The sequence below is a fragment of the Serinus canaria genome, chromosome 13, assembly GCF_022539315.1.
Source record: "Serinus canaria isolate serCan28SL12 chromosome 13, serCan2020, whole genome shotgun sequence".
Lineage (NCBI taxonomy): Eukaryota > Metazoa > Chordata > Aves > Passeriformes > Fringillidae > Serinus > Serinus canaria.
In genome coordinates this window covers 11,265,947-11,380,213 of record NC_066327.1, presented here as the reverse complement: position 1 = coordinate 11,380,213, position 114,267 = coordinate 11,265,947, and the positions used below count along the sequence as shown (strand labels likewise).

At 45.1% G+C, this 114,267-nt stretch overlaps 4 protein-coding genes across 8 annotated transcripts; 1 reads left to right on the top strand and 3 right to left on the bottom strand.

The window, feature by feature from the left end:
• The first annotated feature begins 1,569 nt into the window (after positions 1–1,569).
• On the top strand, positions 1,570–52,297 carry MGAT4B (alpha-1,3-mannosyl-glycoprotein 4-beta-N-acetylglucosaminyltransferase B). Of its 2 annotated transcripts, XM_009091435.4 has the most exons (15): positions 1,575–1,728; positions 36,674–36,853; positions 37,536–37,676; positions 38,509–38,642; positions 41,047–41,093; positions 43,202–43,315; positions 43,754–43,829; positions 44,201–44,315; positions 45,065–45,195; positions 48,031–48,138; positions 49,066–49,259; positions 49,623–49,701; positions 50,155–50,242; positions 51,104–51,216; positions 51,291–52,297. In XM_009091435.4, exons 1-15 carry the CDS (start codon positions 1,632–1,634, stop codon positions 51,312–51,314), a joined length of 1,641 nt encoding a protein of 546 aa, XP_009089683.3. In that variant the 5' UTR covers positions 1,575–1,631; the 3' UTR covers positions 51,315–52,297. The 2 variants fall into 2 exon arrangements, with proteins under 2 accessions (XP_050835659.1, XP_009089683.3); XM_050979702.1 differs by lacking the exon at positions 37,536–37,676 and having other exon boundaries at positions 1,570–1,728.
• On the bottom strand, positions 52,070–60,330 carry LOC103817479 (leukotriene C4 synthase). Its single transcript, XM_009091649.4, has 5 exons — positions 60,085–60,330; positions 55,955–56,054; positions 54,135–54,205; positions 53,399–53,480; positions 52,070–53,143 (listed from the first exon to the last, which is right to left on the bottom strand). Exons 1-5 carry the CDS (start codon positions 60,140–60,142, stop codon positions 52,996–52,998), a joined length of 459 nt encoding a protein of 152 aa, XP_009089897.1. The 5' UTR covers positions 60,143–60,330; the 3' UTR covers positions 52,070–52,995.
• Positions 60,331–62,623: 2,293 nt separating this feature from the next.
• MAML1 (mastermind like transcriptional coactivator 1) lies at positions 62,624–85,002 on the bottom strand. Of its 2 annotated transcripts, none has more exons than XM_050979621.1 (5): positions 84,274–85,002; positions 74,245–75,645; positions 72,015–72,275; positions 68,986–69,100; positions 62,624–67,001 (listed from the first exon to the last, which is right to left on the bottom strand). In XM_050979621.1, exons 1-5 carry the CDS (start codon positions 84,640–84,642, stop codon positions 66,010–66,012), a joined length of 3,138 nt encoding a protein of 1,045 aa, XP_050835578.1. In that variant the 5' UTR covers positions 84,643–85,002; the 3' UTR covers positions 62,624–66,009. The 2 variants fall into 2 exon arrangements, with proteins under 2 accessions (XP_050835578.1, XP_050835579.1); XM_050979622.1 differs by having other exon boundaries at positions 74,245–75,642.
• Positions 85,003–85,438: 436 nt separating this feature from the next.
• CANX (calnexin) lies at positions 85,439–105,187 on the bottom strand. 3 transcript variants are annotated; one of them, XM_018915465.3, is made up of 15 exons: positions 105,098–105,187; positions 97,254–97,442; positions 96,723–96,796; positions 96,146–96,204; positions 95,775–95,916; positions 94,394–94,475; positions 93,062–93,254; positions 91,966–92,155; positions 91,571–91,684; positions 90,940–91,096; positions 90,412–90,627; positions 89,870–89,989; positions 89,628–89,766; positions 89,380–89,468; positions 85,439–88,787 (listed from the first exon to the last, which is right to left on the bottom strand). In XM_018915465.3, the coding sequence occupies exons 2-15, from the start codon at positions 97,437–97,439 to the stop codon at positions 88,734–88,736; spliced, it is 1,815 nt and encodes a 604-aa protein (XP_018771010.1). In that variant the 5' UTR covers positions 97,440–97,442; positions 105,098–105,187; the 3' UTR covers positions 85,439–88,733. The 3 variants fall into 3 exon arrangements, with proteins under 3 accessions (XP_018771010.1, XP_018771011.1, XP_018771013.1); XM_018915466.3 differs by having other exon boundaries at positions 104,993–105,116; XM_018915468.3 differs by lacking the exons at positions 96,723–96,796; positions 97,254–97,442 and having other exon boundaries at positions 105,098–105,148.
• Positions 105,188–114,267: the final 9,080 nt, after the last annotated feature.

Here is a 114,267-nt window from a genome sequence, read left to right as displayed (position 1 = left end):
ACCTTCCTGCGTGCTGGGCTCTCTTAACTGCTCACCTCTCCAGAAGGAAACAGAGCGGATGCCTAAGGACCCATCTGGCAGATTTTCCTTTTCAGGAGAATTCCCATGTCTGCTGGAGTGTTGCTGGGAGCAGCTGGCTCCCAGCTCCTCCCCGCCTGCCACCTGGGATGGCTCCGGGGCAGCGTCCGAGCATTGCCGAGCGCCTGCACTGCCCCTCCTGCCTCTGGCACGGGCACAGCCTCCCTGTACACTGCTCCCTAACTGATCCAAACATTTCAAGCAGCAGACTTTGATCACTGGAAGCCAGTCCTACAATATTTACATGCCTGAGAAATATTTACTTGCTAAAAGAGTCCTGGGAAATGGGAGATGACAGCTTTCTCTGGTTCAGGAATTATGCACCCATGTACAGGGCACCTGAGCTGCCTGCCCCATGTGATAAGTGCAGTATATAGCGCCTCCATGTGATAAATGCAGTATACAGCGCCCCATGTAATAAATCGCCACATGTAATAAATGCCATATATTGCCCCATGTAATAAATTTATTATATCACCCCATGTAATAAGTGTGATATATCGCCCATGTAATAAGTGCCATATATATATATATATATATATATATATATATATATATATATATATATATATATATATATATATATATATATATATATATATTATATATATATATATATATATATATATATATATATACACCTATACACCCATGGAATGAATTGAATATATTACGCCCATGTAATAAGTGCGATAAATCACCCCATGTAGTAAATGCTGTATATCACCCTCACATAATAAATTGAATATGTTGCCCCATGTCATAAATGCGATATATCGCCCCATGTAAGAAGTATGATATATTGCCGCCATGTAATAAGTGTGATATAACGCCCCATTTAATAAATGTGATATCTCGCCCTCATGTAATAAGAGTGATATATCACCCCACACCCCCCATGTAATAAATTCATTATATGTGATAAATGCAGTACATAGTAATCCCATCTGATAAAATCCATACAGAGCGCCCTCATGTGCTAAATGCAGTATCTATAGCACCCCATGTGATTAATGCAGTATCTATAGCGCTCTTGCACACTCACGCTCACTCTTGCACATTCGCACCCCCCTTTCACACTCATACCCCCTTGCACACTCGCGCCTGCTCTTGCACACTTGTGCTCCCTTTGCACAGTGGTGCACACTCTTGCGCACTCATGCCTACTCTCACACAGTACTCACACTCTCGCACACTCTTGCACACACTCTCGCACACTACTCACACTCGTGCACACTCTCGCACACGCTCGCTCGCTCACCCCTCCCCTCTGCAGTCCCGCATTCCACCGCACGAGAGCGCCCTTCACTCGCTGTTGCCCCGCCCTCGGCCCCGCCCTTCGGCCCCGCCCTCGGCCCCGCCCGGCCCCGCCCCGCCCGCCCGGCGGGCCCGGCGCGGGCGCTGCGTGCGGGCGGTGCGGGCGGTGCGCCCCGCTCCGCTCCCGCTCTCGGCTCCGCGCTCCCCGCTCCCAGCTCCGCTCCGCCGGGGCCCCCGGGGCCGCCGAGGCCGCGCCGCGCCCGGGACATGCGGCCGCCCCCGCCAGCGAGGAGGCGATGAGGCTCCGCAGCGGCACGGCGCTCACGCTGCTGCTCGGCTGCCTGTGCGCGCTCCTCTCGCTCTCCTGGTACGGCGCCTTCGGCGGGCACAAAGGTAAGGGGGACCCGGCCGCCGCCCCGCCGCCGGGGAGGGTGCGCGGGGACTCCGCGAGTCGGCCCCGGCTGGACCCCGGGGGTGCTTTGGGATCCAGACCCGGTGAGCATCCTGCGGGACCTGGGGGATCCCTAAGGGCAGGATCCTGCTGGAGCCCCGCGGGTGCGGACTCGGCGGGATTCTGTGCGCCCCTGGCCCCGCGATACCCCCTGGTCCCCACGGAACCGTGACCTGTGGAACCCCTGGAGCGACTGCCCGTGCCTAGCTGGGCGGGAGGTACCCCACCCGGGGGTCTCTGCTCGTCCAGGGGTGCCCACGGAGGGGCGGGAGGGGGCTCTGGGGTGATGGGCGGACTGTTGTCCAAGCCAAGCGCTTGGCTTGGGTGATGTGCTTCTTTGCCACCCCCGTGTTTATGGCCAAAACCTTCATGGGCGATGGGAGCCAGGTGAGTTAAATCTGCGTGGTAGTGCCAGCAACTGAGGGGAAGCTCTCAGATGCTGGGGGTTCTTTGGGCAAGCTGGTGAGGGGAGATCTGAGCATTCTGCCTTCTCTGCATGCATCTCTTGTGGCTCGATGCTGAGTCCAGTAACTTCAGTGGATGTGGGACAGGTGTGGCAGCTGTGGCTTCAGCACACGAGTATTGGTGTGGCTTTCCACTGAGTATGCAGCTGCAGAGCAGAGGTGCAGGGCCCTGTCCCGCCGAGGCTGCGGAGGAATCCTGTGCAGGTGTTACAGAGATGCTTGCTGCTGTTTTTTCCTGACAACACAATAGTTGCTTTTCTCCACCCAGTCTCTCACTCAAACAGTGCACGGGACTTATTCTAGCCTGGAGGACATTTCTGACGGTCGCTTCTGAATTGTGTCTCTGTACTGTGTATGAGTGTGTAACCTCCTACACATGTGGTAATCGTTCAGCTCTTCCAGTTCCTGCACTTTTAGAGGTCATTAAAGGTGTGTGGTCTGACCAGCCAGGCCTTGACTCTCTCCTCCCATTGCTATAGAAGCATCTCTCTCTGCTACAGGTGAGAAGCAGCTTCTGCTGAGCATAAGCTGTGACTTGGTGGATTTGCAATCCTGTGGCACACCATGCACCATCACAAGGTGCAGCTGGCATGTAGTGCAAGACCAGCATCAGGACTGGGGCAGCTCTTGGGGAAGGATTTTTGGCTCTGATGGGCAGGATGACTTGAACCCACCCAGCCCCTTCCCTGGCAGCAGGCTCAGAGCGCCTGGGATTTTGTCCTGGCAGCTGCAGGTGTCTGACAGGTGGCTGCTTGCCTTCCTCTGCCTCATTCATCACTGAAGGCTTTCCTGTTGTGCTGCTAAGGTGATTTAAATCCCACCAGAGCTGCCTCCTCTAAAGGTTTGTGTGGTGGGCGTTTGCAGTGCTGGGGTGCTGCTTCCGTACCAGTGGATTGCTTTGTTTCTGCTGGTGATATTTTTATCACCACTGGCCAAAATGTTTATTTATCACTATCCAAAATGTTTGCATACCCAGGTGTTGCTGTTGTGTGTCCTTTCAGACAGGAGTATTAGACCACAGTAGATGTGCAGAGGCAGAGGAATGCTCTGAGAACTGCCCTGTGGTTACCACTGAGCAGAGGCTTTGCTTGCAGCTTCCTCTCATAAATAAAGCAAAAGCAGCGTGCAGTGCTGTGCTCTGAGCAGCCCCTCCTGCTTCCAGAAGCAGGGTGGCCAACCCCCTCGGCAGTCTATGCTGTCTGGGCTGTGTTGTCCTTTGACACACTTTGATTTCTTAACAAGCAGCTTTTCCCTGTGGCTCATGCAGGTGCCAAAACAGCACCCCTGGGTACCCCTGTCCCTGTCCCTCCCGACAGGACCCTCTCCAGGATGCGCGTGTTCCTCTGGCAGCAACAGATTCTCAGCTGCAGTGGCCACAGCAGGTCAGGCCAGCACGGGCAGCTGTGTCAGCACAGCAGGTTTCCAGTTATTGTGGACATTTACCTATCAGACCCTTGTTCAGTACAGAGCTGGAGAAGACCTTGAGAGGTCATTGAGTCCATCTCCTGCCCTTCGCAGGATCGCTGATAACCAACCCCTTCCTGACAGATGTTTCTCTTGTTTGTTCTTAAAAACCTTCGATGACAGGGACTTCTAAGCTCCCCAGACAATCTGTTTGACATTTAGCAGCCCTCATATTAGGCATTTCTTATGATTTGTACAGAAATGTCTTTTCCTTCAGTTTAGTTTCAGGATTGCTCTTCTTTTTTTCCATCTGTTGGGAACAGGAAGAAAAGTTCTTTCTGTCCTTCTTTGCAGCAGGCCAGTAGATATTTGGAAGTTGCTACCATTTCCCTTACTAATACACTTAAACCACACTGGTTCCTTTGATCACTCTTTTTCAGGTCATGTATTCTTGGTCTGCAGTTGCTCTTGTTATTCTCTTCTGGACCATCATCCTTGGTGAGGGGTGATGCTTAATCTGGGATTAAGGGCTGAAGTCGCTGCTGTATTTTTGCTCAGAAGACTACGTGTTACTTCATACCTTTTACAAACAATGATCCTGTTTATACATCCCACTGTGTGTGCTTTTCACTTTTGCCATAGGTGACTCATGTTTATTTTTTTATCCCATCAACTCTTCAACTGTTCCTCTCCAGATGTTGTCCTGCTTTTCATTCCTTATCTTGTGTTTGCCTGGTTAATTATTCTTACCAAGCTGCATTACCTCACGCTTGTCCTTCTTGAACTGTGTCTTTTTTTTTTCCCCAGTCTGCATCTTCTAAATTTTCAGGATTGTTTTGAATTCTGATCTTGTCCTTCTGCATGCTTGCAGTCCCTCTCAGCTTGGTGCAGCCTTCCAGGGCAGTTAGCCTGTTTTCTCTGCCATCAGCCAAGTTGTAGATGGAAACACCAATTGGTGTTGGAACTGGGGTGGGCTCCACTGGAAAATGATTCAGTAGAGCCCCCCCAGTCTGTGCTCAAAGAGCAGTGCCCCATTCACAGGTGGTCTTCCCAACAGTGGTGGTCCTACCTTGGGGCAGCTCAGGCCAGTCCCTGCATCCCTGGCTTCATTGTGGGGATGTCAGACACCATCTGAGGTCTCTGAAATCTTTGCTTCTTCTCCCCTTCCTGCAAGTCCTGACACTCTGTCACAGAAAGAAATATGACAGATTTGATGTGATTTGTTCTTGATGAGCAGAGGTTATCTCTTGCTGAAGTTCTCCTTGTCTTCTAAGCATTTCAATTGAAGATAAGCTGATTGTTCTATAAATTCCTGCCTCCTTATTCCCATACCTGTATTTTTCAAAGATAGGCTTTGTGTTTGCCAGTCCTGGCACATCAGTCATGCCCTGTGAGTGACTGGAGACAATTCCCAGTGCTCCTGAGTTGCTGATGTCGTTGAGTTCTGGGGAAGTCTGGCAAGGTGTCCACATTGCCTCTAGTGGGGAATAATATGATATTAAAATGTAAGGCATTGCAGAGTCTGCTTGTCTTCCCACTCTGTGTTGGGAGGACAAAACAATTAATTGAAAGAAAAAAAACCAGAACAAACCATCCCTAGAGCTGCTTTTCCAAGACCAGCTCAGGGCTTGTTTACCTGCTAATGGTGTTCTGCTGTGCTGTGGTTATTAGTGAAGTTTTGACCTCATGGTCTGCAAAAACAGATGCTGCCTCTTTCCAATTATAAATGGGGTTTGAAATAGTCTGCTGGAGTGGGAAGAGAAGGGCAGCCTCAAATAGCACAGCCACTCACCCAGGCAGCAGGTGTCCAGCATCACGTCCTGTTCAGAGGTGGGCCACGTGCTGTGTGTCATGGTGGTGGGTGTCTTGGCCAAAGTCTGATATTCTCTCTTTGCTGATTTTCGATTTCAGCATGGTTTCACTTCCCAAAACCTGCCGTGCAGAAAGCTCTTTTGTAACCTGATGTCAGGTGTTGGACGTGTAGGGCTTAACTGTGGAGGATCAGGCTTCGGGAAGGTGCAGGCAGGTGCGGGTGCCCCATGTGGGGACTCCAGGGGACTCAGGACTTACTGAGGGATTGGTAAAACCAAGAAGGTTTCATGACTTTAGGTGAGTCACAAGTAAAGATGGGATGAAGGCAAACAATTTAACCTACCAATTAAATTATTTTGTTTTTCATTTCCAGTGGTGAAAACTGTTCAGTTCTCATCCATAATGTTTGTTCTTATCTTGACTGACTGACCAGCCATGTGCTGTTTATGCAGCCCTTCTTTTTGCTCCTTGCAGCCTATGCCATAAATGCTGCAGGATATTTGGGGTTTAAGTGTTGGGATTTGATTTTCAGTTGGACTGCAAATTTTAAATCCTGTGTTGAACCTCTTAGGAGACTCCCGTTGGAAATGCTATGTGTAGAGGTTGGCATGATACCTCCTCAGTATGGCTGTGTAGCTCAGGGCAGGCTCTGTACCCATGCTGCCTGTGCAGGCTTCCCCTTGCAAGTTTTTTCTCTGTCAACTTTTAACGATTTCTAGTTACTCACAGCCAGCCAGCTCCTGGCATCCATTGTAAAACCCCAACTGCAGCCAACTCTGTACCTGTAGGTTTGCCTGCAAAGTGGGGTTGCTGTTTGTGTGGTGGCTTCACACCTCTAAGATCAGTTGTGTATTTTCCTGTGGATGTTGTGGAAGCGCCTCAGAACACGTGCAGAGCTCCTTGAAGGACTCACCACACGCCTCCTGGCTGGGTGTCTTGGTGCAGGTCTGAGCACAGGGTTTCTCCCTTGGTCTGTGAGTGTGGGGAGGAGCAGGATGCTGGGTTTGGTGGCTGTGGGGCGCTGGCTCTGGAGCAGCAGGGAGGGCTCAGGCAGTGGCTCTGTAAGGAAATATCCCTCGTGCAGTGCCGTGCATGGCAGGATGCTCTGCTCACTGGGGATGTCCTTTGTGGGAAGCAAACTTTGTCCCGGAGGGATGATCCTCTGAGTGTGTTTACAAAGTCTTCTTCTATAGTGCATAAAAGCCATGAACACTAATCTGCTCTGGAAGCAGCAGAGTCAAAGCTTGATATTGTTAAATACGAGCCATGTCCTGCGGCATGTGGGGTTCCCGCTGCTTTTTCATTTCTGTTGCCTGCACCAGCTTGACTTCAGGTTTTTGTAGTTTCTTTGAGGTCTTGGGCACTGCCTGCAGCGAAATGGATATGAGTGAAAGCCCTGGTTTGAGCTGGGATCACTTCACAGCAACCCTTGCAAACGTTTCCCAGTAGGAGAGACGCCAGCAGGAGACCCAGCAATGCTTTTAAGGGCTGAGGAGGGGCAGGCAAGGACCTGGCTAGGGAACCATGGAGTTTGGAAATCTGTCATTAAATCTGTGAATAAAAAGGGGTGCAGGAGCATTTCTGAGAGACTTTACATGGCAGACATTATGTGAAATTGGTGGCTGGAATGCAGTGGCATTTGTAAAATTACCTCGCCTGTGCCTTGAACAAATTCATCCCAAGAGCGAGGGGCACTGTGCAATCTGTTGAAATGCATTTATTAAAATAAGTTGTTCACTGTCTGGGGTCACCTGTATATGTTTTGATTTTTTTTTTTGCAGTTTTTCAAAGGCCTATTAACAGGGCTCTTGGCCTGTATTGCTGTGTGCCATTGCTGCTCCCACACTAAGAGCTGTGGTTGTGTGATGGAGTTGAAGTTACAAGGGCTCTCTCCTAACCTGTGTTCTCCAGCATAGACTTGGATTCATGTCCTTGCTGTGCTGTGTCCCTCCCAGTCTTGGAACAATGGACTGCCTGGTTTCATGCCTCAGTTCCCATCTGCTCTCTGGGGACAGTGGCATCTCTTGTCACAGGGGTTTGGAGGACACTGCCACGCTTCTGTGACAGCAGGGTCTGTGTCAGTGCACAGGAGAGGAGGAGTCAGAGGAGGTTAACACACACACACACCCAATTACATCAAGTACTTCTCCTGGTTTACTTCTGTTGCAGAACAAAACTCATTTGTGATTCCCTTTGATTCATCTAAAACAAATCATTGATTTGTACTTATATCCTGAATGTTCATTGATTATTCACTTAGTGTTTAATGTAAAACACATCTGTAGCTGGCTAGTTTAAGTGAAGCTGCCACTCATCTCCAGAAAGCCTTGAAGACACTAAGTGCTGGAGAAATTGCTTTAACAAGGCTGCTGCAGGTAGGCTTGGATTATCCACGGTTCTCCCTGTTCACAAAACCCAAAGCTGTCACCAAAGGACCAATTTTTCTGTTTGTGGTATGAAGAAACACAAATATCCCTACTGGTGTGCCTGGCTCAGCACAGGCATCCACAGCCACCAGGACTCTGAAGGAAGCCCTTGAGGCTGAACCACCTACCTAAAAATACTTGGAGATGATGTTTAATGTTCTAGGTGAAGATTTTCCAAATCATTATTGTGCCAATTCTAATGTTCAAGATTTCTTTTTCACGAGACAGAGATCAAGAGGTTGGGAGATTGGGTGGCTGAAGAGGGCTGCTGTGGTGGCAGAACTCACTGGGCAAATTAAAGGATTGTGGAAAGTATTAAAATAATCAAAGAGCTTCAGTGGAGGCGGGCAGGTTAGCATTGTTAGGAGGAGAGGCTTTTCAGGGAGGGCTGATCAAGTATCTGCTTAGCAGCTCCCTGATACAGGCAGAGGATTGTTGTCTTTGATGGAGGGAAAAAAAAATTCTGCCTTTTCCATTTGAATTGCAGCATAGGGGGCTTTTTATTCAGCAGTGCCCTTCTTGGGTTTATTTTCGAGCTTATATCAGGCTTCCCTTTCAAAGCAGGAAAGTCTGGGAGTGGCAGATTCCTGTATTAAATAATCTCTTTCTGCATTAATTGTGTCACTGGCCAGTTCTCCTTCTGTTTTTGTCCCGGTGTCAAGTCACATTTGAGTCTCCAGGATCAGTGCATTAGCATGGATGCATCTCTGGTGCACAGAGACAGCTCTGTAACTCTGTCTTCTCTCCTGCCTGCCCCTGCCTTGCCAGTGTTTAAACATTCTATCCCTCCTGTGTTACATACAGGATAAATGCTTACCTAAAGGTTAATCTGTATTTTGAAGTGACTAGACATGCACACAAAATTGTCTTTGATGCAAGATATTTTAATTTCTGCTTATATTAAAGTGGACAGCAGTAGTGTTAAAATGTAAATCATTAGACTTTAAAGAAGCTCCTGGGCATAAATTAATCTCCACCTGTCTTTTATGTTCATGATGAGTTTTGTTGCTTTGCAGTGTCCATTTACTTGTGGCTATAATTGTCACGCTGGTGGTTTAGGAGTTGTTGGTAGTGGGATGGATGCTGAACTATGGGAAGAGCAAGGTGTTGTTTTATGTCAGTGCTGCTGTCTGGTTCATGGATGAGTTTTTAGACCATCCTGATCACATTTTCAAATCTGCCTTAAAGCACTTAGGTTTTTCTTCTCTCCCTGCAATGGCAAGAGCTTTCTGGAAGGTTCAACCTGGAGACCCTTTTTTGTCACTCACTGCTTGCACTTACGTGGCAGCATATCCTCTGTGTATTGTCAGTGTTCTGAGGAATATCATGGCTTAGGGAGGAGGCCTGTGGTACCAAAAGGCTGTGGAGCCTTTAGAAGCTCTTGTAAATAATCAAGGAAACACTTCCAGTCCTGAGAAATTAGCTCCTTGAAGATCTCTGTATATATATTTTGCATAGTGAAAACATGTCATGGTTTAGTCAAGGGTACTAGTGAGGCCAGCCCTGCCAGTACCAAGAACTTCATACAGAAGCTGGAGAAGATTTCTGAGGGAAAGCTAAATTTCTTTATTCCTCCTCAAAAGACAGACAGTCAGGAGAGCAGAGCTGCTGCACAGTGTCCCCAGAATGTGTCCCCACGTGACGAACAACAGCAGTGTTTGTCTGTGTCCTTTGCTGGGTGAATGGATGGATCTGGTGGTGGTTGAGCTCTCTCAGACTCAACCACAGACAAGTACCTGTCAGATGAATTATTCAGTCAACACTGGCAGAAGTGTTGGGGTGGTCTCCCCTCCCTCTGCTCTGTGCCCAGACTGTGATCTTTTACTTCTATTTGATCTCGCCTTTCATGTTTTAACTATTCCTTTTTCGTGTCATCTCTCATTGTGCTCTCTGGAGCTGGCTTTGATATAATTTCTCTTTGCCTTCTATTTCCTTCAGTTTCCTCCCTTTCTTCTTCCTTTGATATTGTAGAAAATGACCAGGATGGAGATCTTCCCATGTCTTCCCTCTCTTAATCTTGACCAGTTCAAGTCACCCACTTTTTGAAGAGCTTTGCCAGGTACTTCCCTGACAACATGGCTTCGTTAACGCCGAACAATGATTTTGGGAAGGAGCTGGTTTAGGCTGCCTGGGAAGAAGATGGTGCTGGTCCTTGTACCGAGTTTCAGGAGCTATTCTGGGTCCATCTGGGTCCCTGGAGTGGTGGTGAGGCCAGGCACAGCCCCCAGGACAAACCATCCTGACCCCAGAGTGAGGATATGCCATGGGGATGTTTCCACAGGTGTCACAGGTGGGGTGGCTGGTGCTGATGGGCAGCAGGAGCTCATCCTGCACTTCACATAGAGAGCTTCACCTAAATTGAAGGAAAAGCAAAAATTGTATTTAAAAGGAGATTAGTTTGCTGACTTTGAGGAGTGAGAAGTATTTAGGAAAAAAACTGGAAATGCAAATTCTGGCTGAGTGCAAGATTTGTCATTTGATGGCTGAAATTCTCCACTTTGTTGTGCCAGTGAATCCATATTAAACATGTATTTTCCCCGAGCTAAGGAGCTGACCTGGGTGGGGGAGGTAAGTACTCAGAGTGGTGGATGAGCATAATTAGGACATGGATTGTGGGTTGGCTCTGTATAGATCAGTTTGTGTTTCGTTAATGTCTGGTTCCACCCTGTCTGTCTGTTTTATTGGATTAATTTATTAGTTTCTGAAAGTGTCTCTCCAGTGAGCTAAAATATCTATTTACTGTAAGTATTTGGTTACCATGAAAAAGTGTATTTGGCATGTGTTTGGCAAATATTAAGTACTTTCTTCTGTTTCTTTTGCAATTTAATCTTCTATTTATCTTGGGTATTGATTGCTGAAGGCCTTGGTAATTATTTGCTGATCTTGAAAACAATTATTTTAGAGGCTTGAATTACTTTTGTAATATGAATCATTACCTTGGTGTGTTTGCTTTAAAGGATGGGGTCCCTCTGACAGCTCCAGGGTGGACATTTACTGTCTGAAACAATGCTGCCATCTTAAAATAACAAAATCATTACTGGTGTTTTGTTCCCAAAACTAAGCAGATACTTGCAGAGATGCAAACCTGGCAGTTGCAGTCAGCTCATGAATTCGCTGTTCCTCTTGATGGGAGGAGTGGCCAGATTCTGAAGTCAAATAAAAATATGGCTCTCTTCAGTTTCCAAATTAATTTTGTTGTCTGTTGGTCCCAGCTCTGGTGCGGGGCTGGTGGGGCGAGGGATGGCCCCACTCTGGTGGCAGTGGAACTCTGCTGGGGGCGAGAGAAACCACACTCCAAAGGGTCTCACACTTGCAAGTGAATGTGGTGCCATACAGAGGCACATCTTGCTTTGGGGGAAGGTGAGAAATTGAGAAGTCTCTGCTGGGAGCTGAGTAATTGGCACCTGCTATTATTGTGTCCCTCCTCCCCCTTTTAATAACTTGTTTATAGAGATACCTCTCCTACAGATCTCATTACGCAGCCATAAAGCACGATTCTTTAAAAAATACGTGCATTCCTATTCATGTCAGGTCTGAATACCTATCCCATTCACACTCCTTAAGGAGAAGGGATGGTGTTTGTGGTATCCAGGCATCTTTCCTCCCTGATGGGCAGAGTCACGGCCGCCCATGAGGTGACAAGCTGTGTCCTTGCCACACCTGGACGGAGATGTAATTCTTCTATTAATACAGAACCTGGCAGGCAGTTAGAGTGGCTGGGAGGGGAATTTTGTCTTCTTGTTATTTTAGGCCTTGAAGCAAGGGGTTGTGTTGGCTGTTTGAGTGACGTTGGCCTGATCTCCAGCAGAGCTTGCACAGTGACACAGATTGCTGGAGAGCACGAGAGGCGACGTTTGGCATGTGCCCCTGGGATCTCTAGTACCCTGAATCCCACTTCCTGCTCATGCATCAAGTGATAGGTTTAATTGGTTTTAACAGTTTCATCCTTGTTCTTTTATTGGATCATGGTGCAAAAAGAAGCTGGGAGCGTTTTTGGATCCTGTCCTGGGTAATTTGATGAGTAAGTCTTGCTGAGCTTCATCTCTCTGCAGGTGCAGTGATGCATCTCCTGCAGGGGATGCAACGGGAAGAATGTCTCCTACTCCTCCTCCCAAACACATATGTGGGGAAGGAAGAGGAGAGAGCAAAATCATGTCCATGACAATTATTTTCTGATTCTTTTCATCACCTTATAGAACAAGAATGATAAGGGCAGCCTCAGAAAAGAGGACATTCCAGCAAGCCCTGGCAGGGATGTAATCTCTTTTCTTCATACTGAGGTATAAAGATAATTCCAATCGGGTTTGAAACAGCGGATGGCAAATAATTCTTGAGCAATCCGCTTATGGTGTTCCAGGATGCGAATGAAAACCACTAATGGGATAGAGAAGGATCTAGATAATTATCTCGACTGCATTAAATCCCATCCTTTCAGGAGAATACTCTCGTGTGGACACCGATTTCATGTGTATCAAATGCTAAAGCTGACTAGACATTTTCAGAACCTGGTTGATTCCAATGCAGCTGTCCTCTCTTGGTGATCATCTATCTTTTATCTACCTGGTTGGTCATAATAAATCTGATTTCTGGTCTCTGCTGCCTTGTTTCCTTTTTTCTCCCTCCCTGCAGCTGGTTAAAGCTGTGACACACATTCTCTCCAGGGCAGATTTGAAACCCCCTTCATCTTTTTCTCCTTTCATTTGGTCTGCTGTTTTGAGTCTCTTCCTGGGGTTATTTCCCTGTTTTACAGATGGTAATGCTGTTGTTTTAAGTCCGACAGAAGAGCCGCATATAAAATTTAGGTGTGCAAGATATTTTTTAAATTGATCCATTTTTCCCCCACCCAAGAACTCTGCCTTGCAGTGTGGGGGACAGCGCTGTGCTGCAAATCAAATCCAGTTGTGCAGTCAGCTAATGAGGCTCTTGTGGTAGGCTCTTTGTGTTTGAATCTAATGGACACCTCATGAGTGGAATGGAGGATGGCAGAAAGAGAAAGAAACAGTTTTGTAGTGACTGAGACCATGGCATTTAGATGGGGTTGGCTCAGTTAACAGCATTCAAAGCTTTGTGTTACGGACACTGTTCTCTGAGACCCCGTGGTCAGAGGGAAGGGTGACACAAAGGCACCCCTAATAATATGGTGACAGAAAAAAAGCACCTCTAGGAAGTGGCTGATTCCTCATTATCCCCCAGCAGCTTATGAAACTGCATTTTCCAGCTGTCAGAGAGCCATTTCTCTCCAGCCTCACATCAAGTGTTCCCCAATGAACTGAGGCATGTCTGAGCTGGCTGCAGCTCTTGGTGAGCCAGGCTGTGTGTCCCACAATGGGAGCAATCTGGAGACTCTCAGCTGAAGACGGCTGCCCATGAGCTGTCCTCCAGCTGGAAGAGGAGGATTGGCAGTTGGCACCATTCCTTTGCACTCCAGAGGACAGATGCTGTTCATGGCTCTTTTGTCAGGGAAAGAGTCCCATCATTCATTTGGAGAGAGCCCAAATGCAGCTTCTCAGTAGCAGACCCTCTGAAACCACAAGGTTCCCATATTTACCTGCTGGCATGGCAGCCTTGTTAAGGCTCAGTTGTTTTTAGAAGTACAGAAGGGCTTCCTTGTTCTTAGTGAGAAGTCAAAGAAGAAATTCTGTCCTGTCCAAGGTGGTCTTGGGTTTCCAATCTCCCTCATGTGGCAGAGAGAGGTTACAAGGGCCAGTTTTGTGCTGGAATCCAAGGGGTTTCTGTGGCTCTTTTTGCTGTGAACTGTAAATTGCTCTTGACACCAGAATTGCTGTTCACACCACTGTGAGCTGTCACTTGCCTGTCCCATCTGAAGGATATCCTTACAGGCACATGAAGCTCAGCCCTTCCATACCAGGCTTGGATTTGGGACAGGTAGGCTGCACAAGGGTGTGATGTGCAGCTGGGCACACCCTGATAAGGCACTTGCCAAGCAGGACTGTGTGTAGAGAAAAGGATATGTGGGATCCTTGCAGCCTCTGGAAGGCTCTTCAGGAAACGAGTCAGGTTTAAAAATTGGGATCATTTTTTGTTTTGGTGACATGCTTCTTGAACAGCAGCTCTTAAATTTAAATGCTCACACAGAAGAGTCAGTATCAAGGTTTCTTTACCTTCTGATCACAGTTGTGTGCCTTCTGACTCTAGAAACAGGGCTGAACTTAACTGTGATGCCTGGTGGAGGCTTTTGTCTAAAATACTGACATTCTGCAAGAGGAGTCTGGCAAGGTCCAACAGCTGATTCCTTAAAATCAATTGATTTCTGTTTAAAATAAGATATCCATCCTACACACCCGTGACTTGCACAGGGATCTTGATGAGCATTTTCACCTGGGTCTTGCCATCACTGCACACCCTTCAGATGAACCACTCATTAAGAAATCTCATTACTTGCTCTGTTAAAGGTGTCTGGTTAGCTGAGTTGCTAATTGAAGTGTCCTTTCTTCAACCCAGTGTTGTGATGGAGCTGTTCCTGGGGCTGTTATGCCAAGTGTTACCTCCACAGAGCATTATAAATGATCTCCTGCCATCTCCTGCTTGGGTGAGCACTACCCAGAGAGAAACTGTGGGTTTTTCCAGATTTCTGCACAGCTCTCAAGTGACTTGCACGATGCACACACAGAGAAAGGCAGATATTTCATGTCTCTTTGGAAATCTGTCAAGACAGTGGCAGATTGCTTAGCCTGGGTTGTGCTGTCTGTTCATAACTTCTAAAATGCAGGTCAAGGAATACTGCTGGAGTACTTAAAGTTCAGGCAAAATGACAGCCTTTAGCCCTTTGTAGCAGCTGTGGTCATCAAAGGAGGTGTTTTCCTCCTGGGGTTGAAACTTTCAGCACTTTTCTGTTGTTCCAGAGTGCTGGTTAGTTGTTCCTGCAAGCCTGCAAACCAAAGGTGGCCATTTCTGCAGGTACCCCTGATGGTGACCTGACGGTGCTCAGAGGCCCCACCTGAGACCAGGATCCTCTCCAGTGTGCCCTGAATGTCCTGGGTGCTCTGGGAACCCTCTCAGCGCTTCACCATGACAGGCTGGTCCAGGGGGAATGGGTCCCTGTGGGTGAGGTGTTTGTCAGTGGCAGAATTTGAAATCCACATTGACTCATCAGCATTGTTTGGTTACCAAGGTCCCTGCAGTGCTGGGATGTACATAGGGATCATTTGCATCAGACTTCAGGATTTCATGGAGAAGAGGAAAGGAAAGATGTTGACAGGAGAGCTTGTAGGTGGGTAGAATTCAGATCACTGCCAGCCAGTGCAGAAAAGGTCAAGAAATTCTTTATTCTGCTGGTGTGTGGCGTAGAGCACCAGCAAGGAGTGTGGATTTTGGACATGCACTCGTGTTGAGTTTGGCTTCCAGGAGAAGTCCTTATCTCTTCTCCTGCTGCCAGCTCCTTTGGAGCTGCCCTCCTTCCCTCTGCTCTGCCTACATTTCTTGCTGTGATTTCAATTATTTATACCATTTCTCTTCCCCTTAAACTGCTCCACTGGCTGTGCACTATGGAAGCAGCTGTCGCTCCCCAAGCCTGTTCCACTGATGTGTGAAGAGCCCATCCCTGTGCACACAACTCCTTAAGAGCATTTCAGGGCTCTTCAGTGTGGGCAACTATGTGGATGTAAAATTGCAATTGGATCTTACCTTACAGAAGATTTTAAGTGCTGCTGGTGAAGTAATGATCTACTTACTGATGTCGAATAGCAGGAATGAGCTGTTAGGGTAACAAGGGGAGAGGAGGAAGAGTTTACAGAGGAGTATGTCCCCTTCTGATGAAAATGAAGCAGCTTAAAACTAGAAGTTATTCTTCTCTCGGTTCCACCAGTGTGCATTCAGCAGAACCTCATTAAAATAATTTAATTTCTTTTTGGCTGATGACAGGCTGATGTCACAGAGGTGACAGGGAGGCGCAGCCTCACCTGGCTGGTCTGGATCCAGAGCTGAGGCTGAGAGAGCAAATTCAGCCATTCAATTTAGTCCTCCCTCATTTTTACCTCTATGGCATTAAGCTTGGAGAATGAGCAGAAAATGTTTAAATCCCTTTCTTCATTGCTGCCATGTTGAAACTGAATTAAATCTCATCCAAAGGCAGCCTGTGCTGTAGGAAACATCTGCCGTGGTCCAAATTATGTTTTGAGGTCAGAATTAAAATGTATGTAACTGTTGAGCAGTGAGTAATGAATACTCAAATCCTGCTCTTTGCCAGCAGTTGTTTTGCAAGATGTGATTTGTACACATCCTTTGTACCTATGCAGGTACGTGGATGTGTCATTAGAATAGGAATCAGCACAACATGTCGCAGGAAAGAATGGTTATAAGGTGAAGTGGCTTGCTAGAAATTTAAATATTTTTTTATTTCAAACTTGCATTTATTTATTTGACTTCTACAAATGTAGCTTCTGGAATGTAATTGATGAGAGGATACAATTGTATTCACAGCACATGTGTGTCAGGGGCAATATTTATGTGCAATGGCTGCTCCATGAAATATCTGTTCTGTCCTCTTGGCTCCTCCATCCAATAAGCAGATGTGAGCTCTCAGGGAAAATACAATTTTTAGAGCTGTTCTAGATATAGTCCTTAAGGAATTTTTTTATTGTATTACTGAAAGGAGCTTTTGAAAATCTAGAACAAGTCTCAACTAGAGAATGGCCAGGGAGTGGCTGGTACCCTACTGTATTTGATGGGCTTTCAGTCTGAAGAAAAACTAAAGCTCCCACTTCACAGCATGTCTGAGGACTGAGACTCTCGGGGTGTGTTTGAGTGCATGGCTTCCTTTGGGTAGAGACCATTCAAGTTTGAAAAAATAGCTCAAGTTCCTTAAATTGTGTCCTGTCATTCAGTGGGAATTTCAGAGGTAATTGCAAATAAACTGAGGAGAGACTGACAAAAATGAATGAGGCAGAAATTTGGGCGGGTGTGCCAGTCACACTTGTGGTGCACAGTGCCCAAGGCTGGCACCACCTGTTTCAGAGGTTGCTTACATGGTCCTGCCAGATTCCCAGTGGATGAATGGATGTCTCTGTTCTGAGTCAGGGCTCCTGAGGCCCCAAGCAGTAGGATGAGGGTGGAGTAGGTGGGAGTAGGAATCACCTGACTCCTGGACAGGGAAGTGGATTGATGAAAAGCAAAGCCCTCCACAAGGCTGGCTGGGGTGTCATTCAGCCCATTTCACAGGTGGGCAGTCAGGGCACAGGAGAGGTTCCCAACCTGCCTGGTGCATAAATCCCTTTGGAACCTCCCTCTGAGCAGCCTTCCTGCAGCCCCTCGAACACAAAAGCCATGTCTACAGAAGGATGGGTTTGTATTTCTCTTGCTACTGGAGGAATGGCATTTACTGGGTTTTTCCAGATTTACCCTTGTTCTGGGCTGTGAACTCTGGGACTCAGGGCAGGAACCTCGGGGTGTGCCAGGAGGGCAGAGCATCCTCTCTGCAGCATCTCACCCTGCTCAGCCCTGTGTTCTCCAGCAAGGCTCCAGTGCCAGACAAAATACACATGTGGGGAGGCAGCTGGTGCCAATGTGCTCGAGGAAAGCAGCATTAGTGTGCTCAGAGCTTGGGTGGATTGATTGTGCTGCCTTGGAAACCCAGGGCCAGGGGACAGGGGTGGAAGGTCGCACCACAGGCTGCTGTCGGTGCAGAAGAATGAAGGAGATTTTTATGTTTTGTGGCGCCTCTTTTCCTACTTTGGAAAAAGCTTTTATTTTCTGTGTCTGTGTAAATGCTTTATAACCCGAGTGCTGTGAGTACTTTGAGTAATTGCTCAAAAATTGATGGTGAATTTTGACCGTGTACAGACAGTGCCTTCAAGTTCTGAGGATTCTTCTCTCAGATTGTGACGCATTTTTTTACTGCATTTAAATGAGTTATTTTATATAAATTCTGAGTGCTGGCATGCTTACAATAACTGGGGGGGGTTTAAGCTTGTTTTTTCTAAGGGACTGAAACAATGTCCTTCTTCCCAACAGCTTTCAAAATCTGAGTCTCACTTTAGCCCAGTTAGGCCTTGGTATGGAAACCCCAGAGGTGATCTAAAGTCCTCTGGGTATTTTGAAGGTAGCCAGGAGGGCAGAGAAGAGATCTCTTCATGGCTCTGTCAGGCATGGGTGAATCTGTACAGAAAGTGTTACCTTCATAGCCCAAGCCACAAGAAGTTCTTTTGATTAAAGCTTTTGGTTGAGTACAGGATGCCCAGATGTTGGGTTCCCCCCAGGGATGGGGTGTGTTGGGGTGGCTGTAGCCAGCAACATTCTCAGTGCCTGGTCAGCAGCTCAGCCCATCCCTCTTAAAGTCCTGCCAATGCAGAAAATAAACAAGACTGAGTTTTTTGTGCTTTCTCACACTTCTAGCGAGAGTTAGAAGTAATCACAGAAAGAAAATATTCTGGGGGAGGGGGAAGGGAGGCAGCATTAATGGGCCTATCCATTTCAGTATTCCTACCTATGGCCAGAGCCTCATTCTCTAATTTTTGTTGCTCTGTCTGCTTTGTTTTTCCTTCATTGCAATCAAGATAATGCAGTACAATAGTGCACCAAGAATTCCAGCTATTCAATTACCTTTCAGAAGTTGACTTAATTGGCTCTTTAAGTGATAGCTCTCTATTGTGTGCAATCAGCACCACTCAAGGAGGGAGCAGGAAGAGGAGAAGGACTTTTTTTCTAATCAATAAACAGAGGTCTTTGAAATAATGCTGCTTGCAATTTGTATCACTGGTTAAATTACAATGAAGATGATCATCTGCACCTTCCTGGAAGAGTATGGCTCTAGCAGAGTAATAAAGCTTTGCTATCCACAAACATGGACTATTTTACTCTGTGTTTTAAAGTTAATCCAGTATTCTTCCATTGAACTTTTATTTCCCCCCTAAGTATTAAAGAAAACCAAAACCAAGCTGCTTCAGAGCCTGGCACAGATGGTTTAGGAAAGTCTAATATGGAATGACTAATCATTTGGTTTGCACCTCATAAAGTATGCAAATGAATGTGATACCTGATGATAAATAATTCAAAGTTGAGATGCAAGGCAAGGGGAGATTATAGAAGGAATAAGTATATGTAAACCGACCTTAAGAAAAATAAGCAATCTCAAAAGCTTAAGCTCATCTTCCAAGCTGGTCCATAGAAACAGCTTCCTCTTGGTGCAGGTTTGCTTCCAGTGCTTGAATCCAGGGGATTTTAGGCCAGCAGAATTTCCAGTTTGTAGTCAGAGTTTGGCCAAAACTACAAATCTAAGGAGCTGCCCCCCTTGCACAGCTTTGTTGCACTTCAGGTCATCACTGATCCTGGTTTATGTAGCAGGAAAGCTTTGCCAAGCAGACCAGATTTCTTTTAAATATATGGTTTTTTTGTTTATTTTTGCTAGTTATTGGATTAAAAGTGATTGTCTGCTTCATAGTTTCATTAAAGTTAAAATTGCTAGTCATAATTAACTATTTAGTCATAATTTAAAATATTTTGAATCCAGAAAGGTCTTCATGAGATTGCAAGGGGCACAAGACTGGAAGTCATGCTCAGACCCTTGGTTCTACCACTGCCTGGGGTAATTCCAGCTCCCATTCCTCTAATCCATCCCCTCCCATGGGGTAGGTGAGAACTGCAGATGCAGACCTGTGTATAACCACAGGTTTTAATGATTAAGCACCCAGCACACTCCTGGGTAGGGTGCATGCCTCTCTGCCCTCCCTTTTCAACTCCTCCTATAGGGAATTTCATTTGCTTTGAAAATGAAATGAGCAGCCATGGGATGTTCTTTGCAGGGATTGGCTCGCTCAGACCAAACTGGGATTTAATTGATTAATGATGCTTCTTCCTTAGCTCCCTGCCCCATCCTGGTAAGAGATGGATAATCACCCTTCAGTGCAATGTTCCTGCAGCAGGGGGGAAGGTGGTGTTGATCCAGAGTTAGAATCCTGCACCAAAGAGCAGCTTTAAGATCATTTCTCACACCAGTTTTGTAGGAGTTTTCACTAAACTGTGGGGGTAGCTTGATTTTGCCCTTTTATCAGCCAGAAATAGCGATGCTACAGTGTCCTGCTCCAGCTCAGCATTTGGCAGTGTTCCTGAGCTTGCCAGCAGCCTTGTCCTGGCAGCCGCTGGCCGGTGCCAGGCGCCTTCGTGCCCAGCCACCCCGACAAGGCAGCGTTTGTTCCCCAGGCTTGGTACGGTCTTGCCTCGCTGGAGGAGTGGGGCTGAGTGGTCATTTTGTGATGACAGTAATTACAGCAGCCCTGCAGTTCCACCCTCCAGGTGTTTCACTGATGATCCCAAGGGTTGGTTCCATACTGACTTTGCAGAGCACCGTGGTGCGGGAGAGTGTCTGGCCTCTGTTACCAGATGCAGTAACTTGATTTGCTCGTAATTTTGTCTGAGTTGAGTTAAGCAATATAGGCCAAGGAGGGAAAGGAAGCAAATTTTTTGTTGCAAATTTACTCTGTGGCTTCTTCAGCTCCTGGGAGGGGCTGTTATGATAAAGTCTGATAGATTTTCACATCTGCCTACGAAAAATGTAGGATTTATCTTTCAAATGAAATTTGCTCTGCTGTGCTGCCAGCAGGTTTTTTTTGAGTAGCTATTTTTGTGAAATATAACCCGAGAATTTGTATTGGCTTAACACTAAAAATGTAGCCAGGGGAAGATGGAATATTCATCTTTATTGTATTTGTTTCTCCTGTAATGAGACGTTACTGTCTGTCGTAAAGGAAGTGGTTCTCCAGCCCAGGGAGCATGCCCAGTGATTTTCTGTTTGCTCCATTAGCTCGTGTGCAGACCTCCTGATTTTTTATGTGCATGTGCTTTTCTACTTGTTTAATCCTGCCAACTGCTCTTCTGGTTGGAAATCCATTTCTATAATGCTGGGTATTACACAAATTTGTTGAAGCTCTTAATGCAGATAACAGGGAAGGGGGGTGAGCCTGCTTTGCCCGGTCAGCCTGAGTCAACTTTCTCCTTCCCATCAGTCACGCAGAGCTTTAGCTGCAGCTCACTGAGGGCACAAAATGTGCACAGCAAAGAAAAATAAAGTTTAAGGAACAGCTAGAGTGCTGTAAACGTCGCTTGGATTTTTATTTACAAAGTCCAAGCACAGCACAAATTGGATGGCTCGCTGTGCCCTGTGGAAATCTCTTTGTCTGCCTTTTTTTGAAATATTTCCATAACTAGTAATCATGGTATTGTAGCAGAGATCCCTTCTATAAAGAGCTTTTCGGCCACTGCTGCTGTTTACTGTGACTCTGTGCTGCGTGTTAATTGCAGCTCCTCATTCACAGGAATACTCAGCAGGAATTGCAGAGTGGATGCCAGCAGCGATGCTCTGGATTTTGGGGTTCTTGTGTGCATGATGCTTTGGGGACCAGAGCTGGAGCAGTGAGAGGCATCCTCCCTCTGTGTGTGATTTGCAGTGTTTATGGAGCTCTTTCCAGCAGGACTGAGCACATCCCTGCCTGTTGTGCTGTTCTGGTTGTTTTAATCTGTTGAATTCATCCATGGCACTTTGCCTGGTGGAGAGCAGTGGGAATGTTGTCAGCAGTGGCAGAGAAGGATGCCAGGGTGCTTTTTTTATTATTTGTAGTAAAGCCATACAATGTCCAACCACGGTCTCATGACAATGGTTTGAGTGGCTGTCAAGCATGCATGTACTTTTTGTTAAAGCAATGGAGCAGGAAACCTGCTCAAAGTTTAGTGTGAGTTTATATCCTGGTGTTAACTTCTGACTTAACTATCCAGTTCTATTAAAAATAAAAGGAGTAAAATCATTCTGGCACACTTTGGTAGCTACAGCACTTGGAAACTCTTCAGCTTCTCTGTCTTCTTTCCTGATTTCTTCCCAAGAATAGTCACAGCACTTTCTTTTTTAGGACTTTGCCCTAATAATTACATCTGCAAAGATCCACTGGGATGGGTTATCCCACGAGCAGGATTATGCCCTTAAATGGAAAATAAGCCACCACAACAGCCAAAGTTTGGGGAAGAAATATTATTGTGGGAAAACAAGGTTGCTAAATGTGTTATTCCATGTTGTGTAGCGACACAGTCAGGAAATGCTTGTTTGTGCAGAGAGGAAATGCTCATGTCTTCTAAATGCTTCTTGCATTCCTTTTTAATTGTTGTTATAGTAGGAAAACATGGCTGTAATAAAACACCAACTACTACCCCTCTGTAAAAGGGACAAGGAGGTGTGAGAAATTGGAGGGAGACAGGGAGGCCAGTCTTGCTTTATGAACTCTGGGTTCTGCTCCTCCCTTTCCCCCCCAAGCCCAGGGGGGTGCAGCTCCTCTCCAGGCTGCCTGTCCAGCTCTCCAGCCCGGCTGCCTCTTGGCCAAAGATTTGGGCTAAATAATCCAATTAAGCTTTGCAGCTTATATAACTCTCTTGGCTTGAGGCAGCAGCTGGACTGACGGGGAGAGAGGCACATCTGGAAATAGAGTTCTAAACACGCTGCCGCGGCCCGAGCCAGAACACTTTGGACAAATTTGCTCATACGCACAAGATGTCCTTTGAGCAGCAAGATGAGTGTGCACCGTCTCCTTGCTGAAGAAGCTGAAGCAAATGCTCCTATCCATAAATTGTTTCCCTGGCTGGGAAACTTAAGTGGCTTTTTTCCTTCCTCTCCCTTCTCCTTTGGAAGATCATCCAGCTTTTCCTTTTCAGCTCCAGAGGATCAGCCAGGCCCTGTAGTACACTGATCATAAATAACACATATGGGTTTTTTTTATTTCAAAGGTGGGAAGGACCTCCAGCATTATTTAGTCTGACTTCTTATCTGCAACCCATCACAGGAGTTCTTTTTTATTTTTAATCTAAAATACAGCTTGGTGTATAACTGGAACACAGCTCTGAAGACACAAGTATTTTTTCTGAGAATTCATTACAACCGTGGTAATTTATCCTAATGCTTAATGACAGTATTAAAACATGGGCATTTTATGTTGGCTTGAGGGTTAGGGAGAAAATAGAATTCAGCCATTCTGTAGTTCAAGTAGCATGCCCAACACAAGCTTAAGGAAAAAAAAAAACAGTGCATGTTTTGGCACTCTTGGATGTCTCTTATTTTGCTGGCATCCATTACTGTCAGTAGGGAAGTTATGGGCATTAACAGCAGAGTGCATTTTCCTTCATGTGCAGTGATATGTGCTTATAGCTTCGTTTTAGCGTCTGCTGTCTAACCTTAAAGAATTTATTTGTCAGGTGTGCAGGGCTGGCTTAGCACTCACGTCCTGCCTGTTTCTGGGTGCTTGGATGGCTGCTTGTCCAGCACCTTCCAAATCTGTGCTGGGGAAGGGTTTTAGAAACATCACCTCCCTGAAATCTGATATCAAACAAACACATACACACACACACATGGAGTTCCTGGGCTTGTCTCCTCAGTAAAACATGCCCAGGGAATTGGCTGCAGTGTGTGCACTGGCCAGGTTGCCAATGAGCAGTGCCAGAGCTGCAGAGGTACTGGAGGTGGTTTGGCAGAGGATGTGTTTTGGTCCCAAGAGGGGACATTGCTAGGGCACAGCAGTGCTGAGGCAGCTCTCTGTGGCTTCCTGACCCTACTGTGGCTTTTTAAGTGGTTTAGCCACTTCTGGGTGGTGCACAAGGATATGTACCTTGGCAAAACCCTCCAAGCCAGGGAGGTAGTGCAGAGCATTGGGTGGCTCTGCTGGGGCTGCTCCAGTCTGCAGCAATGTAGGGCTAATGTGATATTTCTTCCAGTGTATGGATTTATAAGGCTGTCAGAATGCCCCTGCTCTCACCAGGCTTTGGATATGGCCATGGGAACCTTGTAGGATTGTCTTTGTAGTCATGAATACCTACATGTAAAATCGTGATGTTATAGTTTACACATTTTGGGGTTTTCCATGGTCATAAAACGAAATAATGGGTTCCCCGAAAGAGGTTGTGTGTCTTGAACCACTCCTCCCAGCCCATACCAGCGCTGGAGCTCCCCCATCTCCACTGCTCCCTCAGCCATAGGTTTGCTGGCAATGATAACACAGCTGTGCTGCCACACTTCCACATTGCTGCTGTATCTGACTGACTGCCCGTGCTTGATGTTTTATTCCTAAAGAAGAAATTGGATTAGATTTTTCTCAGCCATGCACAGCGGTGATCCTGGGTAACAAAGCTGATCCGTGTGCAGGAAGCTTTGGGAAGCTGGATGTGAGGATGCGTTATTAACTGGGGACTCACCCAGGGTGATTTGCTTGATGGATATTCCAGCAAGGCGTTCCAGGAGGTGCTGAGCAGCCTCCATGGCCCTTGAGAGACCCTTTTGAGTACATCAGGGGTACCTAGAGCACCTCAGTACAGAAATTACCTCCCTGGACACTGAAGTCCAATAAACCTCTTTGTCGAGAGGGAACAATGGCTCGGGTGTTGCTCTCCATAGTGGTGCTGCAGGTACCACCAGGGCAGGTTTCATGTGGGTGAATCACGCTGCTGTTTTCCCTGTGCCTGCTGAGCATCACTCCCCCGTGGTGGGAATTTCCCTGAGTTTTGACCTCCTGCCACCCCTGAGACAGGCAGATTGCAGCGAGTCAGCCCCTGCAGTCCCTCCTGGTGTAGTTTGCTGTGATTTCTGCTCTTTAACTCCTTCAGTGCCAACTGTGGCTTTGTTCAGCTGTGCAAAAGCCCTCTCCCTCCTGTGCCTTTGCTGGGCAGCCGTGGCCTCTCCAGCCCTCTGTGGCCTCTCTTGCCTTCCCCTCACACCTCCCTGAGCCGGCAGCCTGCTCCGATGTCATCCTTGCCATGCTGCTGGGAGGATGTGCGGCTGCACCGCTGCTTTCTGGGCTGCGTGAGATGCAACTGCTTAATCATGGAAAACTCTCCCTGTGGGCTCTTAGCGCTGTTTGCTGGGCACATCTTCTGGCAGCCCATCTTGCATTCTCTTGCAGCACCTAAACACGTCAAATTTCTGTAACAAAGTTTCCCTCGGGGTGGAAGGTCTGGAAAACTGATCCACGGCAGCCCATAGCAATTAGGTTACCTTATAGGTGGCACCAGTGAAAGGTAACGGTGTGTGAAATACTGAAAAGCCAAATCCATTTAAATAGACATGTTCAAAGGGAATGTGAGGTGTGAACAGAGTGCCTTTGCTCACAGAGAGTGTGAAGTATCTTCTGCCAGGACTCAGCAGCACTTTAAGAGCAGTTGTGAAATTAAGCATAAATGCCATGGTCCTGTGGTCCAGGCTCCCGGAATCACACCTATTTTTGGAGCAGCAGGCTGTAAGGCTCAGTGCACTGCCTTGAAGCCTTTAGGTAAACCTGACATTGCAAGAAAGCAAAATCTCCAGGGATGTGGTTTCACAGACATTTAAACTGTTCTCCTTTCGGGCTGTTGTCCAGAAGGGCATCCTGGTTCCCGTGTGCTTCCTTTGTGTCACTGGCTCCGTCAGCAGGATATCTGACCCAAAATTAAGCCTGCAGCAAGGATGCTAAATTTTCCATCTGGATCAGGCCATGGGACTGTGGGGCTGAGTGGGTTTTGGTGCCCTCTGAGGAGGTTCAGGGAGCACCCTGTGCATTTTGGCACTCCTGGCTCGCCGACAGCCACTTGTGACACCTTGCCTGGAGCTCGGCACAGGGGAGAGGGAGATGCCAGTAACATTTCAGAGCAGCAGCTTGTTGAGAAGCTTTCAGGCATCATTTAATAAGCAACCAAAGGTCTTAGCAGTAGGACACCCGTGTAGTCAGCATCCTCCTCCCCTCCAGCTGTTTATTTTCTACCCTTGAAACGTCCTGCAACCCCCCACCTTGTGCTGTGCCATCACCAGCATCTGTGTTGCCTCTCAGCAGAGCTGATCTGCTGGAATAATGCTGCTGCTGCTGGCAGGGCTGGCAGGCAGCTCTGCAGCTGGGCTGTTGTGGGCTGTGGAACCAAGGCTGCCTGGTTCTGGGTTAGTCCCTGCACTCTGAAATAGTGAAAAGTTAATTTACTTCAGGCTACTGTTGGGGGGATTCTGTCTTTGTCCTCCCAGTGATGTGTTTTCTGCAAGGAGAAGAAATAAGGGCGGGTTTTTATGCATTCTAAAGCAGCTGGTCTGGCTTTGTGGGAGAGGGTGTTGACATTATTTGATAACCCTCTCTCATGTTTTCTTGGCTGGTGAATGACAAAAGGGAGAAGTGGGTCTTCCCACTCTTTTAGAGAAACGTTTTTCTTCCCAGGAACTATCCTAGCATATAAAATGAAACAAGAGCCTTCAGACAGCTATAGCTGGCCTAAGTGTGCTGTTTTATGGCAATGTCTTGTTTTTTCTCTGGAGAAAAGAAAATGTACCCCATTAAGTGCTCATGTTGCAAGTCTGCACCCCAGGGGATAAATATTTCAAATATTAATGCTGAGTAATTTTTAAAAGGTTCTGCATGCATTTTATTTTGAGCATTCTGCAAATTATTTAAGACAACTAAAACAAAATACAATTCAGATCAGCTCATCCTGTGATCAGTATGTGGTGATTTTAAAATCTGCTCTACCCAACAGCATGGTCATGCAGCTGATCAGGCATTGGTACAGTCGGGAAATTGGAATCTGGTGGTGGCTGTGGATCTGCAGGTAGACAAGATGTACAATTTACATAAACAGTGGAGTGAGGGGAGTGCTCTCAATATCTTTTCACTCCAATACAGTCACATGCATTGCAAATGAGTTACTCTTTTGGAAAAAGAACTCAAACCTGACTTGCATTGAAGTTCTCAGCTATTAACATCAGTGGAGCCAGGGACTTCAGCCAGAACTTCTGTGATTTCCTTGATATCCCTCTTAGTACATCACTCTAACTTTTCCATATGTGTTCTCTGATTTATAACACAGCAATACTTTATTTCACTCTTGTAAAATTTTTTCATACACTCAGCCCTGCCAAAAGCTTCATATGTTATTGATTAAACAAATTCCCACTGTTCCAGGATCTCGGCTGCTCTGAGTCTGGTGGTAACTTTAGTGGAATGATGAGTGCACTGGTCGATTGTACAGGAGGTGGGGAAATACAAGGCACCCGCACTTAGTGCTGCTGATCAATAAACTCACCTTCAATTCGCAAAGTGGAGCTGCTTTTTCCACCGGTCAGTGCCACGGCTCTCCTGAGATGGGCTGAGCTTGTCCATCAGCTGCAAAGTGCTGGTGGCTCAGGGTCGTTTGTGGGGGAGATAATGATGATGTTTGATTTTAGTAATGTTGGGAGAAGGATTAACAAGAGTTTCATTTCGACTCCTTCACAGGCAATTACCAACAGCTGCTGCTAGAGAAGGGGTGTGATGATTAACACAGTGACCTTTGCAAGGATTGACTTCCCTTCTTGGAGGGATTCCTTTTGGATGGACTTGCGAGCCATTAGCACTAAGCACAGAGCAGGATGCGTGGGGGCTATGGGTTTTTGTGGAACAAGGTCTCTGTTTCACTATTAACTTAATTAGGTTATAATAGAAAGGGTTTTCCTGTTGGACTGCGTGGCATTTGCTCTGCTTCAGGGTTTTCTGCTTCTGTTAAGCTCCAGAGCTGGGGACATGGTCCTGCAGCTCCAGCCATCAGCTGTTCCTTTGAGGTTGTTTTGGTTCATGAGATTTTACTCACTGGCTTTGCTGCTTCTTGTGAGAATGAGGTGAAAGGGAGAGAAATGCAGTTCGGAGGGTTTGGTGAGAGCCAAGCAAATCCAATTTGGGCTTTTCCTGCATTGTGATGGTTCACAGTTCAGCATGACAAGGGACAAGTGGCATGGCCCATGGCATGGTAAAAGCCCAGAGCTGTGCCTGGACCCCAGGGATGCACAGACAAGGCTGCTGCAGGTTCCTGCATGTTCATGTTCAGAGCAGGAGAACAACACCCTCTGCCAGGCTGTTCCTGCTGCCCTTTGGTGCATCCAGGAGCATTTTCCATGTCCATGCCATGTAGGGAAAGTGTATCAGGCACATGCATCTCCTTTTAAACCAAACAGTGGTTTGCTTGGTAGGATTGACCACATGTACAAGCATCCAGCTTTTCCCATTCCCCTTTTCCCCCCTTCCTTTCCACCCCTTGCCCAGGTTTGGCTGTGTAATGTCCTCACTTAAAAATCCTGTCAAGCTGCAATTATTTCGAGGTTTAATGACTCATGATTTCTATAATGCTTTATTTTGTTCACTTTCAGCATGTTTTTATTCCCCAGTCAAATAAAGGCTATTAAAAACCCACCAAGTACAAAGCCTTCACTTTCCATTTGAGAGAAAAATGCATCGAAAGCTGTATTGGTGCTACACAGGTAAATAATTAGATTGCTAATGAATTAGCTTTGCTTTGAAGACAAAAGCTTCAGTGTTCCTAATTAGGCTGTGAGGAGAGACATAGAAATACATGATCTTTCTCCCAAGGAAAAGGGGAGAAAAGGGGGCTTCCAACCCAGCTGAGACCAGGGACCACTGGTGGGACAGTGTTTTACCTGACCTTGGGCTCAGCACCTTCCAGCTCTTTGATATTGTTTAAATTCCTCAGTGAATTCAGAGAAATAATACACTTTGTCTGTGCAACACATTTCCTTTTCAGCTTCAAATTAATATTTGAATGAAATGGTTACTTAGTGCTATGTTTTGAAACACGGAGAGTGGAAGCCTGTGGTATATTTTCATTATATCACTCTATTATTTATACTTTTCATCACAAGCCCCATTACCATGCCCATCCTAAGATGAATTATGTCATATATTTTTTCTTTCCTCACAGAGCAGGATTTTTTCCCAGGCCTTTGATCATTCTTATCACCCTCTCAAAAGCCCCTTTTAAGTCTGTATTAATACTCTTTTTCAGATGAGGTGAAAACTATTGTGGGATTAGGCAGCATCATTTTAATAATGCTATAATCTTCATACTATTATTCCCCATTCTGTTCACTAACCACACTAACATCTTGTTTGCCTCCCTCCCTATCCCCCCTTTTTTCCCTGGATTGCTGCAGATTGGGCTGCTGTGGTTTCCTCCCTAGTTAATATTGCTAATTAAGAACCATGTGAAAAATACCTTGATCCCCCCCAGTTAAATTGCACGTATCAGTTTTGGTGTCACTTTGCCATTTAGTTGACTTCTCCTGAGGATTTGCTCCTTTCCTGGCTTTGATGAGCTTATCTCCATGTCCACTCTGTATTTGGCTACTTCACAAATTCATCTCCTTCCCCAGATCCTCACTAAATCTATTAGCTGGTGAGTTTAATACCAATCCTTAAGGCTTCCTCCGGATAGTTAACCTTTTGTTGTGATGAAAATTCACTGTTTAATCCCATCTTTTTTCTCTTTAGATCAATGGCAGCATTTGCCCTCTTCCCCTTTCCTCCTTAGCTTTTTTTGCAGCAAAATGAATTGCCATTTGATTTCTTCATCTCATAAATCCCTTGAATGGGTTGATAAAACCCCTGGACAAATCAGAAGGACTGGTTCCTTTGTCAGAAGCTGATGGTGGTTTCTACCTGCGGGAAATTTCCTCTCCTGCCAGTGCTTTTGTTTGGCAGGTGAAGCCCAGGGGATTCAGGAGCCCTTTGTATCCTTCACTGTGATTCACCCACAGAGCTGCGTTGCAGAAAGAGATCCCAAACCTGCTCTGCAGGTACCCAAGAGCAGTCTGACAGCTTCTGCTGCATCCTCTGCCCTGATCCAAGGCATTTTAGGCAGAGGTGATGGGCATTGCTGTTCACATTCCTAATTTCTGAGTTTCTACATCCATGCTTTGGCGCCTGCATCCCCCCTGGGGAGCCTTTGGATTTGGGCACAGGCGCCCCTGTGACTTGCTCTCCTCCTTGGAATGGGGAATTGGAATGTTCACCATCTGTGTTGTGTTTCAGCATCCCCATAATGGGAAATCTACTCATCCCCATCTCTGAAAACTTACAGCTTAGGACTTCAGAAGCAAAACAAAAAGCTTATTTTTTGAAATATCTGTGTGCATGTTGTCTGAACTGACTCTCCAATGCAAACCCAAGCTCATACTCTGGAATAACAAGGCACAGGGGATGTGAATTTTCCTCTCTCCTTCTGATGATGTATGTGCTGAGACAACGTTAAACTCCAGCGAGGAGATATGCAACAGAAATATGATCAACACCTACTGCTGCAAAAAGAAATAGTGACTTAAAGGTGCCCGTGTTCCCTGGGGAGGGACCTCGGTGGAGAGATGCATTGCATTTCTATCTCATTACACAGAGCTGCTGAAGGTTGAAATGCTGTTAAATATACCACAGGCTCTTATTAAATGGCCATATTAAAGAAAACAACACCAGACTGGAGCTGGGGAAAGCTCTTGCTTTATTTGAGGATCATTTTTTCAGACAGGCTGACTTTTAATAAGCCTCTTGCCCTGGCTGATGAGTTCTCTCAGCGTGACGCTGATGCCGTGGGGTGCTCAAACCCAGCAGCCAACCCAGGGGCAGCACAGGAGCCTCCACTGACTGGGGGGGATCTTTCCTGCTGCCATCACCCACCTGGGCAACCAGTGCCTTTTGCTGGGTGAGAAAGGGTGGGTACTGTTTTTTCTGAGATGCTGTGGACTCTGGTGCTCCAGAACAGCTCTGCATCCACTCAGCACACTTCTTGAGCATAGGCTCCAAGCTGGAGCATAGTGGTGGCACTGAGGGGTGCACTGGGGTGGTAGGGGCATCAAAATACATTATTCAGCCCCAGTTCAGGATAGCACATGCTGTAGGTACTGACTGAACTGAAATAAAGAGTAAATAAAGGGCAGAGGATGAACAAAAGGAGCTAAACCATAGCTGGTTTCTGACAGCTCTTTTGAACACCAGTGCCCATTGTGCCCCATCCCTGGCAGTGTCTGAGGCCAGGCTGGATGGGCCTTGGAGCAGCCTGGTCTAGTGGAAAGTGTCCCTGCCCATGGCAGGGGAGTGGAATGAGGTGAGCTTTAAAGTTCCTTCCAACCCAAACCATTCCATGACTCTGCTGACTGGGCCTCCCTAAAAGGGCCAGTGCCAGCACCACCTAACCCAGCCCGATTGCTTTGAGCTGGGAAACCCACATGCCACCCCTCTCCTTCCCTAGTACCTGTCCTGCCTGAAGCTCTTCACAAAAATCATCAGCTTTCTAGTGGTAGTCAAGATCCTACTTTCCATGTTACTTTTTGCCTTGGTGGTAACCACAAATTACAACATAATATAATTTTATAAACTTGAAAAAGTTTCTTTAAAAACTTTTTTTGCTTTAAAATTTTTTTCTTTGAAAAATTATGTTAAAGCCTTATAATTAAGATTCTTGGAGTGTACTTATAAGGAGCAACTAGAAAATGTCTTCTTTGGCTGAGTATCCAGGTGGTTTGGGACACAGTGGAGAATTAAATGTCTCATAATGTTTACTGAATAGAGCATCCGTGTTTGCTGTGTGGTGATGGCGCTGCTGAAACACTTTCTGTGCAGATGAATCAGCCCCCAACAGGGTAATTGCAACTGCTGGAGCCTTTTGGGAGGCCCACCCTGCCAGATACCACCCACTCCCCAAACTCTACCCTTGACAGCGTTTGAATTGTTGCTCAGTGTGTCTCGGTGCTCAGTTCCTTAATGCAAATCAGGTTCTCAGTGGCTGCATACATCCCACTCTGCCAAAATATTTATGATTTTAAAAGATGAGTCTGAAACTGGGAGCAATGACCTGCTGGCTCACAGAAGGGAAGGTGATGTGTCTCTCAGCTTTCTCATCTCACAGGAGCACTGTTTGTGTTTCTTTAGATCTGAAGGAAAAGACCTCCATCATCATCCTGCCTTTGGCAGGGGGTGAGGAGGGGCTGATATTTGGGTATTTTAGATGCTAAACTGTCCTTTCTTACTGCTACTTAAGAGTCCCTTTGCAGTGGTTTTTTGAGGGATGATTTGGGGAATTTGTTTATGGTGAGTCTCTAGAGCTCGTTTCTACTTTTTAAAGCCAGATAAGCAAAGGGCAACATTTTGCTTTTAATGGCATAAATAGGTTATTGTGGAATTGCTGCAATCTCTGTGTACCTGTGTGCAAAGTGCCTCACACCTGTGTGCTGCACACCAGATTTCCATGTGAAGCAGGACTGCTCCTTTTGTGCATCTCACGAGCAGAATTTAATTCACCGACACGGCACAGTAACTCCTTCTATCCATTTTAATGGTCCAGTGAAATTCTGTTAGCAAAAGACCTAATGAATGTTGCGATTCAATCAGGGCAATCTAGAGTGTAATGCGTGGAGCCGTGCCAGCATTATATAAATCATTAAACATCAAAATGGAAAAAAACATAAAATAAAATTCCCTAATCACCATCTAACTCCAGGAGCTGCTGGGAATGGCTGGGGCTGGAGGCAGCTGGGGCCAGCATGGGTGGGTGCCTTGCTGGGCTGGGGACAGTGGCTCACCAGCCTGGTTCTGTTCTTGCCTGTTTGCATTTTTGGATAACACAGATGCTCCAGCATGGAGAGGGTTGTTTGTGTGCTCTGCAGTCCCCCCAGGCCCTTGCAAGTCCTAAAGGGGAAAGCATTTATTTCTTAAAGGGGTGCTTTAAATAAAATGAGGGAGAACAGTCAATATAGAGACGTTTTCTGCAGGCAGATGAATTTTCTGCTCCAACTTAATTTACATTGTAAGGGAACTGCACTTCTTTAGACTTTGGGAATTCGTGCAACAGCGGTCAAAAGGTGCAGTTATGCTCTAGAAGCCAAGATTTTGTAGAGATAAACAGTTTAGAGGTTTGAGGGTTGTTTTTAGTTTTTAAACCAAGTCTCTTGAAAGTCTTCCTAATGAGAAGCAAGTCCAGCTAGCAAAGACTGTGTGTTTGCTTTTGAAAAGATTGAATTGGAGGGAAATCTCCGGCGTTAGCCATGGGTCTGCTCTGCTGGGAGAGGTTATCAGCAAAGAACAAAACCAAAAGTAATTGGAACTGAAATATAGCCATGTTTAAAATGCACTGCAGACTCTCTGGGAGGTTGGTGTGGTTGGAAAGACGAATGCAAAATACAGAATTATAACATTCCTGACTCTGTGTGTGATAGTGTGTGTGTGTGTGTGTGTATGTGTGTGTGTGTGTGTGTATACATACATATACATATGTGTGTGTGCGTATGACTGTGTGAGATTTCAGGGAGGGAGTTTTATTGGCACTGGTATGATTTTGTCTCTGTCTTCTGGATTAGGATCAGATTATTTTGTTTTCATTCAGAAACTGAAAATGGATGTGCATCCAGTTGTGCCAGCCCTCACCTCTGCTAGCAAACATAGTTTGCACTTAAGAGTCACTTGAATAAGAATGAAGACACAGAATTCTCCATAATGAAGAAATACTTATTATTGAGGGGTTGCTGTCTTAGATGGGTAAATCCTTTGGGGAGTCTGCAGGAGCTCAGCTCTGTGGGACACCCACAGGCTCCTGGGCAGCAGCCCATAAGCCCCTCCAGCCTGTGCCCATCCCTTGCACGCTGCTGCATGCCAGCTGCTGAGAAGTCACAGAATGTTCTGGCTTGGAAGGCACCCGCTAAGATCAGCAAAGTCCAACTCCTGAAAGGGCCTGTTCCAGCCATCTATGCCTTTTGCTTCCCCAGTGGTTTGTGTTGTTGCTCAGCAAACCCAGCCCAGGTTTCTCAGCTAAAACAATGTCTGGCAGCTGTGTCTGGGCACAGCCATGCTGTGCCCAGAGAGGCACAGAGGGGTGGGGGGGTCATTGGTCAATGAGTGATGCTCAGCCAGACACTCCTGTGGCCACTGTCCCTCAGCCTGGGGCTGCTTCCCCTCCAGTGATCCCCTCTCAGAGCTGCTGCAGTGGGCATGGCATGGACAGATGGTGACTGGCACTCAGCTGTGCTCAGCGCTGCTTCCCTGCCCTGCTGAGCCCTGACTTGTATGAGGATGCCTGATTCCCACTTGGAGCCTCACAGCCAGCCTGCTTCTAAAAACAGATTGTGAAAAACCATTGAGTGCAGATATCGGCCCTGGCAAGGTGAGAAATGAATTCTTTCCACATGTGTGCTGCAAGTTTGAGAGGGTTTTGGTCTCACAGGTCAGTCCTGCAGCCTGTCACCTAAGGCTGACTTTCTTTCTTTTATAAACCAGTATATTTTAAGCCCAAAATAATGTGTTATCTCTCAAGAAAAAATAAACTAAATATTTTTTTTTTTTTAGATATAGCTAGGAGTTTTTGTCCTGCAGTGCTTGAGTCTAGGGATATTTTAAGGGCTCTGTTATCTTGTGCTGGGAGGGAATACAGTAAATATGCAGATAGGGAGTGCTGCTGGTTTGAAAGGTATGTAAAGGGTCTGTGCTGAACTGACACTAGCTGAAAAATTTGTTCAGCCTAATTAGCAGCAAATCACTTCTGTGTCCAACCTTGCTTGTAGAGATGGGAGCCAATCCCCCCTCCCTATCCTCTGCTGCCCTTTGTGGGTTTTCAGAGCCCTCCCTGGCTGAGAGGTGAGGGTTTTTGTGAGGACACAGATCTGCAGCCACGTGTCATTGCAGGCCAACAAGTGCAAAATTACTGGAAATTCATGGGAAACTGTACACCCATCTCAGGCTTTGTCTAGGACTGTTCAGGCTGTCATCAGAACCAGTCACGATCGATCAGCTTTTAAATTTAATGAAATTTTAATTAAAGAATGGAAAGCCTACGAAGACATCATATGACAAGAGAGCTGGAAGCAAATACAATTTCACTTCCAACCATTAACCAGAAAAGCAGCAAATGGTTGACTGCACATCTCCATTGCTGTCTAAGGAAAGTACAGCTCTTGGCTTCGGCGGGCAGGTCATTAGTGACTGAATAATCAGTGACATTTCCCTTCTAAATCTGACACAAATGAAGTGCAGTGCTCTGGAAAAAGCCATTAAGTGCAAAGCCTCGCCTTTACTCTGCTCCAGGTATTGCAGAACAAGATCTAATGGCAGCCTTTAGCTGTGATTTGGCTTTGATAGCATCCACAGGATTGTAACCCCCCAGGATGCCACGAGCCAAATGCTTCCAGCCTTGCACAAGCCATCATGTTGTGCAAAAACAGCAAGTGAGACTTGTTCCTTGCTGGTGTTCCCAGATGCAGCCAGTCAAAGATACAAGTAGGAAAACCTATAATGTGGAGTATTGGGAAGCTGGATGTAGCTGTATTCTTATGTCTGAGAGGCAGCAGCAGGTAAAGGTCTCACTCATCATGGGACGAGTTTTTAGAGCCTGACATCCTCCTGAGAATTCCTGTGGCAGCTCTCAAAGCTGGGTGTTAACTTGTTTTTCTGCATATTTGAAAATGTTTTTTCGATGGGAGTGGAAAGCAAGCAGCGCTGCACAGGAAAAAGGAAGGACTGGTCTTGTTTATGTCTCTCCCTTGAATTTCTCTGAATAACGTGTTGTCAGATGGACGGAGTCATCAAATGGGTGTAACTTCCTCTGCTCCCTCCCCGTGTGCCATGGCTTTGAAAATAATGTCAGAAGGTTAATAGGAGCCAGGCTGCCTTGGGGGGTCCAGTGTGCTGAAGCAGTGAGTCTTTAAGGAGGTTTTTCTTGGGGGAAAGACTGAATAGGGGAAACTTTTTCTAGGCAAATGCATTACCAGTACCTGGACTGGGAAGCACTGTTGTCTTGGAAACTCTGTGCACTGAAGCTGGATAAGTCTGATTTTCAAAATTCCTTTTGCTTTTTCTTCATGGACCCCGAAATAGAAGTTTTTTTCATGCAATTTTTTTCAATTGCTTTGATTTATATTTAGCCCTCTGTTGTGAAGTTCCAGTGCAGTATTTTTGATCATTAACTCTCCTAGTCGTGTTTGGGTTAAGAGTCTACTATTCAGTGGACAAATCTGCTTTGTGTATAGTCTTGTGAGTTATAATCTTACTGAAAACAAATGAATAACCACAGATAAAAGTGTATTTTTAATGAGCAGTTTCATGAATAATGGGAAAAAATGTCCTGGGAAGGTTCATTAGTGGCTCACTGATTCCACTCCCAGCTGTTGGATAGTTAGTTCTGACTGAAAGCTCTTAATAGTTTTATTGCTCTGTTTACAGAGCATGGGATAAGATGTTGTTTCAAAACAAAAAGCTTTGTTACCCTATCAGAAGGTTTTTTTTATACATTTATGATGTATCCTAAAGGTGTATGTCCAAACACTTGAATTCATATAAGCATCCAGGCAGTTGTTGCCATGTGATTTTCTTTATCCTGACGTGTTTTGGAGAGGTTAGAGTCCCAAAATCTCTTTTGACTGTTAAAATTTGGGGTTCTCTTCCAAAGCTGGAGGAGGTGCTGTCTGCACCCTTGTCTCACTGCAGGGCAGCATAACCCCTTGCCAACATCTCTCTTTCCATCACTCAGGATCCTCCAGGAGGTGGTTGTATTTGTGTGTCCAAAGAAGGGCAAACAAGCTGGGAAGATTCAACCTGTAGAAAAGGATAGATTGGATATTAGGAAAAAATCCTTCAGGAGAAACCAGCCAATCATTCACACAAGCTGCCCAGGGAAGTGGTGGAATCACCATCCCCGAAGAGATGTAAATGATGTGTAGATGTGGCACTTGGGAACGTGGTTTAGTAATGGTCATGGCATTGCTGGGTTAATGGTTGGACTCAATGATCTCAGAGGTTTTTTCCAGCCCAAACTATTCTATGATTCTATTTCTACATGACCCAGAAACCCAAGCTGAAAGAGGAAAAATGAAAGTAGATTTATTATTGTAGTTCTGAACTTAAACTGCCCTCCCCGTGACCCTTTTGCCAATGGGTGCATGCTGGACCACGGCTCCCTAAATCCATAACTGAAGGGCTGGGGAGGCAAGGGAGATATGAGTGAAACCCTCCTGAGCACAGAGGACCAAGCTTCTCTCTCTTCTCCACCCTCAGGTGACGTTGTGGACATCTACCAGCGGGAGTTCCTGGCGCTCAGGGACCGGCTGCACACGGCCGAGCAGGAGAGCCTGAAGCGCTCCAAGGAGCTCAACCTGGTGCTGGAGGAGATCAAGAGAGCCCTGTCGGAGAAGCAGGCCCTGCGGGACATAAACCGGACCTGGAGCAGCTTATCTGGTGAATAAACAGGCCTTGAGGATCTGGGGCTGTGTTCAAGCTGTTTCTGATGAGGAGGTAGAGAGGTGTGTGTGCGCAGGGCTGCGGACAGGACCTGCTCTTCTCTCCCCCAGCACGAGCAAATTGTGGAGTTCAGAGAGACTTGGGAGCTCTTAAACTCCTGTTTAATTAGAGGTGCATAAGCATCATTAAACACGGATTTGCCTCTGCCGAGGATATTTGCCAATTTGCTTGCTTACAAGCTTTTTTTTCTCCCTTGCAAGTCATACACTGTTTCCTATGGCTGTATTCAACCCATATGGAAAATAGGTATCCAAAGAGAGGGGGGAGGAAGGAGTTAGGCTGGCTGAGCACCCCTCACCAATTTGTTTGTTCTTTTTTTATTTTTTTTTTTTTTAAGTTGCTCGGTTGAAGAAAATTGGATCTCAACAGAAAGATCTGATTTGACCTTCATTTTATCTTCATTCTCCCCTCTCCTTCCCAAATATTTTGGGACTTCTTTAAGGCCCTCCTGGCTCCTGCTGAACTTTAATTGGGTTTGTGGTAGCATGTTAAAGGTTGGCCTGATTTTTTATAACCCAGCAGTAGTCTCGGGTGGCCAGGCTGCTGTAAAAAGGCTTTTTGCCTTGCAGTCTCTTCCTACCTGCCGTGCCTTGCAATTGATTCCCTTTTCCTTTTTAAGACGAAACCAAGTTAAAACTGTGGAATATCACCAACAAGAATGTGCTGCACCTTCCCACCATCTTCCATCATTTGCCACATTTGCTGTCAAAGGAGAACAGTCTGCAGCCAGCCGTGCATGTGGGACAGGGGCGCACTGGAGGTAAATGGGAATTAGTGCTGCTTCTGGTGCTCTTCCTCACCTTGGTGCCTGTCCTTCCTCTTTCCTCCGGGCCTGCCTGTGGCACAGATACGAGCAGGACTGGAGGAAGGGCTGCATGCATCATGCAAGCTTCCTTGGTTATGGTGACATGTGGGGTGGGTGAGCCATGTCACGCCTGCAAGTCTACAGGGGAGTGCTGTCTGTGCTCTTGACTGGCCTTAAAATGTTCTTGATGCTTCTGCCAGATGTTGTTTGCTGCTTTCCATATCCAGAGTGCTTTAGACTTTGCCTGGAAGGGCTTCAGATGAAAGCATAGTTTGTAGGGTGCTTCATGGAGACTGTAATCAAACTAAGGAGACAAATCCCATTGGTAACAGGACTTTGGTTACTTGATGATTCCCCCTGCTCCCAAATCCGAACCCAACACCAAAGACCTGACTTGCACCTACTAAATTGGAGTGGTTTTGGCCATAGGAGGAGTTCAGAGAACAAGAGGTGATCTTCAAGTTGCTGCTCACAAGTTGAAAAGGCCCCAGGGAGGGGGAGGGATCTGTGGTGTTTCCTTAGAGATCATTCTTTCAGGGACAAACAGCAGAGCATATCTGACTGCCCGTGGGTGCCCTGCCAGCCCAGCACACTGGGGTTCTGCTGGCTGGCACTGGGCTGAGGACAGGAGTGTGGGAACCCTGCATAGCCCAGGAACCCACCAACCTGCTGCTCACTGCTGGTTTTTAATGGCAGAGCCTGGCACTGACCAGGTGAACTGTCATGGGAGCAGAGCAAAGTGTCCAACACAGCCCCTTCTCTAAAATCTCTCCGTGGCCCTGGACAGTGTCCGTCGTGATGGGAATCCCCAGCGTGAAGCGGGAGGTGCATTCCTACCTCACTGACACCCTCAACTCCCTCATCTCAGAGCTCACTCAGCAGGAGAAGGAGGACTCTGTCATCGTTGTCCTCATTGCTGAGGTAAGACAGAGCTTTGCCAGTTTGCCCCCTTTCCCTGGCCCCCATCCCACAGTCTGCCAGACTCTGTGCCAAACAGGATGCTGCCCACCCGGACACCAGCTCTGCCACTTGCTGGGTAGATAAGCCTGGCCTTGGGCTGCCATCCAGGGGGATTGGCAGGTGTGTCTTGCCCAAAATGAAATGCTGGTTGGGCTGGAGAGGATCAGGATGTGAGCAAGCAAACATGTCCTGTTAGCAGCTACAGGTGTGGCACAGCTCACCTAAACCATGATGCTTCCTGCAGGGTGCCTGAATGCATATCCACAAAGTGAGCTGGAGCAGCCCCATGACCAGGAGAGCTCTCAAACCTGCTCCTGCAGCAGCTCTGTTTCTCCACATACCTGTAACCCAGCACTAAACCCCTCTTGAAACCCAAGAGTTGGTAATTTGGGGTTGAGACTGATATGCCTCTTGGTATTGGTGCTTGGAGTCATTTGCTGAATCCAAGGGCTAAAAAGCCTTGATACATTAATCTGCAAGAGCTGCTTTTATCTATGGGTTTAGATGGTTATTTTTCTCCATGGCTTTCCTCTCAGGATTATTTTCTTGAGCCTGAAGTGCATTTGTCTTAATTTCCAGAAATCCCATGAGAAAGATAAACCTCAGTAGCCTGTTACTGGGAGCGGAACAAAGATGAATGTCCGGGTTTGCTGCCTGTTCACCCATAATTTGACATTTTGAGTAGCATTTGGCCTTCAGGGCTCTGGCTGGTGTTTTGTACAGAGAGAAGGTGTGCACAGATGGGTGCAGCCCAAGGGGCCCAGGACAGAGTTTGGTCCTGGCTGTCATTTGTCTCCCTTGGAGTCAGGACAAGTTTGGTGACTGTTTTTGCAGTGGGTAAGTTGAAGCGTGAGAGGTTTTAAGCAACTTTACCCAGACCAGCTCCTGTTTTGGACTGCAGCAATACTACTTTAGTTGACTTAAAAATAAGGCCATGCTGTGATGGCAGCTTCTCATTTGCCTATGATGAGGAAAGTGAACAACAGATATAGTTGTTGCAGACTCCTTTGGCCAAGTTTGGTCTTGGAGCTGCACAACATCCTTCTGTGCAAGTGTCTGCCACTGCTGTGCCTGCTCTGCCTCTTCCCAAAGTGTTTCTCCATGTACCTGCACTTGTTAGAGCTCCTTGGGCATGAGATAAAGAGTAAGTAGTGGAGAGGGTGGAACCTGAAGCAAATGCTGAGTAATTTGGAGACTCAGCACAAGTGCAGAAATTGAGTGTCCTTTCTAGGATAGGGACTTCTCATTCCCAAGTGTCACTGCTGGCCACTGCAAGTGTCACCCACAGTGTCTGGGCTGCCTGGGGGGAACCCTGGGGTGAGATGGCTGGCTCGGCTGTCACCAACCCACTGCTTCAGACACTTGGAGTGGAGCTGCATGGTTCTTGCCAAGACCAGGAGCATCTTTCCTGCTTTTGTTTTTCCCATTGCTGTTTTCTTGGCACACTGAGATAAGAATTCAGTCCAGCACTGGGACTCCAAGCCCTGTTTAGGAAAGGGACCTTTTCCTCTGGAGAAAACCCTCGCTTGTCTCCATGCCAGCACAGAAGTGCTGTGCTCAGCCTGTGACACACATCCCGGTGTCTCATTCTCACCTCGCCTGGCGCCAGTGCAGCAGCAGCTGGTCCCGACTTCTGGGTGCTGCCTCGGCAAATCCGCCCAGGGCGTGCAGCCTCATGGCTGCCCAAAGCAGTGCCACCACCAGGAAACAGGAACAGATTTTGCTTGTGGGTCCCTACCCTTGGCTCTGGGGCTTTGTTTCCCTGTCACTGTGCAGATGGTTTCTGTCCAGTGCCTGTCCCTGTACCTCGTCTGCAGACAGCAGCGAGAGGCGCTGGCCACCTTTGTCTCCCAAATGTTATGGGATGCCACACTGATTGTGGGAACAAACTGGGGCTGTAGGATGAAAAGTGTCAAAATTAACCTGAAAAGAAAAACTTATAAATAGACCCCTGTTTTTCACCGAAGGGTACAGAGTATTCTCTGCCAAGAAAATTCTCTTGGATGCAAGCCAGCGTGTGTAGGGAAAAAATAAATAGCCCAGAGGTTAAAACTTGTGTAAACACTTGGTGCTGGCTGGGGCAGAAGTGCAAAGAGAGCACATGGGAAAGATGTTCAGGATCTTGTGTCCTTTGGGATGGATTTTGGTGTATGATGCCTTTGGTTAACACTGACCACAGAGAGGGGCTTCTGGGAGCCTGTCAGCATGTGAGAGCAGTAAAGCTGGATAAAAGGAGACACGAAGGTGAATAAAGATGATACAGATGTGCTGACAGTACCCTGGGGTGTGTTGAAGAAGATTTCTGAGCCATGGGGGACACAGGCTGAAGCTGAAGGGTCTAACACTGCTTTTCTTTTGTTTTCAGACAGATCCACAGTACACAGCCGGAGTGGCAGAAAATATCAAAAACTTGTAAGCACTTCCAAGTGGCTTCAGTGTACAGCCTGTGCCTGCAGCAAGGCCAGGGAACGGCTTCATTAAGGAGAAACACACTTTTCTGCTTCCCTTTTGTATTTTGTTGTTGTTGCTTGGGGTTGTTTCCTCTTTTTAGACTTTGTGCTGTCTTTGCTAATGCTGCTTCCACTTTCTGTTTGTTCTAAAATGCATCCCGTATGTAGCTTCCAGGAGGCTGCTTTGTGCTTGAAGTATTTAACACACACGGTCATTTCGTTCTGTTTTGCTCCTTCTGCCCTGGGTCATTGTGAGGAGATGGATTGTTTAGATTTACAGCTATCCTGGCAGTTGTTTCAGTGTCTGCTGCAGCCCTGTACTTGCTCTGTGCAGTTTGGGCAGTGTAGTAAGCACACATGAATGCTCCTGCCTTATTTTGCTTTAAAATCCATGATCCATCTTTCTTCCCTCTCCAGCTTGTTTGTTTTCCCCTTGTTCCAGGCTCTAGTTACATTTGTCTCTGGTGCTGGCTGCTATTTATGTCCTGCAGCCTCAGTGGCTTTTGCAGCTTCGGCTGTGGCTGTTTGAGCAGGAGCTGGTGATGGATTATTAACAATTATTAACCACGAGCCGCTCCAGGCGCTAAGGGCACCAGAGCTGCGAGGCAGAGGGAGAGAAAAGGTGGCGAAGGAGGGGCGGTGACTCCCGTCCAGCTCCTGCGGTTGCTCCTTGCCAAAGGATCGCAGTCGCCGCACGGAGAAGAGAAAGGGCAGCAAGCACATCCTGCCAGCGCCCCTTGTCCCCGAGCCAATGGTGGCAGAGGGGCTGGGACCAGCGTGGGGAGGGCTGTGCTCTCGGGCACTTGCAGAAGAGCTGAAACTGAGCCCTCCATCTTGCCGGAGCTGGCAGGGCTCCCCTCCTTGTGCCCGCAGGCAGGAGGACGCGCTCACCGCGGATAATGGACTGATTGTCCGATGGCTCCTGATGAAATTACCGGGCGCTGCTGCAGAGAGTGCCTCTGCGTAGAAGTCCCGAAACTTTAATTGGCTTAATGATTTGATTTCTCATCACCCCCCTCTCCAGTGCCTCCTGCCCCTCCCTGAGTCACTGAAATGATTTTTCTTCCTAATAGAATTGAGGTGGTGTGGGGCCAGGGCAGGCTGGGCTTCTCTCGCAGGAGGGAGGAAGCTGTTGCTGCTTTACTGCAATGTTTTGTCAGCTCGGTGAGAAGCTGCTGTTTCACTGCTGCCTGGAGAAGGGATTTGAAAATGTTAGCTGAAAGACCTGCCGGTCCCAAGGAAGGACTAAGGAAGGGAAAAAGAAGTGAGAAGTTTCTGGCAGTGTCACTGCTTTGTCTGCCTTTGCCCCATCTCCCGTCCTCCAGGCTCTGCACAAACAAAGGAAATCAGCCTTGCACCAAATGTTCTCGAAAAGGCTGTGTAAAAATAACTGGTTTTCCTGCTTATCTCTCACAGTTAGAGCAGTCCCAGGGTATTGCTTGCAAGGCTGATGTAGGTGCCTGCTTCTCAGATGGGTGATGTTATTTTCTGTTGGAGTTCGACTCTTTAAAGGTTTCTTAGCCACATTATAAGAAAAGTAGATGCTGATTTTATCAGCATAAGAGAGCTAGGTAGACTTCCTGCTGGCTCTCTGAACTACAGCACAGCAGTGTTTTAAGGAACTTAGCAGAAATGTATAGCACAACCTCGACAAAATTAATTTTAATTATCAATGCATTTGGAAAATCTCTAAATGCCTGTAGTGCCAAGGCCTTTCTTTGCTGAACCAGTTTGGAGGTCATTTAATCCTGTAAAGAGTACGTGGTGCTCAGGGCTGGTCTTTAAAGCTGACCTGTGTATGTGTGCAGGAAGGAGGAGGATGCTGGTGGGGAGCATATGCACATGGGGCTATTAGAGACTGTGGGAGGGAGAAGATAACTTAAAAAGTCCATGTCAAGCCCTGCTGATGTCTTTTTATGAGGCCTGAAAGTGCACTAGACACCAGGGAAGTTATACCTTAGAGGCTGTTTTTTGTTTGGTTCTGTGGCTCAGTGTTTACCCAGTGATTTGGTCTACAAAATGTTGTGTCACACATGGAGGTATTTGTTTACTGCTGCTTTTTTCCCTCAGATTCCCTAAGGAAATACACTCAGGTCTCCTGGAGGTAATTTCCCCATCTCCACATTTCTATCCTGATTTCTCCCACCTGCGGGAATCCTTTGGAGACCCCAAGGAAAGAGTCAGGTAAGAATGAGTGAGCTTATAAACAATCAAGCCCTGAATTAAGGAACTGTAGCAAGTTCCTCTCTGACTCCAGCAGGGAAAGCTCTTCTGCAGGGCCAGGTGAGGACTTTAAGTTTGAATTATCCAAGATCTGGAAGGACACAATTTGGTGACAGGGGATGAACTGGCACCAGTTTTTCCAGGCTTGGCAAAAGCCTTGTGGTGTTTCCATCACAAAGTGAGGAGCTCATTTTAACCCAAATTATCTTCATTTCACAAGTCCTTGAGATTTCCAGTAACTGTTAGCTGACCAGGGACCAAAGGGAGAGGCCATATGCCATCGCCTCTGCCTCCCAGGGCTGTGCCACCTTCCTATCTCCAGCCCAGCCTGGGCAGGCTCCCTGGAGCAGCCACTATTCCAGCAGAGACTGATGCTCCCATTGTCTTTGTCTCTTGCAGGTGGAGGACAAAGCAGAACCTGGACTACTGCTTTTTAATGATGTATGCTCAGTCCAAAGGCATTTATTATGTGCAGGTGGGTTTGGTACTGGTGCTGGAGGGAAGATGGATGTACCTGTGAGTTCACTGTATTGGCTTGTACCAGTTTAGAGAGAGCAAAGAATATATCCAATTCTGTGATGCAGCAGAGTGGGAGAAGGTTTTAAGCACATAGGTTCAAAAGCTGGGTTTTTAAAATACTTTTAGACTTGGAAACCTCCCACTTAGGAAAGGCAGAAGTTCTTGTTTCTCTCACCTGTTAGATTGAGTCAAAAAAAGTGCTTGGAGCACCTTCCAGAATAAGCTGGGTCTATGCCAAAGCTCTGGTCTATGGTGTGATTGCTCTGCATAGAGAGAGGTTGCTGGGACCTGGGTGGGACATTGGCACTGTGCCCTTTTGTCTTGCAGCTGGAGGATGACATTGTGGCCAAACCAAACTATCTCAGCACGATGAAGAACTTTGCCTTGCAGCAGCCCTCTGAAGAGTGGATGATCCTGGAGTTCTCTCAGCTGGGTTTCATTGGTAATGTTCTCCCCCACTCAGCCCAGTCCTATCAGGCACAAGGCACAAGAGCCTGCTTGCTCTTGCCAGCACTACATTCTTGGCCCCAGAAATCGTCCCCACAAGATGGTAAAATACCTGGACTTGATCCCCTCCTATTTTTGCAGTGACCCTTGTGTTAGCACAGGGGAGAAAGATCCTCACAGCTGGTACTGCTGATGCTCACTTTAAGTAAAAATAAACCTGGTGAGTGGCCCAGCCGACAGCCAAACAGCTTAGATATGGCCAGTAGCTTTTAGGCTGGATGGGATCTGGATTTGCCTAAGAGTGTGCAAAAGGAAGTTTGCATCAGCCCAGAACTATTTTGGGAACAGCAGTACATGGTTGCAGTAGCAGCTTGATCTGTTATTTTGGATACTCATTTGATTGGCTTAAAACTTGTAGTTCTTGGGGCAGGAAATGGTCTGTCCTGCAGCTGGCTGCATTTTTCATCCTTGTTTCTCTTTACTGAATGGGAGAGTTTTAGACCTTTTGATACTGTTATGACCTGTGAGACTCTAATGCTTTCTAATTCTGCAGCAAATATTAAATCCGGAACTGTATTAGCAATGTCAGCAGTGCTGGTACATAAACAGGAGCCACGTGTTGTTTCCTTTACACAGACAGACACAGCTAACCTCCACAACCCAGTCTCCCAATTTTTTCTTTCCCAGCTCTGATTCTAAACCATTTCATACCATAGCTCCTTTCTCTCTCTCTTTGTGCTCTAGGAAAAATGTTCAAGTCTCTGGATCTGAGTTTGATTGTGGAGTTCATCCTGATGTTTTATAAGGACAAACCCATTGACTGGCTGCTGGATCACATCCTCTGGGTGAAAGTCTGCAACCCCGAGAAAGATGCAGTACGTAAACAGCCTCTGTTGGAGGGAAATGTTCTGTTGTGTGTGGGCAGATGTACACTTGGCTGTGCCTCCAGAGGTTCTTTTCTGTGAGCTCTGGTGCTAACTGACTTTGCACCGAGCCGTGCCATCCCTGTGGAGCTTGCTGCAGGGTGTCCTTGTGGATTGTGTAAGTGGAGACCTGGGAGTTCAGGCTTTTGTAGTCTGCAGCTGCCAGGAAAGGCATTATTTCTGCATCTAAGCACTAATAGGGTATTCCTCCTGCAGCCTTCGAGGACAGGAGTCGTTCCCCGTTCTTCTGTGTTGTTTTGCATTCTGGTGTGCTCCTCTCCCTGAAGCCGTTTCCCACTCGCTGACTGCAACCCCAGAGTAACCCTTTGACACTGGATCCATGGGCTGTACCTGCCTGGAGCACACATGGACACTGCCCAGAGAGCTCACCCCTGACAGCCCAGAGCAAACCCTCCTTGCACAGTCTGCCAGAATGCAGCCAGATCAGACAAAGCTCTTGTCAGGGTTTCTAGGAGGGTGCAGAGAGGTGAAATGGGCTCTGCTTTTGTGCTGCCATTCCTTTTGCAGAGCCATAAGCCCCTGTGCCCTGTGGAGGTTGTGTTTGAACTCCAGCAGCAAGGGGCTAAAGCGAGTGGGAAGGGCAGAGGAGGAGTGTCTGTGGCAGCAGATGTAAGATGAGCTTAGCACCAGATACTCTCCTGTCTTCTCTCTGAACATACTGTATTTACAAATGCCTGCTTGCCCTCCTCCCCGGTGGAGAACAAGCAGCAGAGTCACTGTGCAGAGCTCAGAGCCGGTGGCTTAGAACAGACTTCGTGGTGACAGCCATGTTGTGGTGATAAATGCCAGAGCAAGTGGTCATTCTGGGAATTAGTATTGTATTTATGTGCTGGGGGGATGGACCATCCTCAGAGCTCTGCAGAATTGGGGCAAGGATGTGGTTGAATTTGGCCTGATCCCTGGCACAGGACATGGCATCTGCTCCAGTACCCCTTGTGCAGCAGGACCAGTCTGAGATGATGTCCACTGAATCCTCCTGGCAGTTCAGACCATGTGCTCAGCTGTGACAGAGCAGTCCCCAGGACTGTCTGGCAACCCCACAGTCTGCACAGCTGTGGGTAAAGCTGGATGGGTGGGATGCTGGGATGGAGCTGGGAATGATGCTGCTGTCTGTGCCCCCACCTTCAAAATCCTCAGCTTGAGCACTGATTAAATGCAGGTCCTGCTGCGCTGGATCCTCTTCTCCTTAACTCATCTGTGCTCATCTTTTCCTACCTGATGGAACCAAGGTTTTCTCAGGGGAAATCGCAAACCTCTTAAACATGTTGCCTTTTTAAAAATTAACCTACTTTCCATGTGGATTTCTGGCTCCTTTCCCCCACTGTTTGCATGATTAACTCTGCACAGCACCCTTTCAAACATGACTTTCTCTTGTAAATCCCACTGTGCAAAATCAAATTGGTAGCCGGGAGGATTTGTCTTTTTGATTGAAAGTTTGTTTGACCTGAGCTTTTGGTAAGTGCTTTGCCTGCTCTGGGTATATTCTGCTCTTTCTTTTTTAACTAATTTTAGATTTACCTGGGGTAGATCTGTGTGAAAGGATGACCTTCTTACCACCAACTGAGCTGTTCCCCCTCCTGGCTTGTCTGTGACAAGGCTGCTTTCAGGAAACATTTCTTTAGCAGTGCAGGAAAAGGGGAGAAAGATAAATCAGGAAATGCTGTAGCTGCCTCCATTCCCCTTTCTCCTCCTCTCCCCATCCAGAGTGAGGTAGCCATGATGGAGTTGCATCCACAGTTGCTGGCAGTGAGTAGGTCTGTCCCATTAGCATGGCTAGTTTTAATTTTCTAATGTAACGTGAGCTGGATTAGGGGATTATCTCTTTTGCAGCTCGCAGGGGTCATGCCTGGAATTTCCCAGCTCCTGGCCCGTGGTGGGGGCCTGGTGTGGCACCCTGTCTGTTCCAGGCACCCTGGATTTCTGTCCAGGGTGGGAGGCTGCAAGAGCAGATGGCATTAGGGATGTGCATACATTTCTTTTCTTGGAAAAAGCCAAAGTTGGATAACAAATACCCTCTTTCATACAGCTTTTAACCTGTATTTTTGTCCTGCTCCCCCAAACTGAGAGAAATGAGCTATTTTAAAATGTGAGTTCTCATCTCCCCACGCTCTCAGTGATTTTCCCTTTTGTCCTCTATTCCCTCTCCATCGTCTCTCTCCCTCCACTCCATGGTAAATCACTGCCAGGATCACAGTTGCATCTCCAAGTTTATTTATGTGGTGGATAGGCGTGAAACAGCCCAGCAGCTCTGATGATGGCACGTGCTGTGCATCTGCTCACAACTCCTGCCAGCAAACTGGCAACTGCCCATCCAGAGAGAGCCCACACTTGGTACCTGTTCACCTGGCTCTGAGTCATCCCAGGATTGTTGTACCTTCAGACATCAGGGATTCCAAGCTCTGAGTTGTAGGAAAAAAGCTTTCCCAATAAGCCAAGGTGCAAAGGAAACTCAGTTCTCTGGCTGTTCCTCCCTGACAGCACAGAGGGGATTTGCTCAGCATTCTTAGCTGTGCTGGGCAAGGAGAAATTTGGCATTTAAACCTGGACCCTGCCCAGCAGAGCCTGGGGGTTGAGGGGCTGAGAGTCACAGGTTTCTCCAAAGTGTGGTGAAAAGCCCTCTTGCCAGCTTAGAGCCTAAATACCACAGAAGGGCATAGAGATGGAGGACTTGTCTGTCACTCCTTGTGCCCTTGTCCATCGCTCTTGTGGGCCACAGTGGCCTGCAGAGGTTGGAGCCTGGGGCACTGTGGGGCTGTCTCATTTCAGAAACACTGCGACAGGCAGAAGGCAAACCTGAGGATCCGCTTCAAGCCCTCGCTCTTCCAGCACGTGGGAACCCACTCCTCCTTGGCTGGGAAGATACAGAAGCTGAAGGTGGGTACCAGCTCTCTGTCCGAGCTACAGGTGGCCTGGCCTGCAGACACCCAGGAACTGGCTGCTTTTGGGTGGGGAAATCAGTGACAGCAGCTGGTGGCAGCTGGATTTCTGTGAAGTGGTTGTGTTTTATTCTGAATTACAGTGAGCTCAGGTAGCTCCTGTTTCTCTGAATGGCAGTGACATGCACCAAGAGTCACTGCAAGATTATAAGCCTTGGTACCAGTCCTGGCCACCCATCCTGAGTGCCAGGCATGGTCCAGGCAAGTGACTTTGAAGAATCTACTGAAAAACCTTGGAGCAATGACTCCTGGGTTGGTCTGGTTTCCTTCCCACTCCACTTCATGTTCCTGGGATTTGGTCATAGGCAAATTAAAACTCAGTGTTAAAGAGCTGGAATTGTTGAGGTGTGTTCTAACATGAACAAAATGCAGCTTCCTACAACTACAAGTGCAGAATCCATGGACAGACATCCCTGGGCTGTGCTGTCTGTGTGATCCCCGGGGAAATGGATGGTATAATCCAGTTTGTATCACAGTGCAGTGCTGTCAGGCCATGTAATCCAGTCATTTTATGCTATTGTCAGCCTCCCAGCTGCTTTCTCCTCCAGTGTAAAGACTGTTTCCAGAGCTCCTGGGGCATGGACAGGCGTTCAGGGACATTTGGACATTGAAAGGCTCCTTGGTGGGGATCAGAGCACAGAGCAGGGGTGTTTTTCTGAGCTGCCACTCCTGAAGCAGTGTCTTGGAATCCAGTCACACATTCCCCTGCCTGGTGCCTTGCCAAAATTACTTCCATCTCTCATCTTTCTGTGCCCTGCAAATCACAAAATTTTAATTTGCAGTGCCTTGTAGCTGGGGCCCTGGTTCCTCACGAGCCAGAGCAGCTCATGACCCTTCTCTGCCCTTTTACTTTGTGCCCTCCAAGGACAAGGACTTTGGAAAACACGCACTGCGGAAAGAGCACGTCAACCCTCCTGCTGAGGTGAGCACCAGCCTGAAAACCTACCAGCACTTCACCCTGGAGAAGGCTTACCTGCGGGAGGACTTCTTCTGGGCCTTCACTCCCACTGCCGGGGACTTCATCCGATTCAGATTCTTCAAACCACTCCGTATTGAAAGGCCAGTGCTCGAGGGGTCAGCGGGGGCGTGGGGGCAGCCCAGACCATGTGGAGACACTTGACTTTCGCTCTTCTGGCAATTTAAATCAAATTTCTTGCCTGTCTCCTGCTTGGCTGCCCAGGAGGAGGGAACAGTGCTCTTCCAGGGGAAGGATAATTTGACCCTTTCTCAGTGGGGTCACCTTTGCCAGAGCCCTTTGTGAGCAGTCCGTGGTTTAGCTGATCTGGCACAGAAAGTCTTGTGCTGTGGGCTCTTTGGGAAGGTGCCTGTTAGGTTGAGCTGTTTGATGATTCAGGTGGGGTGAAAGCCATCGTGTGCCCCCTCGCTCAGTGTGCCTTTCTGTGGGTTTGGTCTCTGTCACAGGTTCTTCTTCCGCAGCGGGAACATCGAGCACCCAGAAGACAAACTCTTCAACACGACCGTGGAGGTTCTGCCGTTTGACGTAAGTGTTTGATTGAGATTTGAGGTGAGGGTGGAGTGGGAAGCAAAAAGAGGTTTGAGAGGAGGGAACTGCTTAAAGTCATCAAGAAAATCTTTACAAGATTTGAGTGCCTCTTACAGGTGCTGGCAGGCAGCCAGAGGGTCATGCCTGGTGTGATGGCACCTCGGGAACAGGGTGCTTTCCTGAGCACAGCTGTGTGAGCCATCCCTGCCTGGGGATGCTCCAGTGGGTGGGATGGCTGCAGAGGAGGGGATGAAGCCAGAATGGCGCAGTGGAAAACAGCAGCGTGAGGACTGCAACTGCTCTTTTTTTGGGCATGTGTCTCTGAGTGCCAGGTATGGGATGAGATGCCAGGGTTTGCTGGCAAGGACAGCTCTGGGGTTGCTGCTTTTCCTTGGGGCTTTTGGGTGACTCTTGCCTCTGGTCCTGCAAAAAATTCCTCTCCTTCTGCAGAGTCTACAGTCAGATAAGGAAGCCTTGCAGGAGGGAAGAGGCACAGTCGTCAAATACCGCAGGACAGCGGATGGCTACGTCCAGATAGGTACAGGGGGTGTGGGGTGGGAAAGTGCCTGCTGGCTTTGATAACACAGCCATGTCCTCACCTGCATGTCAGTCAAGAGCCTTAGAGCAGTTTGCTTGGCAGAGAGTAATTTCTGCTTGCCAGGAGCCAGGTTGGAACAGGATTTATCATTGTCTCCTCTCCTCCACTGCCCTCTCTCTCAGACCAGGTTGTCCTCAGATAATTTTCAGTCCTGCATTTCTGCCAGTCCTGCTCAGAGCTGGGACCAAATGATGCTGATAATTTGTTTGCTTACCCTGGGGTTAAAAACCTCTACCATGGACAGTTTTGCCATCTCTGTACTCACACCACTTGCAGGTCAGACTTTGTCTCTTGCCACCTGAGCTTGTTTTAGTGCTTGCCCTGCCCTTGGACAAGAACAAGCAACTGCAGCCTCCAGAGACCTGCAAGTGTGTGGTACAGTCCTGGTGTCCCTAATAAGATTTCTTTTTTTTTTTAAGTAGACAAATAAAAGAAAGATTTCCTGACACATGCAGTGTTTTGCCATTTTCTCATTCTTCTGCATACTGGCTGGTTTCTCCCAGCTGCATTTTCAAAAAAAGAATAATCAAATACAAAAAGCATGTCAGGCCACTCTGTCCCCTTTTGCACAGCAGTGATATGTCACCAGATACTCCCAATACATTTTGTTTTGTTTACCTGATTTGTGTTCTCCCAAGTGTGTCATTTTGCACTGTATTGCCATCCACACTGCTGGTTTTTAGCCTGTTTGGTGCTGGGGAGCTGCAGACAGGGACTGTTCTGGAGCCCTGGGGGAGAGGGGAAGTGGAGGGGCAATGCCAGAGTATCATCCCTGTGTCAGCCACGTGCTCTCTCCACCAGGCTCATTCTCCAAGGGCGTTGCAGAGGGTGAGGTGGACCCGTCCTTCGGGCCGCTGGAGGCCATCAGGCTGTCCATCCAGACCGACTCCCCGGTGTGGATCATCCTGAGCGAGGTAAACCAAGCTCCCTCAGCACCTCCCATCCCTGCCCTGCTCACCGCTCTGATCCCATCCCGCTCTTCTTTCAGATTTTTATCAAAAAAGCAGAGTGAAACAGGCACGAGGCAGAAGGGACACCCTCATGGATCCCTGGTCCTGCTCCCTCCCTCCCGCTCCCTGCTCCCCGCGGCGCCTTGCCCGGACCAGGACAGCGTAGGGCCGGCTGCCGGGGCCGGCACTCGCCCGCAGACCGCGGCCAAGCTGCTGCTGCTGCTGCGCCATCCCCAGCGGGGCTGCGGGGCCAGGTCGGACATCGACTTCTCCTGAAGAGGAGCAGAAAGCAGAACCCAACCCCCTGTGCAGAGGGGCGGCTTTGCTCCACTCCCTCGGCCCCTCGGGGTGCTGCTGCTGCTCGGGACACACGGACACGGGACAGTTTGGGGTCGGGATGAGCTTTAGCCGGCGTGGGGACAATAAGCACCTTCAGCCCCAGACAGGCTCAGATCTTTGGCTGTGTTTGGGGACAGAGCAGGTCACACCCAGTCCTGCCAGCTGACCCCACCGGCGCGCTGGGATGGAGGCAGCAGGGCCCGAGGTCTGCCTTGCCCTCTCCCAGGCAGCAGTCCTGGCCACAGCTGAGGATTAAGCGAGGGCAAAGACTGACCCTCCTTCAGCAGAGGAGGAAGGAATCCAAAGGGGTTGGAGCTATGATTATGGCAGGGAAAACAAAAAAATAAAATACGCCACACTGTGCCTGCCAGCATTGAACACAGCCCCTTAACTCACGGTGAAGTCTCCAGTGTCTTCATGCCTTGAGATTGAGTGCAGAAACTGTCTTTTAAATAACTAATTCAGTTATTGATTGATGTGGGTTTTTTGGGGACGGAAAAAAAAAAAAAAGCAGAGGTAGCCCAGTTCAAAAATAGTAGGGATTAGTGTAAATCCCAATGTCCTTTCAGCTATACACTGGAATGCATTATACTACTTTATTGTTCTGTATTTTTTATTATTGGATACATTTGATTTTTCAAGTACATCTCTCTATATAAATATATAAAACAATGTGCACTGTAATAAAAGCTAAATTTAAACCTTTGGTGCAGTAGTGAGAGTCACTTGCAGCAGGGCTGCTTTAGGCACCTGTGAACCCCAAGTTCACAGTGGAGGGTGGAATCTAGGGAAGGCAAAGTCTTTTTGCAGAGTTGGTAGTAAGTGAAGCTGGGGTAAAGTAAAGGTCATTTAATCAATACCAAACGGACTTTAGTACTTGGGCTAGGGGTCAGGCTTTTCTCCCAATGTTTGGATGTGGTTTTAGGCAAGCTTACCCATCATTTTCAGTTAATCACAGCAGCTTTTCCTATGAAACCCAGTCCCCAACTCAGATGTTCTCACACCAGTCTCTGAGCACCTTTGACAATCACAGGTAATTTCTAGTGAGAAAAAGAATTTATTTTTTTGTATCCATGGTGTGATTCTTCAACACAGATCATTACAGCAGTAAGGAGGAGAGACGACAGCATGTGGGTCAATCTGTGCTCCATGAGGCAGAGCCAGAGGCATTTTAGAGCAGACAGTGCTACAAAGCCCAGCAGTGAAGCTCCTCAGCAGGGGCAGGGGCTGGAAAGCATTTGCTTTCTAGAAGGGAAATTATCTCTGAAGAGCAGAGGAGTGCCAGCATACATCTCCCTTCAGCAGGGAATGCAGCCAGGGAAATATTCTCTCTTGATGGTGCCACATGACTGGCTCCCCTGTGCCAGGGGCAAACAGTGGGTTTTGGGGGAGCTGTGGCCCCCCTCACCAGGTACCGTGGAGCTGGAGAGGCCACAGCAGTGCTGCCATCCCTGTGGAGGAGCTGGGCCTCAGGAAGTGTGCCAGGAGCCCAGCCAGTGCCAGCCCCAGCAGCACCCAGAGCAGCCAGGCACTGGCATACAGTGGTCCCAACCTGGGTGGGAGAAAACACCATCAGGCACTGCCAGCCCAGCCAGGGCACTCTGGCTGTGAGTCCCCATCCCCCTTTGGGACAGGCAGGGAAGAGGTGACACAGCCACGAGCACATGGGGGCAGGAGGAGGAGGTGGTGCCAATCTGCCTGCAGTCCCACCCATAGGGAGGAAGCCTGTTCCAGGGGCAGGTCCTGCTGCCAGGCTCCCTGGGCTGGCTTGGGCCCATGGTCCTGTCAGGTCCTGTCAGGTCCTTACCGTGCCTGTGCAGCCCCGGTGTAGCCCTGGAAGTACCTGAGGCGGGTGTAGAGGTACAGCAGCCCACACACTGCAGTCACACCTGGGGGGACAGGGGAGCTGAGTTCTGCTGGGCTCAGCATCCCTGACACTGCATTCCAGCACAGTGCCCCCAGCAGATGGGGTATGACCAGAAACCAGAGTGATTTGACTTTAAATGAGAGTTTAAATGAGTTTTCTGCCTTCCCTTTTTGTGAGGGATGAACTTCTCTGCCCCACAGAGTTGCCCTGGGACTTGGGTTGGCAATGCTCCCTTACGTGGTTTCTCCTCACAGATAAATGGTTGCAGCAACCAAATCCCCTGAGCTCACTTGTTAGGGATAGACAGTGGAGGAGTAAATGTTTGGGTTACGGTTTCTTGTTCTGACATAGCTCTGCCTCAGCTGCTGCCATCCTGGCACCCTGGGACAGCCTGACCTTGTCCAGGAGAAGCAGCATGAGGGGACAGCCAGGCTCCAGCAAAGGAGCAAGAGCTGCCAGCGCTTCCTCCTCCAGGCAGGAGTGGGCTCAGCTGCTCCCAGCTGGAGCTGAGGCACTTCTCGGTCAATCCAGCTAAAGGGAAAATTTGCTTTCCATGAACAAGAGCCTCACAAGCACAGGGAGAATGCCCGAGTCACAATGGGAATTAAATTGGGGCTGGGGTTTTTTGGTTTGTTCACATGGTTTGGTTTGGAGTTCCCCCCCACATCCCTCTTACCTTGATGGAAGAAGATTCCAGCAACCCAGAGGAGGGAAATGAAGATTGGGAAGTACTCTGAGCAGTTTGCCCTGGTGAGAACCAGAGATGAGAGTTAAAGCTGCCTCCTTGTACATCAGAGCCTGGCTAACCAAGGCTGGAGAAGGGAATTGGAAACTCACACTGGAGCAAACTAAAAGAGCTGATGAGAACCATCACTGTGCTCTGGGAAGGGAGCCTTGTCTGTGATCAAGAACACCCAATATCTGTATTGTAGAGGGGAAAAAAGCCAAACAACACACAGCATTCACCTCTCCTGCATTCACATGGTTGAGATGGAGATTTGTCTCTGCTGGACCCTCCACAGACTCCATCCCACACAGAGAACCATCCCAGAGAGCTGCTGCACCCCCAGCTGCTGGGGGAGAGCCTTGTCAGTATTGAAGGAGCTTTCTCTTCCCCTCGGGGGAACACAGCCCAAATCTGGGAGTCACACAAGCCACACACCATGAAGGAGCCTTCTCTCAGATAAAATTCAGCAGGAGGTGATCAGATTTACAGCCAGGTTTTCCTCCTTTTTCCTTTAGTGACAAAAATACAGATTTTCTGCAAGAGTAGGAGCTGTGCTATTAAAGACATTGGTTTTGCTTCTCCCACATTTTACCATTCCCTAGGCAATTTAATCTTAATGTTGGCCAAAAATATACAAACGTTTGGAGAATGGAGCCAGACTGGGAGCGGGAAAAAGTCTGAAGAACCTTATTCTGTAAATGCAGTTTGAGCCCCAGTGAGGGGAGGCTGCCAGGTTTCAAGTGAGTAATGCATCAATACCACTTTTTCCCATATATTTTGTTTTCAATATATCAAATTATTCATTTGTATACTCTTCCAAAGGGAAAAGAGAAGAAAACCCACAGAGAAACAACATCTCAAGGCCAAGCTCCCCAAGGTCACCTTCCCAGCCACAGCCCATGGCATGACTTGCTTAACACACATTTCATAGTTAAGTATTTAATTAAAAGCCACATCAGCAGCTCCCCAGCTTGCAGAAGCTGATGTCTCCAGGCAGGCTGGCCTTCCATGGTCCCACAGAAGGACTGGAGCTGGTGTTTTTGTCACTCCACAAACGTTTCCTGTGTGCTGGCAAGGGAACTCAGCTGCTTTGTTCGGGATTTAGTGCCGGGCTGGAATTACCCTTCACACCAGCTCCAGCCAATTCCTTTCAAACGCTCACAAAACAGAATGACTGAGATGAAAGATGGAATCTGGTGCTAGCTGGAAGCTGGAGGGATCTGTGAACATTTCCAGTTTAGCTCCAGCATTGCTCTCTCCATAGGAACAGAGCAAAAAGAAACAGCCCTCAGCAGGGGCCCACGAGTGCTGATTCTCACAGTACAATGGCTTCTGAAAGGGAAAAAATTAAAATGCCCTTGTAGCTGGTTCTGCCAGCAAGGCCCTTTGCTTCAATTCAACAGCAAAACATTACAAGAAAATATCAGGTTATTAATAAAGCTTTGGCTGCTCTCACCATTTGGAGCCAATGGTAATATTAAATTTAATGATTCTAATTGTGAATGCTCTGCACCTCCTCCATACGGCCACTAATTTGTAATTTGGCTGCCTCACAATGCCAGAAGGAGAATTATCATGGATGGACAGAAACACCCCAGCCAAAGTGCTCCAAATCAAAATGCAGACCTTTGCACACAAAGCATTAAAAAAAAAATAATAACAGTAGCAGTAAGTGGAAAGGTGATTGAGGGAGACCAATCTCTCCCAACAGTGACAGTTGACTCAAGTCTTATCTAGACAAAGTCACCACAAAAAAATCAAAATCTTACTGAGCTCTGAAGGTCCGCTCAAACTCAGGGTGACCTGTTGTTTCTGGAGGGGAAACCTTGAACTTCCGACGGGCACAGATCACCTGCATTGCAAAATAGGCTGAAAACAGAACACAGGAATGGTAACAGACCAGCAGTGTTTGTTTAGCCAAGTGTTATCTGGCTTGGAATCTAGCAAGTGGTTAGAATGAAAGAGCTGATATGATCTAGGTCCACAGTCCTGGGCTGCCACACGTGACCTGTAATAAATGTGCCATTTATTTCACTCTCATGCTTTAAATTCAGGTTTGGTTATCCCAGCTGAGTGCCAGTGCTGGGTGACACTTTGTAACATCTCACACCCAGCAGAGCCCTCAGTGCTGCTCCCTGTCAGATAAAACCTTAAAACACAATAAAACCTTACCAAGTCCACACTGAGTCACAGAATTACCTCTTAATCTTGCACTTTGTGTTTAGAGTACTTGTGCACCCTCAGCCAGTTTGGTGGGAATGATGTGCAACACTTTCTGCTATTCCCAGTGGGTGCAAAGTATGGCCCATGTCACAGAGCAGCATCCAAACTGTCAAGCACTGGGACAGTCAATTAGAGATGCTCTTAATCATGGCAATAAAAGGAAATGGGGAAGAGGGTGACTATTTCTTGCCCTTCACTCCTGCAGGACAGCCCCAAGGCTGTCAAGGAGCTCAGGTGCTGCCCGTGCCTGCTATCAGCCTGTGCCACATTTGAGCCAAGGCACTGATTCAGTGTCTGCTACATCAGTCCTTTGTACATTTGTAAAGGACACGGAAATTCACTTCAAAACAATGAAAACTTGCTAACACGAAGATTTGGAATGTTTCACTATTTATTGAAAGCTCTTACTCCCACAGGCAATTGCTGATGCTTTGTTTTATTTGGGTGCACTACTACACTGCTGCCTTTATTGAAAACTCCTATTTTCATACAGGAGAAAACTAAATTATAAAAACAATTACTTTGGTGGCTGTGGTGGTGTCACTGAGACACTTGAGTGAGCAAAGTCCTCACATAGCAACACATCCAGAGCATTCCAGAGAGACAAGGAGCCAGGGTTCAAGGCCTGCTTTGGGGACTGTCCTATTGTTAGAAAGATGAAAGCAGAACAGCAGGATAGAGAAGGGGAAGTAGGGACAGATGTTGCAAGATTAAAGACAAGACATGTGTCTGCAGAAAAGCATTAGAACACATGTAGAAGGGAATTAGAAATGTCAATAATCAGATGCAATGTGACTTGTGTATCACAAGGTTTTACTAACAGAAACAGAGTCATTCCTTTCAGAACACATGCAAGAACAATTAAGCATGTTCTAGTACCTTCCACAGAGACCCCGCCCTAAACAAGAGGAGCTGGCAGAGCAAAGCAGGGGGGGAACGTTCTTGTTTTTCCCTCTTTGACTCATTTGTAGCAGGTTGATCGTGGGTGAGGGATTCACCCTTCTGCAGAGGTCCAGCAGGACAGGATACAATGTTCCCTCTGTGAATCCAGAAAGGTGTAACACACAACTGGAATTCAGCAGCTGCTGGAGAGCTCTGGGAATAAGATGAAACCATGACCCATCCTGTTATCTCTCCTCCTCCCTGATGCTCTCAGGATTTCATCCCAGACTCCTCTCCAGAAATGGGCTGAGCTGAAGTTCCAGCATCATGAACAGATCTGGCTTGTGGCATTAGCCCAACTGCACTGAGCAATGCTCTTCATCCTGCTTTGTGCCATCTGCATCTTTCCTAAGGTAGGATTCTTGTGACTGATGGGTGAGGTAAGAGTCATTTCACATCAAACCTCTCCATCAGCTCTACACTTAGCATCTTGCTTCTACACAGGGCCTAATATTCAGACAAATCCTACACAGATCCTTGACACTTAGGGGTGGGTGACATACAAAACAGCCACCCAAGAGGAGCAGGAGCCTTTTGGAGAACAGCTGGCTGTTCCCCAAACCTGGTGTAAGGGTGAAGAACTGAGGATAAAGAACCAGTCCACAAAAGCACTTCCCAGAATGAGGTGTGGGAATCCACACTGCACGAGCCTCCTCAGCACAGTTAGAGAAAAAGAGTTCCATCTACTCGGCAGAACCTTTCAAAGCATTGTTTTTTGTGATTCATGTCTCGAGGTTAATCACCTGTGTGGATTCCCATGTGGCTTAGGGGCTCAGTTCTCACTGAACTTTGCTCCTCAGTGGAAATATTCTTCATTCTCTATTTGATTATGTCCACAAACTTGTCAAATCATATCACAGTTGCTATCTGCCACATTTGAGTGAACCTGGCAAACAAGCCCTCTGGGGCCTGGCCATGACATTGCATAAGTTTTCTTTCCTTTGAAGCTGTAAAATAAGGGAGTGGGGGAAAAAACTGGAGTAGAATAATTTTGCTCTGTGGTACAATGTTCACCGCAAGGCTGGGGCACACATCTACAGAGTGCTAAACTCAGGGTTTCACTAAACTGAGAATGACTAAATTAAAAAGGGGAAAGTTACTTGAAAGAACACAGAAACTGCAGGCTCCCAGAAAATTCAAAAGGAAACATAAAAATCAACCAACCCTGTACCAAGGTCAGCCATTAAATTACATCTCCTGCACCAGGATGTGATGGAGGAGTGTCTGTAGGGATAGCCCATGTCTGTATTTCAGTGCTCCCCTGCTCAGAGTGAATCCCAGACCTCTAACTCACCTACAGAATGTCCTTTCAAAACATGCAGAGAAAGCCACTGCACAGCTCTGAACCTCAGTGACATGGGCATGCAGATTTCACAGGACTAGATGGAAAGGATACACACAGTATTTTGCAATTGCTCCTTGGCTTCCCATACAGAGATCATAAAACCAGGATACTTCATGTGATTGAACAGATAGGAGGGTGCCAATGCCAGCTATTTATCTGCTGGCTTCACACGTGGCTTGTATGCCATCAAAGTAAAATGCTTAATGCTGCAACCTTTAAAAAGTACTTGAAATTCCCATTAAACAAAAATATTTGACACAAAACTGCTATCTAGGGATTTGCTACTGAGGGTTTCCTAAAGGAAAAGGGCTCAGCAGCATCTCTGTAACTCAATTTCAAGTTTTCTTCATGTCTTGTCTTTGCACACTAAACACTCGCTCCACCCCCACTTAGTTTAATAACAAAAAAATTAATAGCACAAAAGTTTCTTCTGTTTGTAGTTGTCTCTGTAAATTGAGTGGAAATTACTAAAAATTCAGAAGTCTTGAGCTCTATTTTTAAAGTGGCATATTTTGTTTTTAATAATGCTTACATTAAGAGATTTATCATCTGACAGCTAAAAGCACATGATGCTGCTCAGGGATTCACATCCATTTGTAAGCAGAGGTGTGATAGCTGTATGGTGAATTAATACAGTAATAATAAACCCCACAAACCTTTCCTTATAGAATGGTGAAGATTTTAATAAGATGGAGGCACTGTCCCCATCCCAGGCAGGGGAGTGACTGTCCTGAAGCTCAAGGGGGAGAAACTTTGCCAAAATGACCCACAAATAAACAGAGCTTGTCAACAATGCTGCTCCTTCTAAATGGTCTAAACACAACGCATCTATTTAAATTAGAAGTCAGAGTTCCTTTGAAGAGCTCTGTGTCTATTTCTGACCAGAATTTGCATTAGTTTCCAAATTACTGTGCTCTCAGTCCATCTTGTCATCTGCTCTGTGACATGTGAACGTGGATATTGGTCACCAGAAACACCCATGTGCACGAGGCTCTTTCCTATATCCACACCAGGTCTCTCTGTACACTGACCTCCTTAGCAGCACATTTATTAACCTGCTTTATTTTGGCTACCTCCAGCCACTGCAAGTTACAAATTACCTGCTAAAATTCAATCACAAACTAGTTTACTTTAATAACACCACGTTGAAATTACTTTAAGTCTAAAAGTTTTACTTGCTGGCTTTGAGGACCATTTTAGTCCCTGTTAAATAATGACCACCCTCAGGCATGACACTTCTGCCATTAACAGCCAAAAATTTGAATCATTTTACCATGTTGGAAAACAGTGACTTGCACTCCACAGATGCTCCAAGAAAAACACAGGAACCACATCCCACAAAGTTTAACGTAATTAGCTGAATACTGGCATTGTACAAAGGACATTTACCTTGCTCCAGGACCCCCAGAACTGTGACTGTGGCCAGCAGGTCTATTTGATCTCTCATGCTGCTGACTGTGGGGCAAACCCCAGCCTGATGTGCTGAGTACAGCTGTCCCAACACTCTCTCCCACCACCACCCACTTCCACAGAGTTGCCTCTGAGCACAGGCATTTCCTCCACCACACCTTCACTCACCTTAACTCTCTCCATGCCACGTGGTTTTCCAAAGCAGCCACCCACCAGAAAATGTCTCTTCCATTCAGCCAAGTGCCTTTTGCTGAACAATAGAGCCGGGAAGAATTTCACATGAGCAAACTGTGAAATTCTTCTAATGACATTTACAGATTTTATGCCATTATTGAATTATATGTTGCTGGCAATGGAAAGATGATGGAATTCTTTCCAGCCCTTTTGTTGCTAGTTTTAATGAGCTCTGAAGCATCTCAATTATGTGCAAGGTTGTAAAAATTATTAACAAGCCTTTGCAAATTAATGACTTGACCTTCTGCTCTTATTTCAAGTAGTGGAGTTGACCACATGAAAGATTTGATACACTCCAGCTGGAATAACTTAATTCTGTTACCAGATTCTGTGATTTAACAGAACATTCAGATACTTTATCCTACTAATTACTACTCTTCAGTTTACCAAAGAGGAGCACAATTCTTTTCTAGCACTCACTCACCCTTAGCAGTTTTCTGAAGTTTTTAAGCAATGCAAACCTTTCCCTGGCTAACATACAAAATAAAAGTTCTCAGTTCTGAAAGCAGCAGAGGATGTAGAAACATAGACCCTGAGAAATGTTACACTGACATCAGAGTTATAATTGTAAAATGTAAAATTTGAAAACCAGCAATGTTTTAGCCCTGAATAACTTTTCTCCCCACTCCACAAAGATAAAATTGGCATCAGTTCAAATAGTTATGTTCTGGAGCAACTTTAAATGGATGACTACTCTGACTTTAAAATTTTTTAAATCAAAGAGGAGGAAGGTTTTCCCTTAATGTTGGTGGTTGAGCCATTGCATTTCTCTCTGTTGAGTCACAAACACAAACCCTCACTACAGAATTTGTGCATGTACCAGACCTGCAGCTTCTCCCAAGAGCAACACAGCAATTTTTTTTCTAGTTTAGCTCTTCATTGCTCCAAAACCCCATTGTGACAGCTCATCAAGTTGAAAATTCAGTTAATCAATCAAATATCCAATGTTACACTTTTTATGTGTAACCACACATGTAGAATGGCAAAACCACTCCCCTTCTCTAAAAAACACTCATATGATGTGAGTTCAGACTCTCCAAGGTACAGCAGACTCAAATTAAATAGAACTAAAACCTAAAAGTTAACCTTAACTGAACTTATTGGTGACCAAAGATTTCATCTGTGGTGTCCAATGTAGAAGTCAGAGGGGAAATGCCACCAGGGTATCCTTACAACATATTTCAACAAACAATGCAGGCTTGAGAAAACTTTCATTACAGATTTCCATTACTCTCAGGAAAAACACTGGCATCAAGAAAATAAAAATCAGTTTCTGAGCAAAGGTTTGTGACAAGCTGCCACTGACTCCTTAAAATCTTTTGAAAGCCACAGATGCCATTTCAGTGGGGGATGGCTTGGGAAATTTCTGCTTCACTGAACAATAACCAAAATGCATTTTTAATGAGACAATAAAGCAAAAATTAATGTAACTTCATGGTACCCCATGGGCTGAAAGCAGCTGATTCGGGTACTGCTACTTGTTGATTGTTACATTTGGTTCTTTATAAACCTCTGAAGTTACAGGTCTCCTCCTCTCCCAAACAGAACACAAAACTTGTAAGTAGGAATACATGAAAAATACACTCCAGTAAGTCAGGATGCTGAGAGGAAACCTTGGAGGCTGAGCTGGGGCTGCAAACCCAACTGCACAATGACACCAACTGCAAAGCTTGCAGAATGACCCATCAATGTCTGAAGCTGGGCAGTGGCTATGGGACTTTAGCAGCCTTAAGCCAAGACCTCCACACACCCTGCTGCCAGTACTTTGTTCCTTGTTCAGAAACATCAGCTCCTGCTTGCAGCACATGTCCCACATCTCAGCTGGATTCCTGTGTGTGCCATGTGCCTGCATCAGACAAGTCTTGAGGAAATCAGTTTGAACCTCTAAAGGCTGTTATTCTGAGGGAATTGGCATATTTTGGAACTCTACAATTTTGCATGCAAGGTCATTATTAACATCTTTTTCACTATTAACAACCACCTCTGCAGCTGAATTTCCCAGCTTAAGGCCTACAATGCATTCCAGAAAAAAAAAACCACCAAGGCCCGGAAGCAGTGGGAGTAGCATAAAGCCTGATTTTCAAAGTTACATTTTCTAAGGCCCCTTTATCCAGTTCTGGCCTGTTTAAACGGACTTTCTGAAACCATAAGAATTGTAAGACACAGCAGCAGAATTTTAGCCTTAGTAATAAATAGGCTGAGCAAAAACTGTATGTTGGGATAAAGGGAAGAAACCAGCTCACTAGGAATGACAATGCTGAACTCTGCTAGGCTCATGCGAATGTATAAAGTCACACCATGTATATTTAATACACTAGCAAAATATTTATTTTATAATGATAAAACAGAAGTGAAGGATTTCTTTTTGGTGTGCACCAGTAATTGTAGTAAAAGAATAAGGGGATTAATGGACTCTTTATACATTTCAATGACAAAAATTCATAAAGGTTAGCATCAAATTCAACTGTTCTCCATTTACAAGCATAAAACTTACCATAATACCCCCCAAACACATATATAAAGAATTATAGTTTTAAAATCTATAAAAAGTAAAAAATATACAGTCAGAAGATCTAACTCTTATTCAAATCTTTAATATAAAATTGTAAACATTTATTTACACAAAGGAAATGTGTATAACAAAATTTTGAGCACCCTTTTCAATTGGATCGTGGTTTTTGGAAGGCAGTGGATGTTGCACAGTGACACTCTCACCTTGCCTGCCCAACCAAAACCGCAGTTTATAAATAAAGCCATGGGCGGCCGGCTGGGTTCAGTTCAGGGGAGATTGGTTTTATTGCTCTGAAGCTGCAGCAAATGGAAAGCCCGAGTGCAGACACAGCCAGTGACACATTACAGGGCACCAGGGCAGAGCCCAGCCCTGCCCATGCACCCATGTACATCAAAACCATATTTTCATTTCCATTGAACTGTTCCAACCTTGTTCCAGTGGCACCGTGTTCTGTGCACAGGGACCAAAGCCAGAGCCAGGGGCTGTTTGGATCCTGTTCACACACGGAGACCAATGGGCATTATAAGCCAGTTTGTCTAGAATCACACCTAATTTTACTCCAACAGTACCATGAAAAGGCCCTGTCATCAAACCCAGATACCTTCCTGAACAAACCCTCTGGTCAAGCAGAGCAATATCCACCTTAGCTTCCAGAAACAGAGGAGGAAAGAGCACACCTGCTTTTTCCTGGACATTTTGCTGGATTGCCTTTTTGGTAGTAATAATGCAAACAGCAGATGGTCTTTTCCTCCAATTAAGAAATCACAACTGGATGGATTGTATTTTGACTTATTCAGAACCAAGTTTGTGTGCAAAATCTACTGGAAAACAGAGCAGATTTCACCACAACCTAAACAGGGAGAAAGAAAAGCTGAATCCTACTACCCTGTTATTTCTGTTAAGTGTTTGTAAGGGGGAGAAAAAAACAGTGACATAGAGGGATGTCACTTGAAATTGAGGTCCCAAGCACCCCTGACAGGAAGGGAAGGCACACTGGTGCAAAGTTAACCCTTAAAATTAAAAATTACAGCAAACACTCCTTCCCCTGATATTGCTAGTTTATATCTATACTTTTCTAATGACACTTACCTTGGACCAATTTTTGGTTTAACTTAACAGTAAACCAAGCTCACTAGCTCTTTTCTTAGATTGCCAGTATGAGAGAAGCTAGCATCAGTAATTTGCATCTCAACTACTTATTCTAGAAAATATCAGAAGTGTCAACAACCAAAGTCACCAACATCTTTATCTTCCCATCCAAAGACAATCTTTATGTTATCTTTTCAAAAGCTCTATAAGGGATTAAGCCTGCTTCAGTGAAGTTTTATTCACTGTTCAAAGGTGGGATCCACTGATCAATGCAGATCTTTCATCAACAGTTCAACATGATAAAATAGCAAATCTGATCAACAGAGCAGAATTCATCCACACTAGCTAAGTGTGCTGGACAAACCATGTTCCATGCATATTTGGAAAGGGTTAAAGTATTAGTGTTAAAAAAGCAGTTTTCAAAAGTGCAAATTGTCTCATAAAGGAGCTGCAGATACAGTAAAATATTTTCCTTCTTTGAAACCAATGATATCTTTCCCTTCCCTTCACCCCCTGTGGAAAAAACCCTCTCTCACAATTCTGCAATGCAGAAAACTCCTGGTGAAGCCAGTCTGTATTGAAGGAAATTGCTTTTAAATCACAATGCTGGGTTTGGTTAGAAAGTTTAGAGGAGTTTTCCAAGAAAGCAGATTTAGAAAGGGAAGAGGTATTTGTGCATTTAAAACAAAAGCTTTCAACTTTATTTTCATTTTAAAATAAACGTTAAGGCAAGGTGGTTTGTTGGTGGATAAGGGATTTTTTTTGGTAGATAGTAAGGACTTTAGAACATGGACTGCTCCCATTGTGGTTTTTGTCCTTTCTGGGACCAACCCCAACATATGGATAAGACGTCTCCCTGGGCTGAGCTGAAGAACAGCATCTGCTTCAAGGGATATTAAAAACGTAAATCCACCAGTCTGTAGAAAGATTATCAAACTTGTAAGCCAGTATTAAAAAAAACAAAGCATTTAAAGGGGGAGACTTCCTCATTGGAGCAACCCTGATACAAGTATTCTCCCAGGCTGCCTGTGCTATTATTGCTAATAAGGACTTTCCACCTCCCAACCAAATTCTTTTCTCCTCAATTTTATCCTGAAGTGACAAAGTCTTGTGCTCATTGCTAACTTTGGGGGATGAACTGATCTCAAAGGTTAGTTTTACTTTTTACAACAAAGAAAACTAGAGGAGCTGTCATGAAGCAAAGCCTTCATTTAAATACAACTACCTTTGGAAATAAGTTATGAAGAAACAGGTGCAAAGTAAATGGCTTTACAATTCATGTTAGACCTACTAAAGTTTAAAAGTTCTCCCATAAGAAATTCCCCCTTTAAACACAGCAAGGTACAAGCCAAGAACTGTGCCTCTCTACAACAGAGTGCAAACTGCAGCTTAAAAGACTACAATCTATGAAGATGACTATCTAGACTAACTGGCCAGGTTTTAATACTTTTTCTCATCTATTACCAGCATCTAGAAATATTTACTGTGAAATATCACTTGCTTACTGAGAATACAGGCACATGCTTCAGCAATGGGGAAAAGAAACAATTCCAAACATTTTGCAAGCATACTCAGGTGCATACAGCCTCTTCTCAAACAAAAATCAGAAGTCTGTTGGACAGTACTATAACAGCATGTCAAGCTATGAACAAATAATTATTGCAAGTAATAGCTGCAGACTAAGCCCTAAACACAATTTGTGCAACTATTTGCGTTCTTTCTGCACTAGTTCTGTGGAATTTTTGTTTTGTTTTTAAATAATTAAAATATTTAGTCTTAGAACACTGCAAGTGAGATCTCTGGAAGGCTGGCTAGGACACAGCATTTTTTGACCTGTTCAAGTGTGCAGCTCCTCAGAGACCGCAGCCAAAGCGCACTCCTCCTGCAGACCTGCTTGGTGCGCTGTGACCACGTGTCAACACTCAGTGAGAAGCAGCTCCAGTCTTTTTCCCAACCATTTACCTCTAATGCCTGCAAGTCTCCTCAATGCCACAGGTTTTTTGGTCCAAGAGTTGTTTATATCTCATGAAATAATTAAAAAAAGTAGAACCCCTGCCCCCGGCCCCATTTTAATGAGTTCCTAACAACTCATCCAAATCGTTCATCCACTCCTCTGAAGTCCTGTTTTTCAGCAAAGAGTCTATCAGATCTGTGTCACCAGTCAAGTTCTGAAGTCCATTATTGCCTGACTGGCCGCTGTAGGCGAAAGGCAGCTCCTGACTGGTCGTCCTCACAGGGTACCCTTGGCTACAGTGCAGGTTTCCTCTGTTGGGAATTTGCTGATTTGGGTTCTGGTTGAAAGCATTCAGGTCTGGAACAGTCTGGTTGATGCCAGGCAGGACTTGCTGAGAGGGTACCTGCTGCTGTGAGGGTGCGTTTGTCCGCGGCTGTGCTCCCAAAGAGGATGACAGCATCTGCCCAGAGACAGCAGCGTTCATCGAGGTCATGGGCCTGCTGGTGCTTAGGCTTACCTGAGGCATTCCCTGGGCAAACTGCTGGTTGGACATCTTTAGATGTGTCTGCTGCATGTGGAAAGAGGAGTTGGCAGTAAATGGTCCTAAGCCACTGTTTGCTTGTGTCTGGTTGTTAATATTAGGGATACCTTGGTGTTGCCAAGATGGATTTTGAGCCCCCATAGCAGCTGGTACTCTTGCCATCTGTGGCTTAGATAAGGTTGCATTCAGTGCACCTTTATTGTGCTGCTGAGAAATATTTGAGTTTGGTAAGGTGTTCTGCCCGTAGGCAGCAGGAACGGCAGCGCCCTGGCCCAAGCTGCCCTGTCTCTGCATGGGGGTCTGTCCATTGGCACTCGGAGTCGTGTGCTGGGGAACCATCTGGTTCATGCCAGGTGGCAGGTTGTACAAACCCCCACGCTGCATGTTCTGCATGCTGGGGTACTGAGACACCCCCCGCTCCTGCTGGCTGGAGCCCGACTGCAGTGGAGCAACAGGAGCGTGTCCAGGTCCCATCTGAAGCATGTTCTGGCTCTGAGGAAACAGCCGAGGACTACCAGAGCTGGACTGTCCTAAATTACTGACCCCAGGCATGGCTGAAGATGACCCTGAAATACAAAGAAATATTTTGTTCATTAAATACCTCAGGTTCAACCAGAGCCAAGCCAGGGTTGTAGGCACAATAACCCACAAGAGAGATGCAGCTGCATTTGTATAAAGTGACCTCTGCAAGCAACACACAGAGAGCAGGAGTTTAATTAAAGAGTGTTAACTGTGGCTCCAGTTAGCACCTCCACCTTGATCTCAAACACAGATATGCCAATGTCCTAAAAAAATCTGAATACCACTTCTAAGAGTTCAGCATCACTAATTCAAAAAAAATTATGACTTTAAAGGCAGGACTCTGATATTTCTTTGTGAACAAAGGTAAACACATATACTTTGAAGTGCATGCACAATTTACTAAGCTGTTAAAAAATACCTCTTACTGTACACACACAGAGTCAGTCATTCCATGCATACTCAAGAGTGCCTCTCTTATCATACAACTGTAGGGTTGCCAGCTCTGCTTTTTCCCAATTCCAGGAATATCTTTTATTTATCTAATATAGAAATATCTAATTCAGAAATTTTTTGGTCAGGTATCTTTTGGATTTTCACAGTCAAGTATTCACTATGTTAATATGCAGTGCTGACAGCCAAACAAGGTGATTTGGAAAAATGTCTTCTCAGCAAACCAAATACGGTCCTTTGCTATAGCAAATTCTGAGTTCAAAATTTCTTCTTGTAGAACAAACAGCCCCCTATTTGAAGCAAGAAAGCAGAAAAGCTCTGTAAAGTGTAGTGCATGTAACACCCCCCACACTCCTTGTAGTCAACCAGGGGAAAGCTTTCTACACTAATAATTTCTCTACTTTCAAAACTAAAAGTAAGCTGCAGAATTTTTTCATATTTTATGATAGCTGAGGAATGCTGGATCTCCATTATTATTAACATTCTATCTGAATAAAACCAGAATTAACAAAAATAAATTCAAATTATATTGAATTAATTATCAACAAAGCACATAATAAAAACACCAGTGTCAAAGGAATGATGGGTGGGGGAAGAGTCTTATTGTGATAATATTTACAGTGAAGAGATCACACATATATCAGGATTTAAGATGCAAAAAATAGTTGCAACCATCATAAAAAAATATTTTTAATAGTACTGATATTCATTATAGCAAAACCTACTCTATTTCTAACAGTTGTATGCCTATCTTTCTGTAGAAAGGTGGCGAGATAAAAAATATTTCAGTGCAATAGTTGAAGGATGCTACTGATGCCTGTGTTAGCACACAATCCTTTTGTATTGGCATTGGGTTTTTTCAGTGAAGTAACAAAACCCAGTTGTAGCTGCACTTGACACTCCACAGGCACGAACACTGTCAGGGTGAGGATATTACCTTTCCATTTGCATTTTACCTCCTCAGTATTTATTTCTGCAGGAACATGGAGAGTAAGAAAACAAAATGAAGGGAAATTTAACAGAATTAATACACTACAGACATATTAAGCTGCATATGACACTTCACATGTAATGAAGAGAATTCAAATTGCATTCCCTTCTAAAGGTAGCAGGGATAGAAATGTTAGAGACTTTTAAACTCCTTGTAGAGATGAGAGAAATAACACACCACTCATCTTTCTTTAATGAGGGCCTGTGATAGATACAGGCACTAGTGATGTCAGGCTTCAGAAAAAAAAACAAACCCTCTGCATCTTAATACATCAAAGATAGAGAGAATTTCCAACCTGCACAGTAAAACAGAAGTATAAAAAAGGCCTGTTGAACAATGAAGGTACTTAAAAATTTTACTCATTTCCCAAACAACATTAAGAATTAGAAGCTTAACTTGTCCAAGATACCTGCAACCAGGGAAGCTGTTAATTTGCAACAGAATCAGAGTACAGGTCAAGAGCTTTTAAGGCACAGTGACATATAATAAATTAATTAAAAGCTATCCAATCCCGGAAATTTAAAGACACCTTGTTTTTCACTCCTGGTAATTTTTCTGCTATTGTTTCAATGGCCATGTTTACTCACCTGTGAACTGTCCAACCTGCTGCTGGTATGGGTTCTGGGGCTGATCCTGGTACTGGGGTGGAGGCCGCGTCAGGTGCCGCTGCAGCTGCTGCTCCTGCTGCTGCCGCTGCTTCTCCTGGAAAATGCCCAATGCAAGACAGTTTGGAAATAGATCAAGCTTTTTCCAAGGGCTGTCTTGGAGAAAAACAAGTTGTCTGCATACTTCTATGCATTGCTGGGAGTCAAAGGGGCTTCTGCAGCCCTACAGTCACTTCAGATTTTGTTCTCAAGGCTCAAACACAGTGAATTTACTCAGATGAGTGACAAGACCAGGATCTCAGAAACAACAGCATGCATTACAAGAATTACTGCAGTGCATGTCTGCAGCCTTTCAGAGATTGAAAATCTGAGATGATAGTCTCCCAATCAGTAACATAATCAATAGGCATTTTTAGCAATACTCTAAAGACAAAAAGGTACAGGTACAAAAAGAGCAAAAGTCAGTGTATTAAAAAAAACACATTTTCTTTTTTGGTCTTTATTTCCAAATCAATGTATTTTAGACCCCACTTTAGAAAACAATAAAAGTTCAAGTCAGAAATATCAAAACCTGAACATGTAAATTCTTTCTACTCCTTGTCTGCAAACTTGAAAAGATATACACAAATTCATATTCTCATATATGACAGGTTTTCCTAGAAGATTTTGAAAAACTGCAGAACTAAGTCCATAATAGAAGTCATACAAGTTTTGCAACCATTGTTTCAAATCACTTTCTTGGCAACGCACTGATCAACTGAAACAAACCCTGCTCATGACACAAAATAATTGTACCTCTGTAAAATAAAAGCAGATGCAACCCATACCTATTTTATGATCAAACCATTTGAAAAACAAACCAAGCAAATTTTCTATTAGGAAACTTTGGGGGAAAATGAAATTTAAACTCCTGAGGGGAAGGTAGATGTAGTGACAGTAGGCTCAGATTTTGACAGTGTTAAGAGCCATCTGGTTGCTTTTACAATATGAAATGTACCAGGCACAGCATTTCTGTCTCTTCTTCCACAGATACCTTCAGCCAGACTGAAATTCTGACATAACCAAGTAGTGATACAATGCACACCTACCTACTTATCCAAAAAGTTACACAGAGCACAGCAGGGGACAGAAATTCCCTTCCAAGAGTATCGGGGTAAAGAAACAAGGCAGAAGCCTTTAGAGAAGAGGCTGGAGCAATGTAACAAACAGCAGATACACATCGCTACCACCCTTCCCAAATGTCTCCAGCTGTGAAGCTGTTGAGACACGCACAGGAATGAAGAGGGCAGGCTGCTTGACAGAGGACCTGCTGCTTGCAAGACCAGTCAGACCTGAAAGAGGCTGACCACAGAAGCCAACAAGAGATGCCATAGCTCTGAGAGAAACCAAGAACTGCAGAATGTGGCCTAGAGAAGAAAATTAAAAAATACACAGAATGCTAAGTGAAAAGACAAATTTATAGTGGTAGGGAATAGCACTGGAGCTACCTGAAACTACAAGTTTCCTGCAAAGCAGACATCAGCAGATTCAGAAATCTTTTTGTAAAACTACATCCAGTATCATGTGTATCCAAAGGAACAAATAGCAAATCAGAATGCTCACAAGACCTAGCTCGACTAGGCAGCACAAGACCAATAAGTGTGGCTAATGCAGTGTCTAAAGCTGTTCAGCTCCAAGGCAAAGCCACTCCTTATTTTGGACCAGAGTCCCAGCATCGCCATAGAAAAATGGAAATTACACAAGTTAACTGTAGTTACCATGACCAGGACAATGAATGAAGTATTTTCATAATACTGATATTTACTGCAGCAACGTGTGCTGGCAAAGCAGAAGCAAATAGATAGGAAAATAATATTTTAATGCTATGTTTGAGATATGCTACTTATCACCTGCCACTGTTCAGAGAGGTCTGACACCTGTTCTATTTATTATTGTCCTAAGGAAACCTACTAGGCCACAGTTCTAAGAGCTCTAACAAAACTCTAATAATCACTATCTACCAGACATGCAAAAGCACAAACAAGAGGTCACACCCCATACTTCCTTTTTCCCCACCTGCTCTCAAAGAATACCTGTTTGTTAACACTCTGGAGAGTAATGATTACTCATCTTTGATATTTGATATTAACACACAAGTCACCAAAGACTGACTGATTTACTAAAGTGTTCTAAGCTTACAGATCACATAACTCATAGAGATGTGGTTTTATTGATGATTTGGGCATTTTCTTTCAGTCTTTAATTACATAATTTGCCCACAGCATTCCCTTAGTCCAAATTGTTTTAACTGAAATATCAAAAACATATCTTGGCCAACACACACTGCCAACCACATTTATGTATTTTGTCTACACTGGCTTCAGAACTGAGGGGGTTTTTCTGTCACCTCTGTTGAGACCTCAATTTCATCAGGATGTCTCCAGGGGATAAAAGGGCCATTGGCTAGAACTTGGCATAGCCATAGCTCCACAATCCTGCATATTGTACTACAACCTTCCCCACAAAAAGGGCTGTCATATATTTTCAGTTCAGAGGAGACTATCATTTCCTTCTATCTTAAAGCTTCTGATGGGCAGACGATTCAGGGAGACCTTAGAGCACTTTTCAGTACCTAAACGGGGCTCATAAGAAGGCTGGAGGGGGAAGTTGTCTCAAAAGGGCATGAAGTGATAGAGCAAAGGGGAATCCAAGACCTCCATCTGAAGGAGGTTAGGTTCAGATTAGATATTAGGAAGAAATTATTTACTGTGAGTGTGGAGAGGCACTGGAACAGGCTGTCCAGAGAAGCTGTGGCTGCCCATCCCTAGAAATGTTTCAAGGCCAGGTTGGATGGAGCTTGGAGCAACCTGGTCTAGTGGAAGATGTCCCTGCCCTTAGCAGAGGAGCTGGAACTGAGGTGATTTTGAAGGTCCTTCCCAACCAAACTATTCTCCGATTCTTAAACATCAAGTGCTATTTCATGCACCAAAGCAAAGCAGCACAAATTAGAAAACAAAGCTGGCCCCTCTCACCTGTTCTGCCAGCAAATGCTGTTGCCTCTGTTCCATTAGGAATTGCTGCTTCTGTTGCTCCATGAGCAGATGCTTTTGTTGCTGCTCTCTCTGCTTCTGCTGGTCCATCAGCATTTGGTGTTGCTTCATCACTGCTGCTTGCTGCTGATAAGCTGAGTTGCTGTGGTTACCTGCCATGGAGACATTTGGAGCTTGGGCACCCACCCCAGAGCCTGGGACAGAAACAGGAACACGAGGAACAGTAGGAGCAGGGTTCTGATCCTGCAGAACACAGGAAAAGGGACAAAAGTTAGAGAAATGCAGAAACTTCTTCACATCTATACAGCGCCAGACACAGAACTGCCAGTTTGGAGTTAGGGTCAGAAGTACCACAACATTGAGGAATAGAGGCTTTAACTCCAGTCTCAAAGTTCTTCCCAATTTCCAGCTCAAACAGGTCAGGATAGCTCTGTGTGCTTTTTTTCAGGCACTTACAAACTGCTCTTCAAACACCCCAGCTTCAGTTTATTTTGGTAGCAGTGTTTGCAAAACTGAAACTACATTTTTAATTTTTGTTATACAAAGCATTTATTGAAATCCTGCCTCTTCTGTCAACATTTCATTCTGCAAGTGTTTTTGTCTCCCATCCTAAAGCTGCTTTTTTTTAATATCAGAGAATTTACTATTTGCAGGTGAAGGGGAGAAAGCTTCCACTGGTCAAAATGGGTCTTAAAGTATTTTTCCAGCAATCCAACCATCACCATACACCACAGACAAAAATACTACTAGAGATAAGTTTGGTATTATTGGTTTTTCTTAAGTCTGCATTTTTTGTCTTTTTTTTTTTGAGACTGGAACTTGGGATAAGAAAAATAACATGGAACATTCAAAAGCTTATACTGTCCTCTTAGTACCAGCAAATCCCTTTGAAATTTGACAATTTTCATCATTTTAAAGCACAGTTCAGCCTCATCTCTAATTACACAAACAAATGCTGCTATGTATAATTTACACAGCCAGCTAATGGGTTTGGCTGTTGGTTCTCATTTTGCAGTTTCATAAGGAATCACAAGCCAAATACAAGGAATGCTGCACTAAGTTGTTCTGTGTGCAAGCTTTCGAGAAATTCTCCCAACGCTTTCATCAGTATTTCTGTTAGTTCAGTCCAAGTGTGGCAGTGTAGACACAAGGTCACCCTCACATTTTTCAGTGAGGGGGAGATGTGACACACACAATCAACTCTACCCTTCTTCCATCAAAGTGCTATTAGACTGTTACTTCTGCCAGATTTCAAAGAGATCCATTTTTTTTATGAAGCACACATTGATCTCAAATTTCTATTTCTACACCAGTGTGGTCTTTATCACAGACTAATCAGAGCTTTTTCACAGGTTTTCTGTTTTGTTGAGGGAACATATGACTAGAGTTGGATCTCAAACAGTTTTTGCTGGAGGAACTTTAATCAAATACCTTTTCTTTTCAACAAGCCCTCTTGTATGTGCATTGCAGGTACATGTTACAGAATCCAATGAGTCTATACTTCCACCCACTACTACAGAAATTTTCACCTGCAGCATACCTGTAGTAACAGTTCTAGACAAGGCAAAGGAGCACCATCTGGAATTTTCTGTTACAGGAAAACCTGAAGCATATGCTTCAAGCAAACAAACATTACCATTATTCATTCTTAAAGATATATTTCTCTCCTATGCCATGCTTCCCCAATGCCCAGAGACTTAACCAATAAAAATCCATAGAACTGAAAGGCTCCACGGAACACCCAAGAAATCAGGAATGCAGCCCCCACTTCCACCTCTCTGCAAAAGTAGGTCTTTTAATAGTAAGCCAACTCTGACACAAGTAGGGACTAAAAACAAGGTAAAGAAATCAAAGCTTCTTTGAGAACACTGTGTAACACTACAGTTTTATACAAGTTATTTTAGTCAGAAGTTTACAAAGCATCTATTTATCTTTGTAAGTAGAAGCTTCTGTGAAGAACGACATAATTTGTTGCCCACAAAGTATATTAAGCTGGAAATCACACGTTACATGATCTAGAACCCAGTAATAAAAACTGTCCCCAGTGGAAAAAAAGACCTCATGATCCTTGTTTAAGATTCTTGTATATAGGATTTTTCTCTTTAAAAATCAATGAAAACATTTGAAACTATACCAAGGAATCTGCACTCCAGCCTTACCTACCCAACAACCTTAAATCTGCTACTGAGCAAAGGTAACTCAGGACATTCACCTGACCATGTGGCAGTCGGTAGGCGATGTTTCCAGGCTTGGGTTTCAACAGGATCATCCCATTTTGGTCGTCACCTACATGGGACAGTGGTGGCTGCTGGCGCTGCTGGATATATGCCAGCATAGGAGTTTTGTTCTGCCCAGGCACAGCCACCCCCTGCTCACACTCTGCTTTGTAATGGGAAAGAGGTTTGGTGTTCCCATAGTCCAGCATAGAGCTTTGACTGTTCACAGGGTTCTGGTTCAAGCTGTTTTGCTGATGACCCAAAATGTTCACATGATAATTGCCTCCAGCTCTTGGTGAGCTTTTGTTTCCCAAATTAGGCATCATGAGTTTCTGATTGTTGAAGTCTGGCTGATAAACCGATGGGCTAGTAGGATTTTCCATGGTATATGGGACAGCCAGTGGACTATGGGAAGGCCCAGGCTGTTGCCACGTCGACATCTGATTTGCTTGGTGGACTTGTGAAGCTTGTTGCTGGTTCTGCAGCATCTGATCTCTCTTCTGCTTGGCAGCAATCTGCTGAAGTTGATGAGCAGAAGACATTTCTTTGGCACTTCCTGCACACTTCCCAGGTAATAACACAGGCCTCTGGATGTTCTGAGAGTGGTTTGATGCCTGCATCATGGGCTGATTAGGATTTTCAGTCATTGACTGACCAGAAGGCTGGAACATCGCCTGAGAACTAACAACCGTTGTAGAAGCAGCACTTACAGGTACAGAAGCAGCACCAATAAATGCTGAACCTGAAGAAGTAGGTCTAACCTGGGGAGATCCCAGCTGCTCTTGTTCAAAGGGTGCTGGGGAAAACTCAGTCTTTATGTTAATATCTTGTGGTAATGGAGTCTGTGCAGCTGAATTTGAAGAATCTGCATCTTTTTTGTCTTCAAAGTCATCATTAAAGAGATCCTTCATGTCTTCATCGGGCACTGATCTATTGAGCTCCTCAATAAGCTCCTTCCATTCTTGCTCATTTAGATTAAGATCAGGCATCAGGTTATTCTGAGATATAGAACCCCCTGCTACAGGATTCATACAGGGAAGCTCATCTACAGGCTCCTGCTTCAGCTCTTTGTTCAAACTCAGAGGAAATGAATCATCAGCATCACCACCTCCATTCATTTGCAGGCTGGAATCTGGAAGACACTTCTTGCTGATGCCATCCAGCCCCATTGGATGTTTCCCATTAAGTTGTAAGGTATCACCAGTACCAGTTTTCTTGTCAAGATGATGAAGTGGAGACACAGGGGGCATTCCATTGGAAGAACCACTCACTCCCAGACCATCCTCACGACGCAGTTTCTTGGACACAGAAAACACATCACCATAGCCATTTTGTTGGTCTCCATTCTGAGGGGAAGCAGCACTATCAAGCTTTCTTTTCACAGTCTCATGGAGCTGCTGAAAAAGAAAAGGAATATTTCAGTTATGTAGTTCTATGTTACACAGATCTGGATTTTTATTTCTTACCAGAACATTGTCTGGCTCTGAACAAAACATTTCAGAAAAATAATCAAAGACTGCATCTTTGTTTTGGTAACATTTTGTTTTACAAGTCAGCACATGAGATTACTTCCTCACTATAATCTCTTACAGAAATTTTTCAAAAAACATGTACTACTTTAAACAGACGCCCCCTCCTTCAGACAAAACTAGAAGCTGCCATGTACTCTAAAAACAAAAAGTTGAGAAATGGCTGTGAACTGGAATATGTTATGATTTTTCCTATTCAAAAGTAGAAAAACATTAAATAATGTTAAGAATCAAATTTCAGATGAGAATAGAAAGCTGTATTCTATTTGATCTATGTACACATACAGTATAATTGTTCTCTCAGACTCATTCATAAAAGTCTCATATTTAAATATTTATAAAGCAGTCCCACATTTAAATATTTAGAAAAAATGAGTAATTCTCTTGTGATAATATCTTTTAGAGAAGAACTGTGTATATAAATTTTGTACACAATCACACTTCTGGCACTGAAGCAAAACGAATTTGTCACTAAGCGACCATTGCTTCACACTTGTGGAAAACGCAATTCGGAGTTCAGCCAGTTCTATCACAGCAGAGCAAGTTCATTCCTTTCCTCTTTTCTCCTGAAGTATTTGCCAGCTGCTCTGACCTCCAGAGCCCCAAGCAGCTCCACAGTTGGCCTCTCACAGATGGTGAAGGCACAGATTCTCTTTCTCATGGTGCCACCTAGAAGCGACCAGTGGCTACAGCAGCAGCTTCACAGCCAGAGCCTGAGCACCTTTGTTCAACTTCTCCTTCTTGCCAGCATTCCTGCAAATATAATGTTCTTTCTATTGACCTCAAAAGCATCTGAAAACAGAATTCCTGCACACATCAAAGGTGACTATAAACTTTTCCTTCCCTCAGGTGCATTCTGTAAAAAAATCTGAGCTTTGCTGGTGCTGGAACGCTCCACCAACGCAGACAAACCTGCAGGGCAGAGACGCTGGCCAACAGCGTAGGGAGCTGGAAGAGGGAACTGCCATCAGCTCCCAGCCTGGGTCAGACACCCTGGTACATCTCAGCAGGACACTCAAAAAGAATCTCCAACAAGAGCCACCCATCTGAGGTGTGGGGTCACTGAACAACAGCCCTCTCAGATGGCAGAAAAGCAGCTCATCAAATAAACCTCAAGACAAGCATGATTCTTTTCATATTACCTGCAGTATTCACAAGGCAGTCCACTAACCCCTGGGGAAAACTCTACCCAAGGAAAAATGGGAAACCTCAAGATCTCAGTATTCAAGCAAGAGGCTGGATGTAGGGCCAGCATAAATTATCAGAAGAATTTTACACACTTGCCTGAGCAACAGCATTCTTTGATTTACAGACAGAAGGACTGGTTCACAATTAATTGTTTCTATTTTTTTTAACCATCTACAGTGAGCTGATCTTTGGGGGCAAAGAAACCCCAGACCATCTGTTTAATTCCTGCACAGGTAACAGCAAAAAAACCCCACTATTTGTTTAATGCTTGCATAGGTAACAGCAAAGCCTTATTTTTATCTGTGGGACAGACTCCAGCTTCCCTGGAGACTGTGATCTTCTGGATGGCTCATGGAAATAGCAGCAGAATAGCAAGATCAGCAGAAGACTGAGGCGGATGAGGTGAGGTGTACATCTGGAGAGGAGGCTGGAACTTGAAATCTCTTAATTTGAACATCAGGTCCTTAGCTTGGAGTAGCAGCTCTCAAGTGCATTTTTCAAATACCAACTTGAAAGAATAATGGAAATTTACTTTTTTGTAAAAAGACAAAATAACAGAGAACAAAAAAACTCAACTGCATCACAACATTTGGCTTTTATCATTTCCCACTGTTTAGTTCATACTCCCACCAGGAAAACTGAAACTCAAGGTGGATGAGTAACTTGCCCAAGGTTATATGATGAGTCAAATTACTCAAAATTTGGGAATGGGTCCTCCTTAATTCTAAATAGTTAGGGAAAAACCCCACTCCCTGAAAACTTACATCAAAATATAACTTCATTTTGTGAGCTACACTCACTGCAGTCTAGAAAAAGACACAGACCCCTAATATCCAGCTCAGGAACTCTCAGATCTCTATGGATTTTAACAGTCATAACACTCAGATATCTGATCCTTGGAGACATTTTGACTGTTAGTTGCCTGGGACAAAATCCTCCTTTCACCTAAAACTGTATTCCTTTGGAGAAAAAAGGGAGATTAAGTTCCTCCCCAGTTTGTCCATGTCTATCCAAATAATCTGGTCTGAGGGGAAAAATAACAAGCTGCATGTGAGATACAAGTCAGACTGCAAGCTATCTACATATCAAGCTGCTCCAACAGAGTTCTCAAGGCAAGAAAAACCTGTTCTCTTCTGCCAAAACTCATGAAAAAACCAACCAACACATGGATGAAGTAAAGCACAGCTTGCTATTCACTAAGAAAACCCTTCAGCTTTAATTTTTTTTTCATTACCATCCTGTAAAGTACAGTGTTCCTCCAGTACGCTGTCCATAATTTCCTCAGCAGAATCAATCAATTTTATTTGTAACACTGAGCCAATCATTTCCACTGTCATAAGATCAGATACAGAAGTGTCCTCTCATTTTCTCAGCCTATTCAATTTTCCAACAAAAGATGAACTTTCTAGATCCCTGCTATCTTGCTATGCCTAAAAATATTACCCCAAAAGCATTTATCTGAAGTATTTATACCAATATAGGAACAGTGCAAGGCAGGGGATGTGAGCTAGCCTCAGTTCTTTGCCCAGGACAGGTCAGAGAGTTTGTCAAAGAGCTACTGAGGGGCCACAAGCTGCACCTCCTCCATCACCTGAGCTGCATTTTATTCACGTGAGCAGAACACACAGTCCTCAACGTGGCCATAAACACTTCCTTGGCAGGAGCACACATGCTCAGCTGTGCATTCCTCATGCACAGAACGCAAGCTGACAAAACCCAGGTGGCATCCATGACAACAAAAGGTGTCCAACACAGCAGCCTCTGGCCATGGAACTCACACACTGACAAGGAGACAGGCTCGCAATGCCAGAGATGGATGTGCGCCCAGGCAACTGACAAAGCTTCCAGCAGAAAACAGAGAGCACACAAAGCATTTTGATATATTCAATCTCTGTCCTAAACCCACCAGCTTTACCACAATGGTGCTCAGCCCTACTGTGGTCTCACTGCAGGGGCAAATTGACTGACTTCACAAAAGCTGTCCAAGAACTACAACAGAAGCCCAACAAGAAAGCAGAAAAGTTTAAAAACTTAATCTATTGCTTGTCTGTTAGCACTGGCAGAATTCAAAACTTCAGAGGCCAGGGCAGTGCTCTCTTACTGCCTTGGGGGGAAGGGGCACGAATCACTGATCAAAACAGTGGTACAAAGTTGTTCTGATTGGTTTTGTTGTTTTTTTTTTGTTTGTTTGTTTGGTGTTGACTTTTTTGGTGTGTACTTAATACCTGAAATTAGATTTAGATAATAATCTGAAACCAGTGACATTTCAATGCATTAGAACTTAACAGGCATGAAAGTTTAGATCACATTATTTGCTTGAAAACAAAAAACCCTTTACCATTCAGAACAGCTAAACTGAGAACAGTTAAGATAAAGTCTGTTTACAAAAATCCACCAGTTTGCTATACTATGAGACCTGTAACTGAAGATGGTTAATATACACACATACACAAACTGTATGCAGGTTTAATTAAAAAAAAAACAAAAACCACCTCATGAACATGGCAGAAAAGAAACTTCTTAAAAATCTGGTCCTCATGCTGTGTCTCTCCGGCTCTGTAATGTTCTTATTTAGCTTTTTAAAGTATCTGCTATAGAGATTTAAATATTCTTACAGAATTTAGGAGAGCTTTAATGTTTTGCATTTCATTTGAAATTAGTTTATCATTTCAATATCAGAATTAAGTCTACAAGAATTTGTTCTGATATACAAGCAAGAGAAACATAATGCTAGACATTTTCAAAGAAGAAATGCTATATTAGACTACAAGCATAATAAAAAACTAGCTCAAATATGGCTTCTAGCATTCTCAACTAGAAGGGGAAACCAAACCAGAATACACCCATTTTTCTGCCATGGAAGTGCCAGTATTGCAGCACAGATAAGCTCCCATGTACCCAAGTTCACAGTAGGCGCTCTACAGACACTGATTCTCCTCTCCTGCCTCACTAAGGACAACAGCAACAAAGACGACAACTCCTTAAGCTGGAATAACAATGCAAATACCAGACATTGTAGTGTATGAATTTTGGATAGAAAACATAACATTCTGACTACACCCCACAGCAAGAACTCCCCCTTTAGTGTGCATCTACGCTCAGTTTCCAAATCTGCATTCCCCCAGCAAGGAAAGCATTTTATTGCCCAATGTGTTCCTGCATTCCAGTGTGCTGTCAGAACCAAACTGCTGGACTCTTTTTTAATTTTTACTTTAATTCCAGCAGACTTTTGTATTTGGGTGACTGCCTGCTGGAGTGAAGAAGGGCTGTGGATAGGCATGTCTATAAATATCCCAAGCCTGCATTAGTCACAAGGGGCAGCTTTTGCTACAGGAATTGTTCTGCTGAATCAAAAAAACTGTGCCTTCAGCAGCAATGCCGGATCCTCCACCTCACTTGAACTTAAACAGCAGCAGCAGCAGCTCAGTCACTCCCAGATCCTTACAACTTAGGAAACATCACTGCATATCTAACTAATCTGGTAAGGGAAATGTTTCAAACATAAAACAATACCTCACAGAGAATTAAAAGGAGACAAAGAAAAACCTGTCTGAGTTGTTGGGCAACAAACTATCAGACTTGTCAGCAAAAACAAACAATGGTGGCAAGACTACACTCCACCATGGCTATATATAAATAACATGTAAATAATTTGCTATCCTTGTGGTAAAACATAATTTCACAATTTAACACCCCTATACCACAGCTTACACAAAAATGAGGTCTTCTGAACTGTTAGAGTACCAGCCTGAGCTTTGTTAGAGGAACATCATTAACACTTGTCAGGACACCATGGGCAATCTATTCTCTTTAATTTATTACTTTAGGTCTTTCAACCAAGAAACAGTGCATTGCTCTCCTTGGATTTCAATTTCATTTAAAACTGTTTACTTGGTGCCTTTGCTTAATTTAGTATTTAAGTAATGCAAAACATCTATCACTCCCAAATAAATGCTGCTCTTCAGCTTTAACACAAAGCCTTCTCAAGACAGGCCACTGACTCGACTTCTGTGCTCATTCCAGAAATACTGTTTGTGGTTTTGTGGCAGTCCTAGACAAAGCAAGCTCTCTGCACAACAACTGCTCTCAGGTGGGGAAAAAAAAACCAGTAAGAAACAGGCAGCAGCTCTCCTTCCAAGACACCACATCATAAAACAAGGAATGGAGATGAAAATCCAGATCTTTGCCATTCTCTTCATTCACATGTCAATGAAACAGCTTCTGTTCAGCTCAGCCATACACTGCCTTTTTGCCTACCACAGAAATGCAAGGAAGCCAACCTTTCTCCTGCAAAGAATTTAATCACCATTATTCAATGAACTTTCACGTATCAGAACCTGGCAGAGAAAAAAAATGTTCTAGGAGACAACCCCCAGCTCTTCCCAACTTCCCTGTTTCTCAAAAATGGAAGATTACACAGCGAACACATTATCCAAATATCAAGCATCTTCTACATTGAACACAGCCTTAATAATGTAATGTTAAAGAACAGAAATGGGAAGTAGATGTCAACATTTGGATTTCCCATTAAATAATGATCTGGAAGTTTTTTGGAAGTAGGAAGCTAGAAGGTTTTTCAACATTTTTCTCAAACGAGGGACAGGCCTAAGTGATGCACAAATAATCAAGGTATTTCTGTATCAATGCTGTATTCTCTCAGTGTCTGTAGCTCAAATTTTACAGCTGCTAAGTAAGGAATCAAGGAATAATCTACCCCTTACTTCTGTCTGTAAGCAAGATCCATCTAACTGCAGGATCTAAACCAGAGCAAAGACTAATAGAAGAGAAAATATCTGATTTTGTCCACGTGACAAATCATACAAGACACTAAGGAGGAAGTGGTAGTGCCTGTGACTATTGTGGATTTACAGAAGGTGCTCTGCAGCACAGCACCTGGCAGCGCCCACACTGTCCACACCTGGGGCAATGCAGCTTCATGTCCTACTGGTACAAGACCTCACAAAAGCCTTCACCTTTACATGAACTGCTCTCATTCAGGGACCAAAATAAATGCTTCATAACTGGTCAACGTAAAGTACCAATTTCCAAGAGCAGATTCATATGCAGCTTCACAGAAAAATCTGGACTGTTACAGCAGCAACAGCTCATATAATGCATGTTGCACTGAGCTAGCAGCATTCTTTGGAAAGGATGTGTCCAGGACGTTTTAAAAGACAGTTCTGGTGTTCATCCAAACTTTATTGAACACTGGAAATCAAGCCCATATCCTTCCCATTCAAAGCACATGCTTGGTCTTGATAATGGCAACATGATGGGCAGAGGTAAAATACCAACCTAGAGAGGGACCTTCTGGGCCAGAGGAATTAAATCAGCAGCAGAAGTGGTGTTGTTGTTGTGTTTTTTTTCCAAGACTTGAATTACTAAGCAAACCAACTTTATACCCCAGTAACGAGGTGATGAATCAGCAGCTGCAATTAAGCTCACAGTCATGGATCCTAGGAAGGAAACAGCAGGCCAGCCCAAGGAAGAGTCATTCATACACTAAACCCCTCTTCTGTTGTGTAAATTGGCCACTGGCAGCAGCTTCCTGTACAAGGACTTCCCCCAAGATGTGCAGTGCACTTCAGAACCAACTGCTGTTGAGAGCCCTCATTATAATGGATGCTAATTAGATCAAATCCACATCCAAAGTGATTTAAGAGAAACAACACCAATGAATTAGAGACATCTTTCTTTCAGAAGATCAATATGAAGTCCTGTGGTGGCAGTTTAAGCAACAGGATTTGACATGCTAAAGAGTACAATGAAAATACACATTATTAAGGGGTAGAGCCCCATATGCAAAAAGCCGAAGAGCCCAGCAGGAAATAAACAGAACCTCCACGAAGGTTTTAGGTAATAAAAATCAAGTTTGAGTAATTTTTGTTTTGACACAAGTTTACATTCAAGATCAGTCTGCTAAACAACAGCTAACTGTAAAGTTTTGTAGAATCAGTGTCAGGAATGCACAAGGTTTCCTCTCTTCCTCAAGTACTCTTCTGTAGCAGCCCTATGAAGTGCTCTAACTGTGTCACAAGGACCTCAGTCTTCTCAACAGTCAGCAAGTCCTCAAGTCTCATAGGTGTATTAGCAAGAACAGAAACAATTCAGTCAAGTAACACTTTCAGTTCATCTTGAAAATACTACAAACTGCACCCAGGCTGCCTAGTGCTGGTCACAGTAAAGATGACATCGATAAACCCCGTGCTTCAGTATTTCACATTATGTCCTGGACACTCAAGCATACATAAAAGCTCTATCGTGATTCTATTTTAAAAACAGTAAATGAGGTCCAACACACAGAGAAGTATATCCTCCTTCCTTTCTAATCCAATCAAATACACAGAACACCCAAAAATATTATTTATTCTATTTATTAACCTGGGAATATCTTTGTTTAACCCAGTGTCCCCTTTTAAAGGCACTCAGAGTGCTACTGATTCATTTTCATGCAGGCCACCATTTAAAAATGCCTGATTTTAAGGCAGACAGGTATTAGGACAGGCAGCCTTTAAGAGGTTATCCTACTAACCTACATTACTGACACATTAGCACACAGCAGTATATTTAAAGGGCCCAGAATAAGCAATAGCTATCTTGATATACAAACAGGGCTATGTGAATATGTCCCCACAACCAGAAATGCTAGAGAAGCCAGAGAAACATTAAGATTTTGAGCTAAGCCAGTTTTTAATGGGTGGAGTGGGATTCTCATAGTGTTCACACCCACTAGAGTGAACGGCAAACAAGCAGCTGCCTTTCCACTAAAATTCTTTCCAATATGAACCAGAATTAACAGATACATTGTCTTAAAACTCCCCCCCCCAGTAATAAGCATATCCTTATCAAATTACTCCACAAAATCCTGACACCCCCAACTGAAAACTTAAACAAGAAAACAAAAATCTAAAGGCACCGCAGTATTAATACCCCTCTGACAATTTCTGCAGGGGCATTTTAGGTGAATTAGCCAGAAATATGATTCACAAAATACTCTGAATGATTTAAGCATCGCAGAAATCCTGCCACTACCCCTACCCCACCGTGCCACAGTTTTTCTATACTCTTCCAGCGTGCAGAGGTGACGAGTGAAAACAAAACAGCCCTTATCGGCTGCGAAGTTGTAACAGAGCAGACAGGGTACTCCGCAAAGCAGCCCCAACCCCAGCCCTCGCACCGCAGGCCACCACACCAGCAGCGAGAGCTTGTTTTCCTTCCCCCATCACGCTCCAGAGAGGTCCCAGTGCCAGCCGGGCACGACCGCCGGTCCCTCCCCAGCCCCAGCACCCGACCCCGGGCGGCGCTTACCGCGATCAGGGCGCTGCTGCGGCCGTGCTGCTGCTCTCCGCTCGCCGCCTCGCCGTCCAGCCCGTTGGCTCCGCTCCTCTCGGCGCTCCCCGCGGCGGCGGCGGGCGGAGGGGGCGCGGGCGGCGGCGGCGCCGGGGGCGGTTGCCGGTGTTTGCCGGCCCGCTTGGCCTTGGCCTGCAGGCAGCGCTGGTGCAGGGCGAAGGTTTGCTGGCGCTCCAGCTCCAGGCGCTCCGGGGACACGGCCTGGTAGCGGGACTCGCAGGCGCTGTGGTGCCGCCGGCAGAGCTCGATGCGCCGGCGGAGCCGCTCCATCACCGCGCTGTGCCGCGGCACCACGAACTCCGCCATGGGGCAGGGGGGCAGCACCATGGGCCGGGCGGCGAAGGGGCGGCCGCCGCCGCTCACCGGCTGCTCGCTCCGGCGCCCGACATGGCGGGGCCTCCGCCGCCCCTCCCGCCGGCCTTACCTGCGCTCCCCGCCGGGATCGTCCCGGCTCTTTCCCCCCGCCCGGCCCGGCGCCCGCTCCTCTCCCCCCCGCCCCACTTCCTCCTTCTGCCCCGAGCCCGGCGCCGCTCCGCTGCCCCGCTCTCCCTCAGCCCTGCTAGCCTCGCAGGGCCCGGCGGAGCCCGCCGCGCTCCCTCCGCCGCCGCCCTCAGGCGCGGGCCGGCCCGGACCCCCGGCCCCCCATTGTTGTCCGCGCCGCCGCCATCTTGAAATTGTTTTTCCCCTCCAGAGCCGAGTTGAGAATAAATGGGCGGAGCTTCCTGGGTGGGGGGTACGTCACGGCGCGCGGCGCGTCACGAGCCGTGACCGACTCCCCTCCCAGCCAATAGGAGGGCGCGGAGGCGCGAATTAAGCAGCGGAGGCGAGTTGGGGGCGGTACCCGGCGCGGTTTAAAGGAACAGGTAGGGAGGGGCGGAGCGACGGCGGCCCAGCCAATCAAGTGCCGGGAGGCGGGGCCGCGTGTGATCGACAGGGAGGGCGGGCAGCAGGAGGGCCCCGAGCGCTGGAGCGAAGCCCGGCCTGGCCCAGCCCCGTGTCCCGGGCACCGCTGCAGACCCCGCTGGGCCCGGCCGTGGCCAAACACCGCGAGAGACACGGGTCAACGCACCCGCACCCTGCTGAAGGCTGATTCAGCTTTGCTAATTAGACAACGAAAGCCAACCAGATTTAAGTTTCTTTATTGATTAGTTTTTACATTTTTTTTTCAAGTTGCTTCTACAAGTACCTGTTTAAAGTGAACATGAAATCACAGTAGTTGTGTCCAGCAACACTAAAAAAAAAAAAAACAAAACAACAAAAAAAAAAACAAAACAAAAGCCTAATCAACCAAAACCCCTTTCACAAACCATGAGGCAAGAAGGGTATTAACCATCAGTTTGGGTTGAGCAGAGCAGTCACAAGCCCCCTGTCCTGTACCCACAGCCTCAGTGGAAGAGCTGAGTTGGTGAGGGAGGAGTAAGGAAGGAGCAAGAAAAAACCACGGACATGTACAAGTAGTCATTACTTGCAAGAAACCCTCCTCAGGCACAGGAGTCAATCTCAAAACCAGACATTCATAGCACAGTAGAGAGGCCACAGCCTCAAGCTGTGACAATTCAGTCCTGAGCAGAGCCAGCGAGGGGAGATCACATCCAGGGCCGCTGCTGGAAGGGGTTAGTGGGTTAGATGCACCCTGACCTATCAACTGCCCCTACCAACCACCGACTCCAGGAGAAAAGCTGCTCTCAGCACTTCTGCCTTGTGTGTCAGAGCCCACAGGGTTTGTTTTGATTCACCATGTCAGCCTAACACCCCCCCTACCCCCCTTGTAAGACAGCACCTCAAGCTCAGCATCCTTGTCAAGAGCTGGCACCCGTGGCTGCTCAGACACAAAAGGCCCAAATACACCTTCCAGGATCTGTAACAGTTCCAAATGCAGTTCACAGGTGACAGCCAGGTGGAGTTTTACTACTCTAAAAAACACAGCTATGCTTTATGCACTGAGGATAGGCAGGTAGCTGTATTCTTCCTCCAAGACTTTAAAAATAAGAGCAATTCTAAGGTCAAACTGAGGCACCCAAAGCCAGAAAGCAGGATAAAAAGTAACTTGTCTATCCATTTTGGAAAGTCTTCATTTATTGTAGTGATTATTTAAAGCATACACTATGATATCAAAAAAAGCCATAACATGCAGACAGGACTTTTTCAGGAGAATTAGCAGAAGCAAATGTAGATTTACAATTAGCTTTAATATAATGCTATTTAAAAGCTGATAGCAGATCTCAAGTTCACTTTTGATGCTTTGAAAGAACATGTATGCACAGGGATTGTTTGGGAGTTTAAGGCAATTTGCATATTAAGATAAAAAACCATTAGATTAATTAGATTTTTATGTTGTGCTCAAAACATTAGCTGAATTGAAACCATTTACATATACTTCATCTCAAAGGACTGAGAGTCATAAATAGCAGCTGCTCCTTGATAAAAATACAGTCCTGAGAACAAGCTAGTAGCAATGCTTAAGCTATGACATCTTCCATGTCAGAGTATAAGCTATTTTTGCAATAAGGAGCAGTATTGACCAGGTGTTCAACAGGCAAAGGCATTCTAAACATGCAATAGCTCCCAACAGAAGTCTGAAATTACTTCCAGTGTCTTGCTTACAATAGTTTATTTGTACATTGCAGAGAGAACAAGAAATCCTGCTATGCATTTGTGATCACAAATATTTTAAACACAACAACCAAGGGATACAACATAAGGACAGGCAGCAAAAGGTGTTTTAAAAAAAAAAAAAAAAAAAAAAAAAAAACCTTAAAACCAACCCCAAAACAAGAGTCTTTTAGTAATTGGTTAGATTGTTTGCAAGGTAATTGGAACACTCTTCCCCCCACAACTCCTGGGAACTATTCCACACACTATACCTATCATATCACCAAACAACACTGGAGTGTTTAAGTTCAGTGCAATAAGAATAATTTCATGACATTTAATTTCATTCTAAACAAAGGCAAAAGTTTATCTACATAGACATCCAAATGCAAACATATTTGGTACAGTGTAATGAATTACATCCATCTCACCCTCAGAGGTAATGCTCTTGTAGTGCTCACCTGCATTCCACAAAAAAAAAAAAAGGTGTTTGAAACAGTGTAGTATGGTAGACTCAACACTTTAAAAAAATTTATTCAGCTGGAATTTTCTAACATTCACAATATAATTTAGAATGCACTTGTTACATAAAGAGCAGATAAAAGGACTTAAAACAGTTTCACATACCAGTTAAGATTCCACATGCTCCTTCCCCACCTACAATACTGACATCTTGGTTGTGTTTTTTTTCCTTTACAAATACTCACTTTAACTTGTCTACCTGCCTACCTCCCCCATTTCTACAGCAGACATACAGTGACAACAGTGAAAGGATATGGGACACTGTCTTAATTCAGTGTTTGGACCCTGGAAAGGAGCAGGCCTAGCTATGAAATTGAGTTTGACAATAAGCTGAACATGAAGTGCTTCAGCAACTGAGGCAAAGCTGCTCTCAGGAAGAGCTGTATCGTCACAGAGAGGAAAACACTGATGGCTGAACAGAGGGCAAAGGGGGAAGTAGCCTAACCACACCTCCCCAGCAACCCTCAGCTTTACAAAAAGACTTCAAGAACAAATAAACTTGGCTGTCTGCAAGCTCTGCAGGATTAAATGCCACATTAAGATGACCCACTTCAAATCCTAGATCGTTTGTCAACATTTAACAGGGCTTTAGCCATGCACAGTATGCATATATTTTATAGACTGCCTAACCCCTTCCTTCCACCCCTTCTTCCTCTTTCCCCTCCCCACAAAAGAATGAAGTTGATTGATTAGAGAGTTTCACTACTGGTTTCCCCATACATCTCCCCCCAGCTGTCTTTTCTTTTGAGGGCAGGGGTGTTGTCAAATGCATTGACAACTTTTCTTCAAACAATTACCAAATTTTCAGGGTATAAAGACATTGGTGCATTTAGGAATTTACATATTTGTAAAAAAAACTAGTTATAAAACTGCATTTTTATCACCTAGCACTTTCAAGATTCATTGTTATATTTCACTAATTAATATATTAAATTAAGCCAAGGTTTGAGACTGGAAAAATTCTACCAATCTACTTCAGAACAGAAAAGAATATTTAAAACCAAAAATGAAAAGGTTAGTTATGTTACATTCCAAAATCCACAGCCCATTATATTAAATGCTTTCTTTCTACAGGAATGATGTTCTTTAAAACAGATGATTGCAAATATTTTACTGCTAGACACTCCATTACATTGGATCGTGTGACTGGAACCTGTGGATGGTGAAATCTTGAGGTTTGTCCAGGTTTCAATGTAAGGTGTCCAAGGTCCTCTCCCAGAACCATGTTTGAAAACAACAACAAAAAAAAAAAAAAAAAAAAAAAAAAAGAAATCACAGATCAAGTTCTTATGACTTTTCTTTTTTCAATCTTTCCTTGGCTTTCTGTTTCTGGGTGATCTATTCACAGTTTCCTCCTCCTGCAAGAAAGTAATTTGTGTAAACATCAACGAAGTAAAACCTAAATATACCCTTCATAGCCATTTTGAGAAACTCTATGAAAAAGAATCCACTTTTACTTCTACATCAGAATTCAGTTTTTGAAAGGACCTACTGCTGAAAGTACTTTGTGCAAACAGGTAAATTCTTTGTTTTCAGTGGATGTACACCATTTGTTGGAAGTGCTCAACAGCTTCTGCTGCTGGGAGAATCCTTTAACTCCAAGCAACACTCCACCCATTTTTGAGTCATTGTGTCAGTGTAGAGCACTTAAGGTCACATCCTGACTGCACCTGAAGCTGAGTAAGCCCTTTGCCTCAAGAAGCTGCCTTCCAACAGTCCCACTCCCCTCCCAAGGCAGGGTCTACAGCAATGCCTTTAGCAGGGTGCCTAAGCCTGCTCAAGTTAGCCACAGCAATTCCTATTCTTCAGGAAGATTAATCTTTCTAAAGTTCTGAACTGGGAGGGAGAGTCACATGAGCCAGGTTAAAAGTTAACACTGTAGTAAGGCCTGTTCTACACAACCTATGAAAGAAAATGCATTAGCTTCCTTCAAAGATTAGGCACTCTTACCTCTGATGCAGGTTTCCTGTCTTCCTCCTCCTCCTCTTCTTCCTCCTCTTGACTAGCACTTCCTAGATCAGCATCACTTTTCTGCTTCTCTTCAAGGGAAAATGGGAAAAAAAATTAAAAATTAAAAAAAAAAACCAAAAGCATTCTTCTTCCTGACTTATCTTCAGTTCACCATTGGCTATATTCCATATCTGCCAATCCTGGTTTATTCTATCAGAACATCATTCAAGGTTATCTAGTTTACCTACCAAGCTTTTCCTCATTTGCGTCCTCCTCTTCCTCCTCCTCTTCTTTTTCCCCTTTATCTTTTTCTTCTTCTTTCTCATCATCCACCACATCAGGCTGAGGAGCATCAGTCTTCTTGTATTCTGCAGCACTTGGCTGTTTCTGAAAGGCAGTGACAAACCCAGGACATTATTTGTGACATTCAAGCACATTTTACTGAGCATCCTGTTAAACATGGGGCTAATTATAAGAAGAAATGGATTACCTTCCCAGAACAGCAGAAAAGGACAACAAGGAACACTGGCAAAGCCACAGTGAGGATGTAGACTACCCAAAGCCAGGGACGCTCTTCAGCAGCTGCCATCATCTGGCCCACAACACCAGGCTGTAAGACCAAAAAATTGTCAAAATCCACCTCATACAGCAAGCTAGCAGCTAAGTTTAAGCTACAACATTTTCAAATAGGCTTTTTGCAACTTCAAACATTGTATTTCAGACGTAAAAAAAAGAAAGAAAAAAAAAATCACACTAACCTGCACAAGTACTTTTCTCATAGCTTACAAATGAAGAATTAGGCTAAACAGTCCAAATATCAGAGCAAAATCTCAGAAGAGAGCAGTGAATACTCTTAGTTACTTATAGCAACCATTAACACACTGTAATTATGAATTGAGGCTCCCACCTGGTTTAGCAAAACCCTCAGCCTTAGCACATTCAGGTATATATTGACAAAGGCTGAGAGAGAGAACAGCAGAGGTGCTTCTACTGTTCCACTCCACAGCACACAATTAAACCTTCCTCTCTCACCTCCGCAGCACCATCAGCTGCTTTTTTCAGTCCCCATCCATCACTGGCCCAATCATCAGCCACAGCTCTATCAGTACAGATAATAAAGTTGTCAAAAAAGATGTCAGATGTCATAGACCATAACTCAAGTCCCACAGCACTGACAGGAGTCATCTTGAAAGGTTCCAAGTCTTCAAAAAAATCTGGGTTTGGGATCTTTCTAGGTTTCCATATACCCTAGAAAAGACAAAAGACATTCAGCCTCATCTACTAGAAGACAAATTTTAGTTTTCAGCCCATTATGAATGGAGAGATATAACAATCCATTGCACTTAATTACAACAACAACAGGCGCAACTCATCAGTCTTTGGGAATCAATACAATGAAGTGATGACTGGTAAGAAAGCACTTTGAATCTGTCCACTAGAAACACAGCACAATAGTGACTGTACTTGAATTTCTAATTACATCTGCTGAACCTAAATCATTCTGCTTTTTGTGAGAGAGATTCTTTATTGGCCACCAGCTTAAGCAATGAACACACAAACCTGATAGTTCACGTTATCAATCATAGGAGGCTTCCATTTGCCTTTGTAGTTTGGATTGTCAATCATTGGGCGCTGCCAGGTACCACAGCCAGGAGCTGTCTCACATTTAGGATTTGCAATCTGAGGTGCCTCCCATTCACCATCCATATCTTCATCCCTGAAAAGGCAAACTCAGTTTTGAAGTCCACCCCTTGCCTTCATACAGAATTTGGCTCAGACAATGTCCGATTTCTGGGAAAATTTAAATTCCTACCGCTAAATGAAGACACTGAAACTTTGTATAGCATAAGACTGTAGGTAAATATACTGCAGAAGAAACAAGGATTTTAAAGACTAGCTGTGAAGCACAGAAGATCAACAAAAGCCAGCCCCTGAGCACAGCCTCCCCCACTGCCCCTTCCAAGTAGGTTCTACTTCAAGGTAAACATTCCTGCCCTGTTCTGCTTACAGTCACAGAAGAGTTGAAAAATGTGGAGATGAATGCTGAACATGAGTCCTCAGACCACTGCTTTCTACTTTTGGAGAAAAGTAGCCTGAACAGCAACTTTGTCAACAAGCAACAATGAACTGCAAACGTCAGTACCAAAGTAATGAAATAAGTGCTGCTATTTACAAGAGGTAGCAAACTTACCAATCTTCAGGTTTCTCAGCATCAGGATCTGCTACATATTCTGGCTCATCATCCAGCCAGCCTTCTGGTTTCACAGCATTTTCATCCGCGATCTTTGCAGGAGCATCCTCATCCCTTGAGGGCAGAGCATTATGAGTTAACATAGACAACACGCAAGTTCTTAAGCCCAAGGCATGATTCTACAGACTCTGAACCAGCCCACTGCTCTAGACAGCCAGCCACCTTCCCTTCTGTCAGGGTCACTCCATGATTTCAGAAAGGAATTGCCTTGCAATCCTAACACATGTGCCTCATGGCATATCAAGGTGCCAACTGCAAAGTACTACTACTAATTTTGATCAGGACAAAATTATGGGGCTAAGGATTCCCTCAATTCCACCCTTCCAACACCTTACCAGTCATCTGGTTTAACAGCATCTGGGTCTGGGATTTTTGGTCTCTCGTCCCAGTCCTCAGGCTTCTGGTCATTTGGGTCCTCAATCTCTCGGGGTGGATTCACAGGAGGTGACATATCATTTAGTAAATTCCCACTGTTGACAACTGTTTGATCGACAAGTATCTCAAAACTATTGTCAGGATTCAAGACTGTAAGGAAAGAAAGTTGATGTAGTCATTGCATGTACTATAAAAGCATGAGTCATAAAGCATCACTCATCCCCACTGTACAACCCAAGCTACCACCTACCCATCAACTGCTTTAAAGAACTGCTAAGAACCTTTCTCCTTACACCAAAGTGCAACTACTGATGATGCACTACATCTCACCCTGTGAGATGGCAGACTCCTGGCAAAAGTCCTACATGTGTTAAAAGCATGGAGGTTTGTGAAGTGCTTTAGCAGTTACCACAACAAGTTGACTTTGGCAAAGGAAGTATTGCTTTAGTAGTAAGAATGTATATACTCATATTCTACTCCAGACTAAGACTTCCTACTACTGACTTATAGGATTTTAATCTCACTTCTTTATCTACTGCTGTTTCTGTAGTCGGAAAAGACAGAGACACTCCTAAGTACTTCCTGAAAGATTTTGATCATAGCTAAAATACTAGACACTATTTCAAGAACTCCTGAGTTTGTCTGGTACATGAAAGTAGAAAAAAAATACAAACAAAACTACAACAAACTATGATGCCTCTACATCTAAAGCTTAGCGTACCCCATGTTACCCAGAGGCAGCATTCAGGCAATGTATACACGCTGATAATTATTTCAAATATACTTAGTTCAAGTTACTTACAACTGCCCTGAAATTTAGTTCTCCTTTAAGTATTAAGTTCAAGTTGCATGACCTTTCTTACATGAATCAAGACTTCCTGGAAGGATGAAATAAACCTTTGCACAGACAATCAGTTTTTGCATTTGAAACTTTCAAGTAGTTTTTAGTTGTATGGTGCATTGGCACAAATATTCACCTGTTCATCTGGCTCACTTTGAGCTTCTGGTGAAGATGATGTAGTAATTATTAACATGCTTAGTTAGCAGTCACCATACCTAGAGTATAAAGATGAGTCTTTTTATCAGTAAAATAAGTCTTCAGATCTGCATCTGGACGCTTTGCATGCTTTTCCTCGTATTTGCCGGTCTTTGGGTTTTTGTGCCGGAAGATGAAGTGCAATTTATAGTCCTCTCCACACTTGTCAGGGCCAAACATTATTGTATATGGAGTTTTGTCATGGAACTGATCCTATAAAACAACACAATACCTCACTCCATTATCTTGAAATACAACTTCAGTCATTGTCTGGCATAAGAATTCCCAATTCATTAAAAGCTATTCTGCAACTTGAATATCAAACCCATTAAGTCTACACACTAAAGCTTATGTTCCTCATATAAGCCTCCAGCAAAAATAATGCGCTAAGAATTATCCCAGCTATTTAATTTTACACCTTTGGGCTCCACTTTCCACATGGAAAACACCAGCTATACAGGTGTTATCCAAAATATTAGTGTGACACCCACCATGTTTAAGTATATCTCTACATTACAACAAAGTATTTTGAAAGCTATCAATTAGAAGTATCAACTACTGGCAATAATGAAAGGCTAGCAAGGCCACTGAGTTCCTTTCACACTAAGTGATAAGCAGCACTAAAAGTGAAGCCAAGCTGCATTTAGTCTACACTTATGAACTGGGGTATGCCTCAGTCTATGCTCTAACTGGGTAAAATCATCATTGAACTCTGCAAGTCTATTTGTTCTTGCTAATGTTATCTCAAAATTCAATGCACATATGAAACTGATTAGGCAGCCAAGCTGCATTCTGGGTGTTTGTGGTTGTTTTGGAGTTTTTTTAGTAGTTTGAAAATTGTATTAATAATACAACTCCAATGAGACTGCAGAAAAAAAGAAGGATGGATAACAAGTCATAAAAGGTACATCTTAAAAAGTCTAGAAAAATGGCTAAAGAAAACACATAGGATACAAGAGCCCACGCAAGGTTACCCAGCAGTTCAGCCTCATCTGAACAGGTTAAACCACTTCAACGAGAGGACAAAATGCAGTTCTTAGGCACTAGGAGCTGGCTGCTCTCCTAAGCACCTCCTTCTTTGTTCTAGAACCCAGGAAAATCTGAAGTACTGCAGAGTTTGGCAAAGGTCTACAACTGCTCAGCTATTAGGGAACTTCAGTTTCCACTCAAGAGGCCGTCACATTTCAGTACTTATCCTCTCCAACTGAAAGCACAGGGAAAATACTGAGTGCAAAGTACTTGGGCAATCAGGCCCCACCGCCTTCACTAAAAAGGTTTCTTCAGAAAGAAGCAAAGCGAAAAAGCTTCAAGTTCTTTCCCAGCTAATACCCAAAAGTAGGAATATTACTCACCAGGTTCAGCTCAGGGGTTTTTGAAAGCAATTTCACATAGGCCCCCCCACACTCTATTCCATTTTGGAAGTTTACTTCATACCTAATTTTAGTTTTGGATAGAAGAGAGGAGAGCACATGTTATACATGAGGAAAAATTATTTTTGCAATACACAATTACAATTTTGTCAGTTCAAATTAACAGTAACACTGTTTTGTTGTTGTTTGCTTTTAATATTCACTGGATAAATGATTTAAGATACCATCATATAGATACATATAGATATAAGGACTAAGAAAATATTCATGAGAGCCTGAGAAACAGTTTAAAAATTGAAGATTTAGAAGAATTAACCTGACAGAAGAGATTAAAGAAATTGAGTGCTGGCCTAGACGATAATGACCTAGAAGTAGAGAGGAAAAAGAAAAGGCTTTCCAGTATATGACATCTCAACAGGGATTGAGGCAAACCAATTATTTTCCCCACAACTACTACAGTAGACAACTCAATTTGCAAGACTACAAAGCAAAAACAATTGGATTTCAGGAGAAGCCCCTTTTGGGTTATAGGCATACAACAGTATTTAGGTATGCCAAGGAGCCTGAAAAAAGCAAAACATCTCTGTCAGGAATAAGCTAAGTATGCTTGATCCTCTCACAATGCCAGGAGCTGGAGTGGATGACCACTGGGCTTTATTTTTAGCTTAGTATTTTGACCCAAAACTAAACAGTGCAAAGCAAAGTGACCAATTCATTATCTTGTGCAAATACAAATTAATTTACTCTTTGTTTAAAATTGATAACATCACTAATAGTGCACAATTCAACTGTTCTCACAGAACTATGTTTTTCCTCTGACTTCTTAGTCTAACACACATGCAAGTAGATTCTTCTACAACAGTTGTGACCAATGTAAGGAGTTCATCTTCCATGGCAAATGAACTAAGACACAGGAAGGAGGAAACAAATCCATCTTTACCCCTCTGTCCACTTCTCCTCAGAAACAGGGGGCAGTTTCCTGTATAAGAAAGTGCCCTGACCTACTTACAGGCCAGCATTCTTTCAAAAGGACAAGGACTTCCACAATTAGCAGTACAAAAGTCAGTTGCCTGACCTTGTTACCACAATTAAATCAAGTAAACTGAAGCCACAAGACAGGTTACTACGACTAGTTTGCAGAGACTTCTTTTTCCAGGCTTCAGAAGGACCCATGCTGTTACTAACTCTCCACTTCGGGAATCTGGGTTACTATTTTACTCTTACTCAAAACAGTGTAATAATATGTTACAGCATTTGGTGTCATCTAGACCTCCAGTCAACAAAAGCTCAGTTATGGAATTAACCTCAGCTTGCTATCATGTCACCCTGGAATCAACAGAACATCAAATTATTCTTTACTTACTGTATAATAAGAGGTTTGGTATCAAACACAAATGGCTTGGAAAGTTTGGACGAAATCGCATGATGCTTGGCTCGGGTTACCATTACAAGCCCTTTGTCTCCTGGAAGCTTTGTTTCCTTCATGTCTTGGACTTCCCATTTACCTGGGGAGGAAATTAACCAAACACTCATTTATCTTAAAATCTGAGTGGATCTTTTGTTTAAATTAGAACTACATTTGATATTATTAGCCAGGTATATAAACATCCATCTCATTTTCTTCAGTGAATATAATTTTAGCTGAGAAACAGAAAAGAAAGACTTGCACCTCTTTTTCATACATGACAAACAGCATCAGAAACATTTATCAACCAAAACCTGGGTTGGACTCACCATCATATTTGGCAATCTCATCATCTGTGTCATCTTTCTTGGCTCTGGAAAGGACCCATCTAGAAGACAGACACCCAATGGTTGGTAAACTGTATTTCCCCCCACCACACACACATTAAAATCCTGCCCTTAAGATAAGGCAGCTCTTGCTGTCTCATGACTGCATCCCAGAATCTTGATCCCCTGAGGAGTTCTGTTCCCAAGCCCACAAACTTTTCTCTGTTTGCTACTTCCAACCCCAAGGTAGGACCATTGCCTCATGAGCAAGTACCTCACTCCTGTACAAAAAAAAACCCAACAGAAGTAGCGCCTTACCATCCTCACATCACCTGAGGAAAGTAAAAAAGCCACATGCAATGGCCTCACCTCCCCTTTATTACTAGAACTTAAGGAAGTACTGTTTAACTCAGCATCTGAACACCTAGCCTCAAGAAGTCATCCCAACTGTAATCCTAACTGCACAGGGGTCCTTTGATTCAGTTTTGAATAATACAAGTTCTGCAGGGAGGGTTTCACTGCCTTTCACCAAGATTTTACACTGTTTGCTGTACCAAATCATCCTTCAGATTATACTCACCCATCCAGAGTTCCTTTATCAAAAGATTCCACAAAATACACTTCACCAGTTGGGACAGGGGGCCTGTAAGTAACCTATTGGAAAAGGGGGGCATTTATGCACCTTCCAAGACACATTCTTTATTCTACAGAAAAACAGGCATGTAAAGCTCACACTCCCTCCTACATTCAAGTACAGCTCAGCTGGACATTCTTGAAACATAAACACAGAAATTACATCAATATTGCTGCTTGTGCCAAGTTGTGCTCTTGTCTGCAACTAAAACTCAAGTAATATATTTAACTGGAAATTTTAGCAATAACTCCTGATACTCACATCACAGATTTCAAGGATAGATCTAAGTCTTCTGGAAGAAAATGGGGGACACAAAAACAGGAACAAAGCAGCCAACCTTAATTCCAAGCCCTACCCCTAGATAACATCTCTTATAACATTACAACAGGTTAAGAAAATAAAGACAACTCTGATCAGACTCACATTAACCAAAACACAAGCAGTAATTCAATTGTTAAAAGAAATTCTATGTCAAACCTTTGGAGCTGGAGGAGCACTGCTTGTTTCAGACTTTGACTCTTCTACATCCTCAATACCATCATCCAAGTCATCCTCAATATCAACTACATCATCAGCATCATTGTCTTCATCGGTATCATGTGCCTGGATAGCAAGGATCCCAAGGGCTAGCAGGGTCACACACAGTAGCCATTTCAGCTCCATGTTCTGAATAAACAGGACAAGGCAAAGTGGTCAAGCCAGCACTGCACACAGAGCCACACGATGCTTCTCAGTACAAATCCGAGCATCCAAGGCAACAGGTGAAGTGCAAACTTATCTCTCCAGCTCTGTTATTTACAGCATCTGCCTGAGACAGCTCTAAAAGCTGGGAAGGAACACAACATAAAGCTAAGTATTTAATATCAAACAGACATTAACTCAGCGGAGAACCACATGTACACATTCTGCAGATCATGCAGAAGTGTCATAATTTTGCTCTTACACTATCACAGCCCACAAGCAGGACAGCAGACACATACATGACACCACAACATATGTGGCTGTAAAAGCCTAAAAAAAAAACCAATTTCATGCTTATGAAGGACTTTAATTACACCATGCAGGAACTCAAGCTTCCATTCAGTCCAGAAATTGAAATAAAATTTTCTATTTTAGTCAAAAATAGTAATTTTTGCAGAGTACTCAATCCTCATCTCCTGTTCAATATATTTCTTGTCCTTTCAAATGCAGAGCTCTGGTGTTTTCAATAACCAACTCCCTTCCCTGGGTTTTATTGTAGAATTACTGTCAACAGTCATTTCTACTACTGGAAGATGCCTATAAGCAGTTGAAGCTCCTGGAAACTGCCACTTGATTCAATTTCCTTTTTTCAATCTCCAATTTAACAAGATGACCAAGGAAAGAGTAGCTGTTAACTGAAGCCTTACAGAATTAAAATATCACACCTAAACTAACTAATTCAAAAGGTGCTGAGCCCCTTGTCACGCCTAAAACACGACAGATATTGGCAAGCTGTAGCTTAAAATATCTTGTAAGTAAAATGGGTTTCAATTTGACTTTCCTCCTAGAAAAGCAACAAGATCACTGCATCTTTAGATTGATACAGAAGGCAACATTACCAGAACCCTGCTCAGTTTATCTGTCCAAAACCCTCACAACAGCAACCTGCACCTTGCTCATCTTTTCTCCTTTGAATCCCACTCCAAATTTTCCTCCCAAAACCAAAGGTATAACTGAGACTGAATTTTTTTTGAAAACAAGTATAAAACCAAACAACCCCTCCCTCCTACCCTTACACTCTTACCTCACATTGCAGCCCTGCAGACTTTCAAACATAACTCAAGCAGAGTTAACAGCGCCTGTAGGGGTTTAAGATCATGCTAGGAAACCAACTTTCAACTTTCCAATGCATGTTTAGGCAACTAAAAGAGTTTACACTCTCAAAAGCTTATCAGCATTATCCAATTTTCCAAGACTACGCTGCACACTAGATCTACCATTCTTAGATTATTCTTTAACTTACTTCTAATCACAGAGAGGATTTTAAAACTTTATAACTGTAGTTGTATAACTACAACAAAATTGTATTTTAAAGACTTGAGCTGAGGTCATGTCCAGTTTATCACTACAGGAACATGCAATTGCAGCCAGTTTTCCAACAATAGTGACAGCCTTGAGGATTATAGTCCAAATGCATGTGTACAGACCTCCCCCACTCAGTTCAGGCAACTGCACCCAAACACCTCTGAGCCAAAAGGACAATCATTCCAGAAGGAATAGCTGACAAAAACTTTCAAGGGCTTTTATATATGAGCAAAGCTTGTTTGCTTAATGCACAGTGTACAGCCAAAACTGAAAATAGTTTCAGACCCCAAAACAGCTCTTATTAGTGTGAGAGCCACAACACAAAACCAAGGACTGAAAAGGGTCAAGTAGACATCAGTACCCTTGGAGCTGCAAATTCTTCTTGCACAGATAATGTGTTCTTTGAATAAACTCATACCCGGCAGCATAAAAACAGTACAGAAATAAGAGCCTGAAACTTCATCTGAAAAAGTGATCTTTAGAACTCTGGATGTGCCCTGTGTGACTGAAGCAACCATGGATGAAACGGCACAAAAACACCTTCCCATGGAAAGGGTTTCATTTTGTCTTACCTTACCAATAGGGCTTCACTAAATATTTTAAAAATAGAACTAAATTCAGGAAGATAATACAGTTTTATAACTGCTTTCAAATTATACTATGTAGATAGAATGAGCACGTCATGATTTGGAAAGTGATACGACAAAGTTAATCTTAAAAATATACCAAAGTTAAAAATCAGCCAGTTCTCTCCTTTACTAAAAGGAAGGAGTTTCTGCACCCCTCCTCCTAGCCTTGTGCAAAGGGTATTAACGGTTTAGCATGCAAGTAATCCTTTAAGTAATCTCACCAGCAGCCAACCAGCACAGAAGTTTTGGTTAAAGAATTAAATCATCCCCCACAACTTTCCTGCCAATACTGACTCTATATGTAATAATTACCTACCTTACAATCCCACCTTAACTACAAACCTTTGAAAATACTTGTCAGCAGCAAACAGACTTTGGTAAATGCTCACTCCCAAGTGGCAAAGGCACGTGGCCTCAGAAATTCTTCTGTCAAAGCATCTCAGTGAAACCAGACAATTCTGCCAGGGACCACACAGCAGGGGCAGAAGTCTGCTGCATGTCTGTGCTCCTGATACAGCCACAGGTATCTACCCTGCTACACTTATCATTTAATGCTCTGTCTCAATTTGAGGCCTTGCTGAACCTCATTTCAAAAAAAGTCTGAAGAAAAGCTAATCCAGTTTCACATCCTTACCTCTTTACAGTCATTGGCAAGCAGTTGTCACAAGTTTATATCCCTGCAGAAAGCTGCTTAGGACATTTCCTACATATTAAATCAGTCCCAAATTCAACATAAGCTACCATTTATATACCTTGAATACAGGCTGGTAGCTTCTTCTGCAACCTGCCAGTTATCATGCCAAACTCCTTATTATGCTTAACCTGAAACAATATAAAAAGCTGACTAAATTATAGAAAAAAGGCGCTATGTTCTCAGAAGAGCAATTTAAGTGAAGCACACATTTTCGATATTTAAAAAGCTACTTCTAGCCATAATGGATGTACTGCTACAGGAAAAAATTTAAAATTCACTTTACACAATCCTTAGGGACACAACATAAACACAATTATGCCCTAATAAATTAGGTTATTCCTAAACAGAAGAGGAAGGGAGGGGGGAGAGAGATACAACTCAGGTTTTATACAAAACAGGCATAAATCAATTTTTCAGTAGAACTTTAGGTGGCTGGCAACTACAGGTGTTCAGTCAGCCACCTCAAACACAGTCTAAGATTCAGAGACTCTCACCTACTCCATTATGATCTGACTTCTTCCTTAAAAAGTGTCCAATTTCCAAGCAATTACCATCCTTGGTCATTTTTTACTCTGCCTGCACCTCCCTTCTTCAGGTTTAACTGTGCAGCATTTCTGAAGGTTGGTGTATTTCTGATCATGCAATTGCCAAAAGCCATTAACAAAGGAACACTTTCATAATAGGTGAGAGCTTCTGACAACTCCATTCTACTTCAGTGTAACCATCACTTTCACCATAACAACATTTTAAGTCAGCGATAACAACTCCATGTGCTTTTTTTTTAATAAAGTCTTCAGTCACTTACAGACATTGGCACACCACTCAGATTGAAGGGGAAACTACTGCAATCCCAAAGTTTGAGACTGTCAGTGCTACAGATTACTTGTTCTCTCTGCACACACCCATGACCAGCTTCTACCCCAGGAAACTTCAGAGCTGACATTGGAGCACTGAGCACCTGATTGCCAAAAGGCTGAAACATTTTACCCCAGTATTTGTAAGATCTATAGCAGAGTGCTGGAAACAGTCTCCTGGAACATCCACACTACAGACTTTACTTTTTCACAAAGTAAAATCAAAACCAATTTGGAGCAGGATTACGAAACAGAATCAGGATCTTACCCCAAAAGCAAAACTCCTACCATGCAGGACTAAGTGATTGCTACCTTTGGATTTCAAGGCTTTCAAGAGAGTCATGCATCTTCAAAGATTTATTTTTATTTAGAATTCCCCTTTTTCTGGGCATAAAGGAGAAAGTTCTTCTTTATTATTGGTACAACACTGGAAGCACTCATACAACAGACAGTTGTCACTATTCTCCCTAACATACATGTCCCCTGGAAGAGAGTTAAATTGCCCATAAGAAGGATCTTCAAGTTCTCTGCTATCATTCTTCCAGAACATACTGTTTAGTAACTCCCCGTCAGGTCAAACGGAGCCTGCAAAACCAGTTTAATCATCTCCTTGGTTACTAATCTATTTCAGTGGTTCATCAAGCCAGTTCTTAATACAGCATATTTCAGAATGTATAACTACATTTCAATGGCTACTGGCTATCTTGTTTACTACTCGCTCTTTTAAAAAAATAATTAAAAAGTCAGATAAATAGATCCTATGAAAACAAGACACTTACTACAAACAACGCCTATGCAATTTAACTGGAAGAGCATCAATGGTTTCTCTTTCAGTAGTACCTGAAGTCTCAGATGAGTGACTTAGGCAAAGAAGAACAAAACCTGCTAGCAAAGTCCTGTGCTCCCAACACTGGGTTTCAGTGTGGTATTCACAGCAGAAGCACACCAGTGAAAAAAAGCACAACGCCTCGTGCAAGGCAAGAATTAGGGAAGAAAACTTTAAAGTCAACATAAAGATGATTCATCACAACATAAAAAAAATTGCAAGGAGACAAGAACAGAAAGGCTGAGACACAGATATACATTTTCCCTCTCAAATGAGAGTTCTGTGGGTTTTGAGCGAAGGCTCAGTTACCCTACTTGGTAGTGCACTAATTTCCTAGAGTCAGAACTACTGAAGACCAGAGGAAATCTCTTCTACATCTCACAATCCCTCTGCCTTCCACATCCTGCCTCCTCTGCGGTGCCAGGGTAACTGTTTACACAGCCTCATGATGAACCAGCCGCTGGTTTAAGATGGCTCGAAGTCCTTCTGCCATGTTATTTTAACCCTGAGTCAATACCCCAGGCCAACCCAGCAGCAGAAGCAAAAAGAGGTGTAGCAGTACCAGTGAAAGTAAGTAGCCAAGGACAGAGGAAATAAAGCTGTTGGCAGCAGAGCCAGCTCAATACCACAGTTTCAAGTGCAGGTCAGTCACCTGCACCTACCTGATCTGTCTTTAGGCAGATCTGGGGGATGGAGATCATGGTGTAGCTGAAAACTGTGTGGCCAAATACTGTAGTTTCAACAACCAGTACAGTGCCTCGGCACCCCTCAAAAGGCGATATAATAAAATTGTGTTCATTTATATACAAAAATTCATATAATGCAGACAACACTTTTTCCTCTGAAATACTGTTTTCCTGTGAAATACTGACAGTAGTGTGAAGATTCTGCCTTTAACATCATAACTCAATCAATAGCAGACAAGGCAAAAGAAAACCACCTTACTAAGAAAAGAAGAGAGTCAAGAACTCTCCATGGTGGTGGCTTACCCTCCTACACCCTTTTTTTTTTTTTCCCCTTCAGTAAGGAGTGGTTGGGATATACTTCTACACGAGGAAGAAGTCTCCTGGAAAGGATTAGCCAAACCTCTCTTGGGGATCCCCACAAAAAAAGCTGCCTCCTGTTTTGGTTGTAGAGAGCACAAACCAGGAAAGGGATTAGGTGCGAAAAGGGACAGCAACAAAGCTTGCTTTTAATAGGCATTTCAAATATGCCAGTTTCTAAAAATAATGTACAACAGTGCAGATACAGTAGAGAAGCAAAAAGCAGATACTGTTTGTCAGCACAGATATCCTTCCTGCAGAACTGGAAGTCCTTGGAGGGTAAGACAGAACCATGAGGCTTTTTGACCTCATAAAACAGATGGGCTGCTAGGAAAATTACATTAGTGGGGGCAGATCTGGAGGGACCCCAAGATCTTTGAGACTATCATACCTAGAAATCAATTCAAGTTTGCCCTGCTACAGAACTGATTCCAGCAAGAACAGGCTGCCACCATGATTACCACCAGAAGCAGAAAATCAAAGGCCAGAAAAGGAAGGAAAAGATGGAGCTAAGCACAAGTCTAAGTGCATTCTCTGTAACGGATTTATTCATTTACTCGGGGGCAGTGCTACAGCACATGAAATGAGAGGGTAATCTGATGGAAATTCAAAACTTTCTTACTATTTTACAGTAGATTCCCCTCCTAGGAGGGCAGTTGATCCCAAAAAGCAGTTTACATATCATACACAGCTTGTGATGCTGCCTGTAAATTGTACAAGTAACTTCTTCATAATTCTAGTTTTTTTAAACTAGAAATACTAGAAGTTAATACAAACACAAAGTTTTACTCGGACCTTTTCCCAATTTAATTAAGTGTTTTGTGTAAGTCCATCAAATACAGCCAAGTTAAGAATAAATTGGTCTTTGAAGTCAGGTACCTCAGAGCGAACCTAGAGTAATATATATACCAACCTATATTTAACCATTATTTTATCTGCATTAGCTCATACATTATTATAGTTCTGCTATCTCTTTGCAGTACTTTAGCAACAACCAAAATCACAACGTGCAAGACTGTCCCATAAAACCCATGTGATAACCATGCTTACTTGACGACGTGAAATCAACACACTACATTTAGAAATACATTACATGCCTAGAGACCAGTTTTCAGACATCTAGCATACTCTAAATAAGTTCCAGAAAGAGTTTTCCACGATCATCTGCAGAAGCTCTGCAGCATTAATTATGTTAACACTGATAATCTTGAGGTCTGGACCTTTACCATCACTACTGTCATTAATACAGGTCCATTTCCGTTCACCACCAAATCACCTGCAGCATTTCTCTTTCTGTACCCTAGAAAGTTCTGAAACCCAAACCTGCATGTGAAAGTTCACACTTTAGAATCAGTACAGATAAGAAAGCAGTGTGCTGTACATGCTTTAATTCAAAGGTGTGGTTTTTTTTTTCTTTTAAAAGCACACAATACAATCCTCAGCCAAAAATGAAAAATGAGATGTCATCTTTACACTATTTTAAAGACACCCAATGCGATATTTCGGGGACAAAAATCAAAGCAGGCATTTCAATTCCTTTAAATTCTCAAGTTTTCCTGCTGCAGATTCCTCGCCTGCACTTCACCTGTTGGGACTCCAGCTCCGCGCCATGAGCTCCCCCCTTCCAGAGGCTTCTCCTTCCCCTAGCAGAGCCCCATCCAGGCCCACGCCATGCTCTGCACCCACCCCCTGACCGCCTCTTGCAGGGTTTCATGGGGAGCACGTTCAAGATAATTTCCGACATGGAACACGTAGCCAGCTAAAACCTAAACCACGCGCTACCCACATCTACGTGCGACCCTCGCCTCCCTCCCGGTTCCACCACGCGGCCCTAGCGCCAGCCGCTGCCCGGAGCGGCGCTCCCAGAACTTACCAGAAGAGCCTCCGCTCCCCCCAGGCCGCTCCGAGCCCTGCGGGTGCCGGGCGGGACCCGGCGCCGCCGCCGCAGCCCCGCGCCCGCCCCCGGCCTCAGGAGCCTCCCCGGGCCGTCCCTGTCGCCCTGACTCCGGGGGTCCCCGCCTCCTCCCACCCCCGGGATAGGGCCGGGACCACGCACGGGCCGCCCACCCCCCAGGGCCCAGCAGCGCCCCGCCGCACGCCCCACGACAGGCCGGGCTCCCCCACCGCCTCACGCCGCGGGCAAGTCCGTTCCCCGCCCCGATGTTCCGGAGCCGCAGCGGCTGTGGAGGGAGGGCACGCACGGATGGACGGACGGACGGACACACTCACCCTCCGCCGCCCCGGCCACCACCGCCGGGCTCCCCTCACCTCCGTCACGTGCCCGCGCGCCCGCCGCCGCCCGCCTATCTGCCGCGCGCCAGCCCCACCCCCGCCTTACGGCCCTCAGCCTCTCCTATTGGCGCGCAGAGAGCCCAGCCGCCCGCCCAGCCGCCGGCTCTGCACTCTGATTGGCTGATATCACCGCCGCTCACTAGCCAGCCCGCCTCTAAACACGCCCCCAACGGCGCTGCCCTTCGTGGAGCGCTGTCATTGGTTGGCGGGGTTGCAGGAAGTGCCGGCTGATTGGGTGGTTGCGGGCAGGCCGTTGGGATGTGGGCGGAGTCCCAATGGGTCTCGGTCCAGGGGCGCTGCGGAGGCTGACAGGGCTTTGCGGGCGGTAGGGGGCGGTAAGGGGCGGCAGGGGGCGGGGCCAGCACCTCACGCCGTCCCCGCGCCCACCCCATCCCCTCACGCCCCTCACCCTCTGGCCCATAAAATATCGCCGTGTTAACCAGCATAGCTACCTTTTTGTCTACTCGTTCCTTAGAAAGGGTGTTGAGGTTTTCTTGCCTATTCAGCAAATTCAGTGTATCTTGTGGCTCTTTTCCTCAATTGCAAGCCAAGGGTTTAATAAAATAGTGAACAGTGACATAGACTCCAGCGTGTTCAGAACATGGCAGTGCAGCAGCTGCTTGCCCAAAGGCCTTGTGCAAGGACATATCAAATGTGCTCTATTTTGAAAATGAAAGTACCGTAGTTTTCTACAGGTGAAATACTGTGTAAATTTTGAACGTTTGTACATCGACTCATTAAAGAAACACAGGGAAATACAGAAAAAAGTATCCTTGATGGGCTGATGGGACAGGCAGGCCGAAGGCAATGCTGGGTTTGATGGGACCATGTGAACAAGGTCAAGATTAAACTTGAGGAGTCTCTGTGTCCTGCCACACACACAGCCATGTGGGAGGGCAGCCCCACGGTGAGGAAAAGAGGCTCTTGTAGCCTGGAAGTTACAGCACCTTTGTGATGTCTCTGAGCTGCACCAGCTGAGAGCAGTTCCATAGAAAGCTGTGTCTGAACCACCCAGCTCAAAGCGAGCTCCTATGTGGTCTGTGGGCTGCAGCCTGTTCCAGGAGATAGGAGGTATTCTGTAGGAATAACAAATCCAATATTACTCGGGAAAAGTAAGAAAGAAAAGGATGGTGGGTTTTTTTTCCTTTGTAAACATAAATCTGTTTTGAGTTGATGCAATGAGTCAGCAGTATAAGTTTCCCCACAGAGAAAATTCCACCGTGTTAGGACAAAGCAAGCAGGGCCCTAGCATTCAGAAATAAGGCTCAGCATAAATGAAATCAGCAAATCCCTGCTTGCACTGAAGTTTGGAATCAAACACATTTTTCCAGAAAGACACCAAGCTGGCTCCTAAACTGCTCTGTTGAGCTATACCCAGACTGAGCAGAAGATGCAGACAGGCAGAGAAACAGTCACAAACAGGCAGCACAAGATATATCAAATGCTTAAAGAACAACCTAAAAACACTATGGAAAAATACTTTAAAGAGTAACAAAGCAGTATATTTTAGCAAGTGCCCTCCTCAATCTAGGCAATTTTTCCACCAAATATCTTTCAAGCCTTTATTTTGAAACAGGTTATTAACTGCAACATGACTGCAGGACAGCATAATACTCCTGCTGAAGTCACAGAAGCACCAGGAAGTCAAATACACACACACACATGTGATTCCCCTTTCTCTCCCACCCTTTCCCAAAAAAGAAAACATTCCTTCCTTTTACAACCTGCTGAATCATGGCACAGGCAGGCAGCCCTGGAGCTGGCTCCTGCCTGTGCTGCTTTGTCATCGAGGAGAACAGAGCACTGTAAGTTAAAAAAAAAAAAAAGAAAAAAAAATCTGCTAAATGCATATCCTATGTGGGGATTTTCAAGATGTTTGAACTTAGATAAAAGAAATACAGAATGAGTACAGGAGAGAGATAATCCAGTAGGAAAGCAAAAGGGATGAGCAAAGGAATCAGAAGAAACACGCACAGAGATTTAACTGCTTTGGCAGCTGAGAAGGTGGTATTTTTAGACTCCTGAGTGCCAGGGCAGGGAAGATGAAAGAAAGAGAATGGCAGATACCACATGGCAAACATGACATTGTCAAGGAAAAACATTTTGGTGTGTCCAGGCTTTATTGCAGCAGATTTGCTTTGTCACACTGACAAACACTCAGGAAGTGTGTTGCTCTCTGACTTTGGCAGTGCAGTTGGAAAGGAGAAATCAGGCCCTGTGGTGAGACTGGCAGAGCCTGAATAAGCACACCTCAGAGGTGAGAGGCAACAGTCAGTTTATTAGTGCACTAGAACTGTGAGTAATTCCATTTTGGGGAACTTTCTTGTTCTGAGTGTTATCAGACAGAAACCTCATACTTAATTCCCTCTAACTTAATCTCCAAAGTGCTCTTCCTTCCTTAAACCCTTCAGGGCATTGCCACATTGCTGGAGCTCTCCTTGCATTTCAAGCACTAGTAGTACATAATTTCAAACTCATCTCCTCTGGAAAACTGGCAAGAAGCAAGTGGAAAATCCAGCAGGTCAGCGTGACAGGAGGGACACCACACTGACAGAGAGCAGGCAGTCAAGACAGACAACCAGTGAGAGAACACTGACTTTTGCTCTTTCAAACTTTGAACTGCAGGAGGGAAGGCAAGCTCACATCACTGTACAGAGCAATGTCCATGTGCCCTGGAATGCTTTCCATGGAAAACATTTTGTTACCAAGAGATCTCTGGAGACAATGCTTGAGAGAAGGATGGGAAAAGATGTGTGAATATTATCACAATGGGGGGAGGATAATCATCTTAAAGGGAAATAATGAAGTCCTGCCATTTTCAGAGCTAATAAACTTGAATGTAAGAAGTGTTATAAATTAATTGTAATAAGATGAAGCAGATAAATAGAAGAAAAAAAATCAACAGAGAAGTAGTAACAGAACACTCACCGATGGATGGAAAGAGACAGGCAGACACAGTACTGAGGTGGAAGAAGACAATCTATCCACCTGATACCATTTGCACAAGCTGGGAAGTGTCCCTGAGAACAGGAATTTTACAGACAACTTCTGGGACCCAGAAATTCAGAGTCACCCAAGACAAGACAATAGGTGCAGGTTTAGTCTGGACATAAGGTAGGGGAATCCTGATGATTGTATACACCTTTCCTGGCTCCCACAAGCATTTCACCAGTTTGCTGGGCACCATTTGGCTTTCACTGTGCCCCTTTCTGCCAGCTCTTTCATGGACCTGGTGTTGATTTGCTTGAGAGTGACCCTCGAACATCCCCAGAACTGTGTCCCCCCTGTGGGTCTCACACTGGAGGCATTTGTATACAAGTATGGTTGCAACACGTGGACAGAAGTTATTCCCTCACTAGGGAAATGCAGGTTACCCTTTGGATTTAAACACAGCTGAGGGCTTGCCAGCAACAGCAAGAGGCTGCCAACACCTTGGTGTCCTGAGGGCATCAGCAATGTCCAAAATCTTTTGCAAAGAAGAAAATGCTCAATCCCCACAGCTCTCTGAGAGCCAGGGCACAGAGAGGGGCTGTGAGTGTGATTAGTGATTAGTGATTAGCAGCAAGGCCAAAAGAGAGACAAGGGAGGGAGGGAGGGAGGGAGGGAGGAAGGAAGGAAGGAAGGAAGGAAGGAAGGAAGGAAGGAAGGAAGGAAGGAAGGAAGGAAGGAAGGAAGGAAGGAAGGAAGGAAGGAGGAAGGAAGGAAGGAAGGAAGGAAGGAAGGAAGGAAGGAAGGAAGGAAGGAAGGAAGGAAGGAAGGAAGGAAGGAAGGGTCTTCTAAGGGTCTTCTTCTCCCATAACAACATGTGATTGCTCTGGGGCACAGTGAGGTCCCACGGCCAGGATTGCCCAGGAACCCCCCATCCACATCCCACTTGCCTTTTGGCTTCAGGGGACAAGAACTCTTCCAGCCCTGCACAAGAAGCCTGGCATCTGGGGCCAGATGCAACCCTGGGTTAACTGACCTGGCCTCAGCACAGTGCTCCTCCTCAGCTCTCTGCTTTCCCCACCACATCCTCTTAAAAAACAAGCAAAATCATGGCAGAGTTTCTGCATTCCTGACATGCCACGTAAAGCACAAGGCCACCACCTGGAACCCTGTCCCATCCTAATCCCAGTTTACTGAAGTCAATAAACAAGGAATTAGTAGCACTTAACTCAGTAACCTCTCCAGACTGGCCACTCTCCCACTTGCAATCAGCAGCTGCTGGAGCTGAAGAGGCTGGATAACAAAAACCATGCATTTCAGCCATTTTATGGGTCTTAGTCTGTGTCTAAGAAATGCTCATGACTCTCTTTTAAGGAAGAGAGAAACCCAGATGTGGTCAGTACCCTGCACGCTGTCTTTTGATCCCTATTTTTTATACTTCCCTACTGTTTTTACTTAAATCTTGCATGTGGTTTTTACACTGAGCCTCTTTCTGTTACCAGTGTGCCACCCTCCATGTGGCTTCCTCCTGTGTGCTTGTGTGGCTGTTCCATGGCTGGTGTTGGGCGCCTGCCCCAGCTGAAAGCAAATCAAGTAAAAGAGACATGGTTTGATCTCTGCTGGGATAGCAGAATGGCTTTCTGAGGAGCAGCATGGATGTAGACGTGGCCGAATGACTGGAGAAACTGAACATCTAACATCCAGTGCAACTGCTGATGAAGGCAGGTTGGTGCTGAAATACGCCACTGCCAGAATGGTCCAGGTGGGACATACATCCTAGTCAATTGTCCCTGCTATGGAGCATCAGCTTCTGGTGGATGACCCCCATGGAAAACTGAGATAACCTATTAAATTGCCATCAAGCGCCCTGTAAGTTAGAGAGCTCTGTAATGTGCAGGAGGGACTTGCTTCTGAGAAACAACTTCCCAAGGAAAACCTCTTCCCAGTAACAGCTCCTTCCCCTTGGTGTGTTAGATGTATGGAGGAGCAAGTGCCCACAGGGAGGGTCACGGTCACGGCACAGCTGCTCTGTGGCCACGGTGGCTGCAACCAGCCAGCAAGGATTTCACTGTACCCCTAATAACTACTGGGCCATAGGTTGGAGCTGCAGGGCAGAGGGACTTTGCACATTTAGCTCCCTCCTCAAAAACATCAGCAGTGCCGCAGCAGTGCAGGGGGTGGTCCATGCTGGGGGGGGGTCCACGTCCCAGGAGGGTTTCAGCAGATGGGAGGGCAAGGCAAGTCTGATGCATATGTATTTTCCAAAGAAAATCATAAGAAAATTGCTTTCTCTCTACACTGTAGTCCCTGTGCTTTCCTAAGGACAACGAAGTGGGTTTTACTAGGAAAGTGTAACAAGGCAAGTTACAGTCAGCAGGGGGAGAAGCTCCTACTGTTGTTTCTCCTTGGAGCAGGTCCTGCAAACACCAGCTGTTCCCAACGGCAGCTCCCCGCTGCCTTCTGGTGGCAAAAATGCATTATGGATCTCTCTCCCGGCCCGGGATTCTCCTCCCAAGCCGGCGCCAGGGCACTTGCACGGGGCGTGCGGTTTGGGGCCCCGTCTCACGCCCTTCCTGGCCTCGCCTGCCCTCCCGTCCCTGCAGAGCCGTACTGAAGTTCCGCCTCTTTTCTGCAGAAAAAGGCTCCATTCTGTGCCAGGAAGGAAGGGGATAAACAAACCCTGTGTTTTGAAGGCTCCAACTCTGCCTCCAGAAATGAGACGTGTCTCCAACGCTTCTCTCCCACACAGGAGCTCCAAGATCCTGGCAGCCCTTTGTCAACATCCCCAAAAAGTGCAGGCACCTCCGAGGCTTGGGATGCCCAGGGTTAGCTGGTCAGAAATGGTGAGAGGATTTCCATTCCTTGTTGCTGGGAGCAAACCAGCCAGCAGTGAAGAGCTTATAGGATTTGCTGCTGCTTGTATTTGTGATAGACATCTCCTAGGAAAGGATGATGGCCGCGCTGCCTGGCCTCCAAACCCAGTAGGAACAAGAGTGTGCTGAGGACTTTGTCACTGCCGGAGTGCCAAGCTGCGCTGTGCCCTGGGGCAGCAGTGAGTCGGCACAGATGTGGCAGCATGATGAAGAGGGGGACCACGGCAAGCCCCTGCTTCCAGCCCACTGCATGGGGCTCTATGTGGTGAAGGTGACCTTGGAGGGTCCAACCTGTTGTTCCTCAGTGTTTTCTTGCATTGCTGTGGCTGGTAAAACCAAAATAATATTATAGTGAGGTGTGCATTCCCTCCTGTGGTTACAGAGGAAAATTTACTGTCAATCATTTGTTGTCAGTCTGAACTCTTGTCCAAAAAGTGTCTAGAAACGGGCAAAAAGCGTGCACTGTGGAGATGTACTGGATGTTTCTTTTATGGGAGTGTCTATGTTTTTATTGTATCTCACCCAGGAGGCCCTTGAAGTGTAGGGTGAATCTGAGACACAGCCTATAGTGTCCTTATTATCTTTGTAGACAATTGAAAATTCTTTGGATGGAAAACTAAGGCTGTCCACATCATCAGCAATCACCCTGAGAACCCTGCAGTCCTACCCTGCACCACAGGGCACTGCTTTGCAGCTGCTTGTTCATGACATAGTAGAGACAAGGGCCCTCATGACTGTATTAACACCAAATATTTCTGCCCATTCTGACTCATTCCAAGGCAATAGCAGAGCCTGTTCTGCAGGCTCACACACCGAGTTAGAACCCTTTCTAAAAGCAGATTTAGGCAAGTCCATGTCAACCAAAGAAGACAATAAGTGGGAATCTGGGATCCACAGGATTTTCTTCCAGTTCCAAGTAAGGAGAGTGACAGCATAGCCCTAAGGGTGTGATGTTCTTGCTGTTCTTTACTGTCCTGATCTTAGCTTCACCCCAGTCTCCAGTGCAGCTGACTGGAAAGCTGAAGATTTTTAAAACCCCCAAAACATGGCCAGTGTTTAACATTGTCTAACAGTGTTTCCAGGGAAAATGGGGAGTCAGAGATTGTGCAGCAGCTCTGTGCAACAAGTGGTGCAGTATTCTCTGCAGAGTTAAGAGGTGCAGAAACCCAAGGGAATGCGGAGGTGGGGATTTATTTCAGAACTGGCTGGCTATTAAAGCAAGTAGAAGTTGGGGGTGAGAGACTTCTTTTGCTACTTTGACAGATAGGGAAATGAAGGTGGTCTAGTCAGTCACAGAAAATGCTTGGCACGAGAGGGAAAGGAATGGTTAAGGTTACACAAGTGAAACATGTCAACCTTTGCTTTCATTTTCAAGTCAAATAGTTCAGAATTAGATCTTATCACTCAAGACTTGAATTAATCATGGGGCAAGTATTTTAACTGAAAGAAATAGATCAATTATAAAGGCAAACTGCTACTAAGCTCAATGGAAACTCAAAAGAATGAGGAGGAATGAAGAGAAAGATCTGATTAAGATTAATAAAAATATCATCTGTGCTTTAGGGAATGTAGGTATTCTCAAATACAAATTCCAAAGTCAAGAATATGGTGCTTTAGTTTTCAGTCAAGACACTGGGAATAAAAACATACATAATAAAAAATCTACCTGTATGAGTCTGGTTAAGAAACCCTGTATTAAGGATGAAGAAGATCACTGGTACAATAAATGATAAATTCTGAAATTGTTGATCATCTGAGGACTTTGGGAGTGATTTTAACAAATTTTCACAGGAGTAAAAGAAGTGTTCTGCAGATAGTAGCTGACTGTGTTAATCTATTGTAGATATTGAACCTTTGAAAATGATAGGTGGAGATTTTTCTGTTTGCTTTAGTAATAACTTAAACACTGGTCCCTGATAAGTGCTGTACCAACAGATTGGATTAGTTTTGGATCTCAGCAAGTGCTGAACAAAAGCACTAAATTGTGATGTAAAACAGCGAATACCAGCACTCACAGCAGGGCTTTCAAATAGCACAGCCCAGGCTCCGGTGTGCTGTGCTAAACCTGCTTTGCCTCCCCAGGCCCTGGATAAAGGCTGCTCCAATCCCGCAGCCTGGGAGGCAGGGAATTGATGCTGTCCTGCAGACTGAAGCTGGCATAGTCAGCAGGTATCAAGCCCTGACTTGGCATTGAGAATTCTCTTAGGAGAATGGCCTAGGAGTGGCCACCCTCAGGACATGTCAAGTTAGGCAGCATCCCAGACCTGTGCAGTATGGAGCAGATAGGTGGATGTGGCAGAAAGGCTACAAGAAATGATGGCCAGTAATCAAAAACCCGCCTCTCCCACACTCACATCTTGCTCCCATGATCTCTAGTTGCTGCTGTCTCCCTGGTCTTGAGCCAGTAGGAGATGTGGAGGCTGGCTCTGTATAATTTCTGCTTTGGAGATGGGAGAAGAAACAGAGCCTGTTTGTGTTCCTCTGTGCTCAGTGCTATGTGTCCCAGGCAGCCTCTTCACTCTGCTTCCAGTGCACTTGCAGCCTCCCAGCTGCAGCAGGGTGTGTATGCCCCTCACTGGGGTGTCCCATCCCCTACCTGGGCTCCATTCCCTGCCCAGCATATCACTTGGGGCATCTTCTGGGGGTATGACAGTGAATGAGTTCAAAGAACACTCCAAACAATCCTCAGAGTTTGCCTTTGATTCATTCTGAAAATATATATCAAAACTTTTTGACACTGCTGACATCAGTGGAGTTCTACAGAAAGATCTGTCGGTTTCCTGCCCTCAGTGCCTTCTGCTCTTGCACAAGTTTGTCCATGGGCTCTGTGGTCACCAGACAGCCTGTGGGCTCACCCTCTGTATTTGTCTGGTTGGGCTGTGCCCCAGTCTTATGGACAGGGTGACACAGGGCAGGATGCTCAGCAGGACTTAGGTTTGGGCACAGTCCCACAGCACTAAGCAAGGAGAGAAGAGCATGTCCAGTGGGGACCTATGGCAGACCTCCCCCCAAACCATCTCCTTTCCCTCAACTCCATGTGGGACATACTTTGGTATGAAAAGTCACCATAAGGCAGAGGGACCAGTGCCTTCCTGATTGCCCCAGGAACACCTGGGCACAGCAACACCTCCCCACTTCAGATGAATTCCCTGACTTTCCTTGTTTCTTACAAGCCAAGGGTCTCTTTTTTGCAGGAGACCTATTAGGAATTCCAGGCTTTCCCCTGGAAAATGTCTCCGTAGATCTGTCCCCACTCTGCCCCTCTCCAATGCCTTGCCCAGCTTTATACCATAGCCAGCTAGGGCC

Bases quoted from the DNA above. Each gene is read 5' to 3' on its own strand.
- MGAT4B (XM_009091435.4), top strand. From the start codon at position 1,632: ATGAGGCTCCGCAGCGGCACGGCGCTCACGCTGCTGCTCGGCTGCCTG. The intron at 49,260-49,622 runs GCCAGTGCTCGA...TCTCTGTCACAG, and splicing joins AAACCACTCCGTATTGAAAG to GTTCTTCTTCCGCAGCGGGA. The intron at 51,217-51,290 runs GTAAACCAAGCT...CTCTTCTTTCAG, and splicing joins TGTGGATCATCCTGAGCGAG to ATTTTTATCAAAAAAGCAGA.
- LOC103817479 (XM_009091649.4), bottom strand. From the start codon at position 60,142: ATGAGAGATCAAATAGACCTGCTGGCCACAGTCACAGTTCTGGGGGTC. The intron at 53,481-54,134 runs GTAAGAGGGATG...CTGTCCCCCCAG, and splicing joins TGGAATCTTCTTCCATCAAG to GTGTGACTGCAGTGTGTGGG. The intron at 53,144-53,398 runs GTAAGGACCTGA...TCTCCCACCCAG, and splicing joins ACCGGGGCTGCACAGGCACG to GTTGGGACCACTGTATGCCA.
- MAML1 (XM_050979621.1), bottom strand. From the start codon at position 84,642: ATGGTGCTGCCCCCCTGCCCCATGGCGGAGTTCGTGGTGCCGCGGCAC. The intron at 75,646-84,273 runs GTAAGCGCCGCC...TTTCTTTTTCAG, and splicing joins GCAGCAGCGCCCTGATCGCG to CAGCTCCATGAGACTGTGAA. The intron at 67,002-68,985 runs GTGAGTAAACAT...TTTGTATTTCAG, and splicing joins GCAGGTTGGACAGTTCACAG to GGTCATCTTCAGCCATGCCT.
- CANX (XM_018915465.3), bottom strand. From the start codon at position 97,439: ATGGAGCTGAAATGGCTACTGTGTGTGACCCTGCTAGCCCTTGGGATC. The intron at 89,990-90,411 runs GTGAGAGAGGAA...TTGGTCTTACAG, and splicing joins CAGCTGATGGTGCTGCGGAG to CCTGGTGTTGTGGGCCAGAT. The intron at 89,469-89,627 runs GTAGGTAAACTA...TTTCCCTTGAAG, and splicing joins CGCAAATGAGGAAAAGCTTG to AGAAGCAGAAAAGTGATGCT.